At 35.3% G+C, this 144,179-nt stretch overlaps 5 protein-coding genes across 6 annotated transcripts; 3 read left to right on the forward strand and 2 right to left on the reverse strand.

The window, feature by feature from the left end:
• Positions 1-254: 254 nt before the first annotated feature.
• On the reverse strand, positions 255-56,828 carry LOC129235712 (NADP-dependent malic enzyme). 2 transcript variants are annotated; one of them, XR_008581599.1, is made up of 10 exons: positions 56,515-56,828; positions 14,125-14,305; positions 11,008-11,348; positions 10,392-10,947; positions 10,153-10,305; positions 9,915-10,067; positions 6,203-6,497; positions 5,961-6,125; positions 1,265-1,424; positions 255-788 (listed from the first exon to the last, which is right to left on the reverse strand). XR_008581599.1 is itself a non-coding variant. In XM_054869707.1 (9 exons), exons 1-9 carry the CDS (start codon positions 56,529-56,531, stop codon positions 784-786), a joined length of 1,866 nt encoding a protein of 621 aa, XP_054725682.1. In that variant the 5' UTR covers positions 56,532-56,825; the 3' UTR covers positions 255-783. The 2 variants fall into 2 exon arrangements, 1 of the variants encoding a protein (XP_054725682.1); XM_054869707.1 differs by lacking the exon at positions 1,265-1,424 and having other exon boundaries at positions 56,515-56,825.
• Positions 56,829-59,122: 2,294 nt separating this feature from the next.
• On the reverse strand, positions 59,123-60,285 carry LOC129236642 (suppressor of lurcher protein 1). The gene is made up of 4 exons (XM_054870926.1): positions 60,199-60,285; positions 59,891-60,143; positions 59,518-59,704; positions 59,123-59,453 (listed from the first exon to the last, which is right to left on the reverse strand). Exons 1-4 carry the CDS (start codon positions 60,283-60,285, stop codon positions 59,123-59,125), a joined length of 858 nt encoding a protein of 285 aa, XP_054726901.1.
• A 34-nt stretch (positions 60,286-60,319) lies between these two features.
• Positions 60,320-65,340, forward strand: LOC129235713 (DNA ligase 3). Its single transcript, XM_054869708.1, has 9 exons — positions 60,320-60,780; positions 60,843-61,036; positions 61,111-61,293; positions 61,350-61,519; positions 61,573-61,642; positions 63,560-63,741; positions 63,792-63,912; positions 63,978-65,101; positions 65,170-65,340. Exons 1-9 carry the CDS (start codon positions 60,420-60,422, stop codon positions 65,276-65,278), a joined length of 2,514 nt encoding a protein of 837 aa, XP_054725683.1. The 5' UTR covers positions 60,320-60,419; the 3' UTR covers positions 65,279-65,340.
• A 21,683-nt stretch (positions 65,341-87,023) lies between these two features.
• Positions 87,024-107,782, forward strand: LOC129236658 (uncharacterized). Its single transcript, XM_054870928.1, has 3 exons — positions 87,024-87,322; positions 87,406-87,756; positions 107,723-107,782. The coding sequence occupies exons 1-3, from the start codon at positions 87,314-87,316 to the stop codon at positions 107,780-107,782; spliced, it is 420 nt and encodes a 139-aa protein (XP_054726903.1). The 5' UTR covers positions 87,024-87,313.
• Positions 107,783-108,357: 575 nt separating this feature from the next.
• On the forward strand, positions 108,358-137,842 carry LOC129236674 (uncharacterized). Its single transcript, XM_054870929.1, has 15 exons — positions 108,358-108,598; positions 113,366-113,478; positions 113,566-114,076; positions 114,147-114,348; positions 116,328-116,570; positions 117,644-117,901; positions 117,981-118,074; positions 125,963-126,059; positions 133,654-133,766; positions 133,827-134,075; positions 134,152-134,413; positions 134,480-134,684; positions 134,787-135,029; positions 137,338-137,595; positions 137,652-137,842. The coding sequence occupies exons 1-15, from the start codon at positions 108,454-108,456 to the stop codon at positions 137,740-137,742; spliced, it is 3,084 nt and encodes a 1,027-aa protein (XP_054726904.1). The 5' UTR covers positions 108,358-108,453; the 3' UTR covers positions 137,743-137,842.
• The last annotated feature ends 6,337 nt before the right edge of the window (positions 137,843-144,179 follow it).

Below are 144,179 nucleotides of genomic sequence, written 5' to 3' on the forward strand. Positions count from 1 at the left end.
TTGAATCTTCTAGCAACATTCCACTTCAGCCGATAAGGCAAAAACCAACCATCAGTGGCTAAAAAACAATATTCCTGGGTTCATAGCCGCAGAAGATTAGCCGTCTGGAAGTCCAGATCTGAATCCATTGGGCTATGGCTGCTGAATAAAACAATAGTTTTTTAAGTCATAAATTAAATTTCAGTTTATTCCGTCAACTCTTGCTTATGTGCTTAATTTTGATATTGACATGATAAATTTTTTCTTTTTCTCCTTTTTTCTTTTAATTTTTAATTTTATTTCGCGTTGTCTATTAATTAAATTAAGTTAAACTAAATCTGCATTACAAGGTAGTAAAGCTGTGTAATTATAAATTAATCTAAACAATGATCTATGTAACAATACAATGCAATACAATTGTAAACATATAAACATATGCATGTAAGTATATATGTATATGTAATAATACAAATTTTTCGAACGGTGTTAGCTGTCATCATTTACTTCTTATTTGTGGATAAGGTTTATCAGTTTTATGCCTCTAGGATGTCAACGGGGCAGATGAGGGCATGTAGGTATATGTATGTATGTATGCATGTAAATATGTTTGTATGTTCGTTTACATAACCCACAAATATACACATACACACGTTTGCGAGCAGCATCCAAATGTGAAGTTTTTATGGGTGAATTACGGCAGCCATATAACGGTTTAACGGTTTCTTCTTTCATTTTTGCTTTTATTTTATGCTTCTTGTCAATCGAATTGGGGGAAAAGCATTCAATTTTTCGGGAGAATCCAGCTTACTCTAAATGAATGAGAGAGAGAAAAAAAGCAAAAACCAAAACAAAAAATATGGATTAGCAAATATAATAACTAAGAATGAAAAACATTTTTACAAAAGAGTAATACGAAGTAAAAGTGAAAGATTAATAGACAGAGTGTTAAATAGCTCATTTGTTTTTGAAAAACTATTTTTTAAGTAATTTAGTAATCAAACAGGTGCTTGTTATATTAATATATGGTATTTGTATGAATGTACATATGTGCTCATGCAAATGTCTATGTGGTAATGCCTGTGATATCTAAGCAGTGAAGAGCGCTCAGTGTGCAGTAAGATAGTATAGCACAATTAGCTTTCATGCTTTCAGCTCAACATAAAATAATCAGCAAAATGCATGGCAAACCTTTTTCGTTTGTCTTGCTTTGAATAGGTTTTGTCTGCATAGTAGCGTATTGTGGTCTAAAACAATTATCTCCCTGCTCTTTAGTAACTCAACTTACACTAGACCATCGCAGCAGCCATGCAATTCATACTTTCCAGAGAATATTATTTTCAGAAGCGCCACACATTCACACAAAATTCAAATGGGTCTTTTATTTTCTCCCGGGATTGTTTCCGCTTTCTTTTCATTTTTTTTCTTATCGCTTTCCTTTTTATATTCTATTTCCGAAAGTATGTAAATTTTTATTTATTTTTTTTTAATTAAAAATCTTTTTGTACATATTTTAAAACTATAAACAGTACATACAAACATATCCGTGGCACTTTGAGAAAAAAAAACTTCAGTTGACTTAGTACCTGTAAAGGAATAAATTCCTTATTTTAGAACATTTTTTTTGCCATAGTGCCTTCTACCTGTTAAGGAATAAATTCCTGATTTCTAGTACAATATTAAGCCTTTAAAGATTCACAGCCTTAACTTAGGAATCCATTTTAATCAATTTAGCATAAAAATATTAAAGTTTCATACGATTTTCTATGATTTTTTAATCTGAAAGCAAAATCTATTAAGGTTTTATGAGTTTTTTTTTTATCAAAAGCCCACAGATATGTACATTTAAGGTGCTTTAAGGGGTTAGGTGGGTTTGAAAATTTCAAAAAATCGATTTTTTTTGCTTATTAAATAGTATAATATGTTTAAAATATTCTCCTAAAATTTCAAATTGATCCGAGTAAAATTCTACGAGATAGACCCTTCAGAAGTTCCGCCCATCAGGCCATGTCAGTGCAGCGTTTCGCAGGTATACGCGTTTATCTCAAAACTCGATTTTTTAAGTCGGTGGACACGATTTCTCGAAAAGTTATGAAGCGATTTTGTTCCAATTTTGCACACATCTTTGGAATAACATTACCAAGTTATTGAACGAAGGATTTTTTTTTTTATTACAACTAATTTTTTTGACAAAAAAATGTGTTTTTTTGTTAAAAGTCTGTCAAAAATTCAAATTAAATTTTTTTTTCCTTCGTCCAGTAACGAGATTTATACATGTACTAACGAAATATTTTTGGTTTTTTGATTTTAGATGAACCAATAATGAGTTATGCTATCCACGGCAAGAGCATTTTTTTGTGAGACGTTAAGGGAGATGAGGTATCAACGGCTGAGTTTTCGGAATTTTTAAATAAAAATTTCACAAAATACTGTTTAAATATGTATCTTTGATATGCTGAATTGTTTAAATAAAATATATGATTGTATATATTAAAAAAATAGTAAAAATACCCTTTTTTTGAACCTCTGTAACCCACCTAACCCCTTAACAATATATAAGCACATCTTCGTGTAAAGCAACTAAATTTCATTCTACAAAATTAACATCAAAAAAGCTTTAAAACAATATCTCTAAACTGCTAGTGAATAAAAAGAGTCAAAATATGTAGTTTTGCTTTAATTTTTATACCTCTCCGCACTACTACCCTAGAGTTTTATTATTTTATTAACATAACGATTGTTTTTCAAAGGGATCAATCAATCTGGCTGCTCGTTAATGCGCACGATAACTGGAGTAAAAGTTGAAATGGTTAGTAACTACAGCAATTTAAAAAAAGGAATGAGTGTAAATCGCCCGAAAAAAATTATAAGACCAAGATGATTACGATGATATCTACTAAGACAATAATATTGTATATAGAAAAATGTTCCAATATTTTGGGTATTGTCTGGCATTTTAGCAACGCGCAAATTCGTGTTCTGTGCAAGGCGATCGAAGTATAAGACCAAAAGCGTTTGCTTTTAGTTTAAAAGTGCACAATGCAAGAGATTACATTGTTTACATGATTATTCAAATTATTACCGCTTTATCTCGTTCTCATATTTATTTGGTTGTTTTGGTTTAGAAACAAAAATACGCCGCGCGGAAATGTTTTGTCTGAATTTGAACAGGGACAAACTTTAGCATGAAGAGAGAACCCTTACAATGCGACAGATTACTTCAAAATTAAAAAGAAGCAAAACTGGTGTTTTACATTACTTCCATTTGCAAGAAAAATTCAGACGTACCATGAGAAGAGGTCGAAAACCAAAACTTAACCCTCGATATGTTCGGGAAATCAAACGTTTAGCTATAAATAAAACAAATAGCCTGGCTGAAATTAAACACACCCTTGATTTGGAAGCTACTATTTAATTGGCGTGATAAACGGAAAAAAAGGAGCAGAGAATAGCTCGTAATTTCGGGGAGGGTTCTGTCATGGTTCGGGCAGCTATAAGTGTCAAAGGCAAAACACTTGTATGTTTCATATCCACAAAAATTAATAGTGTCGAATATATACTTATAGAACTTCTATACGAAGTATTTATTACTTTTTTTATGATAATTTCTATGACGAGTTAATTTTCCAGCGTGACAACGCAGTCGTTCATGCTTCCAATGCAACAAAAGATGTTTGTCCAATTTTAAAATGGCCTGCCTGCAGCCCTGGACTTAACCCAATCGAAAAGGTTTCAGCAATTCATTCAAAATTGGTTTTCAAAAATGTAAGACAGTTTGATAGCTCTAAAACCATTAGAAGTGCGATTAATGCCGAATAGTCAATTTATCAAAATATTATAAAAAAGTTAATCGAATCGATGCCTCGAGGACTTCAAAAAGTGATAATCAAAATGAGATGCAACACAAATTACTAAGCTCCAAATTATAAACTAACCATCAAAATTTTATTTGCCTATTTTAAATATCTATAATAAAATTGGTCTCATACTTTTTTCGTTCTGTAGCGTTTACTTGTCTTAATAATTAATTTAAGCTTCGGTAAATGTGTGCTTATTTCTGGATATTTTGAAAACATTTATCACAAAAAGTTTGAATATTAAAAACATAAATTGTTAGCCCTAAACTGATAATAAAAATATAAGAAATTTAATTGGTCTTATATTTTTTCGTGTGGTGTATACTTCAGCAATGGATTTAGAAAGTTTAATGAAGCGCGGTATTGTGAAGGTTAATATTGAAGCTGTTACAACGTTTGAGAGTGGAAATATCAGCGCCCACTTCTAAAAAAATTTATATTTCTTTTAGTATAGTTTTTGGCCTCTGAATCCCGATTCGCAAAACAAATGAAAAACAGACATATCGGTACAATGCATGGCGTACACACCCTGCAGGAAAACCCTATGCGCTATAGCCCAAATATGAATAATCATTTACTACGTAGTTTACCAAAGTCGTTAATTTGGAATTTAATATTTTCTGAAAAGTGGCTAGAGACCGATTATACATATTTTTAACAACCACTTTTGCCGGGAACAAAAGTATCTGCGTATTGAGTTAGCAATAGTAGCTTCCGCTGCTGCCATACATTTTTTTACATTAACAATAGCAAAGCATTTTAGTAGAAATTGAGACCATTTTGTGGCAATTTTGGGTTACACTAACAATCGAACGTACACACATTCGGAAATCTTATACTCCCGTTACCCTAATATTACAGTTATTACACCCGCGCATTTGTGGTCAAAGATAATATAATTTTTCCACATAACGGTTTTATGTTATGTAACAGAATAAAGAACGGAGTTAATTTACCCAAATTTTTTCGTCCGTCCGCGTGAATATTATTGAGATCGGATAAACACCACGCCTGCTTTTTATGTGCATGAGAAGACTAAATTGCCGTCCATCCCTCTCATTGTCTATGAGTTTGTTTGATTCTAAAAATTTACAGCCAGCCCAAATTTAAATTTACTAAAATGTGCGCGGTAATATAAAGTTCTTCTTCTTCCTGATTGACGCGATAACCGTTTAAGCGATTTTGGCCGAAGTTCGTCTGAACAGAATTTAGCTCTCCTTATTTGTTTTTGCACAATGCCTTTTTTGCTTGCTAAAAAAAGGTGAAAAAAAAACTTTCTACGCTTTGGCTTGAAGAGCAAGATGAAAATATTTTTTTTTTTTTGGTCTACAAAAATTCAAACTTCTTTAAACTACTCGCCTCTATGATAATAAGACCTTTCGCTTTATATACATTATTATATATATTGTAATATAAATATTTTTTTAAATTTATTAAAAACAACGAGCAAATACTAAAATTTGCACCTAAAAACACCATTTTTAGCTAATTTTTGGGGTTTTTGAATCCCATCAATATTTTAAAAAGCGCAAATAACTAAATAACGATTTTATTATAATTTAAATAATTAAATAGGAACTAAAAATCAAAATTATTTATGACTAGAAATGGATAAATTGAAATGATTTTAATATTTGGTAGCAAATGGCTTATTTATACTCAATTAAGTATATATGTATCTTTTTGACAACAAAAATGTCAGCATTTAATAAACCATTTGGTTTAGTTGTAAAAAATCTACTTTGTGTAGGTTAATAGTTTCGAGTTACATAATAAATCAATTACTAAATAAATAAATAATACTTTTACAACAATTACGTTGAGAGACCAAAGGTGCATGCAAAAAAGTAAGCATTAAGAAATCATGATATGATTTGAATTGAATTTTGGGAAATGTTAAGAACCGAAACAATCAAAAAGATTACTACAAGCTTTTTTTCAATTACTAGACATTGCTACATCAAGTATAAAGCCGAAAATATTAGCTACATCAGTTCCTACAAATATGTATACAAGTGGCACTAGAAAGTATGCAGCGCCACTAAGCATATAGAAATAGGTTAATCTTTTAAATAAAAATATGGCAAGCTACTGTGGAAAAAATGGAAAAAATAATAATTTAATCACTTGAGTCACTGAAGAGAATGGTAGGTTCCAATGGGCGAGTTCTCACATATGGCATTCTGGGCCATGGCCACGTCACTGGCATCGAGGACTGATAGTTAAATTTGTATAGTTGATCCTCCAACCACTTGCGTTTATCAACTGGTTCGGGGTAAGTGGAAGCCAAGCCTAAATTATTAGTATTAAATTAAATTATAAAGTTTATATTAAAACCACAAAGTATATATTCCAAAGCCCATACATACCCTTATCATAAGCACACTTGGTTACGTTTTCGGCGATGCGCATCGACACCTCACGCACGGCATCCAATGGTGGGTATAGCGAACCGCGATCCAAATCGCTTTGGTCAACGAAGTTTGCCAATTCCCGTGCAGCAATGAGGAACATATCGTCGGATATATGGTGAGTTCCAGTGGTAATAACACCCAAAGCTACACCAGGAAAGATATACGCATTGTTGCCTTGGCCAGGGTAGAAAGTTTTTCCATTCATTTCCACAGGTGGGAATGGTGAACCGGATGAGAATACAACGCGACCCTGTAAAAATGAATAGACAGTGGGAAGTGTGAACGCTCTGCATTATTATAAACCATTATAAAAACACTGTAAGGTAAATCCGTTACAAGCCAACCATAATATTCATGAAGAAACAATCGTTCTTTTACGTCTCAAACTATAGACATCAAAGTTTAAAAAAACAAACATAATGAGTTTGACATCCAAGAGAGTGTCTGATTGAGAAGTGGAAGACTTTCCTGCGGCGTAACTAAATAAAAAGCATTATTAAAGTTATTATCTATCTGTCACTAAGTCAGAGTAAGAAATGGTTGAACTAATAATAATAAAATATCTGATAGTGCAGCCTAAGTTAGTAAGATCTAGATACAGGGTGGCTGATGAAAGCCGCTACCAAAAAAAATTGAATAACTTTTTTTCTTTTTAAGTTATCTGTTCCATTTTTGTTTTAATTTGCAAATTGATCTTTAAAATTTATTAAAATGGATAACTGGGACACGCAAACCAGAATTTGGATAGTCCGCCGCTATCACGCACTGGAGTCCGTAGTTTTGGTACAGAGAGAGTACAGGTGGATGTTTGGCGGCGATCCCCCGAGCAGATGGACCATAATGAGACTGGTGAATAATTTTGCTGAGCAAGGAACAGTCGCAAGAAGGCCTTATCATCGAAACCCACCAGTTCGGACGGAGGAAACGATCGCTGCTGTAGCTGCAGCTATACAAAGCAATCCAAGGGTTTCAACAAGAAGCTTATCTGCTCAACTTGGTGTCAGCCGATAGTCTTTGCAAACAATAATGCACAAAGATTTAGACTTATTTCCCTACAAAATTCAAATGGTTAACAAACTGAATGCAGAAGACTTGCCGATTCGCTTGGAATTTTGCCAGAAGATCCTGCAAATGGTGGAAGAAGACCAAAACATGTTAAACTGCCTTTTCATGTCTGATGAGGCCCATTTCGATTTAAACGGCAATGTGAACAAACAAAATTGTCGAATATGGAGTACTTCTAACCCACAGATACTCCACGAGACGGAATTGCATCCTCTTCGCGTGACAGTGTGGTGTGCGGTTTCTTCACGCTGTATTGTCGGGCCTTATTTTTTTGAAGAAAATGGTCACACCGTTACGGTTACTGGAGACCGTTATTTGAAAATGCTGAAAGAATTTTTCTATCCAAAACTACGCCGAAAGAGAATTCCTTTCAACTCTGTGTGGTTTCAACAAGATGAGGCAACGTCTCACATAGCCCAGACTGTTATGACAGAGTTGCGACGAAAATTTCCCAATAAACTGATTTCAAGAAACTCCGAATTTCGTTGGCCCCCCAGGTCGCCTGACCTTACTGCACCTGATTTTTTCTTGTGGGGTTTATGTAAACAAGAAGTTTATAAAACAAAGCCAACAAATTTGGATGAACTAAAACAATCCATTCGGGCAACAATTGCGGCTATTCCTGTCGCAACTCTCAAAGCAGCAATGAACAACTTTTTACTAAGATGGCGCACTTGTGTCAACGAGCATGGGGGACAATTAAATTCAATTATTTTTAAAACTAGTTAAGCTACATTTAATAAAATTTAATGACCTTCAACTTGAAAAAAAATAAATGAATTCCATACACTAAAAAAAAAGTTATTTGAGTTTCTTAATGTAGCAAAATTCATCAGCCACCCTGTAGAACATTCAATTTTTGATATTTGGCCGATATATAATCGATATTCAATCGATCTTAATGAAAATGATCCCAGTAAAAACTTAAAACCTAGAAAATTGGTTTAAAAATTCTGGATCTTAATAAAATTTTGCAAAATCGGTTCTACAACAGAAGGAATCGTCTTGTTGTTTTTATTGTAGCAGCATACACATTCCCCATATATGTGCGGGAAATGCTGCTGAAGTGACAGTCCTTGGCCGGATGGAAATACAGGACGTTCCGGCAACGTAGCACCGACTCACTGTCGCGACAGTCGTGCGAATGAGGAGTCCCCTGTCAGTTTGCGCGATTTTGGGATATTTTTTTTTATTTTAGCTCTTCATGTCCATTCATGTTGTTTACATTTTGTACCCTCTGCATGCAGCATTCCCATTATATAATATAAATATATATAGTTGGCGCGTACACCCTTTTTGGGTGTTTGGCCGAGCTCCTTCTCCTATTTGTGGTGTGCGTCTTGATGTTGTTCCACAAATGGAGGGACCTACAGTTTTAAACCAACTCCGAACGGCAGATATTTTTATGAGGAGCTTTTTCATGGCAGAAATACACTCGGAGGTTTGCCATTGCCTGCCGAGGGGCGACCGCTATTAGAAAAACTTTTTTTCTTCTCTTAATTTTGGTGTTACACCGATATTCGAACCGACGTTCTCTCTGTGAATTGCGAATGGTACTCACGCATTAACCCATTCGGCTACGGCGGCCGCATTCGGCAGCACTCGCCTTAGCATACAATTTAAAATCTTTATCTATAGGCGGCAGCAAAGCACGACGGCTAACACCAGTTGTTGTTGCAACGACATACAAATTCCACATAAGTTTACGGAGATTACTGATGAAGCCATGTCAGCCATGTGGGATATAAACCTGGATCCTTCTGGATCTGAATGCGAAGAAGTGTAGGTTTGGTTAGATTAACCAGGTTGCTTAAACCAAGACACTCGGTATAAACCAAGACACTCGGTGACCCCAAGCTCCTTTGTGAAACCCACATTTGATTTCTAATAAGTTGCTTAAACAACTTAGACCTTTTTAAGAAGGTAACTAGTTCCTCCAGTGTGACATTTTGCAAATTTCCCAAGTTTTCAAAGAAATGGTCGCCAAGATATTTGGCATGCTTTTTTTTTGAAGTGCAGGACACTCTGAGAGTGTTGTACCGACCTAATTCCTTCTTCATCGCCACAACTCCTGCGGAAGTCATTCTACTGACTAGGGTGCCAATAGTGCAGTGACCCGTAATGATACCTGTGAGGACGCTGGTAGTTGATCTGATGAATCCACGCAGATATTTTGTCCATTTAAGATTTAGTTTTGGCCAGAGGGCTTTAGATATGCTCCAGTTAGTAGTCAGAGACCAACTTCTATTGAATGGTAAGTGCTAAGGTAAAAAGTTATTAACACAACTAAGCGATTATTGAGAAATATTGTAAGTATCAGTCGGCGGTAGTAGGTTCGATAGTAATTTCTCGAATCTTTTAGCAAAATATAATACGTAAGTCAGTTTGTAAAGTAACGAGGCAATAAAACATGTTTGCGCATAACCTGCTCTGAAGTTGTTTGAAATATACAAAAATATACAATAAATGTCTGCTTTGAGCAGCTTTCAAATGTAAATTCAAATTGTTCTTTAAAATTATCAGTACACTCAGGACAACAAAGGCGCGTAGACAATAGCCTAAATATGTATGCATATCAGAATGTCTACTTTTGCTCACTTACATCAGTGTTTTTGTATGCCTGATCCGCTGTACATTCAGCTTTATGGGTTGGATTGGAGAGAGCGAACACAACAGGACGCTCATTATTTGTAGCCATGATGCGCAGAATTTCTGGCGTAAAAATGCCAGCAGCTGCTGAAGCACCAATGAGCACCTAAACGGCAAATAAAAATATTAATCAAATATGCACACGCACGCATATACGCATATATATGCATGCAAATTTTCATTTAACCAACATTCGGTTTCACTTTCTCCACAATATCTTGCAAGTTCTTCATTGGCTCAACATTCTTGGCATAGTTTTGCTGGTGCGGTGACAAGGAACCCTCTTTGCGAGTTGTTGTTAGAAGACCGTCAATGTCAACCATCCAAATCTTATTTCTGGCTTCCTGTTATCAAAAACATTGTGACTAGATTATTCAATTTAACCAGTTTATATATAATAAAATGGCAAATACTGGTTATAATTGCTTACATCTTTGGGTATACCCTCTGCAATCATGGCTTTCACGACGAGATCTGCGATACCGACGGCTGCCTCACCTGCACCAGCGAATAGGAACGTATAATCCGTTATAGCCTTACCGGTTACGCGGGTAGATGCATAAATGCCTGCCATAGCAACAGATGCGGTACCCTGAATATCATCATTGAAAGTACAATAGGTGTCACGGTATCTGTCGAGAAATCTAAATGCATTGTGATTGCCGAAATCTTCAAATTGAATTAGGGTATTCTGGCCATAGCGCTTGACAACAGCTTCCATAAATTCATCTACAAAGTCGTCATACTCTTTGCCAACAACACGCTTCTGCCTCAAGCCCACATACAGTGGATCCTCCAGCAGATCGATATTATTTGTGCCTACGTCCAGCATAATTGGCAAGCAGCGATGCGGTTTAATGCCAGCCAAAGCGGTGTAAAGAGCCAGCTTGCCGACACAAATACCCATACCGTTGGCACCCAAATCGCCTAAACCTAAAATACGTTCACCATCTGTTACACAAATGGCACGCACATCTGACTCTGGCCTGGAAGTAACAAAAAAGTGATGAGATATTTCTCATATACAAATAATTCTTTCAACTTACCAATTTTTGATCACATCATAAACGTAGCCACGATCATTTAAGGTGATAAAAAGACCACGTGGTCTGCGATAAATCAAACCGAAACGTTGGCACGCCAAACCCACAGTCGGTGTGTACACAATGGGCATGAGATGTTCAATGTTCTCCGCCAGGAAACGATAGAACAAGCGCTCATTACGATCTTGCAAGTCGACCAGGTACAGATATTTGTTTAGTGGCTCTGTATAACGACTCACGGCGATTTTACACAGCTCCAGCTGCTCTTCTTGGGTCTTGAAACGGGCAGGTTGCAGGCCATGAATACCCAAGGTTTGACGTTCTTCCAATGTGAATGCGAGACCCTGTTTAATTAAAATTTGTTAGTTTGATGTAATTCAAAGCACGATATGGATTATATTGGGCAATCTAAAAAGATTAAATCAGTAAGGAATTGTTGATATATCTGATAAAAGTTATTTTACATTTCAACGAGAGTGAAAACCTTGAACATTTTCCTCATATATATAGTTACGTGAACGTACGTGCTCATTAAGAGTATTGTAATTTTCTTTTGCGTTATTAATTTATTTCTTTGATATGCAAAAATGCACTAAATGTAATACCCTGTGCATGCAAGACGATAACGTGTTATGTGCTATATGAATGCAATTCAGAAACTTATCTAATTAAAATGTTTGAATATTAAACAATAAAATTTAAAAACCACAAAATTCGAATGTATAAATGTGACAAGTATAATGTTATGTTCTCAAGACCAAAAGTAGACAAATTTTTTTAAAAATATTAATGCGCTGAATAAATTCCTTAAATTGTTCAATTCAAGTGAAGGTTAGTTTTATGACAACATTGTACATAACGCAATGCTTACGCGCTCAAAAGCTAACTTCGTTGAACCTAAATCAATAAAAAAAATCCTCTTCTCGTAAATTTTCTTTCCTAATTCCTAAATATTCTGCTAACGTGCATGAAATGCTTATTTTGTCTAAATTATTTTAAGCCGCCTGTTATAGAAGAGACTACTGTTAAATGCACCTCTCATCACACTAACATTGATAGCTCAAACATATACGGTTTTCCAATAAGAGGTGTTATTTTGATAAAAAATCAATGGTTTCGTTGCTTGCACCGTCTTGTTGAAAATAAACGTTGTCCAGATCAATACCATCCAATTCCAGTCATAAAAAATCGTTAATCATCTCTCGATAGCGCAATCCATTCACCGTAACTGTTTCTTCAGCTTCATTTTCGAAAAAGTAATGTCCAATGGCTGCGCCGAACCATAAACCGCACCAAATAGGCACACGTTGAGGATAGAGAGGCTTTTCAACAATGACTCTTGGATTTTCTGAGCCCCAGATCTGACAACTTTGCTTGTTGACGAAGCCACCGAGGTGGAAATGGGCCTCATCACTCAAGATGATTTTTCGATGGAATTCCGGATCATTTTCTTGCATTTCAACGACCCAATCAGCAAAGACACTACGTTGTTGATGATCGGCCGGCTTAAGTTCTTGTGTTAGCTGGACTTTATAAGCCTTAAAATCCAAATCTTTAAGCAAAGTATGGTGTAATGACGTTTGTGGAATGCCTAATTCCAAAGAACTACGAGGAATGGACAAACCTGGGTTTTCTTCAACACTTTCGGCCACAACAGCAATATTTTCGGCTGTTCTTGAGCGACGTTTACGAGTTTTATTCTTCACATCACTAACTTATTCCAACAGCTCGAATTTTTTCACCAATTTCTGTATTGCAGTCCGACAAGGTGCTTCACGATGACCCAAAAATGTTCGAGTTTTACGAACCGTCTGAGCCACATTTTCACAATTTGCGTGTATCGTTGCATTTTTATTAATGACGTAGTTTCTACTTGTCAAATATCGAAAAATGACAGCTTCAAAAGTGACATCTACCGATATAGCGGGCTATTCAAAATAACACCTGTTATTGGAAAACCTTTTATGTATGTATTATGTTTTAAGTTGATAAAAAGAGATGTTAATATTAGTTAAGTCAATTTTTAATGCTGCGCTGTGGCCACAAAGGGAAAACTGCATCGGCGTTGTAGACAGGGTCACTGTCCTACAAGATAATCCTAATAAGTGAGTTATGTAGTGATACGCAGCTGAATAAAAAGTTTAAAATTTACTACCACAATATATCTGGATTGAGGACGAAGTTTACTAGGTTTATGCTGGAACATCTCAATACGATTATGGCGTCATCGTGTTAGTTGAAACCTGACTGAATGCTGATTTTTTCCTAGGAGGAATTTTTCGTCAAGACACAGACGGTACTGGCTAATACTACTGATGGACTAATAATACTCATGGCGAGCATGTATAATTGCGGTAAAAACCGATATAAGTACAGCTGCAATCACCCTAAAAAATGTCGTCTCTTGCATTGAGCAATGACGCGTATCAACTTCGGGTATATATTTACATATTATAATAATTTAGATTTAAAAGTGCCAAGTAAAAAAGTTTCAATTTTCTATCACACAAACGTGCTTTTTTTTCTTGTTCACTCCACACGGGATCATAGGGCCTCGACATAACTTTAGTCTTGCGTTGGTTTCGTTAATCTATTTGTTTTCTGACAGGGTAGGTGATTAGCCTGCCGCTGCAAATGTGCATAGACCCGGAGAAAAAGGACAGAAAGAAAATTTTGATTATATAGATACATTGTCATATCCTTATACAAAAAACAACAACATTTACGATAAATGTGATAATTTCATTGCAGTCATTGCAGCCATTCGACAAAGCTAAAGAGTATGCCTGAATTTGACGTAAATGGCTACCACACTTTTCAATAAGGAATTAAGGAAAGGGGTAGAAAAGTAATTTCGTTTTCTATATAGAATATTTGTATTTTTTTAGCGCATCAACGTGAAGAAAATTTTTATATGCAATGTTTTAAATGGCCTCAAAAAGTGTTGATAGCACTCAGGGTTATACGCTAGAAAAATTTGGCGGACGATCCGCTTATAAAAACGAAAGCTAAATTTAATTGCTCTTGAAACCACACGAAAAAGTTTAGGATACACATATATACATATGTTTATATGTAAATGTACATAGAGCTCGCAATTGATATTGCAATTTTACTCACCTTATTCAAACGCGGGTCTCTCAAATGATCAATACCTCGTACACCAGAGGGACAGACAACATCGCCGACAACATCGTGAAATGGTCTAGAGTCGGTCGGCGCTATTTGTTGTCCTATGGGCGTTGCTGCGGCAGCTGCGGGACGCGATGCGGCGCATATTTTCGATAGATTTCCACACAATCTGCAAAAAAACAAAAAAAAACAACAAAACAATTAAATATTATTGCTATATAGATAAAATAAGGTAGTCGTTGTGGAATGGAGTGGTAAATCGGTAAACTTGAAAGGAAATATTTGTCAAAAAAGATTTTGATTTACACCAAAATTTTGTTTATCGTTAACACCTTTTACGCATTTGCACGAAATTTCCCAGCAAACGTTCAGGCACTGCCATGCTTGATGAATGAAAATGTTATGATAAAATATTTAACAAACATCTCTCTTTTATTTACAATGCGACACCTTTTCTAACTAAGCCGTGAAATTCTAAATGCAACGTATAATCCTGATGGATTTCAGTGTTTTAAAACTCCAAAGCTAATTATGCCAGCTTTTTTTGCGCTACTTTATTATGTGCACCTATATGTATGTACGTATCTCCATATTTGGTCACATATGTAAAGGGACTGCCAATAGGAGTGCTGAGTTTTCATATGTATATACGTATGTATGTATGTGTGAATGTGCATATGTATGTATGTGGTAGAGGATTTGTTGTTGAAATTTATCATTACTCATTAAAAGTTGTAGTTGGAAATCAATTAAATACAAAAAAAAAATAACTAAATTGATTTTTTTTTTATAGAAACTGGTTTCCGGTGTATTTTTGAGCACTTTGTACGATTTTGGGATCAAAAAGTGCCAATCACGTCAGGATTTCGAAAGTATTTGGGGCAAAAACTTATAAAAATGTATTTTGGGTATTTTACCCCTACTTTTCTCAAAAGCCAGAAGTATTAGAATGCAACCTACGCCTACTCAAATTAAAGCTTCGATTCGCTCTCCGATCTCTAAATTTTGTGATGCAATCAACTTAAAATCATTCAACTACGCAGGAACTATTATCTCCCTCTGTTGTTGTTGTTATGCAGTTTACTAGCTGTAGTCATCGCCTAACTCATTTAACGGTACATCCAGGAAACATCATGGTGAAGAGATTTTAATGAATATGACAGAATCAACTGATGGGCTGGCGTCACTTGAGATGTGTTTACAAAAAAATTTAGATTGAGTTAATGATATACCAAAAAAATCAACCAATGAAATTTCGTTGCTGCCGGAACAACGACTGATTGGACGAGTATGTGAATATATGTATGTGAAAAGATCGTGCAGAATTCGGCTGTCGAATCCTCTAGTGACGTGACCGCCAAAGTTCCTCTTACAATTTTATTTTTCACCATAGAACACCAGGTTGCGTCTTCCGACGCCTTTGCTGTGACGTCAGGCTCTATGAATAAACAAACATAAAGGGAAGTTACTTGTTTGTGACTAGGAAGAATGGGCGAAAGCAATGGAAACAACCAAATACAAGAAATTATACACGCACACACACACTTCCTTGCCACGGCGTCTTCTGCATAAAAACGCAAACACACTGCATTTGGAGGCTTTATATTAATTTGTACTTTCACAATTTAACACACGGCACTTCGTTTTCATTAGTTGATTCAGTTTAAATCTCACAAATCACAACATTACCAAGCCTTTCACTGAATTTTCTTCTCCTTTTGTTTGTTTTGTTCGATTGTTTTGTGTTGGAAAGGCAGTTGAGGACAGACTTGTCAATATCGCGAAAAATAAAGTAACTTTCTTCGTATGGCGTAACCTATCATCCTTGAGGAAACATGTTGTTTCGACAAGTTGGGTTCAGCGGGAGAGGGGAGTTAGGTGAGTGGATTTCAGTGAGCATGTGAAGAGGTGATTATTATCGTGCGTTGTACCTTCACATATATTGAGTATGTCGGGGTAGATTCTGGATAAGTAGACCAAATTGAACCAAAGCCCTGATATAACAGGCACTTTTGGATCTCCGAAATTACGTTCAGCGCACATAAAAATACATCGAAACCCAGTTTCATATAAAAAAATGTAGATCTATGTAATCTTTTGCTAGCAACGAAAAATTACAACCCAAGCGACATGGATTTTCCTTACAAGAAAATTTGTACCCACAAAAAAAAACATAGTTGTATCCTCAAGTGCATATATTGGAAAACCTTTTACATATTTACGTAAGTAAGTACTCCCATACTCACATATCGTGACACCCACAGCCTTAAAGCTGTCATGGTTAGTCAATCAAAATCACAAGGCAAAACTTCTTATCAACCATCAAATAGCTAAATGGGTTTATCTTCTGTTTTGAATAGTAAATGACGATATCAGCTGATAAAAATTAACAGGCTTTAAAAGGAAATTTTCGTGTGATAAATACCAGCATTGCGTATACGTAACTGAATGTATATGGAAGCAATTCACGTTATCAACGGGAAGCTCACAGCTGACTTCATACATATATTAAAAGTTCATTTTCTATGTAAATTGCAGCGTTGTTTTTTATGAAAGTCAATAGTATGTGCGTACATATATAGGTGTGAATGTGTACACAAATAACAATTAGAAAAGGTGCCCCGTTACGGACAGCCACATATTATGTTCAAACATTACTTAGACGAACAGAAATTCGCATATCTTCGTAAGTAGAGATACTCCAAGTTATTTAATCCATATGCATATATTTGAAATGACTCGCAGCCAAGAGTACCTTAAGGTGTACGGCGTAACAGGCTGTGGATGATGGAACAAACAGACCACTGATGGGACTACAACTATCAGTTGACAGAAGTCGAATTTCGCCAGATATTCGCCGTTTAGTTCTTTAATAGAAGTGGTTGGAAATGTGATATCGTTCCAAACCCTTGCGATATTCTAGTATTCAGAATCGATTAGCAACTGAATAGTAGAATAGGATCAGACATCTTCTGTTAGCAACCTTCATTGTAAGTAGCTTACAGACATCCAGATCCCTGTAACGTTTTTCAAGAGGAAATCTATCTAATAAATGTAGCAGCAAAGCTGGTAAACTTTGCGGATATCGCTACTTTAGAACTCACCTTTCTGGTAGACACTCAAGCTGGGATCAAGGCCCTTCGATTGGCAACAACCGACTCGAAATGTGTTTAAGAAAGTCCACAACCCTTACAAGTTCTTCGACAGCCCACAGTCAATCGTCGGGACATAATGGCGGTTAGGAAAATGAGGACAAGAGAGTAGGGTCTGCGGATATAAAGTGCAAGTATACAAGCCCCGTTAAATTTCCTATTTTCACAAGCTGAGAAGGGAGATAGAGCAGCTACTAAAAGTTGGTGAACTAATATGGATACCTCCCATATATTGGTCAAAACTCGATGAACAGAGAATGAGGAAATTACTCAGGCGCTCAAGAAAAATATACGAGTTTTTACAGAAGTATAGAAGAGCGGAATAATTTCAGTAAATATTGTACAGATAAGAAAGATGTAGGGTTCGCATAGCTTTTCATGTGTGAAGGCCATGCTCTTGTGAGAATGCGCATCATATTCCGGAAGGCACTCCTTCTCAGATCAAAACAATTTTGGTACTGTTACGATGTTAGGAGCACCCATGTAGCCTAAAGTAAACTTTGTGAAGACGTTTCGAAAGCATAGCGCAGAATTTAAATTGTCCAACAAGATTTTGTAAAGCAATGTGAATGTCAATAACCCAGCACTCAGAAAATAATAGTCAGCAAAAATGCTGTTGAAAATTTCGTATTCTGTATGTGCATACCACCAAATTTATTTACAGCCTTTACTATAATAAAAACATAATTTTTAATTTGTTTTTTCTTTTCATTTCAAAATAGGCCGTCTTAATGAGACACCTTATATATATTTATATACTTCATATCGTACTTTTAGATAGCAAAAATATATACATATACAATACATTTCTGGATACACAAATCGCTCTTATCACATTGTGTGCATATAGACAGTGCACTCGGAATATAGTGAACACTTACTACCGTTAATACTATTTATTTAGTCCTGCCTGATCTATAGCGTTGATCAACTTAAAAATCTTTATGATTTTTACCCTCAATATATGAGTAACTTAAATTTATTTTATTTAAATAAAAACTTGAGTTAAAATTTTTACGTGTTTGGAAATCTCACGATATTGCAAACGATAGCATTTTTCAAAGCTTAACCTGTACTCGTTGTAATAAGTTCACGTTATCATGAGTGCACTGTATAAACACCAGATCCTCATTCATGACTATCACCATGACCATGATCATATATGATCTCTGACTTTGATCATAATCATATTTGTAGAACAACATCTAGATACACACCACAAATAGCAGGAGGAGCTCGAACAAACACTTAACAGAAGTTTAATTATTTATTTTTAAGGGGGAACGCCACTGTGATGGGCCAAAAAATAGTCGATTTTTTTGTTAATTTTTTTTTGTAAGTAGAAATGATTATTCGAGGATCGGGCAAAAGGTAATATATGTATTGTATTAAACTGAAGTAAATTTTTATTAAAAATATGGAAAATTAACAAATTTATGTAAATAAACGTAACGATTCAGCAATGAATAATCATCTGAAATCAAAAAACCAAAAATTTTATTTATCTACACAATAGTGGCTATCGTTGTACGTAGCCGTTTTTTTTTTTTTTGACAAAATGGTGGCGATTTGAATTTCGATGTGTATTTTTCCCCATTTTTTTGATTTTCAATAGGCCCAAAAAAATAGTTATTTTCAAAATTTTGAAAATCGACTTCGTACAACGATAGCCAATGCGATAAAAAAAAATTTTAAAAAAGAAAATTAAAATCGGTTCATTAGTCTTCGAGAAATCGTTGCCACCGTATCAAAGAAGTCGTTTCGAGAAAAACGCGTTTGAAATAAAGCATCGTATTGTAAGCGCTACGGGGCCGAACCGACGGGCGCTCACTTAAGTGCACATAGAATCGGGAATAAAGCGAAAGCTTTAAAATTTTTACCACATTTTCTTGAGTAGTTATACTAACAATTTATGCAAAAAAAATCGATTTTTTTGAATTTTCACAGTGGCGTTCCCCCTTAATTACAAACACCAATACAAAGATGTACATTGGGGTGAATAAATGTTTTATATGTGTAAGGTTATACGCCACTGCCTTCTTACACATGAATACGTTATGAAGAATACTCAACCGCCATCATGTACACATCGGATCCAAGTGCTTGCCACATCTTGTTAAGTTGTACCGCTCGATCCCATATATGCACGAAATATTTTTCAAATAAAAGCCCAATTGAACTTCTCTCCAATGCAAGAGAAACTATGCCATGGACCAGGCAACATTCTAACAGCTACCATTGGCACTTTTGTAGGTAGGTAGGCATTCGTAACATGACAGAGTTGCAATTGAAACCGATTTGAATCGAACTGTTAATGGCAGCGTGTGCAATAAACTTTTGTGGAATTTTGCATTTTAAATACCAATTAAAAGTACTTTGAGCTTTGCTATAAAAATTATTTTATGAGAGAAACAACTTTTTTCTCTCTTGGAATTGAATTATGTGTGTCTTTTCGTGAATGTATGTATATAAACATATCCAGCCATATTACTGAATCCATTGTAGGAAACCTGCGCATCCAAATGCTTGCTGCGAATACGAACAAATGGCTTCCATGAAATTATTTATTTATTTCGAAAGCATCAGTCACAATATAAACAATCAAATTGCCTTCTGCTATTGTAAAGGGTCTTTCAAAAGTGACTACTAGTGGCTTCAGTAGTGAATAATTCCTAGACGGAACCATCTTTTTATGCCATCCTTGGCATTTGTCATGGAAATTATTAAAACTTATTATGCAAATGATCGACTTTTAAGAACAGCATATCACAAAATTCGTGATTTTTTTTTTGTGGGAGTGAGTTTTTTTTTGAGTGAGTCGACAATTCAAAAGTTGGAGATTTTGTTGCGAATGTTGCCGCTGTAGCGCAAAGCCTTGCTGAACAACCTTCAACATCGAAAACTTATATCTCGACGTCCACAACAATTAGGCATTCATAAATCGACTGTGCTCATGGTGGGCTTTTAAATGGTGTAATTTTTCATATATAAATATTAACGAAAATAGTAAAACCTGAAGGAATCTAAATTTTTAAACGTTTTATTTTATAACAACATTTAGGTGCGTCTCGTGAAAGACCCTTTATTAGTGTAGGAGGAAATTTCGATGAACACTTGTGAGATTAAAATTTAGCAAACATTTTGAGGAATGCAAGCAGTCCCCTCGGCACGAACAAGACACTGTAGATAAATGAATTACTCAGTTGTTAAAAAATATGTGAAGCACGGCATTGGTAAAACTTTTGATATACCCAATGTACGTTTAACGGCATTTTAAACCACATGTAAACACATTTTTCAAGCTCAAGTCCGCGCTAAATGGATAAAATTCAATATGACAACCAGTAAAATATCAGAAGCTAAAAGGGATTTTTTGGATAATATAGACTTCTCGGAATAATCTAAAAAATGATTCCACAACTACAGTTTTTATGAATATTTTATTAAGATTTCATGCAAGGCACGTTAAACAGGTAAGTAGGAAAGCTAAAACAGCAATATTAGTGTATTTTATTTTTGCTGTTGGTTCCTAGAATGTCTAAATCTATAAGCAATGATTGATAGTTTAGAGTAATTTAAACAAATCTCCACCCTATATTCCCACTAGGAACGACACTAAATTGTAAATGACACTAAAATTAATTTTTTGTTTATGTATTCAATTTATTGTCAAGGATATAAAAAATATTAAAAAAAGCAAAAACTTGACGATTTAGATACCAAAGAAAAATAAAAATTGCAACCTGCTGCTTACTGCCGTTACCTGTTTAATGTGGCTCGAGTTCGTACCCCTTTTCGATTTGGCATCACGTAAGTATTCGATGCTGCCACTCTACAAGTTACGAATTCACGTTCCCAGCTGTTCGAAATCAGTTATACTATTTTTGTAGTTACGTAGTTTATAAATTTAAAAACTTAAAATCGAAATGGTATGTTGCTTGTTTTTAGACAAAAAATAAATCGCGTTGCTACATAACCTTGAGGCGGAAAATTTACTGAAAGAATTTGGCGTTCAATAGGACTAGTTTTAAAAACTTCTATAGGTACTAAATTATTATTATTATTATTACATAAACTCGAATAAAAATCAAAGCCAAGTTTATTGCACTTTTATGAGTTATGAGTTAGTTATTAGTAGACTTTGGATGCAGCATACCGAAAACCTTTGGAAAAATATCCTAAAGATTCTGGTAAAATATTTTCGCCTAATTTTGACGGCCCTTTTATTGAAAGTAATCAATATTACACTTATAAATAAAAATTAATACTTAAAATTTTATTTGGCATTGTTATAAAGGGTGGTTAAGTTTCAAGGGCAAGTGTTGATTTCGAGTAAAATATGCCGTTAATGTGCCGAATTATCTCATCCTTTAGCTCTTCAATTGTTGCTGGCTTATCGACGTACACCTTTTCTTTCAAATAACCCCAAAGAAAGAAGTCCAACGGTGTCGTTGACGTTTAGGTGCGGTTCACATTCAACATCGGCCCTTGAAATTTAACCACCCAACACCAGCAGGCGCTTCATGACTGTATAATCACTTTTTTCGGAAGCATTATAATAAACGCCTATATACTAGTAAGGAGGTATAGATTAAAAACAAAATATCTAATTAAAACTGCATGGTGGTAGGCGTCATGGTCAAACATATTACCCCAACAGTTCTACCAACACTTTACTATCAATGTATTATTTATTATTATTTGGTTAAGCAATTTTAATGGCTGTTGTCTTTGATATTTATAAAATGATAACGGCGTCATACATACAGCCGTGAACAAAATAATATGTACCAGTTTTGTTACTTTTCTGCTGTTATTTCCATTAATTTTTTATTAAAATATAATTCATTCTAGAACGAATATCATTTAAATTACAGCTTCAAACTTTGTACAAGATTTATAAATCTTGAAGAATTTTCATCAACATTTTTAAATTTTTTAATGAGAATTAAAAAACAAAAAATTAGAACGTAAGTTTCTATCGAATAAATTTTAGTAAAATAGAGTGCAAGCAAGTTTGAAGAAGTTGAAAATATTTACTGATTTTTGATAATTTTTCCCCTAACGGTGTTCGGGTTTTGTCCCCCATACAACGAATGCCCCGAAATTTTTTATAGTGGAAATTCAACAGACTACAGAACTGCACACTCGAAATTTTTTCAGAAATGTATGAATATACAATTCTATTAATAAATTATTAAAATATTCGGACATTTTTTTTAAATTCTGATTAAATGAAAATTTGTCGAAATTTTTAAAATCCTATGTGAAACATTGATTTCTATGAATTTTATTGTAGCATGAACTATATTTTTATAAAAACTTAATTAAAAATAAAGAAAAAAGTTAAGTATTCGAAATTGGTTAAAATATTGCATTCTAATATTTTGATCATGGGTGTATGCAAGGGCTAATTTTTATCTTTTTTATCTTATCGTGGCTACGTAAATTTCGAACAGTATATATTTAATTTTACACTATTTTTAGCTGCTTCCCAAGCAACCGCTTCTACCTTACTGGAATGAACCGGACAAGGACTAGTTATTACTCATATAGCAATTTTCTAAAAATTTAGGTAAATAAATTTTTTTTTTTTGTTGAATAATCCAAAAGCATTTTTTAAAAACCATGTTGAATGAAAAATATACAACGATGAATATAAACATTATAGTATCTCATTATATGTTATTGAGTATTGGCACAAAAAATGCTCCTAAAATTTTATTTTCAGTTTCCCTTCTTTGAAGAACTCTTATTTTATATTTACTTGTCGTCTGAGATCGGTCAGTGAAATTTTGGTCTTGGGAGTTCTTTTTCACGTACATTTTTTTAGTCATATTATATTAATTATATATTTTCGAAATCTTATGCTATATTAGATGCTTATACTCTTAAGGGGGGTAAGGGATAAAAATCGATTTTTTTTTTGCATGTTATTGTAGTAAAACATTTCAAAAATACCGTGTTAAAATTTTAAGTCAATCCGAGCAAAACTTTTTAAGTTATAGAGCATAAAGCCGAGCCGCCTCAAACATCTGCCGAGACGCAGCAGTTGCGCGCGTAGTCCGTTACAAACTTTAAACGCGGTTTTCTCGAACCTTTTTTTTTAAAGTGCGTAGTCATTGGCATTTGAAAACTACTCAACCGATCCTTTTGAAATTTTGCACACATATTTTACATATAAAAAACCTCCTCCCAACGTTTTTTTTTTCGCCATTTTTTTTTATATTAAGGTGGTTTTACACCTACAAAATGGCGGCATTTTTTCGTCAAAAATCACTTTTTACTTCAAACGACTACCAAATGGCTGAAAATGAAAATAAATCGTCAAAATAAACGTTGGGGGGAAGTTTAACTCATACTTTAACTAAAATATTCCATTTTTTTGATTTCAGATGATTCTACGCTGAGATATGCTGACTACTGCAAAATGTATTTTTGAAAAGACGTCTACGTAAATGTGCTCTCATTCGCTCATTTTGCAATATTTTGAAAATTTTATCAAATATTCTTGAAATGTTACTTTATAATATGCAACAACTTTTAATAAACTGACTTGAACCGTTTCGCTACAATAAATTCATGAAAAAAGTGTTTTTTTTTAGCGTTTAACGAACGATACTTTATCGATCACTACGGCCATCTACCGAAACAATAGTGGATTTCTTTTTCCCCAGCCAATGTACTCTTAAATTGCTCTGCGCATCATTCATCTGGAGACCTTGCCATGACTGTCATATAACTCGAGTTGAACGTATGCAAAAAGTTTTCATTGGCTTTGCTCTACAACTTCTCCTTCACACTATTCGAGATGCCTGGTCATCAATTTTAAATCTCTACAGTCTCGGCGATCTGTTTTGTCTTGACATTATTCAAACCATTGAGGATTGCCCCTGCCTTCTTAAGCGAGACTATCTTAATACCCCATTTAGAGTGTTTCTTAATTGAGATTGGCTTTATAAGAACTCTGAATGCATGGAATGCACCCATCATTAGAGCCCTGTTAGAATTCAATACTATCTATAAATCATTTAAGAATGACTTTTCTTCTTCTAAACACTCTTTTATTCAACTCCTTAATTATGCTTATAAATAATTGATTTGTTATGCTTTGTTATATATTCTTTTTACGGATTTAGTTTATTTTTATATTTTTTTGTTAAAATATCCGTATTAATCTGTAAGACATTTTGTTTTTGTTGACTAATTTTTACTTCAATGAATAAATAAACAAACATTGTTGGGAAATGCTACCGTCATTAGCCAGTTTTAATTCCGGCTCATTCCGGTAACATCGAACCATCTGCCAAGGGAACGAGTTGTAAATTGGTATTCACTTTTACTTAGGGAGGCATAATGAATTGAAAACTTTGAAGCAGTTTTTCTAGAATCTTTTATTTTTTGAGTTATGCTGTTCTTGCAGCAAACGAGCGATTTCTTTTGAATATCAAGTAGCATTTTAGTGAGATAACTTTAGCCAACACTCAAAATGGTTTGTCATGCCACAATTGCCACTGCAGTGATAAGTAAATTGTTATGTAATAATTAAGTCTTTATATTAAGGCGTAATAAATTTTGTTAAGTGGACTCAAAACAGAAGCGAGCGATATCGGTAAGTGATATTACTTATACAAGCACATGACATAGTTCCCATAACAACTGTTGCTCAACATTTTAATTATTTTTTTCTATGTTTTGTAATTAACATTTGATCGGTAACATATGTTTGATATATACTTTATGAGCTGCAATATTAATTTATAACTCATATTTTTTATTTTTATTTTTTTCAAAATGTTTGGCAATTTTCGTTATAAATCTGCCAGTAATAATTTCCTGGCACACTTCTTGGCATGTCCACATCAATTTCATACACATTTAATCTTATAAGTAGGTTCCTTATCCAAATCAATTAATCAATAATTGAATACGGAATAATAAGGTAAGTGTGTCATCAGCCAATACTGACCAAAATCTACGCAATATTTAGTCCGTCACGCGGCATCAAATTTATAAACTTAAGTATCATACATTAATGGACTATAGTACTTGTACGTTTGTATGTTTGTATGTGTTAGAGTTGACAACAGAAACGTATGTCAAATGTATCTATATATTTAAAAACGTAATGAAGAAAAATGTGTGCAAATATTTTCATTTAAGTGTACGGCGGGAATTCCCTAACCGGCATGGTGATACTTTATGCAGAAAAAAAATATACTTATACATATATTACATAAATTCATACATATTTTCCTTACGCGTTTGTTGAAGGCAAAATTCTGCAAATGTTTTGAGTTCAACGGTCCATAAGCTGACTTAAAAAGTTGGAAGTGGGAAAAAGGCACAACTTCGGAGTAATTTGATACCTGAAGAGTTGATAATGACCAGAAAGAACTAATTACTTAGGAACCGAACAAGAAAGTAAGTGAAAAGAGCAAGTGTGAGAACTTAAGATAAACAGCTCATTGCTTTGCTGCTCAATTCCGCCACTGTTGCTAATAGCCGTTCTACTAAGACAGCTACAGCAGTCATGCGACAAACCAATACGAATTGGTGTATGACGTGCGAAAGTGAAGTCATTAGCTGGTATAATGATCACGCATACCTACGACCATGAAAACCTCCACAATTCTACACTCATACATATATAGATGCATAGATACGTATCATTAAACATGAGTCTACAAAACTTAGCCGTGACGCGTTTATTACGCGTCGAGCCAACACATTTGCCATATTCTGATATTCGAGAGCATCGCGCCGTTATATCATTTCAATTCTCAAATTAAGCTACTGAAAAGTGAATTAGTAAATAAAAATAACTAAAATTTCGATAGAGCGAATTTAACGCTACGAAGCTATTGTGATCGGGTGATTCTCAAACTGGAGTCTTGATAATAGAAAATTGAGCAAACAAAAAATTTAAGTTACCTAATAAATGCATAGTTGGAATTTATTTAGAAAGGCTTATTGTGTATTATACATATAAAAATCATATTTATAAGTACATATTTCAGTTATTTCATTAATAGCCTTTGGTAATAAGCCTTTTGTAGAACTACATAAGTTGTGCGCCACAAATAGGAGGAGGAGCTCGGCAAAGCACCCAAAACGGGTGTACGCGTCAAATATATATTAGTATATAACAAACCTTTCCCTCAAGATATCCTTTGCTATCACTATTGTAAATACTAACTACTGCTCTAATTCGATTTTAAATATAACTTGTTAATCAGCGAATAGGGTCGATACACCATAGAAAATAAAATATTTAATTTTTTTTTTTAACTTTCTTTTGAAAAACGTAAGAAAAATCATTTTTATTGATGTTTCATTCGAATTCGAGTGTAAAAAGGGTATTTTTGGTTCTCATTTGTCCGAAAATGATAGTTTCAAAGAGAGTGGCGCATCATTCTCCCCCATATGACATAAAACGATTGATATTTTACGCGCTAAAGTAATTGGTAATCGGGTTAACAGCCACGATTTAAGTTGGCCGCCTGGGCTACGATTTGACCTCACACTTTTTCTGTGGGGTATTGTTAAAATTAAAAATTATAATTTGTATGTAATTTGAATGGTTATTTAAAGTGAAAAAAGGTTTCAAATGCTTAATGGTGAATATGAAACTAATTTGCGTAAATCGATACGAAAACATGCTGTAAGCTTATTAAATTAATTTCAAATTTTCAAAAATTAAATTTATTTTAAAATTAATTGAACACCGTCAGCACATTTCTTAGCAGAAACTCACGCAGAATTTTCGCTCATGAATGGTGAATTCTTCCGATCATCGACAAAAATAATCGGAACGTTTTTCTAGTTCACCTTTTCTCCAATCACAAAAGGATTTCAAGAAAGTAGAAATGTGTTTCAGCAAAAAGTAGTTATTATAAATACAAAGAAACGATAATAGTTAGAAGTTGGCATAAAGCTACTTAATATTGCGTAACAGGAAAATTCGTTATGCAGCTGTGGTAACGAATCAAAAATGAAATCATTAACTATTGCATAATTCCAATGAAATGATTGATATGTGAAATCATGCGCGTTAGCTGTTCGCTGTCCGGTTCTTTTTACTCTTCAACCGGCTATAAACATTTTATCAGTTTTTTTGAAATGAGTCACAGCCAATAGCAACGAAATGTGCGGATACTTGACGATTCAAGGAACTCAAACTAAATTATGCTTTTAGCATTAAGCCATCGACTTCCGATGCAGTTTGTGCGAAATAAGCTACGAAACTTAACAAGTAATCTTTTTAAAGTCTAATTCATATAGGCACTTAACTGAGCGGCAGCAACTCTTCACCAAATTGAAGTGCATAATATTTTGCTTTCAAGAAATAAAGTTCAATATACTAACTTAAATGATGACTTAGCATTAATTTATAGCTTGAGGCTTAAGTATATAATATACTTTTCTGACGAGGCACATGCCAGACAAAACAAGTAAAAATAGTCCAATGTGGGGTAAATTCAGGCGAGCACACTACACTTTACTTAATTCAGCTGTATTAGTTGTTTACCCAATGTACTTAACGCTATTTAATGACATTTGCTGGCTTACAGGTGGTCTACTTTTTCCACTGTACACAATTAACCGAGCACTTTTTTCAGGGAGTGCCAAATCAAACATTAATCATAGGAGTATTTTGTGTTTAATGGCAAAATTATGAGTAGGTACTTACTATAGATAACTAAAGTTGAATGGCAGACAAAAACAAAATATATCTGAAATGTCCACTTATTCACTTATTAACGGTAGGTTTTTAAGTGCATTTGAGTTAAAGTGGCTAGAAAATGCACATGCCACCCACCATATGGCAGTAAAAATATTAAAATATTGGTAATAAGTATTTAAGTTTATGACTTTGCGCTTATATTTTCTGAATGATGCACTTCCACAAGTTTTTTTTTTATTTTTTTATCGAAGAAAATTTATTTCATAGGTGCGCACAGAGACACAAACAGCTTTTTTTCGAAAGGAGGCGAAATCGGGTAAGCTATATTCAAAAAACATAAGTACAAGTAGCCTGTCACCTCAGCAACAGAGATTAAATTAACTGCTTCCCCTGCTGGGGTATCCCTAGCAATGAAAGGGATCCTCAGTAGTAACCTTACGTTACGACAATTGATCTGTTCATTGCAAAGCCGAAAATGTGCTGTAATATGTAAATTTAAGTACAACTCAAGCATAAACGACTTGTTTATGTGTTTTGACACGGTATCCACTAGTGATGTCAATCTTTTGCCACTTTTCATTACCGAAAATCCCGGGTTTTGTCAATTCAAATACCAACAACAAACAGTAATTTCATCGTAAAAATTAACTCGCTAATATAATTTAAATGCAAGAAGCAGTATACTTCACTTCATTTCGGACAGCAAACGGTAACCTAAGTGTCCGACTCTCGATAAACTGGGTGGTTATATTTAAATACTTCGGTTGAAAATTCGGTTTTTATAGGACGCACTTAATTCTTTTTATTAGAAAATTTATGAGCATATACATATCGTCACATGAAATCAAAAAAGCCCTAAGTTACATTTTAAACATTTTACGGGAGAAGCAAAAAACCTTTTAAAATGAAAATGTTTTATCCACCGTCACCGTCACCGGCTTTTCGAATTTTGTTTATACCAACGTCATTATTGGTTGTTGGATTATAAAATTTTAAAGGAACATGTATAATGATACGGTGCATGAAAATCAACTAAAAAGTCGATTTTGAATTTTTTGTAACTTAGGGCTTTTTTGAATTCATATGACGATATGTACAAAAAGTGATTAAAAATAATTTTATATAGACACTTGCTCTACCAAGTATCATATATTAGCAGAAGTGACACAAAACATAGTTAAAAAATGCCGAAAAATTATTCTTCTTGCTTATAAATAAACTTAATTTATTGCCTTAATAAATGTTATGTATGAAGCGCTAAAAACCAAATATTTGTGGGTTACACTTTTTAACAATTAAATCTAACAAAATCAAAAACTTTTTAATTTCGGAACAGTCCCGAGAACTCAGGACTACAAAATGATATCCCAAAAGTTTCGGGATTAGTAAAACTCTGACAACTTCAGGATCAGTAAAAACCCGAAAATGAACACATACAGTATCCACTGCTAGCGGAAAATCTAACTGAAGAGCTTGACCTGATTGGTATTAGTAATTGACGTCAGTTAGCACGAGGAAAAGAACACAACTGAGGCGCTTTGTTAAACTCGACCAAAATAGCTTGAGCGGCTACAGCACCAATCAAGAAGAAGAATTTACTTATTTACTATTCTAATTTTAACTAATTTCCATGTTTTTACACTGAACACTTCTGAAAAGAACAGTCATAGCATTTCTATGTACATATGTATGTAAATAATAGTGTATTCAAATATACCCTGCTGGAAAATCCACTAGTAATGAACTTGTGCGCTCCAAGTGAACTTAAAATGAAACGACTAGAGTTCACTAATTAATACACTGGTCAGCCATCTTTATTATGTAAATCAAATGTCGTTCGTCATCAGATTATGATGATGTCGCTCAACCAGCTTTTGAAAAGTGATCGTGAAGCGTTTAGAAAGGTAATCGAACACAATAATAGGAATTTCTCTTATTGAATGAAGCCCTTTACATTGGTACAAAGATCTTGAAAAATCAACTGCTTCTAAAATAGTCTCTAGAAGAAACCTTTTATATAACGGCCCTTTTATGTAACGACATAACGGCTTCAGAATTTTCAATTTACTCTGCCACCCTGAGTAAAAGTAAAAAAAAATTTCATTTAATGAGATATTACGCACCCTCAATTCGCCACTTTTTTGCTTGTTATGTTTGGGCTCTGCTCACTTGACGAAAAATCTGCATATGAAAGCAATAACAAAGTTATTGAGCAGGATTCGCCACTAGTGAATATGGTTATAGGCCCCTTCTATTCGCCACTTCCCTTTTCGCTATCTCTTTGCTCGACTAACTTGACGAAACATTTGCGTGTGAAAGCAAAAACAAAGTTGTCGAGTAAGATTCTCCGCTAATGAATATGGTCATACTTCATTAAATTGGTATAACTCACTGTAATTCACGGTAGCTCCACTCCCGCGTCGCCAAGATATATTCATTTATACCAGTTGCTTCATCTATTCGCCACTTGCTAGCGCTTGGTGAAAAGAAGAGGTCTTATACATCATAAAACTGGTATAACTCTATATTGTCAATGCTGCCAATTATTTTTCAGGAGAATTTCTTTAGATTTGGTAACATTTAATTAATAATGCTTTTATTTCATTTTTTTAATTACTATTTTAAATATTAATGTATTTATTTTATCTTTCGATCAATACTTCGATAATATCAGACTAATACCAGAGAATGTTAATGCAATACTGTTAGAAAATCTTAAGCTGTTAAATGAATAATATAATATTTCGCTCTATATTTAATATTTTATACTATACTTCATGAAAAGATTTTTATTATTCATTCGATATTTTATTTTATTTTTTAATTGCCCGTTTTAATCTCAATTTAGTGGGTTTGGACTAGTATTTTTTTGTCTATTTTGAACTAGTATGGGACTGTATATTTCTTATTGACATCTCCATGTTAAAAATACCAGTTGGTTGTATGGAAAAATATATGTAGTTGCTTGACTAGTTGGGTCTGCGACTCGTTGTGAGGTAGTTTACAACTAGTACATTTGGCTACAATGTGTATACACATATATAAGTGCATACATATACAAGTATGTACGTATGGAAATGCAAGTATGTGTGTATCGTAAATTATTCATTTAAAATGATGAGAATACAGAGATACAAAAAATCTTACTAATTTGAAATAAAAATACATATAGCAAAAAGGCGATAATCTACGCGTATTATTTGTCACGAATTTATTTTCATTTAATTTTTGTTCTTTTTTTTTTGCTGAAAACGCATGCATACATACTTAGGTAAGGAAACATTTTTCAGTAATTTATCCTACATTTTATTTGTATTTTCATCTGTCGAATTTATAAGTGAAGTGTATGTCGGTGCACAGTACTTTGTTGCTGCGAAAAGCGTTGTATATCACTTTGGCACAAAAAATTCACTTATTAGGTAGAACTTGAAACTTTTTAAGTGGCCTCTATAAAAATAAAAAATAAATGTTTTTTTATTGGTTGCTTAAAATAGAACCTTAGAACCTTAAAAATGGCACACTCAAATGTGTAAGGTGGAAAAATGTTCCAATACTTCTATGCATTTTCGCGCAGCCCTTCTAAGTTCGAAGCGTAGTGTATTGATGTTTTCAAAGGTAGTTCACTCGGTACGTCAATTTTCAAGCCGGACGGACTCATAGCTTGAAGTAATCTCAACCAATTGCTTCGAAATTTTAACCGTATATTCACAGTGGAGTTCTGAATTGAAGTACAATTAAATTTTTTATATTTATATTTTTTTTTTAGAACAATTCTCGGACAATTTTTTTTAATTTTTAACTCTTCAATTTTTTTTTGTAATTATTAACTACTTGTTTTGGCAAAAAATATAAATATATATAAATAAAAATATCAGAAACTTTTTTGGTACTTCCATAACGATTCACAAATGTACATAAAAAAAAGTTTCTTGTTCACCTTAAATAAAAATTAGTTGCACTTGCTCGCTGCGTTTTTCCCTTTCAAAAAAAAAAAGCTTTGTCGAAGAAAATTGTGCAAATGCCATCTTTTAATTTGAAGTAAAAAAATAATTTATATATTTTGACATTTTTTTATTTATTTCATTGCCCTGCTGAAAAAAATCCCAATACATGCCGGCGTACAGAAATTGTTTTTATACCATCTGAAATAAAAAAATCGTATCTTCGAACTATGCAATATATTTTAATAAAAATTTACAGCAAAATTTTCATGACCTTTGTCAGTTTGTTCTGAGATCGGTGAGCGACGGTGATTTTTTCCCATACATCGAAAGAACAGACTCTCAGCTTTAATTTATTTATTTTCCAAGCAAAATTGCAAACATGAATTATAATTCATTTTGATTCGCCGCCGTCGTAGCCGAATCGTTGTTGACTCTACTACCATTGGGAAGTGCACAGGATCGCAACCCCGGGCACGAAACTCGAATTTATAGAAAGAGTTTTTTGTAGTTAGCCCAGTGAAATTAGGTAAAAAAAGGGGTCAACCTCGGAATGAAAGATAATATGCTGGAAATTGGTAAAAACCTTTGTTTTGTCGCCCTAAATATTGTCTCAAAGGTCACAAATGCTATCGTGTCCGCGTCTTAAGATATTGAAGGTCACAAGGTCACAAAAAACGATTTTTCGCGAATATCTCGGTTCTATTGCTTAAATGATATTTTCACCTATTATGAAAGTTGTGGAGTATAAAATTCTCTACAACTTTTGTCTAAACTTTTTTTTTTTAATACGATAAACCGTTTTTGAGCTAGAGCGCGAAGAGTGCGCAGCGTACAGTCATATATGAGCTAATGCAGGGTCAAGCGTGAGTTACGGTTATCAGTACGTTGTATAAAGTCAATTATTGACAAAAAAATTATAATTATTAAGCAATGCCCATTATTTCTGTACTTATTGTTAATTATTTATATTTAATTATTCAACTATAGTATATTTTTAATTCTGGATTATCTATTTTAGTTATATTTTAAGTTAAAGCGCCGTTATGTATGTTTCCTTTAAAACGTGTAAATTTTTAAATACTTATATAACTGGAAATACTTGTCCCTACCCTATGATCATTTCTATTTATAGCCGGCACGGTCACTTTCTCTTTTAAGGGACCACTTTCTATTATAAGAGCCCTACGTATTGTAAGACCCCTAAGTGCGAGTGAGCGCGATATATACTCGCACGTTTTATGGTTTCGTGTGCAGTGAGATATTGTGTTTAGTATAGTCTAGATTATTCGTTAGTTTGAAATTATATTTTCACAACTACGGACGTACGGTTTTAAGAGCTATGGCTGATTTCTGTTTTATATGTGATAAGTCAGTCAGAAGGAGTTTCGGTGAATGTCGTACGTGGTTTACAAACTTTAAGAACTGCAAGTATTGAAAGGAATGATGGACATATAAACTATTTAAATACTTTAAGTTCTGTAAATGTGCTTTCCGAGTGTCGAAAAGTGTACACTAGCAAAAATGTTAAAAATGTTATTGCTGCATCGAAACGACGCACAGAAGAGGGTGAACCTTCAACGTCAAGTGCACCTTGTGCTTATTTTGTAGCCATGAGGCTAATGAAGCAGCAGCATAAGTATAGACGGACAATAAGTAATGTAAGTACTCTTGCATTCAAAGACAACGTAATTAAGAAAGCAGAAGAACGAAACGATTCCTTTGGAGAACTAATAAAGGAACGTATACTTTACGAGTATGATTTGATCGCTGCTGAAGCAAAGGATCATACTATTTGCTATACCAACTTTTTAACCCGTGTACCATCTGCAGATAAGAACCCTTGAGATGATCAAGCCACTCAAGCAATGAAGGAGATTTTTAGTTATATAGAAAATAATGCAGATTCTCAATTTACTTTGAAAGAGCTTAAAAATGTCCCTACAGAGTACATGCCCGACGATAAGACAATTATTAAAAAACTACAACAAAAGTATTTCAGTGACATAATAATCACCAAAAAAATAAGATCATTTACAATTATATCCTTCCGTGATACACAGGTTAATGTATTATCAAAAGCTTGATACGAAAATAATAAAAGCACTCCTGCAGAAGAGCGTTTACGGATTGTAGAAGCTGCTGCGGCTATTATTAGGGAAGATATTAGATCAACTATCGTTGAAACTAAGACGTGTCCACCTCCGAATAAAATGCTAGATGGTATTAATGAAGAAATACCAAAAATATTATCACATTTTTTGGAAGAAATTATATTAAAAAATAGAAAAGGAGAAGTAGATCATTTAAAAACGAAATGCACATCTATCAGTCACGCAATAATGTCTTCGATACGAGAATGGTCATTTTCGTCACAGCTACTATTAGGCCTTTCTGTATTTCTTCACAGAAGATATGGATCCAAAAAATTATTGGATGTTTCATCAAATTTAGGATTTGCTGCATCATATAGTAATACCTTACAGTATGAAGTTTCAGCAGTTTACCATCTACAGCCTCGTATTTTATCATCAGAGTCAGGTGCGTTGGTACAATATGTTGGAGACAATGCAGATATTAATGTCAGTACTCTTGACGGTAATAATACTCTTCACGTTATGGGAATGATAAAAATAGTTACCCCGAAAGATGCTGTGATTTATTTATCACATAAAAAAATGTACAACTAAACCAAGTGTAAAGGAGTTGACAACAATATCACATGTATCTCTTTTAGCATATGAAAAGCCAGTTGTACCTGGGTATAGCAAGATTCAAGTTCAAAATGTACATGATGATCAAGTACAACGTACTGATAACCGTAACTCACGCTTGACCCTGCATTAGCTCATATATGACTGTACGCTGCGCACTCTTCGCGCTCTACCTCAATAGCATTTGACACAATAGCATTTGTGACTTTTGAGACAATATAAAGGTTTTTACCAATTTCCAGCTTATTATCTTTCATTCCGAGGTGAAACCCCTAATATGACTGGGCTAAATAGCGGTTCCTCCTCGGCAGACAATGGGAAACCTTCGAGTGTATTTTTGCCATGAAAATGATCCAATATTAAAAATAATGCCACACATAAAGAAATACTATAAGCCATTGAAAAGTGTGAAAAAGTTTCATCTCTCTAGTAACTTCACGCAAATTTTTCTAATATAAGATCTTACTTTTCAGAGGAAAATATGTGTATTTTTACTTAGTCTAATATTTCCCTTTCCAACTAAATCATTAGACTTTTGAAATTCAATCGTGAAAATTTATTTGTGTCCACCAAAATAACACTGTAAGCACAATACCGGTAATACAATTTAATCTACAGCACATTTAAGTCAAATTCAATGATCGCCCCTTCCGTGTTCCCAATTCCGCTTCTACGTACATACAAAAGTGTTAAAAAAGTGGCATGTATTGTAGTATAAAATGATTTTTAATAAAAAGCCGTATTTCAGGTCTGTCACATAAAATATACAAAACAAAAATTCTATTAGCGAGTGCTCTTGAACAGAAAATGACAAATGCTAAAGCAGTTTATTACGAAAATGATTTAAGGTAAATACTAATTATCTAAAAAGTAACATTTCTTCAACGACATTTCCTCTGATTTTGGATGCGAAATCTTTAGCGCCCTTTCGCGCGTTTAGCTTCAAAAATTGTATGGCTTCACATCATAAGTTCATAAACTGATGTCCTTTTTGAATGGTGCGGCTCGTAAGTTCATTATGTGTACTTAAGTGGATTAGATACTAAATAGAAACCTTTGTAGAAAAACATTTCATATTATTTGCTAAAAATAGCCAGCTCTGAAAGCCTGAAAGTCCACGTATTGTGGACATGGTCTCACATTTTTCTGATAATTTTTTTATTTGTAGGCTTGAGTATAATAATTAATAGTGAAAGAATTTTGAAAAAAAAAAATTATAATATAATTTAGAGATTTATTCAATATTGAAAATTTCAATAAAGAATTTTTAAAGACAATTATCTTCGGTTCTGTTAAAAAAAAATTTAATATATATTATATATATAATATATTTTTTTTATTTTTAATTTTTTAAGGTAAAATATACTTAAAAAAAGTTTTATGAAAGTTTTTTAAGAATAATTTTTTTTTATCATTTGTGAAAAACCTCCACACCCTCGTTTTTTATTATATTTTTTTAGATTCTTTTGTTATGTTTTGATGAATAAAGGGGTTTTCAATTGGCACGGGTCGATTTTGGCGCCCTGTGGCAGCAATTTTGTTTTGGTGACATCTGTCAAATCTTTTGTTTATTATTCAGTTGTTTATGCCAAATCATCATGGCAAGTTACACGATTGAACAGCACGTTCAAATGATAAAACTTTATTATCAAAATGAGTGTTCATTAACGCAAACGTTGCGCGCATTGCGCCCATTTTTCGGTAGACGTGGTGGCTCTTCAAAGTCGACTCTTCAACGTTTGGTGGCCAAATTTGAGACGACCGGGTCAGTAAACAATCAGCCAACACCCGTACGTTCAAGGAACGCAAGATCAGTCGAGAACATTGCCGCGGTCCGTGAAAGTGTACAGCAGAACCCGAGGCAGGCTATTCCTCGCCGTGCACAAGAACTTGGCCTAACAAACATAATTGCCGTACATGGGACGACACCAATCCACACGAGGCTCACCAGGTGATAATGCAACCTCAAAAAGTTACCGTTTGGTGTGAATTTTGGGCCGGCGGCGTCATTGGTCCGTACTTTTTTGAAAACGACGTTGGTGAGGCGGTCACCGTCAACAGCGAGCGCTACACAACGATGATAACCAATTTCTTATGGCCCATATTGAACCATATGGACCTAGACGACATGTGGTTCCAGCAGGACGGTGCTACGTGCCACACAGCAAACGCCACGATTGACATTCTGCACATCTACCCGCCCTTATTGAAAAACCCTTTATATGACTTTCCCAACGAGTCATATTCAAATGCGTCCAGTACGCACTAGTTCAAGATTAAGTGACACCGAGTCTCTGCTACTTACTAATGCAGGTAGCGACGCTCCGATCGCTTTGCAAACGGACGTATTTGCACTGATGTTTCACTGGTTCTTTAGGTCAAAATACGCCAAGCACGCTACCTTCTGCGGCAAGTGATACATCTAAGTACCAGGTTCTCATAAACCTTTTACTGTTACTAAATTCCGTTTTGAACCTTTTTACCAAGCTAAACATTGGTTGGGTGGTGTGCCTCGGTATTAGTTCGTAAGATTATTCATGATTATACAACCAAGACACACTTTATCCCCCATATTGATACCATTTATCTTCAGGATAGCCTTCTTCGTTTGGGTCTGATTGTGAATGTGAAGAGGTGTTAGTTCCAAAAGGACTTCTACGGACGCAGGAGGACAAGTGTTCAGCGCTCCTATTACGCAAGCGCCTTAATGGTTCCCTGCCAATTAACCGATGCTTTAGAACTTTAAATGACACACTCAAAGGTGTAAGGTGGGAAAAATGTTTCAATACTTATATTTCGAATTTTGACGCAGTCTAGAATAGCGATAAGTGTCATAACCTGTTTAAAAGTCAGGTGATTAATACGGCGATCGTAAAATAACGATGAAAATAACTTCTGAAGTAAAATGTAAAATAATCAATAGATATTTGCATGTAAGCACAATATACAGAATAGTCTCACATTGTTGAGCAAAATGACGTCAGGAATCATACAATCGTAGCAAAACACTCGAAAGTGTATTTTTTGAAGTGGATTTATTATTTGGTATATCCCTAGTTGGTGTCATGCCATAAATTCATATATCATTTCAATCAATATTAATTATATTTCAATAGAACATCTATCTTATCATAAATTTGTTTGATTATTCTGCATTTGAGATTTTCTCCTCAGATAAATAAAATTGCACGCACGCCGCGAGTGGAAAACAAATAACTGATATGATAACGAGAATATTCAATAGATACAAAACAAAAACCAAAAAAACACATTTTACTAAAGTGAATTGTTTCTCAATTTTACCCCGTTTATCATTCCAAATAGATAACAGTTTGTTATAGATAAATAGTGAGTTTTTAGAAATGAATAGATCTCTCATTTTAACCCATTAATTCTCGAGCCAAATCGAGTCCAAGAAACGTGTTTTTTAGTTTAATTCCTTGTACAATCGAGTCTGGATATAGCTCCATATGGCAAACATTTGGATATAATTAACAATATTTTATTTTCCATTATAGACTCTATATATGTAGTGAGCCCTGAAAACTTTGATATAACGCAACATTTTGAAAGCAACAATATCTAAAGAAAGTGTTTGAATTGATTCTACTTTTTAAGTAAAATTATTTCTGCAACAAAAGGGTTTGCCAATAAAAGCTCTGTCGAGAAACGACAACCCTGACAACCATCTGAACATGCCTTAAACACTCTCTATGGATTTGCATTGTATGTATATTTCCCCAATTGTTGCACCATTGATCCAACCAATGGATCAGAATGCTATCCGTATAACCAAGCTCTATTACAGAAAGAGTCTTTTGGGAGCACCTATTGGAAAAAAGTTCGAGTTCTTAAATCGCTGGCCATCAAAGATGCAAGTTCTTGGGATCAACTGAAGCCTAACCTTATTACGAAATGTTGGAAATCGATGAAACTCATGATGAAGAATTTGAAATTCCTTTAAGCTCACTCCGCTTTAAAATATTGAAATAACAACTACAAATCATTGCAACAGAAGTAATAATTTTAACATATTTTTATAATGTTCACCTTTTAGACAATGTATGTACAGCCAAGACGATATATAAACCTGGCACAGAGCAGAAGAAGGATTGCCAACTTTTGGTTTAAGTGACTGTGGAGATGTTATTGCTTCTGATAGTAAGGATGATGGCCAATAATCTATGGAAGAGCAAGTTCTAAAATAAAAAGCCTGTAACAGCATCTGCGGCAATTCAAGCTTTCGAATGGGCTGCAGAAAATATAAGCAATGTTTCGCATATAAGTATTTACACTACAAAGCCTTCGTGATCAGGAGGGTACAGAAATCGCTCACTCAAAACAAAAACAACAAAGTAATATCACCGATTACTTTTCAACTGTTTAATGTTTAAGTGCACAATAAATGCATAACACTGTTTTGGCGTTCCGTTGAGAACCTGTGGCCTGGTCCTGGAAAGATAGGCCTCACGTCAACTCAGTGAGCGCTGGGTTAGTATGTAAACGTGAAAAGTCGTGAGATCCTTGTGGCCGTGGTTAGATCGATGGCGCTCGAGGTAAGCTGTGAGGCTAAAAAAACCCGAGCTTTCGAATTTCGTAGGTGTCTTTATCGGCCAATGTCCGTTAGGTATCCATACGGTGCGACTTGTGATTGCCTCAAGTCCTTTCTGCAGAGGGTGTCTGGAAGACGTAGTGGAATCATATCAGCAGCTTCTCCTCACTTTTCTGCTACACCTGCGGATATAGCAGCTTTAAATATTACACATCTGGTGAATTTCATCGGTGGCAAAGTTAATTAGCCGGCGTAACCAAATGATTTTGAACGTGACTACTATTTGGGAGTACGTAGGCACCAATCTTCGTTGTTGAAACACCAAAATTATAGAAAAAGTGTTTTTCCAATAGTGGTCATCTCTCGGCAGGCAATGACAAACCTCCGATTGTATTTCTTGCATAAAAAAGCTTGTTATAAAAAATGATCTGCCGTTCGGAGTTGGCTTAAAACTGTAGGTCCTCCATTTTTAGAACAACTTCAAGATGCACACCACAAATAGGAGGAGGAAAAAATTGTATTTTCTTTGTTAGACCCGAGACTTTTCAGCCCATGTGTTAAGTACATGAAGTAAAAAAAATTTTTGGACATCTTTAAGTAAATTTTATTATAAGATAGCTTTTATCGCGTAAAAATTTTACTTAAGTCTCGTAACGTAAACAAACAAAAACTTACCCCGTTCACAATTTTTTCTTCAATAATTACACTCGAAATACTCTTTAGAAGAAATTCGTGCACCACTTTGATGATTGAAATTTAATAAATGAAACCAATTTTCTATTAAAAAATACATGTTAGACAAAATATCATGTAAGATATAGCCAACATCTAAGCACAATTCGCATTAAAACATATATACAGAGTGAACGATATGAAGTGTTACCAACTTCACACTGCTTGTATATGTAAAATAGCTCATGACATCAACGTCATTGTTTATAAGCCGTCAAAAGCATTTGCGTCTCAGTTTTGTTGATTTTTTTTTTCTGTGATGGAATTCAAACGTAATAGTGTGATTGCGTTATATTTGGCTGGAAAATCACAATTAGCCATTGTTCGTGAGCTCAGTCACCTCAAAGTGAATAAAATGTTTGTGTATCGAACAATGATACTGGTAACATTGCAAAACTATGGAAGTGGACCAAAAAAAACCGCAACAACGCCAGAAATGGTTCGGAAAGTGAAGGCTCGACTTGCACGAAATCCACGTCGAAGTGGAAGAAAAATGGCCAAAGAACTGAAAATATCGCAAGACAGCATTCGACGCATATTGAACAATGAGCTCAAGGTCAAGGCTTAAAAGTTCCAAAAAGCACACGATCTTTCACCCCAGCAAAAAAAAGTTAGGTGCGAAAGGGCAAAGGAGTTGTTGCGCTTGCACGAACGTGGTGAATTTCCTAACATTGTGTTTTCTGATGAAAAAAATTTCCCAATTGAGCAATTCATAAACACTCAAAACGATCGTGTTTAATTGACCGAACGCTCATACGAGAATTTGAGCCTACGTATGGCCACTCGAAGAAATTTCCCATCGCAAGTAATGGTTTGGGCCGCAGTAACCGCTGATGGACGCTCTCCAATCGTTTTTATCGAGCCTGGTGTCAAAGTGAATGCGACTTATTATCGGGAAAATGTTTTAGAAGCTGCTTTAGAACCGTGGGCAGGCAAACATTTCGGTCGTAGACCATGGACGTGCCAACAGGACTCGGCACCGTCTCATAAAGCTCGTGTGAACCAAGAATGGTTAAAAAATCATGTTCCACACTTCATTTGGTCCACACAATGTCTTTCGAATTCGCCAGACGCAAGTCCGATGGACTATTCCATCTGGTCCATTTTGGTGAGCAAGGTGAGGACTAACAAAAATGCCAGTATGGATGCGCTGAAAAAGGCGATTATACGAGAATGGGCCAATATACCTCAAGATGACATTCGTGCAACATGCAACTCATTTCTTGACCGTTTGAAGGCTATAGTCAAGGCAAAAGGTGATCATATCGAGCTAAAGTGAATATATGTTAAAAATGTAATAATTTTTGAACAATTTTGTCTTTGAAATCAATAAAAACTAATTTCACACAAAAAAGTTATGGTGTTTTTAATAGGTAACACCTTATATTGTTCACCCTGTATATATGTATATATAATTGGCGCGTTTGGATGTTAGCCCGATCTCCTCCTCCAATTTGTGGAGTGCGTCTTGGTGTTGTTCGACAAATGGAGGGACCCCTACCGTTTCAAGCCGACTCGGAAAGGCAAATATTTTTTTTATGAGGAGCTTTTTCATGACAGAAATACACTCCGAAGTTTGCCATTGCCTGTAAAGGGGCGACCGCTATTAGAAAAAACTTTTTCTTTATTTTTGGTCTGTCACCGAGATTCGAACCCACGTTCTCTCTGAATTCCGAATGGTAGGCACGTACCAACTCATTCGGCTACGGCGACCGGCGTATATACTTTTATATACCTTTTTTTAATACCGTCACCTCTGAGGGACGCTAGGAACTGAAGGGTTAATGTGTTGTCACACCAATAATTTAATAAATTAGAAAAAACAATACCTGTATGTGTGTGTATGTGTATGCATGTATGAAATTGCAAGAATAAACAAAATAGAGCAGATCTATTCCGGTTGATTAATGAGAACACAAATGTAAATATTTACACACACACATATACTACATATATGTACATACTTACATACACATACAAATGTAACACTTAGTTTTAGCGAACTTTCATTACTTACGAATAATTACTTTTATATATTGTTTACACTAATCGATATACATATTTTATCGGATTTCAACGCACGCAAAAAAGTATAAAAATGAAAACAATCAATAAAACAAAAGAAATAAAAACAAAACAAAGAGTACATCACAATGTTTATTCAAAGTTTGAAAGCTTAATAAGAATTTATGACACTTTGTGCATGAACAAATGAAAATTTTCCTTTTGAAATTGTTCACATATCTATACTTCTTGTATGTATGTATTTGTATAGTATATGTATGTATAGGTAGTATTATATACATTTTCGGTAGCAATTAAACGTGTTATGTGACATGATTTCGGAAATTGCCCACATTTTTAATGGGTTGTCATTAAGCCGACCAACCGGTGGCATCATCTAGGCTGTCAGTTCATGAGAATTGCTTTCTTTTTTCTATTGCATTTCTAGTTTCGCTGCAAAGATTAAAACCCTTTTGAAGTATTTTCGAGTTACCTACATGCGAATCTATACGCTAGGCGCGGTGAAGTTACCGCTCGTCACCGTCAATGCCATCTAACGATTAGCTCAGGAAGCGTGCGGTTTCGACGGGGTGGGTGTGAAATAAGTGTTAGTGGGTGTTTAAGGGCGCACGTGAGTAGGTGGTTAGTGTCGTGCGAGGTACCTTCACAGGCTGGAGTATATCCAGATCGATTCTGGATAGCTTGCTACAGTATGCAGAAAATAATTGTGACAATGTATTCTATATGGCAGCATGGCTGATATGGCTATGGCTGCTAATCAAACAAGCTGTTAATATTCTATAAAATATTTTAGGTAAAGAAAGAAAATGCTACCAACATTCGAATGGAATTTCATCTGTGAAGAATTTTGATACTTTGCACAAAAATTAATATTAATAGCGTATAATTTAACGACCCGGATTTATGGAATATTTTATGCCGTTACAACAGCAACAAGAAAAATATCTACGCATCGGTAAATATGGACATCATGCGATAAATGCATACGCCAATCGGTTTTACGTTACTGGAACGATCCAGTTATGAACCAAGCCAAGGCCCATCACTTCCGCAGAACTTTCCAAAATTTATTGGAAATATTTAATATTTTTACAACAACAAAAACGATATATCAATTTGCAAATATCAACTGTGCAGACTGAAATCACAAACATTTAATTACAAGTTTATAATTAAGATATAAGCTCAAGCTTTGTTTTAGGTTTTTCTGGAAATGTAGTTACACTTTTGAAAGTTGGAACAACGTAATCGATTGTGCTTGCATAATGGCCAGGATATGGATTAATATTTCTACATATGTACATATGGAATGTATATTAACTATAACAGATTTGAGCGATCCCACGCCAGTGATCCAAGTATTTTAGATATAGTCGAACATTTTTCTAAAAAATTTTTATTTACAGGCTTGAGCATAATGAGAGAAAACTGAACAGTTTTTGTAAAACTATTGTTTAATAATTTAACAATTAATTAATAATTTTGAGATTTATGTATTCAATGTTGAATATTTTGGTAAAATTTTTTAAAATGAAATATCCACGGTTCTTTTTAGCATTTTTGAAATTTTTATTTTTATTTGTTTGAATATATGGGATACATATATTAAACAATTTTTTTTTGTTAAATATCTTCGGTTTATTTAAATTTTTTATAATTTTGTTTAGAAAAAACACACTTTTAAAAAAATTTTACCTTTTAAATTTTAAAATAATTTCAACAAGCCAAATAACTTCAATCTTTCTTTCTATTTTCTATGCCTTCACAAATATAAATAAATAAATCACTTCTTTGTTTTTTACTTCGACGTGACATTTTAATGTACAAAATGTTTTTGCTGCCCTAGTGTCACCACCTTTAATGAATTCGCCTTGTTTCATTACTACAAAAAAATTATTTCCCAAAAATTTGTTTAGCAAAAACAAATCCAAAATGCAATTGTTTAAAGCATATTCTATTTTAAAAAACTAAAAATTGTTAAATGTTAAAAAGAAATGAATATATTTAACTTAAAAAAACTCTACGCAAACATTTTCTACATAACTTTTTCGTTTACTCGATATTTACTTAAGCCTACTACCAATTTTCAGAGAAATTTACCACAATTTTCAAAATATTTGATTCACTTAACATGAAATCACTCAGTTCCTAAAATTGTTCTGTGAGTGCCGCGTTGATGTGGTCGCCAAAGATACCGGAGCAACGTTAGAACACAAGGCATTCAAGTTTACTATAGAGTTACATTTTATCAAATATTTTTCGGCACTTACATTTCACATCACGGAAATTTTGCAAAAAACATAAATAAGTTTTTTCGAAATTTGAAACAATTATTTCTCAAACAAAATCTCGAAGAAACAAACATCGTAACTCGGAAACGTAACGATTTGACGCAAGACGAAATGTTTTAGTAATTTTTCTAAAGGACTCGAACAAATAGAAATTAACGTGAAGTGTATTGCAATGTATTTTGTATTGTTGTAAAATAATAGAGAATTAAAAACTACATTTGCAATGAGCATTTTGAATGTCCTAATTAAAGTAATTTAAAAAAAGTATTATACTATTTCTAAATAGTTAGGCAATACAACTCTTAAAAATAGCTACTAATACTAAGTACAGTATAAACTCGACAAAGGCAATCCGTGATGCATCGCATAGGCCGCATCATATTAACCAGCTCTTCAACCAACTTCCCTGGAAAAACCTTCGCTGAGTGTGACATTTTGAGAATGTAATACAAAATTTTATCGCCGGATTAGAATCGAACTCGAAAAAAGTAGAAATAGACAAACTTTTTTAGGGAGAAACAAAATCGTCATTAGATAATTTCGATTATTTTTGTTGACATAAACTATATTGCAATCGGCAATATTTTGGTTAAGGTGTCTATTTCGCTGGTTGTTGTATTTCTATTATTTCTTTAAGAACAGATATATGATGTTATATTGGAGCGTAAGAAAAACATGCCCGCGTTGATATACACATACATATGTATGCATTTCGATTATAAAATTTAATGGGCCACTTGCCTTGATAGGGTTAAATATGTATGCTAAAACAAGAACAGCAACAACAAAAACATATGTATGTATATGCAATTCTGTAACTTTAGTAACACAATTGACGATAGCTTTGCAATTTTTGCATTTTAATTCTGAAGAAGCTGCATGAGACCGGTGGAATAAGCACCCTTTGTGAGCAAAACATCCAGCAAAATAGAAAAACGTTTTTTAAATATCTACATACATACATATGTATGTTTAAAAACGAGATCTCTTTGTTAAAACAATTAAGCTTTCTGTTTCGTTAACGTTAACGCTGAATAAATGCAATTGCCTCAGTTTCTATTAGTTGGGTTTACCGAGTTCTTACTGTATATTTATGAATACAGATTTTCCAACCAGAAACAATATTTTTGTTATTTTCAGTGCATTGTAAATATTATAATTTCGAGTACATTTCGAAACAGAATTCTTTCACTTTTATTCTGTACAGAATTTGTCTACTTTTTATTGCACCTTACTTTTCTGCTATTTTCTTCAAACATATGGCTGTATATAAAACAGAGGGTGTGCATACAAATATACATACATATGTATATAAAATACTACAGTACATAAGTACATGCATATATATATATGCACACATACAGATATTAATCGTTTTTGGCGGCTAAAAACGTACCTACATACATACATACATATATATTTCGTTTTTTTTTCGAAAATTTACTTTCTTAGAAACGCCCACTTTTTGCTTTTTTACAATCATCGGAAATTTCTCTTTCATTTCGTAAAATAGCGAATTACGGAATCTTCCCGAGCATCTCAGTCTCATCACCCACAAGCGAAGAGATGTTGCCCTCAATACGACGCAGTCAAATGTACGTATGTGTGATTGTACACACATACATACTACACATATATATATGTATATATAGTTTATGGCCAACTTTTTTTTGTTTTGCATTTGAAGAATTGGCAATGCGGCATATGAATGTATGTATATACATGTATACAACCCATTCTACCAACAAATGACATATGTACGTATGTATGTATATGTATACATATTTTGAGAATACGCCAAAATTATACATACGCGTGTGTGTACTTATACATGCGAATTTATTTCAGAAATCCAAATTTCTCCCTATGCAAACATGCATGCTAATCATTCGAGAGTTTTGTTGTTGGGTTAATCGCAGGATAGTCGCACAGAGTGATACATGGCACGAGAGTTGCAATGCAAGTGGGATGAATGATTTTGATTTGACGGCTGCGTACGCATTAGTCGAGTTCTCGCCTAATGAATGGCTCTTACCACTGCCATTGACTGGCCTTGGGTGCACATACCTACATTCACACACATGTACATACATACATATGTCCATGCATAAACAGATGAAAGTCATTTGGGTATTGTAAATTTGTTTGAATTTAGAGAAATGCTCGAAATATAGAATGTAGATGCATAATATGTTCGTATGTATTTTATACAAGTATGTATGTATATATGTTGGTATGACTATAAGAAAACAATTTTTCACATTTCCAAAAATGTATAACTATAATTTTCAAGCTAACATTTTAAGTTTAGCAACAATTTTGTAGGTGAATTGAAATTAATAAATGATTTTATTGCACGGAACGATCCGAATTTAGAAGGTTTTTTATATCATAAAGGAGAATATTTAATTTGTATTGATAATTAAAAAAAAGAAAGTGTGTGGTAGTTCACGGAACCCGCACGATTGAAGTGAAACTTCTTTTATCAACAAATCAATAATTTAACTATTATTTCAATATAATGCATGCAGAAGTCATGGAAAGCATGGAATGGAATTTTATTAAACAGAATTATTTATTTATTTTAATATAAAAAGAAATGAATTTATTGTACTCAATTACATTTGGTTCTCGGCATTGTCATTATCATTATTGGATTCGTTTTCCAAAAATGAAACAAGGGCTTTATGGTAACTGAAATACGTAAAAAATGATCTACATTCTAATCTATCAAGGTATCGATGAAATACTGCATCAATGGTAGTTCCGCATCTTGTTGTTGGTACTACAAATTATCACTTATCGTACAACCGGAGGATTCACTGTCACGGTGTTCAACAGTAGCTCTTAATTTTTTACGCTCCAAATACTCACGTTGCCGTTCAGCACCTGTTTTCGGTTTCCGTTTTTGTTGATTTGATGCCATATTTAACAGAAATCAATCAACAAAACAAAATATGTTTGTAAGATTTGCTCAAAACTACACACACACTCTATGACGCGTCTCGCGTTACTAATATAATATTGTGTTTGGGATAACTGTCAACTGTTTCCACCGAAATGCGTTCGCAAAGTGTATGGTCTTTGGTATGGTAAACAGATTTATGATACATTATTTTGCGGCGACAGCACAGCGCGATAGCCCAGCGGCTAGCAATGTGGGCTTCCGATCCGAAATCCTTGGTTCGAATCACAAGAAAATTTTTTTTTTTTTTTTTTTATGCATTTATTTCATTTTGTTTTATGATATGTTTATGAGCAGATTTTTTTCATGGCAGAAATACACTCGGAGGTTTGCCATTGCCTGCCGAGGGGCGACCGCTATTAGAAAAATGTTTTCATTAATTTTGCTTTCACCGAGATTCGAACCAACGACCTCTCTGTGAATTCCGAATGGTGATCACGCACCAACCCACTCGGCTACGGCGGCCGTCAATCAAATGTCATATTTACAAATTACATTCGATAAGAATGCAATAATAAACGACCGCATTACATTCACGACGACACGCCACGCCAGTCTTTTAACAGATGGCGCTGGCATAGCGTGAGTTTTACGTAGTTTAGCGTAGTTTTACTCCTCACAGCGTTTCATCCACGCCACGCTTTTAACAGATGGCGCTGGCGTAGCGTCACATATCGATGAAACGCTATGGTTTTACTCCTCACAGCGTTTCATCCTTCGAGACAAAAGAAGTTTCACTTCAAAAACTAATTTTGTAATACTTAAAACTGTAAGCTATGTTTGAGATCAATGGAAGAAAAACTTTTAAAAAAGGTTGAAATTATGATACTGAAAAAATACATGAAAATGCTTAAATTTTCATTGCACACGCAGTTGAGGGTCGGAAAAAGATATACAGTTTGTCTCATTATTATTTTCACAATTACCATAAAAGTAAATCAGCAAAAAAATGGCTGAAATGTTCTCTATTAATGCAAGGACAGTGCGCAACATCATAAATCACTCAGAAAGCCTTAGAATCCTAGCCGCAGATTTGGAAGACCACCAGGGAATGATAGTGGGCCGCGAAACAGGCTGAAGAGTCCTCTTAAAACTCAAATTTTCATCGAGAAATTCAAGAAAAAAGCCTTTTTACTTTTGCTCTACTCTTTTGCTCAAACTCTCATTTCGCACTCAGTGGAATATTAGGATAATATGTAGCTTCTGCTCAAATATGAACGAGACGTTATCAATAAAACGGTCCGCGGATGACATATGGTAAAAACAAATTTTTTTTTGGTAGGACTGTTATAAGCTAACATGGCAAATTTCAGCGTGATATGTCACATAGTTTGTTTTCTGTGCTACGGTAAACAAGTCAAGCTCGAGTGTGTTCTTCGAATTCTCTTTTATGACTTCAATTGTCTCAAAATGTTTTCCACGGAGCGGCAACTTGAGCTAGGAAAACAGGAAAAAGTCACATGGAGCCATATCAGGCGAATACGGTGCTTGCGGAACGATATTAACATTATTTTTGTTCAAATAATCGCGAACAAGACGTGATGTGTGAGCTGGTGCATTATCGTGAGGCAAGAACCATGACTTGTTGTCCCACAATTCCTTCCTTTTAAGACGAATGTTCTCGCGCAAACGCTTTAAAACGTCTAAATAATATTCAGCGTTAACCGATTTTACGATTTGTGCGATTTTCAAGCACAATTTCCTTTACTTTTCCGATGTTTTTGTCGTTTGCTGATGTTGCTGGACGACGTTCATGAGGCAAGTTTTCAACCGATGTACGGCCCTCTTTGAACGATTTGTACCACTGGAAAACACGTGCACGCGATAGAGCAGAGTCCCCATAGGTTGTCTGCAATATTTTTAAGGCGTCTGAAGCCGAAATTTTGTTGGAATAACAAAATTTCAAACAAATTCTTTGAATTTCCATCGTTAAATTCGAAGAACACACTCGAGCTTGACTTGTTTACAGTAGCACAGAAAACAAACTATGTGACATATCACGCTGAAATTTGCCATGTAAGCTTATAACAGTCCTACCAAAAAACAAAAAATTTATTTTTGCCATATGTCATCCGCGGACCGTTTTATTGATAACGTCTCGTTCATATTCGAGCAGAAGTTATATATTTTTTTTTGTGCTGAGATAAGACTAATGCTATACATATAACCTCGATGGCTTCATCAGAGTTTAAAGAAAACCGCTCACAGCCAAAAAAACAAGAACACTAATCCCACAGTGAAATTCGGAGAGCTAAGTGTATGTGTAAGTGGGAATGGGGTTGTATTTGTAGCAAAAGTGTTGGTGAAATTAAAATTTTTAAAGACAACAAGACAAAAGAAATCTATTTAAATATTTTACGTAACAATTTCAAACGAAGTGTGCAAAAATTTCGACCCACTCTTACTTACATATACATATGTAGCACAAGTCTTCGTTGCTACATAATTCTTCAAAAGTGCTAGATACTCCTGCCCAAAGTCCAGATATCAACCCAATTGAAAATTTATGGTCGCATTTGAAAAAGAAAGTGGCAAAAAGGAGTCCTACAAACAAAACAACATGATACAGTGCATCAAAGAGGAATGGGAAAAAATTCCACAGGAATTGGCCTAATAAAATTAATTTCATCAATGCCCAGGAGGTTACAATCGGTAATAGTTACTGCAGACGGTCACAACAAATAATAACATAAAAATTGGCATGTAAAATGTGAAAAGTATTTTGAGACAGTGCCGAATATAGCATCTATTTTTTAATGGCTTTTTTTCTAAATCACTTTAAATAAATAGTTAATTTTTGGCGAAAAAATAGAATTAGTTTGTTTTGTTATAAAAATAAATAAATAAATACGTATGTTACTTTCGAAATGCACTTCAAAAATTTTTCCTTCTCAAATATTTTCATATGAAAAGATTTATGAGACAAACTGTACGTTCTCAATTCAAACTCAATCGCAATCTAATATAAGAAAATAAAATAATCCATTTTGAAAATAATCCAACCGATCGTTCTTCGGTGCCAAAGGAATTCTAATGTGTATTCTCGCTCCCGAATTTGAGTAAGGAATTCAATATGGAAATAGAACAAGAAAAATGCAACACATCCACAAATTGTATATTTAATAAAATAAAATAAAACGATTTACTTCCAATTAAAGTTTCCGCACAACTACTTTGACGAACTTGTGTACCCCTTTTTAGAGGGTAGAAAATGACACACATTCTGCACATTCCTGGTGCGGGTACAACAGTTTGAGAAAGGAAAATGCTACCCCACGAATATGCTGAGAAAAGAAAACGAAAAATTGTCAGCTATGGCGCAGAGTGGAATAAATGCGGCATTATTGCGAGAAAAGGAAGCCCCTTAAAATAACGCTACTATATTAGTAAGAAATTGCTCTCAGGCAACGTTGGGAGAAATTGCTCTAGGCATGCAAATGTTTGGTTGTAATGAAATAATTAAACGATTCATCATTCATAGACACAGAAGAACATTGGACAACATTCACTGTACTCTGTGTATGAGACAGCTCAAGACGAATTCATAGAAGGTGACTTCGCTAGCGAAAAAACAACATTTACATGTATTTTGTTATTGCAATTTGGAATGCAAACAAAACAATTGCAATGAGAATGTAAACAAAACAAATAAGGCAAAAAAGCAGAGCGCTTTGACATTCAATCCAGTAAATCGCAAGGAAAAAAACAAATCAGCTGCTATAGAAAACTCACCCTCGCCTTGAAAAAGCTAATATGAAGCCTTGTGCATGTTTGTGCGCTTCGGTCGATACACAATGTGGGAGAAGTGCGAGGCGTGACATATCGCACAATTAAAATTATAATTAATTAAGCACTAGCTGTCAGGGCTATCGGCTTTTTAAGGAATAATAACATATTATATTGTATAAAGACAAGCAGTTACAGTGTGCGGCCCGTTCTGCTAACGAACCTCAGCAACAAAATTCACCATTTCCAATTCAGTTTAGATTCCAATTGGTTTTTGAATGGTAAATGTCCTATCTAAGTGTTGGGTTTGTATTGTAGATTTTAAAAATTATTACGAGTACTATAGAAGTAGGGACTCCACGTAAATATATATAATTTTATTAGTATATATGTACATATGACTTAATTCTTAATTAGTAGAGGGTGATTCAAGGTATTTGTAATTTGTTAATTTCATTAAAAATTTTTTTTTTAGTTTTGGTTGTACAGGTTTTGGCCAACGGCAAACGGCACCGAGTTGATCAATGCGCATAAATGATCCAAATATTTCATGAAAATGGTGATTTTGCACCATGAGCGATGAGACACATTTTCATCTAAACGGATATGTTAATATACGCAAAACTGTCTCATTTGGGGTACTGAAAATCCACATTTCATTGAAGAAAAACTACGTACCCACAAGAGGTCACGGTTTGGCGCGGTTTTTGGATTGTGTCTTCGAAAATAATGTCGTGACATAATAACAAACTTTGTATGGCCTAAATTAGATGCCATGGACTTGGAAAATATGTGGTTTCAACAAGACGGTGCCACTTGCCGTCACACAACGCATTAAGCAGCGGCCCTATTGCGAACAAAGATCCCAGAACGCTTTAGCTCACGAAGCAACGCAGTCAAATGACCGCCAAAATCTTGCTGTTTGAGACAATTGGAGTTCTTTCTTAGGTCCTACGTGGAAAAAATTATCTGTGCCGATAAGCCCGAGACTGAAGAACGAAATCATACGCATTATTAATTAAATACAGCCCGAACTATGTCTAAAAGTTATGAAAAATTGTTATATGAAATGCTGACGGTGCTAGGGTTTTTCTTCCATATAAAACAATTCAATAAGGAAGCAAAGGCATGACACCTCAGTGAAGACAAACATTTTTAAAATCGGTCATTTGTCACTTGAAATTTCAATGAGTTATGGAACTGCATACCCAGAAAATTCTAAAAAATTTTAAAAGTTTAAAGTTTTGATGAAATTTTGAAAAATTTTGTACAAAGTTTGAATTCCAACGGGGTGGGTATGGGAAGAAATCGTAGGTGTACAGATTAATAGGGGCTAGGACAAGTATGTATGCATGTACGTATGTGGAGTGCGTTTTGATATTATTTTTCATGTCTCGAAATGCCCCTTGTGAACGTTAGGTCTGTTCATGAAGTAAATAATTTCTAAAAATTGTTACCGATTAGTAAGTTTTGGTGTTTATATAACTAAAAAACTTGCAAAGTACGGGAAAGGGAGAGAGCAAAATGGCATTTCACACTGAGGGGAAGTTGCAAGTTTTTACTGGATACAGTTTTACTTGCAAGAATTTGTAAGTGAGAAAAACAGCTGATCGCAACGTAAAGCACAAATCAAACGTGAATCAAAATTTGCGAATTAAGTTAAAGTTCTATGTTTAAGCAAAAATGATTTAAATAGAGAATGTAAGTAAATAAGTTTTAGATAAAATTTATAAAGTTTATTTGAAATCATATTATATATTAACTAGGAATCGGCCAATGATTTGGAAGTATAGTATGTACTTCTGAACAAAATTAACATAAAAGCTGCCCAATTAATTTTGAAATAAAAATACGAAAATAGAATTTGATTGGACATACTCCCCGTAGAGAAGACGATAATGTTGCAAAAAATGGCTTTTCAATGGAAAAAGTAAGGAAGTCAACGGAAAGTTCGTCCACGTCAAACATGGATGCGCACAATCGCACACGAGAGTCCTTCCACCGTCACCTGAAACCAAATAAGACACATAGCGGCTGACAGAAATCGTTGAAGAACACTTATTTCGGCCCTTTGTTCACCTGATAGCGGAACAATGGTTTTCCTAAATAGTGTTTTATTGACGTGATAACGTCTTATAATTCGATTTAACAGGCTGCACGCACGAAAAAATGTGTCGTTACCTTGCTCATTAGTGTTACCTTGCTCATTGCCGTTACCTTGAATGAACTGCAAGCGAAAGCGCGGAACGAACGACAAAGCAAACAAAGCAAACGAACGGCAACGTTCGACATCTTGCTCTCTCCTACTTAAGTGAGCGTATATGTGTATGTATATGCGCATATGTACATATATAAATTCACGTATTTGTATTTGCATATGCCTTCTTATTGATTTTTATTAATTTGATTTACTTGAAGAATTTAAAATAAAACCAAGTTTGTTAATAATACCTGTTGTTTTAATGTTATTATTATTTTTTGCGTGATAACGTCTTATAATTCTATGTAGCCGGCTGCACGCACCAAAAAATGCGTCGTTATCTTGCTCATGCGTCGTTACCTTGAACAGCATGTTATGTTATATGTTATGTTATGTTATGTTATGTTATGTTATGTTATGTTATGTTATGCTATATTATGTTATGTTATGTTATGTTATGTTATGTTATGTTATGTTATGTTATGTTATGTTATGCTATGTTATGTTATGTTATGTTATGTTATGTTATGCCATGTCATGTCATGTCATGTTATGTTATGTTATGTTATGTTATGTTATGTTATGTTATGCTATGTTATGTTATGTTATGTTATGTTATGTTATGTTATGTTATGTTATGTTATGTTATGTTATGTTATGTTATGTTATGTTATGTTATGTTATGTTATGTTATGTTATGTTATGTTATGTTATGTTATGTTATGTTATGTTATGTTATGTTATGTTATGTTATGTTATGTTATGTTATGTTATGTTATGTTATGTTATGTTATGTTATGTTATGTTATGTTATATTATGTTATGTTATGTTATGTTATGTTATGTTATGTTATGTTATATTATGTTATGTTATGTTATGTTAAAGTATGTTATGTTATGTTAATGTTAACTCATTCTCTATATCCATACAAAATATCTATCAAACAAATAAAATTAAAATTTTCTTTTAAAAAATGCAACCATTCAATCAGTATTTTCTTATGACGTTATCACGTTAAACTATCGTCCGTAAACCGACTTTACAGACAACCTCTTTTTTTTTAATTGAGAATGTCATCTACAAGTATAATTTATCAAGGAATAAAAAAAACATTTCTGAACCACAGCCTCCAGTAACCGTTGAAGGTATCATTTATATTTTATGCTTACACTCACTACAGTCACTCATAGGTTATTTGATACAGATACGATTTTTTTGTAAACTGTTTTATATATCAAAATATTTTGCGAAGATGGAAGAACATAGCATGAAGATATTTTATTTATTTTGTTTTTTTTATTTTTATATTATTTAAATAAAAAAAATATTTTGTTTTACTTCATTTCTTAACATAAAATACAAGAAAGTGTCCACTCATTTCCTTGTAATGAATAAAAAAACAAAAAATGCAGAGAATTCTCTATATGTGTACTCGTACATGCATGCATAAATGGAAGCAAGGAAAATAAGAAGAAAGCTGCGATTGCCACAACATTACAATTGCTAATGGAACGTTTTTCATCTGACAGCGATGATGAAATGAACAAATTATTGTGGACAAAATAAATTATGAGATGCTAAGCTCGTTATTTTGCTCTTTATTTACTATTTTTATTGTTTTTTATTTAATACGAGGCAGCTCAACTGAAAGTATTTTTACTTTTTGTGATTTTTCGCGCCAACAACTCAAACAGCTGTTCGTAAAACTTGCAAATTGTTACTGGTCTGCGTCATATACTTTTTTGAAATTTTTCTCTTTCAGAGAGAGTTCTCGGTTATTGGCAAGTTACTGGATAATTTTTAGATGAACAAATCTGTTATTAGAAAACTTGTCTCATCATTTACTGCTTCATGCCAACAGTAAGCGTGGAACCTATGTATGACGAACTCAATAGAAGGCACGCGCAAATATTATTGGCTACGGCAGCCAGGTCAAAAGAGACTTATGTACATATAAAAGTTCGGATGTTTTAGAAACTCATTTAAATAAGAAATAAATAAATTCATAAAAGAATTTAAATTTGTTTAGACAAATAAAATTTTAATACACTTTTGCATTCTTTTATACGCGATTTTATAAACACACAAAAAAACATATACGCAATTTTATATCTACCTTATTATTACCCGTTATTACGAGTGTGCTACTCCATATGTATGTACATACCTACATACATATGTACGTATGTATATCTTTTTATTCACTTCTTTTACTCACTGTCAAATATTTCGGTTCATATTCATATCAAGAGCACTCCCAAGCGCAAATACATATGTGCGAATGTGTATTTATTGATTTTTCATACTGCCGCTTCCACTTCTATGTACATACATACATATAGACACAAATACTATGCATGTTCTTAAGTATGCATGGGTGTAAATAGGCGCGTTCGCTTAACGCAGACATTTTTGCTCGTTCTTTTAACTCTTCAGTGCCAAGAAAATAATTCGTTGATTATATTATGTTACCTGCTTATGAAAAGCAGCGAAATATTATTGCAGATTATGTAATATTTGGGATTTTTTCGTTTCAGTTTAGATATTTCCCCTAACAAAATATTTCGTGACCATTGGATATTATAAAGATAAAACTGATGGGTATAACAGGTGTCAAAGGGGTGATGTGGTGGAGATTTGGCATATGAAAGTGTAGCAAATAGTTCAAGTTAATATTGAGTGCAGTGACGAGACACAGAGGCGCCAACAAACCAGCCGCAGGAGTTAGATGCAGTAACTAAGGTGCATACATACATTTGTACATATGTACATATGTATGTACGAGTATGCACAAATCTAGAAGTACAAGGAAGCGGTTTTAACTAGAGCAGGGGCGTTAAGCAGTGGTTGATTTCATGAACACATTAATGCAAACCATAGGAGATGATAATATCCAATATGTGCGCTCACAGCTGGGTGTCTAAATTGCGCAAATTGAAGATTTTCATTTATTAATGTTTAAAAATAATAAACAAAGGGTTCTGATGTTTGTATTAAAACGTCACGCGTACTTTTCACAATATGCAGAATGAAAGAAATGTTTTTATATGCACAGTAGGTCAGTGTTAAAAAATTGATCTACACACGCACACCTCTGCTATAAAAGTACATATCGACTATGTAGATAAAATATGTATAATCTACAGCAGAACATCATCACCATCGACCCCATAACTTTAGTTTCACATTCGCGCCCGTAATTGCAACCATTGCACCATCTGCCAGACTTTCGTTGCATAAGCCAACAAGAATTTTTTTTTAGTTTTTTATTTTATGCAAATGTTGAATTGAAAAATTGGATATCCCTTAAAAACAATACTAAAATCACACGTGTGCATGCAATATGCCTGTCTATCAAGAGGCCAATGAACGAAATTACAGAAACAACTTACATTGGACGTGAAAACATTGTGTCAGCGTTCTTCTAAATTGGTTGTCTCCTCTTGATATTTAAATACAATATGTGGCAAGTCAACTCAGTGCTAAGCTACGCAATATCCGGTGGCAGAATGCGTTTTTCTTATATTTTTCTTCAAATGCAATTTCGTTTCACTTCGTCCCGTATGGAATAATCCGCAAATGTTAGTTTTTGATAGACCTAGGATAAAAAATTTCCCAAGTACTACTCGAAATTTTCCGGTAGCCGCGAACGGAACTACCAACAAACTACCAAACCGAACGACAGTCAAAAAAAGACTAGGAAATATTCTCTTATTGGAAACTATCTACAACGCGAAACTCACCGTGCGCGAAATTTAAATATTCACCGTGACCTTCAGGTGTGGTGAGCACAAATCAGCTGATTGCATTTGTTTTCTTGGAAAGCCTTACATGGGAAATATTTCAAAACTGAGAAATGGAAATTGTCTTCGTTCCAATCATAATGCCATATGTACAGTGTTGATTTTTACAATGATGCTTGTCTTGTAAAATAACAGAAGTCCTTATGCATTTCAATACAGTTAATTTAATATTATCTAAAATCAATTTAGCGCAACTCTAAAAACCAAGTATAAAAAACAGTGTGGCATTTTGTATAGAACTCCCAGTACGTCACTAGTTCGAGTTTATTGCCACAAATTTGACAATTGGCCTGTATCCTATAGCATGTTTTCAACGTTAATTCTATTCCAATTTTTAATTTATAAAAGCGATGAAATATATATCTTAGCTTTAATTAAAAATTACCTAAGCATGCAAATAAATCCGTTGTGGACATTATTTATGTGCAGGAACTATTAATAAGGATTAGAAATAGTTCGTCGTGAAAACTACGAAGCATAACTTTAGTATACGAAATATATGGATGGCATCCAAAGGTTAAATAAGAAAATATATTAAATATACTTTTCTAAAATTTCATAAATATTTACCTTTTTTCCACTATTTTCATCAAACTTCCTATTTGTGCAAAACAGCTGGTTTGCAGGTTAGCTGTTTGAGACTTTATCCATTTTTATCCAGAGAAATAGTTGCGGCTATTTCGAGCACGAGAAAGAAGAATCACACGACCAAAATACGTTTAAAATTACGCTTCCGCATAAGGTTTTGGGAAGGATCTAATGGCTACACACTTTCGAATGTAGGTACAATCATGATATTTGAATAATAAGCAAGATCATGGTTTTTCTAGTGGAGAACATCAATTCGTGACTTTGTGAAGATTGTTGGCAAATAAGCCAAAAAAATGGAAAGTTTGTGTTATATATCTACTTGTGATCAGCGAATATATCTTGCCTCTTTTTCAAGAAAGTAACAATTCGAAGAATCAAAATGTCAAACTTTCAATAATTATTTTGAATTGATGATGTATCAATCCTTGCCAAGAAGGAATTTAAATATATTTAACACATTTTAGGATATATTTTCAATTTAAAGTGTTATGTTGCTTATATAAAAATAATAATGTTGTTTATAAATAATGGTGGTGATTTATTAATTTTTTGCAAGCGTATAATTAGCGCAGAATGGCAGAAATGCACCGCTTTAAAAAGTGTTTTTCCAGAACCAATTCGGTTGCTGCGACTTCTCATAAACATAATTGTATATTTTTTTGCATTTATTTGATACTAAGCATATTTTCTTGTTGCAAAAGGAGTTTCGCACAGCGAAAGGCTTAGTGTAATAATAGTGTAATTAATTAAAAACAAATCTTTTCTTTCAATGGGATAAAGTTTTTGAGTGGACTGTGCTTTCCAGCTTAACTACAATAAGTTCAATCGTTTAGGGTAAAACTACATTTACAATGTAACCTTAAACTAGCACTGAGAAACTGGACCTTTTAATTTTTAAATGCCATAAAGTTAGAACTAACTATTATTTCTGCCTACCTAAAATGAACTTATAGAATATTTTGGAAAACAAATTTTGAAACTTGTAATGATAAATGTGATAATGATACGGTTATCAAATTTTTCTCCGTCGTCTTCCGATAGTTACTAGATTTTTTTAAAGAAGCAATATCATACGTTTTATTACGTTCGGCATCTGTTTGAATAGATGTGATGAATGTAACCCTAAAACTTTGTAAAGACATAAGCGTTTGAACGTTTTGAAAGAAAATTTTACTTTTTGAGTAAGTGAAACAATAAACTTGACTTAATTGCTAGTATACCGCACAAATGTAATCCTCTTTTCCAGTTTAAATAGGTATGGACCATTTTTAAAACAGGCAAGAATATATTGCCAATTTTATAAAATATTCAAATGGATAAGTTAATTTGATAATTATTTAAGTCCAGTTAGTCACGCGAGTTAAGGAATTTAAAGTAATGAATTATGATTATACACCACTTCTAGATTCTCATTTGTGTCTAATTATTGAAAGCCTGTAAAGGTTTTTCTTTTCTACTAAGATTAAATATAATAAGGGCTAGTTTCGAGTTCGGTTTCGAGTTTTGTTTTCTAATCTTCTAACATGCTGTACTTACCGCGTTATTATTGCCAAAAACATAAATAATCAAAACCAAAAACATGTTTTCACGTAAAATCTAATAATTGTTACATATTGCGATCGTACATAATTTGAAACATTAATATTATAGTAAGTGTTATTTGAAGGCTGTGCAGAGATTTGAAAACAATGTTGGCAGTGGATACATAACTTTGCATGGAAGTGTTTTCTACACGCAAATTTTTTCCTTCAAAGTCGTATAGAGCGCGAAAGCCAGTTTTATCGAACCGATCATTTGAATAGAATGAGATGCGGAAAAAGCGTCCATCAGAGCGTACCTCAAATTTATCTCGCTTACCACAGTGTTTACCATACTTGCGGTCTGTGCTCATAAAGTTTGAGAACTCCACATAGTCACTGGCTGTCAAATGCTCACAGCTAAAGTAAAAATATATCACTTAATATTTGACTCATAGATTATGCAAAATTAAGAAAAACTCACGTGCCAATACCCTCAACATCAAAGAAAGTAAACCGTATAATGACCCTCTCATCAGGCTCGCCATAGAAGTAGTAATGGCAAATGAGATTTTGTGGATAGAAACCGGGGAAATTCGGCGAACCGAACCAGCCTGATTTCCGAACTGTGCTGTTATATGTAAAGGTACAATTGTCATCAATTTGTTGACCTGTTGATATTCCAAAATCTGAAAATAAAAATTACGTTTTATATTCGCCAATGAGAGATTTTCGGGCAAAGGCTATTTGCTGATCTTAATGGGCTTTTATAATAATTTTGAAATCAAAGATTTTATACGAAATTATATCGAACATACCAAGTGAGTTCATAACCCTTGGATATCATACTAACGTACTTCTCAAAAATTTGTATTCCGCTTTAAAACCATAGTAATTGATTTTTGAACCAGTCGGAGGATAGCGCCCAACAAATTGTAATAACATCTTCGGCCCATTCGACATAATTGGCTTTGGTAGAAATGCTCCGCAATATGTTTCAACAGGCTCATATTTCCCTCGTACTTCATTTAACAGCTGCAACGCATCATTCGGCTTACATTCCGTTGAGTTTTTGTGTTCTGCTGGTATATGGAAATCTAAAAATTTTACCTAGAATAACAAAAATACATTTAAAACCTTATTTTAAGAAATTTAACAGTTTCACATACTTGCACTCTTTCGTCGGCGCCGCCGTAAAACTCAAATCGGCACTGTACTTTAGACGCCGACAGCACTGGAATGATGTTGACATTGGGAACAGTTGGAAACAGCTGAGCAGTATCGAAGCGGCCTGATTTGTTTACACGCGAATCAAACGTCAACTTGCAATTTTCTGTGGTGAAAAATTAGAAATGCCTGTAATTTATTTTGTTTTAATGTAGTTTAATGTTAAATATTGTATGTTTGATTCGTTTGTATAAAAGAATTTTCACATCAACACAAGTAAGTCGTCTCTTCGCCACGAAAATGAATAAAAATCAGGACAACAGGCTGGAGACGTTTCGACGTGTTTGTGATGAAATTGCCGAAGAGCGAAGCTACAACAACAAAGCGCAATTGTTGAAAGATTTCTTTCATAAAGGTTCTGACCGGAAAGGGTTTAAGGGCGATGTGTTGCTCTGGGTACAAATGTTAATACCTGGTGCAAATCATCGGGTCTACAATCTACAAAATAAACAAATGCTCAAGTTGTTCTCACGAATATTCGCTTCCGATCTGCTCGATATGCAGCGGGAACTGGAACAAGGTTTGTAAACATAATTTGTTGAGGTGCATTTGAATTAATTATAATGCGAGCGGTGATTTAAGATGGCGACGTTTCGGAAACATTGCGCAAATATTTCGAGTCTTCACAAAAGCTGAAACCTGCAAAAGAAAGCACGCTTTATCTTCAAGAAGTTGATGAGTTCCTGATAAAATTGGAAGAGCGTACGAAGGAGGACGAACAAACTGACCTGCTTCGGCAGTTGTGTCAGCAAGCGACCGCCTTAGACCTGCGAATGGTGCGTTGAAGTTTTAATCTTGTTTCTCGTTTGCAGACATTTTTTTTTTAATTTTTATATTGATTACTTAATAGGTGATACGTCTTATAAAGCAAGATTTACGTATAAATGCGGGAGCACGTCATATACTCGATGCACTCGGACCACTTGCTTACCCGGCCTATCAATCGTCGCGTGACTTGGTAGCAGTTGTAAAACAATTTACGGGCACAGCAAAGCAAAAGGAAGCGGCAGTATCACCTCTAAAATTAGGAAAAGTAAATGTAGTTAAATAGCATGCAATATATTTTAAGTAAATATATTTCGCACTTAGATTACTGGTAAAATTAGCCTAGTTCAAGTAATGACACCGATTTCACCGATGCTAGCTAATGCATGCAAATCGGTTGAGGATGCGTTCAAGAAATGTCCAAGCGGTTTGTACACTGAAATAAAATATGATGGAGAGCGTGTACAGATACACAAGCGTGCCAATGAGTTCAAGTAAGTATGATAATAGACGAAGTTGTGCTAATAAATCTAGTTTTTCGTTTTAGGTTTTTCAGCCGTAATCTGAAACCGGTTATGAATCATAAAATAAAACGCTTCCACGAACTCATTCCAAAGGTAAATTTCACAACATTATTCTTGATTTTAAAAGAATTAAAAAGTTCATTGCTGTTGTAGCAGCATAAACACTCCCCATACATATACGGGAAATACTGCTCAAGTGACAGTCTTGGCCGGATATATAGTAAATCCGGGTCGTTCCGGTAACGTAGAACCGACTGCCGGGGGACGAATTATGGCAATTAAGACGGTCGTTGTTGTTGTTGTAGCATAAACATTCCCCGTGCATATACGACGAATGCTGCTAAAGTGACAGTCCTTGGCTGGATATAAATTCGGGCCGTTCCGGTTACGTAGAATCGACTGTCGTCGGAACGAATTAAGACGGTTGTTGTTGTTGTGGATGTAGCAGCTTACTAAGATTTATATAGATTTTTCGACTCTAGACTCTGGAACAAGAGTTGACAAAAAAATTACCAGCTTTTCAATATGTAGACCTGTGGCTATAGCCAGAGCTAGAATCAATTTAAAATATTAAATATTTTATTTATAAGGAACATTTGAAAATCGGTTAATGTATTCTTGAAATATCGTGCCAATCATTTTGGAAAATCATGTTTTGAAATGGAACGGCTTCGGTAGATAGTTTCAGTATAAATGGTGCACTCGAGTGCGTCTGCCAGCAAATTTATACCTGCTACATCTTAAGGAATCGCGATTTCAAAATACTTTCTAAACGCATATTTTGTAGATGTTAAAAAAGAGAAGAAAAGAAACACTAAAAGGTTTGGCCGAGCTCCTTCTTTTTTGGCGTGCGTCTTGATGTTGTTTCACAAATGGAGGAACAACTTACAGTTTCAAGCTGATTAAGAAGAAGAAGTACACTCTAGGGTTTGCCATTGCCTCCCGAAAGACGAGCGCTATTAGAAACAACTTTTGCTTCATTTTTGGTGTTTCACCGAGATTCGAACCTACGTTCTTCTCTGAATACCGAATGGGAGCCCCACACCAATCCATTCGGCTACGGCGGCGGCCCAGAAATATATTATATTATTATTACTATATATATATATTACTAGCATTTCCCAGTGGGCTTCGCACCACCATACATAAAATGTTTTTTTTATATCGCAAGAAATTTTTCATATTAAGTTTTCTTTATAGAACTCGTAAAATGTTTAAACAGTTGAATTAGTTGATTTTTTTCATTCAACATACTTTCTAAAGATGTCACAATAGCCTTTTCTGTACTTTTTTAAAATTTGATTGTGGTGGTCACCTATATACAGGTAAGGGGAAAGAGCCGATAAAAACTTGTAATTAAACTTTGATTCTTTAATTTCCATTTCAATTTTTTACGCTAAATAAATTATGCTAAAATAAATAAAGTTAAAAATGTTTTTCCAGTTCCTTGAATGCTCCAGTTTTTATTATATTTTCGTCCAAAATTAATATTAACATAAAACACTTACAACCACAACAGTACAACAGAAACGCTCATAAGCGGCTGTGTATTTGTTGTTGTTTTTCCCATACAGGCATTTCGTATGATAGGAAACCATTACTCACATAAAATGTCATAACTCAGGAACGGCTGCACCGATTTCAATCAAACTTCACACAAACCACCTCCTCAAAGATAGAAAAGAACTCTAAAATTTTTGTGTCAATCGGTTCGGCGGTTCTTGAGTTATAAGATTACCAAGGAAATATAACTTCTTTTTATATATATAGATTACTGTAGTATACCTATATCACACTAGGTGGCCGATTCTTCAAGTTTTAGGTTATGTTCATTTCAAAATTAAAAAAAAAATTGCTTTAATTCTCAGTTTAGCAACATCTTAATATATAATAATAGTTGGTATATGTATGGTATCCTAAAAATTATACCTAAATATATTTTGTGCAGTTAAACAGAAAACCAAATTCTGAGCTTCTCATTAAACTAAGAATAATATGTCTCAATTTAAGGCATTTCCAGGAGCCGGGGATATGATTTTGGACTCGGAAATCATATTGGTCGATACAGTAACTGGAAACCTGCTACCATTCGGCACCCTGGGGGCGAATAAAAAGAAAGAATTTGCACATGCCGAAGTGTGTATTTTCACTTTTGACTGCCTGTTGTTTAAGGGAGAGGATCTTACAAATATGTACGTAATTGGCTAAAGGAAATGAAATGTTTAAAATGATCTCTTTTCAGGCCTTTTCATAAACGTCGAAAAATATTGGAGGAAAATATAAACCCCATCAAATCTTGTGTGGAACTTTCAGAAAGTCAATTTCTGAAAACAAAAAATGAATTATCTCTTATGACCGCCAAGGTAATACCTCAGTGCCTGCGCAGCAATCAATTATTTTAAGTGAACTATGTATGCTTGTTTCCAAGGTTTTGAAGGCGAATCTCGAGGGTGTGGTGCTGAAGAATCCCAACGGCACTTACCAACCTGGCAAGCGTGGTTGGCTGAAAGTAAAAAAAGACTATCTTTTTGGCGGCAAAATGGCAGACACTGCGGATTTGGTTGTGTTGGGCGCTTGGTTTGGTTCTGGCAAGAAAGGAGGTGTGCTGAGCATATTCCTGATGGGCTGCTATGACAATAGTGATAGGCTCTGGAAGACTGTAACGAAAGTTCATTCAGGTTTAGATGATGCCGAAAACGAAAAAGTACATGAAGAGCTTATGCAGCTAATGGACCGAGCAGATCCGAATAGGTTGCCTTCATGGCTGCTATGCAAGAGATCTTTGGTGCCTGATTACATTGCAAAAGTGCCCAGTAAAATGCCTGTATGGGAAATAACAGGCGCTGAGTTTACCAAATCGGAAGCTCACACAGCAGCGGGAATTTCCATTCGATTTCCACGTATAACGAGGCTTCGTACAGATAAATCGGCGGATCATGCTAATGATCTAAAATATCTGCAAAAACTTTACGAAGCTTCCAAAAATGATGTGAATGTTGATTTATTATTATCCAATTGCGGCGATGAAGAGGGAGTGGCAAATATTAAGATTGAGGAAATTGAATCCAAAATAAATCTCTCGCCAACGAAAAAAATCAAAACCGAAAATACTGACGATGTTATGCCAGGAAGTAGCACTGGAAAAAGGAAAAACGGTGAGATGGATACGGACTTAGGCAAAAGTAGTAAGAAGAGAAAAACTCAAAGTCCGAAAACGAAAGAGGAAAAAGCGCAGATCAAAGTGAAGGTGGAGAGAACTCAAACCAAATTAGATTTTAGTTCCCATGTCAAGAAGGAGAACAAATTGTATGATTTTATAAAAACTGAGGATGTTAGGAAAAAAAATTCGGAAGCTGATGAATCCAGTGAAATTGAACTCAAAAAAAGTGGCATATTTAAAAACCTAGTAGCGCATTTTGATGACGAAATAAAAGACGAGAAACTTAAACGATTATTTGTCGATAATGGTGGTATAGTGGCGAGCAACACCAAGGAAGCGAGCATAGCATTCTATGCAAAGACAAAAGTGAACAGAGATCTGAGCGAAATAAGGCAAGCAACTTTTTGTCTCTTTTATTAACCATCAATGAAATTATTTGAACTATTTTAATTACTTGCAGGAAGTGCTACAAAAGTAGCGCACGGCATTTGAGCATTGACTGGATTTACGATTCAATACGGGAAGGAAAATGTAGTGAATATCCAATCTACGCAGTTGTGCTGCGATAAGATCATAAAGTAGTCTAAGCCCAAAATTAAGTCACATTGTTAAATTTCACTATTATCTTTTACATAGTTGCTATTTTTTCTAATTAAAATTTTAATTTCACAAACATTTGTATATGTTGCCAAACTCGGCGTTGTTATCACACCAACAATGATAAACAATCAATGGTCTCTGTTCATATTTCCGATAAATATATGTAAATTTATACATCTTATTAAATAAAATCTTGATTTTTAAAAAATACGACCCGATTGAAATTGTAAAAAGTTCCTCCACTGCTGGGGATAAACACAATACTAATTACACTGTCCAACAGTAGTGACTCAACATGAATATGAAAAACGATGTCTCCCAGACCAACTTTGTCGAATACAGCATTAGTCCGAGGGTCCGATTTTTTTCAAAAGCGGTTAAAGTTTTAACATTTTGGTCGGAAATGTAATTAATTTATCGAAAATATTATGTATCGGGTGTTTTTTTATAAAACAAATATGGTTGGAGCGAATTTTTTTTATAATCGGGTAGTTAGTTGCATTGCATTTATTTTTCGAATGTGATATCCGGCATAAGCCTGGCGTGGATACGAGCTACATGGTCCATTCGATCAGTCCAACTTTGACCACTTTTTCCAATAAATCTGGTCGTATGACGTCAATGGTGGCTTGAATATTGCAATAAATTTTAAGAGCGTTATATGACAACAACAACAACAAGTTGCGCCGTCTTCTTGTAACGTTCATCACAATAGCGGCTCCTTCCGATGATGCCGCCAGGTCTATATGAACTTTTTTGTTTTTCGAAGCAAATTTCCATAACTTGCCAAACTTTTCTGAGCAGAAATCTCAGCACAATTTGCTATTGTCAAACCATAGTTATCGATACCAATAGTTCTCATGCAGCAAAAAAAAAAACTATATACATATAAAGCGACTTCAAAAAAAATTTCTGTCCTTACACTTGTAAAATCGAATTCAACGAAGAAGTTTTTATGGTAAACTTTAACCCTCTAACTCTTGCTTAAGGGGACAGATATCTGTAAACAGCCATATTTTCCCAGATTTTCATTAAAATTATTTAAAATGAAGAAGTCATTATATTTTTTTAAAAATTGGCATACAGTTTATTATTTATAAATAATATAAATTTTTTTTTTTTAATCATTTAAAATGGGGGATGTACACTCAATTCTTCTAGGAAGGTCGCAGCGGGGCATGGTAGCATCGGCGTCGGTGACCTGAATACAAAAAACCAAACATTTTTTTGTTTATTAATGTTATAATTTCTATATGAATTAAACAAAAATGAGAAAAAAGTCGCGGAATAAAATGCTTAAAAAAAAAACATTTGGGGCGAATTTTCCTACTATTTTTGTTTCGAAAAATTTTTTTTCACATAGAAGTAAAATCATACAAAAACGTGTGCAAAATTTTAGGGAGATCGGTCAATAATCGAAAAATATAGTTTTGAGAATAATGCGTCTAAAGTTTGAATACATGAAAATTCCTCTCCCAGCGCTCGAACGCAAACGATCTTATATTATAGAAAATACTTAAATTTACGTTATAAATTTTTTTTGACATATTCTTAAAGGATTATTTTAATATTTTATGAAAAAGAAAATTTCCGAAATTTTACATGTATCTGCCCCCTTAACCCTTTCGCTCCGACTCTTGCAGGGGATTTGCTCAAAATTTATTTTTGAGTTTTTGGATACCCATTGGTACTTTATGTGCATAGAAACTAGATGAAGCTTGTAACTTATGTAGATAACGGTATTTTGAAGTGGGACATATGTGTCCCTACAGTATTGAAAAATGGGATATATTTGTCCCAACAGGGTACAAACTACACCTAGAAAGTAGAAACATTTTTTTGGTAATAACATATGATTTGTACTTTCATTTATTTTATGAATGTGATGAAGCGAAACATTGTATACAGAATGGCAAATTACAAGCCCGGCAAATAATTTTTATTCTTTTCTCGACTTTTCGATTGGCGCATGCTACGCACCGACGTCTTTTATACTGCTCTATGAGTAAATGATCCCCCACATTTGTCATTGATTTGTACCTATTCGATGATCTTCCAGACCGACGGGATCGTTTATATACGGTAGATTCCTTTCCTTTTTCAATTAGCGAATCAGCCATCTCGACCAGCACTGGTAAGAAGGCAGGTTTCTTCCTATTCAGCTCCGAATATATAATCCAAGTGTTTACAGCAGCCATCATCATGCCACGATAAAATACTTTTTTCCACCATTTATTTGATTTTCTGTTTATATCATACAATCCCGACATTTGATCTGCCAAGTCCACACCGCCCATTATTGCGCGGTACGTCTTTACGATGTCAGGGCATGGAAACTCTGCCTCAGTTCCATCTTTCATTTTGCGTCTAATAGTGCTCATTTCAGAGTGTGGCAGTTGCTGAGCAGCATTACCTCTTTGAAGTCCTGCCACTTTACCGCTATGGTACCTGCAATCAAGAAAGTTACTTAAAAAATTAATTAAAGGGTTTTAGTTTGACTTCGTACCCGCCGAATTAACTTTGAAAATAGCTTCGCCTCGCTGCAATTTTTCTGGTATTTTCGGAACATTCTTCCGGTTGGATATGAATGTTCCCAAAGCTGGATATTGTATGTTGTTAATAAGATTAACAGTGGTGAAAAAACGATCAAAGCAAAGTGTCACGTCAGGGTTAGAAATCGTTGCTGTAAGATCATTCACAACTCGTTCGCCGAGTGTCCTTTCAAGGACAGATTCTTCTTTCCACAATAGATACTCATGTCATAGGTGTCTCCAGTCAAAGAATCGCAGCGAAGCCACATTTTGATGCCCCGTTTCACTGGCTTGAGTGGCATATATTGCTTGGGCAATGTATATACAAAGATATGCTTCTTGGAAACAATTTGCGAAAAATTTCGTAGGGGGTTGAGTGGCGCCCAATATTTACTGCAATTTTGCATTCGCGGTGGTTACTAACCGATTTTCTTGAAACAAACGACTCATTCGGTGTGCTCCAAATAACCGTGCCTGAGGCTTCCTCACCTCGTGCAGGTTGATCGTATATGCCACCATTCTCGTCACTCAATCCGGTCTCCTCTGAATCGCTGGAAGAATCGTCATTGCCAGTGGTTTTATCTAACTCAGGACTATAAATATCATCACTTTCGTCACTAAAATCAGTTCCTAATTCCATGGATTCATCATCATCTTCTTAAAGTAATGCACTAATTTGATCGCGATTTAATTTCGACATTTTTGCTGTCTACGAAGTTGCAAAAATAAAAAAATTAGCTGTGTGATACATTATGTACAACGTACTGCTGGGATATATATGTCCCTATATAAAGCCCTGCTGGGACACATGCATCCCAAAATTAATTTTCGCTGAATATTTTTCACAAAACTCTTATTAAAATATATATTTGCACTTACCAGTAAATGGGCAATATTTTTCTTTAGAAAAATTAACACTTCTTATAAAAATACGTATTATTTCACCAAAATTACGCGTAAATTTGATGCAATATTAGCGACTGCTCTCAAACAACTGATCAAAACTAAACACGATTGAAACAGTGTGGAATGCGGATAACGGTAAATTGAAGGTATTGTTCGCAGCTATTGATTAGGACATTTTGGTTGAGTTTCCTATGAAAATTGCAAGTTTCAGGGTGAAGTGAAAATGCTGTGGGATATCAGTGTCCCAGCAGTAGCGAAAGGGTTAAATGGGTATTTTTGACCCGTTCTTAAAACAACTATATTATAATGAAAGTGCATTAGAAAGTTATTGGGTTAGAACGTTCCACGGAAATTGTATGCAGACAATTGTACGGGGGGGTCAACGAAGATAAGAACCTCGCACGGATTAAGATAAGTGCGCAAGAGAGATTATTTCAAGCTATTGTTTACACATTTAGCATAGACACATTACGAACAGCTGCAATTACGAGTATTAGGGCGGATCGATTTGTATGGAACGCAATTTTTAAAACCTCCGTAATTCTGCGCTTTTGGCGAATTTTATATTTTGTACATCAAAAATTCACTACATCACCTCTGTACCCCACTTTTAGGTCTTTCTTTTAGTAGATTTTTAACCAGACAACATTAGCAACTTACACAAACACTTTTGAAAAAATGCCACTCATACGCCAAATCGAATACATTAAAACTTAAAAAACAAGAAATAGTGTAAACAACTGTTCTCCTACCTCACACCCACCTAAAAAAATTCTTGTTACTTTTGTTAAAATTATTTGCGTTAAAACTATTGTATAAGTATAACAATCACACTGATTCGGAAGTAGGCCTTTCCATAGTCCAACCATGCCTATTTTCGGAATATAACTCCAATACCAGCAAGAAGACTCATTATTAAAAATATACAAAGAGTATCAATTTATTCGAATTAAGAGACTGGAACGTTGCATCTGCAAAGAAGGTAGACGGCACAGTTGACTGACCACGCCCATTTTCTTAAATTTTTTCAATCTCAATGCAAAAGAATCTATGTTAAATCTCAACCATATCAGATAATTCCTTCTATTTTTTCAGCACTTTATAACAGGTGTTTTTGTAAGAGCTCGAGAACTCAAAGTAATAATACAAAACAGAAATATTGTTGGAATACATTTTTATTACTATAATCTGGTAGATAATTTCATGGCATTTATTTTTTAAATAGAATATCTGGCATATGTCCACCGCGGCTACGACTTCCATGGTCCATTCGATCAGGCTAGTTTTTGACTACTTTTTCCAATAATTCTGAATGATAAATCTAAATTAGCCCAATCAGCAAAAATTCCTCGCAAAACGAGGGTGAATTGTTGCACGAGCTGTATTTCATATTACGTAAAACTTTCCACGTAGTCGAAAGACAAAGGCCAACAAGTTGGGAATGACGACGCAACGTTTTCTTTAACACTTCGCGCTACATCAGCAATATTCCCTTCTGTACGCACATTTCTTTGTCTTGCTGATGGTTTTGAATAGAGCAGCACGAGCTGATTGCACACTAAGCGGATTATGTTGGCCGTAAAATGGACCCAGTGCTCTATGAACTTCGCGAACAAATTTATTTATTTTTAAATTAATTTCCCACAAACTTAGAAGCCTTGTTCTGGCGTTAAACAATTCATAACTTGCCAAACGTTACTGAATAGAAGTGTCAACACAGTTCTCAGCTCTCAAATCAAAGTTATTAATATCGATAGCTCTCATGCAGCTAAAATAACATCCGATACTAAGCCCGTCCACTGTGCGGCGAGGGAAAGTCTGTAAGAAACAAAGTGTTGCAAGTTCTAACTACGAGGATAATGGGGATAACATATGCCTACAATAGGCATTATTTACCCTTTTTTGGGTGTTTGTCCAAGCTCTTCCTCCTATTTGTGGCGTGCGTCTTGTTGTTGTTCCACAAATGTAGGGACTTACAATTTTAAGCCCACTCCGAACGGTAGATATTTTTTATGTGGATCTTTTTCATGACAGAAATACACTCGGAGGTTTGCCATTGCCTGGGGAGGGGTGTTTCACCGAGACTCGAACCTATGTTCTCTCTGAATTGTGAATGCTAGTCATGCACCAACTGATTCGACTACGGCGACCGTCGTATGCAATATCGAGCCAATATCTGTAAAACTTTCATCAGACTAAGTATAGGTGTTTTTTCGGTTAAACATGTTGCAGAGCAACGAGGAAACTACCACAACTTTCAATACTTCCTTTATGCCTCGGACCTAGCTCGAATCCAATGCAATAAGTGTTGTCCCACGTAACTCTTGAAAAATCTCCCCCTTGTTTTACAAGTCGTGTAATACACCAATCATATTATTCTAGGCGTTAACCAAATCCCGATATTCGCGAGGGGTTCAAAAATGGCCATTGAGGTAGAGTAAATTCAACACTTTGTGTGAATGCTTCATACTTTGAGGATATATGGGAAACCGCTTCTTCGAGCATTTGGATAGCTTAGGCACATTCTCGTTGGAAGTGGGGTTTGGATAACCAAAAAATTCACTTAGGACCGTGAATGCTGTTGGGTTGTTCGGAAAGTAATTTCGTTTTTTTGTGGATATATCGATCTTTGAGGTCTTTCAGATGGTTATAAACAGTTGAATTCGATAAATTTAACCTCTAACTGCTCTCATTAGATTGCATTAACTAATGGCTTTACCGCGTCTTTATCAGCTTCAACCGGTCTTCCAGAACATGGTGCATCTTCGACATCAAAATTACCGGATCGAAATTTTGCAAACCAGTTTTGGCACTTCTCCATACACATCGGTTAATTTGTTTCTGGCTTGAACAGCATTTTTACCTTTTCTACAGTAAAAAAGTAAAATATGACGAAAATGCTGCTCTCCATATTTAAAAGGGCACCGACCAAAAACTACTGCGTAAAATCAATTGAACTTATTCACGCACAAGCCTTGCTATATCAGCTGTGAAAACACATAATGACAATGTGACTTAAGTGTGAAGTTAGCTGTGAAAAATACAATTAAATCCTCTGTTGGGAAAAAACGAAATTACTGTCCGAACAACCCAATATTATGAGGTTATGTGACCGCCGAGTGAACTCTGATTCTTTTTAGTGTAGCCTAACTAACATAACATAATATATGTATTTATCAACCCGCTCCAATAGAGAAACTACAATGCGTAAAAACAGTTGAGCGATGTATAAGTATATAGAACGCAGTGTTCACCCATTTATCAAAATATCTCAGCCTATTACATACCTCAAACATTCAACAAACAGCTCAGTTAAATGGTGAGTCGTTTTTTAAACATAATACTACTAGTTCGCGCGCAAAAATGAGAGAATACACGATTGCACCTTGCGAATTCGCCGTGTCGTAAGAGCGGATGAATAAACAAGCAAAAGGAGGGGGAATTACTTGTTGGTGAAGGCGAAGCAGAGAACGTTCTCTGCAAACTGCATTTGAAGGCTTTATATTAATTTGTGCCTGCAGAATTTAATACACGGTACTTCGTTTTCATTACTTTGATTAGTTTAAGGCTCACAAATCACAAAACTACCAAGCCATTCATTGAATTTTCACAAACGCGTAATTTTTCCTACCTTTGTTGGTTTTTTATTGCGAACTAAGCTGACATCAGACTTCGTCAAAATCGCGAAAAATAAAGTAACCGTTTTTTAATGGCGCCACCATAGATACTCAATTCGCCTTGGTTCGCGCCCTATAAGATTAAAGTCCTTCACGATCATTTTGCCGAACCATATAGAACCGAGATGATCAAATTTGAAACATTTATAAACGAATTGTGTTGCACTCATACAACTAATGGTTCAGACGACAAACCGCAAAGCACGCGTTAACTGAAATAAAGGTTCTTAAATCACCTTTGCCTAAGCTTAATTCTGGGGCGTGAAAGATCATTTAACCCTTTAACTGCTTAATTTTATTTCGCAAAACTTTTTCTGCCTGCTTAATTATTTTCCAGCGAAGACGAGTGTACTCGATAATCAACTGAGAAATGCACACGAAATGGTAACGGTACTTCTCCAGAATTTGTTATTTCAGCTGAATACAAGCTATTTTGTGTATTAAAATAAATAAAGTTGACAGATTAACGAATATTCTAAAATGTATAATACATTTTTAAAAGATCTTTGTTAACCCTTTTTCAGGGGGCACAAGTACAGTTGATTCGTTGAATAATAATACGAATGCAATTTTTTTATCTTCTCGTCGAGTACACATTTTCGTTCCGCTCTGACGAGTATACTCGACATGCTATATGTAAACAGTTAAAGGGTTAAAACTGTCAATAGGTATGTTCATGTAAAAATTATCCAGTAGCTTGCCAGTAATATAATTTCCAAGAATTCGCTCTCAAAGAGAAAAATATCCAAAAAAGTACATGAACGCAAAACCAGTAACAACTTACAAGTTTTACGAATATCTGCTCAAGTTGTTCAGAGGAAAAACCACAAAAATCAAAAATTTATTTACTCGTACTAAATTAAAAAAATACCAGTTTAACGGTTAGACGCGATAGAAGTGAAACCTTCCGTAAAACAAACTGAGAGAGAATAAGACGAAAGCAGCATTAGGAGCGGGATAATTATAGGTTCATTATAATATTGCTATAAAGTTCATATTTTATTTTCTTCATTTTATTATTATTCATCCTCAATGTTTTCAATTTCAACAAATGATACGAGTGGCTTATGATAGCTAAAATATGATACAAATGCTTTGGTTTCGATGTTGTCAACATATCTTTGAAATTGTTGTTTTTTATCGTGTTGTCGATTCAGTGCGATTGTTACACATTTTTAAATTGAATATTGTATTGAGAAAGTCAATAAAAGGAACCGCTGTGTCCAATGCAAAATTTACGTTAAAATCGCCACTTAAAATCATTGGAACTTTATTGTAATCTTTTCTAAGTATCCGCGATACTTCTGGGGTATACTTTATTAAATTTTCGTGAATGAATTCCGTGATGCTATTTATTGATTTTTTTTTTCTGTCGATATTCACGACACTTTTCTGCATTATTTTTCGGCATAATTGCGGTAAATATTTAAAAATGAAAATATTTACGAATATAAAAATACACACGCGGTTGCTATTATGAGCGTCCCCAGCAAAACCTGCGTGACCGAAACTCTAACACAATAACATTTTTTTGAATGTTACAAACACATATGCACGCAGGTTTTGCTGGGGCGTGACCGAAACTCTAACACAATTACACATATGCACTCGTATTTGTTTGAAAATCGCCTTTTTTTTGGTTCTCCGTCACCTTTGGAAAATGTGTAAACAGTAAGCAAACTTTATTCATATATTTTTCCTCATTTTTGCATCAGTAAAATTAAACAAACGCCGTAGCCGAATGGGTTGGTGCGTGACTACTATTCAGAATTCACAGAGAGAACGTCAGTTCGAATCTCGGTGAAAACACCAAAATTAAGGAAAACTATTTTTCTAATAGCGCTCACCCCTCAGCAGGCAATGGCAAAACACCGAGTGTATTTCTGCCATGAAAAAAAGCTCCTCATAAACATATCATAAAATAAAATAAAATAACTGTATAAAAAAAATTTTTTTCTTGTGATTCGAACCAAGGATTTTGGATCGGAAGCTCACATTGCTAGCCGCTCGGCTATCACGCCATGCTGTCGGCGCTGGCCTAAAAGTTATTTAGTTCGTCGCTACGTTTATATGTAATATTCGTAGCCAAGAGTGTCGCTTTTTCGTTTCATCGAGTCTCAAATCACTCCCAACGATTCTAAAGAAGTTTTCACTTCAAAAATAATAATAAATAAATAAAGCATTTAAAATGCAATAAATAAGCTTCAGAATTACATGATTTAATTTTCTCCATTTTCTCTGAAGAACATTCCATTAGCAATTGCAATTCGCAAATTTCAATTTGTGTTTATTTTTAGTTTGCGAGCAGCTGTTTTTCTCACTTGCAAACTCTTACAAGTAAAAATTTATCCAGTAAAAACTTGCAACTTCGCTTCAAAATGAAATGTCATTATGCTCTCTCACTTTCCCATACTTTGCAAGTTTTTTGGGTACATGGACCAAAACGTGATAATTTGTAAAAATTGTTACAAATTATTTGCAGATCTGAACAGACGTAATATAATTCAAAGTAGTATGACAGTATTGCTTCTATGGCATCAAACGCCACGCCTTCGCATAACTGGAAATCTGCACCTCATAAAACGGGCAATGAATTTTTCGAGCGAACCTTGGAATTTTCTAGTTTACCTGTACACCTAAACATATTTTCTCTCTTTAGCAGATTCGCAGCTGCCACAGCAAACTTGAATGGTTTCATAAGTTTTATTGTAGCCAAACGTAGATTTCCATATTTCTTTAAATTCGAATTGGAAGTAACATTAAATATCGTTAATAAAAGTTTCAAAGTTCACATTGTAATAACTGTTGTTAAATATAACCGGTTTACTTACAGAATTATTAAATAAATATGGGCTACATTTTTACTACGAATTAATGCACACCGGGGTAATTAGTGTTATGCATCGATAAGATTACGAATCCCAAGTGAAGGAGACATTTTATATGCTAATTGGAGGGTATTGACAAATTATGGACAATTTAAAGTCGGTAAGAAATATGTAATAATCTGGAAATAAAAATATTATATGCTTAAAAGTGTATGTGTGTTGATTAAGCAAGTACGATACAAAGTATCTAACTAGAGATTTAATTGATTAATGCACACACATTTTCTCATCATTCTTGGAGACCCTGTAAGTGACCTTTGAGGATAGAAATGCCATAAGCAATTAGTGTTTTAGAAAAATCTAATTAAAAGGGAAACATTTTCAACTCTATAAATAAACTACTTAGTAAGTAGATCTACATACAAATGCGAATAAATTTTTTATTGTATAAAATCAAAAACTTGATGTAAAGATATAATTTTAATTAATACTTCAATTCCGAAGAATTCCTCAACTTTCGCAGTAATCCATGAATCAACCCACTTTTTGATATCCTCATAAGAGTTGAAATGCTGATCAGGCAGAGCATGAGCTATCGATCGAAATGAATAATATGTAGTCGAAAGGAGTAATGACTGAAGAGTTTGAAAAGGCATTCCTACGGTTTCTTCTCATTTTAAACCCATTCTAAAATTTTAAGTCCACCACTATTTTTTAAATAAAAATATGTCTATATAACGTAAAGAAGAAGCTACTGCCAAACTAAGTCAGTTCATGTAAGCATCACCAACAAAAAGTGAATTATTCTCCGATAATACTGCTAGGTGCCGCAATGCCATATTCAAACACTGCAAAATACCTTGGCATAACGCTCAATGCTAAGCTTCGATGAAAGAGTCATGAACGGCATGAAATCCATCTGAAGGTAATAAAAATCAAATGGCTAATTGGACGAAGATCAAAGCTATCCATATATAACAAATATCTATATAAACAAATTTTGTGCTCGTATGGCGCGCAAGTATGGGGTTGCGCCCGTGGTTAAATTTCAAGGGCCGACGTTGAATGTGAACCACACCTAAACGTCAACGACACCGTTCGACTGCTTTCTTTGGGGTTATTTGAAAGAAAAGGTGTACGTCGATTAGCCAGCAACAATTCAGGAGCTAGAGGATGAGATAATTCGGCACATTAACGGCATAGAACTTAAATTATGCCTCAGCGTCATCGAAAATTTGGACCATCGGATGGAGGTGTGCCGCCAAGGTTACGACGGCCATTTGACCGATAATTTATCCTATACGTAATTGAGCCATACAAATATTATCATAATATGTATAGAGAAATGACAAAAATTTCCTAAAAAAAATGTATTTTATTCAAAATCAACACCGGCCCTTGAAACTTAACCACCCTTTATATTGTACTTCAACGACTCCAGAATAAAATCCTTCGAGATGAACCGTAATCACCTTGGTTCGTTCGTGATAAGGATATTCATCGTGCTCTAAGATTTCTACACTCACTGATAAAGAAGCTAGCAAACTCCTCAATACCCCAGGCCTAACCCGACGACTCCGCTGAATCAAACCACATATCAGCCTGCTAACTTAAGGAAGGGGCCATGAATATCTCTTCACAAATTCTCTTTGTAGTACCAAAATTGTACTGCTGGTTAGTGTACTTGCATGTGTAACTAGTTGCAATGTCAACAAACATTGTTTGGTATTTTATATTGTATCTATGTTTGTAATAAAAAAAAGTACAACGTAAAGTTTCAAACTTTTTAAAAATTTAACCAAACTTTCAATTTTTTACCAAAATTTCTTCTTGCTGGAAAATACTCACGGAGTATGGAAAGAAGTTGTCTATATGCTGCAATGCCTGAATTTGCTATCCTTGCACTAATAGTTCCGTTGGAATTGGCAAGGGCCTATCCGATCCATTTGATGTCGAACGAGCTTCCAACAGGACGACTCTTTGTCATAGTCATCGGCTTTAACAGCAGCGCTTGTAGTTATGCATTTTCTAAGTTGGAAAAAGAAGCAAAGAGAATGGGTCTGGTGGTGAACGAGGATCGCATCAACACTCAAGTCACTGTTGACAGCCATAATTACGTGGTTTTTAAAGACTTCGCTTATTAGGAACCAGCATTAACACCTATTACAATGTCAGCCTGGAAATCCAACGCAGAGTCTCTCTTGCCATCAAGTGCTACTTTGGACTAAGTAGGCAATTGAGTAGTAAAATCCTCTTCGAACGAACAAATTTAGTATTTTATTAGTCTTTCATCAGGACGTAGGAGCTTTTACGATGACAACATCTTATGAACCGTCCCTTGGCATATTTTTATAATATTTTTGGAACTAGACATAGCGCAGCAAATAAAGGTTCAGCGGCTCCGTTGGCACGGCCATGTCAACCGAAAGGATACAAACGCTCCAGCTCAGAAAGTATTCGATGGGGTACCAACTGGTGTGAGCAGTCGAAGAGGAAGGTCTCCTTTGCGTTGAAAACATCTGTTGAACTTGACTGCGCTTGGTTTACCCAACTGGCGCCGGTTAGCACAAAAAATAAAAGAGCTTTGTTAAAGTCGGCCAAAACTGCTTAGCGATTATCGCGCCAAGCAAAACGAAGAAGTGTACATCTTACTGAAATGTAATTCTGAATATTCGAATATTTTGTATTTTGAATCTCCGTGCATGAACATCGTGTCGCCTCTCGGCTGGCAATGGCAAACCTCCGAGTGTATTTCTGCCAGGAAAAAGCTCCTCATAAAAATATCTGTCATTCGGAGTCGACCTAAAATTGTTGGTCCCTCCATTTGTGGAAAAATATCAAGGCGACCACCATAGATTGGAAGAGCAGCTCGGCCAAACACCCAGTAAAAGGTGTAAGTGCCAATTATATTGTATATAACTCAACAAGGACTTAACAAGACTGACAGCTCGGTGCGATCATGACTCCTTATCGCTTAATGCTGGTAAATGCTAGCAAATGTCCTTTAGTATATGCAAAGTTGCGATTGATTTCGATTACAAGTTGGGCACTACCAGCCTCATAAAAATTTATGAAAAGAAAGTCTTGGGGGTTATATTTACATCGAAAATGTCATTTTTTTAATATATAAACTTTATGATTGCCAAGTCTAGACCTATGCTCGGCTTTGTAGTAAGGAATTCAAAGGAGTTCCAGGACCTTACTACGCTGAAGAATAGGTATTTTTCCCTTGTTAGATCACATCTCGAATATTGCAACATTACTTGGAATCCATTCTACTTATATATGGGTTCCCCTTTAAGAATTGAGAAACATTTCACTAGATTTGCCATTAATTCCCTTCGTTGGCCTTGTAGTTTGCCTACATATAAAAGTAGATGCCATTTGTTAGCTCACGAGAGACTTTTAGGTTAAGACTTAATCTGGAGATACACTTTTTAAATTGTGACTAATGTATCTAACCGTATTATTTACCATATATTATTGTACTTATATATTTAAGCTGTAGTATTAGGAATCTATTTGAGTTGCACTTTAATTGATGAATGAATGAATAAATAAATAAATGAATATATAAGTGGAATATATTGAATCTAATGTACGTAGCGAATTAGATAATTTATTTAATAACTGATAATTAATATGAATTTCTTTCAAATATGGGTCGTGCGCGGCATGGCACAGTTGAGGAGTAGAAGCTTGTTGTCAATCTTCGAAAACAAAAGCAATACATACAAATGTATCGCTGAGTAGCTTCTCGTTCTCTATGTATCACCACCGAAGAAGAAATCGGATTCCGGCGAGCCCGAAAAAACCATTGGTACGACGAGCAATGTCATGCTGCCGCAGAAAGGAAAGATGCGATCGAGCACAACGCGAGCCATGTCGATTGCTACCGGGAGCTAAGAAAGGAAGAGAGACGTTTCATCCGACAGAAAAAACGAGAGGCCGAAATACGTGAGTGCGAGAAGCTTGAGATGCTGGCCAATAGGAACAACGTCCGAAAATTCTACCAGAAAGTTCGTCGGCTTACAAAAGGTTTCTAGACCGAGGCGTTTTCCTGTAAGAACAAAGATGAAGATCTGGTAACCGACATCCAGAGCATTCTTAAATTATGGAGGGAACACTTCTTGAACCTATTGAATAGTGATAGCTGCGCATGTCACAGAGAAATTGAAGATACCGATACCCCAATGGTTGACCACGGAATTGTCGTTCCGCTACCCGACCATGACGAGGTGAGAATAGCGATAACGCGGCTATAGAACAATAAAGCCGCGGGCGCCGACGGTCTGCCGGCTGAGCTATTCAAACATGGTGGCGAGGAGCTGATAAGGTGCATGCATAAGCGGCTATGCAAAATATGGTCGGACGAAAGCATGCCTGCCGATTGGAATTTAAGTGTGCTCTGTCCAATCCATAAGAAGGGAGGCCCTGCAATCTGTGCAATTATCGTGGGACTAGTCTTCTATATATCGCCTATAAGGTACTAGCGGGCATATTGTGTGAAAGGCTGAAGGCCACCGTCAACTGTGGTCTTTATTGGACCTTATCAGTGTGGCTTTAGGCCTGAAAAGTCTATCATCGACCAAATATTCACAATACGTGAAATCTTGGAAAAAACCCATGATAGGAGAATCGACACACACCATCTTTTCGTCGACTTCAAAGCTGCATTCGGCAGTACGAAAGGGAGTTTCCTGTATGCCGCGATATCTGAATTTGGTATCCCCGCAAAACTAATACGGCTATGCAAGATGACGTTGCTGAATACCAGCAGCGCCGTCAGAATTGGAAAGGACCTCTTCGAGCCGTTTGATACGAAACGAGGTTTCAGACAGGGTGACTCGCTGTCGTGTGACTTCTTTAACCTGATGTTGGTGAGGTTCGTACGACCCGCAGAACTTAATCGCTCAGGCACAATATTTTATAAGAGCGTAAAAGTTTTGGCGTATGCCGATGATATTGACATCATCGGCCTCAACAACCGCGCTGTTAGTTCTACCTTTTCCAAACTGGATAAAGAGGCAAAGCGAATTGGTTTAGTGGTGAACGAGGACAAAACGAAGTACCTCTTGTCATCAAACAGTCGGCGCACTCGCATATCGGCACCCACGTCACTGCTGACAGCTATGATTTCGAGGTTGTAAAAGACTTCGTTTATTTAGGCATTAACACCGATAACAATGTCAGCCTTGAAATCCAACGTAGAATCTCTCTTGCCAACAAGTACTACTTTGGACTAAGTAGGTAATTGAGTAGTAAAGTCCTCTCTCGACGAACAAAACTAACACTCTAACACCTAATGACGCGGAAGCGTGGACGATGACAACATCCGATTAGGCGACGCTTGAAGTGTGTGAAAGATTCTGCTTAAGATTTTTGGACTTTTGCACGTTGGCAACGGCGAATATCGCAGGCGATGGACCGATGATCTGTATGAGCTTTACGACGACATAGATATAGCGTAGCGAATAAAGATCCAGCGGCTACGTTGGCTGGGCCATGTCATCCGATACAAACGCTCCGGCTCTGAAAGTATTCGATGCGGTAACAGCTGGTGGTAGCAGAGGAAGAGGAAGGCCGTCTCTGCGTTGGAAAGATCAGGGGAGAAGGTCTAGGCTTCACTTGGTGTGCCCAATTGGCGCCGGTTAGCACGAGAAAGAAACGACTGGCGCGCTTTGTCAAACTCGGCCAAAATCGCGTAAGCGGTTATCGCGCCAATTAAGAAGAAGAAGAGCTTCGACGATGCAAAAATTTTGTTGTAAATGTCCTTAGCCCAAAAAATACACAGAACGACGAGGCGGCAAAAAGAACACGACTTGCACTACTGATAATTTAATTGTGAATCTTGCCAGGAGAGATCCTTTTAAATTATCAATGGCCAGTGCAGCTTAAATCAACAACATAGTATCAGCGAGAACTGTACGGCGTCGATTGTACAACATAAACCTATCAGGCAGAATAGCTCGTAAAGTTCCTCTGCTGAAACAAGCAAATTTATTGAAAGTTTTGCTCTGGTGTGGACCAGAGGGTATGAAAAAATGGTATAACAGACTTTGGATGCCGGATGTCTTAAAGGATAAGAATTCTTAACGCGGTTCACAAAAAAAAAAAAACAAAACACAGTCAAGCACGGTGGCGGCAGCATAATGATTTAGAGTTGCTTCTCTTGGTATGCAGTAGGATCTATTCACATCATATAAATGGACAAATTTATTAACGAGGACATACTATACTTCAAAGAGTGATGCTACCATTTGCTAAGGGAAATACATATGCCACTTCAGTGGTTTTCTATGCAAGATATTGATCCAAAATATTGAAGAGGGATGTTAGTATGTGAATACTTTTTATAAGTCACCCGACCTAAACCGCATTGAAAACCTTGGGGAGATTTAAGTAAGCAAGTCGGAAAGAAAACTTTCAAAAATAAGAAGAATTTATGTCAAAAAATGAAAGAACTATGGTAGTCCACTCCCACAGAAGTCTGCCATAGGATTATCAATCCTATGCCAAATCGAATACAAAAAGTCATTGACAATCATGGTGGACACAGTGGTTGTTGATCAAACTTCGATAATTTAAACAGCATTTTTAATAAGATTAAATAAAATCTTCTTTTGGTATTACAGTTACATATATTTCGCACGTATTTTAATGAGTTTTCGTTCCTATTGCCACTAGTTTATGTTTTAAAAGATCTTTGAATTATTATTGAAGAATTATTTTTGAGTAAATACGATGAATCCCAAGCATGAACTTAATCTCTCTATAAATTCGATTTGCCGGATAGATACCCACAATCCTTCGTCGACTTCAAACTATTGACAAACAAACACATAAATTCTCACTTTCGTATGCATATAGTTCATACATATAAGAAAAAGAAGGCGAGCATTGTTATAATTTTAGTAGTATCATACTTTGTAGATTAAAGCTACTGATAACTTTAAAAGCTCGTAGCAAACTTGAATACTTAATAGTTAAAGTTATTTATACACAAAATAATTAATTTGAGACGTTTAGTTGGATGTTCACTATTTTATTGCTGAAATAAAATTTTATAGAACAAAGCTAATTAATTAATTTCATCACTTACTCGTTACTGTTTGTATACAATATTTGACCACACCCAACCCGTCTTTATTTTTTTAAACGAATTTTCGTCTCGTAGGGAGCTCTGCGGCCCAATATACTCGTATTTTGCACAAATGCTACCAAAGGTATTCATATACAGGGTGGGCCATATAGCGTTTGCTTTTTGAATCACCTATTTTTTTGAGAATGGTAACACAAATGACATGTCAAATGTGTTCATAATTTACTTAATGGTTTGACATTTACGAAATGGGACGCTATACGCTTAAACAAAATTGGGAAATATTGGAAACCTATTTCAAAGTGGTGAGTCTTCTTCTTCTTTTCTGATTTTCACATCGGTGACTACGTCAATAAGCAAAATTGTCGGATTTGGGGCTCAGAAAATCCATACGTTACTGTAGAGAAGCAAATGCATCCACAAAGAGTCACTGTTTGGTGCGGTTTTTGGTCTGGCGGCATTATAGGGCCATTTTTTTTCGAAAATGAGCGAGGAGCCGCGGTTACAGTAAATGGCGAGCGTTATCGTGACATGCTCAACGAGTTGTTTCCAAAAATTGAAGAGGATGACATGGACGACATTTGGTTTCAACAGGTCGGTGCAACTTGTCACACTGCCAAAGTTACACTCGAACTTTTGGCTACCGTTTTTGAAAACCGAATAATCAACCGAAATTCCGATATCAATTGGCCGCCTCGGAGCTGTGATTTAAGCCCGTTGGACGTTTTGTTGTGGGGAGCCGTTAAGAACAAATGCTATTCGAACCATCCAGAGACGATTGATGCTTTAAAACACGAAATCGAAGTTGCCATTCATGAAATTGGAGCCCAAACAATCGAAAATGTGCTTAAAAATTGGGTTGATCGAATCGCCTACTGGAAAGCCAGTCGTGACAATCATTTGAACGATATTATTTTTTATTCATAAATGACAATGTTCAATCTTCAAAATAAAAAAAAAGTTTGAAAAAATATTAATTAGTTTTTTTTTTGTAGCCGATTCAGAAAACAAATTTTACATGGTGCACCCTATACATATAATAATGTATATTACTTTTATCAAATTAAGTTGATATTTGTGAAGAGCAATAAATTTTTTATATATTTGATTATGCCAGGGTATAAAATCGAGTGTTGTTAATATATTATGACTATTTATTTCCAAGATTAGTCTTAAGAAAAAATGTTCACAGAGCGCTTGACTGTGAAATGAACAGTGAAGAGACTCACCTCTGTTCTGTATTTCAAAACTGAAACTTTGTTCTTCGAAATTCAATCGCACGCGTACGCATACCATAAAAATAATTTTTTTTTTGAGGTGAGAAGCATGAATGATACACAGTTACTATTGGATGCAGTGTAATAAATGCATAGCGGTATCCCGTTAGAGCAAAAATGTCTTTATCCATTAGAAGAAACCCATTAGAAGAAAATATAATATGTCTTTATTTTTACTTAGCAAGCAATGAAAAATACAAGTACATATAATATATCTAGGAATGTGTAGTTCCCAGTACCATGAAATTCTTGGGTAGGTGAATATGTATGCATGATCCCCTTATGCAGCACGCGATAAAAGATAGCCCAGCAACATTTTGATCAGTTTTAACTATTTTCTCCTTTTTTTATTTATATTTTTTCACAAAAACCTCATAAACCTGAATTTCAAACTTAAAAATATTATTTTTAAAACCTTTTTTGTAAAAATTTATTTTTATTAAATTTTAGTGTCATAAAATCCAAGTTTGAAGCTGCTGAAGCACGATATAGGTATACATTTTTTTTGTGCTGAAAAAACAGCCAACCCCTCCAGCAAATTCTTCAGAAATCAAGGCATTTTTTTAGTCATTTGAAACTTGCACTTCATTATGTTAGAATTAAATGAGTTATAAAATTGCGTACCCGACATTTTTCTAAGGGGTCTGATTAAGAAGTGCGAAATTTTAATGAAAATTATTTAATTTCTTTAATTTACCCAAAGTTTGAGTGCTGGACTCGTATGGGTTTCGTAAGAGAATTAACTATATTTCCATATAAAAAAATATTAAAATTAAATGAAAAACAAATAAGTTGTCAAAACTTATCAATAAGTCTCAGTACAATAATTATTTAAAACTGTGAAAGTAAAACCATATGGGAGAAAAAAGTAAGCTGCACACAATTTAAATTTGTCTATATCTATGTACTTATATATACTTTTATATACAATAGGAGATGCTTTCCATTTCAATTCAACCGGGCTATTCGGGGCATGTTCTTCGATTTCGATGTAACTGAAATATGTTGCTCTCTGGTCAAAATAATAAGACACGTATTTTTTTTCGCCTGAAAAAACACTTTTTCAAGAGTTATCGGCAATTTTGTTTTTCGGCTCAAACTCGATTTTTTTTAATTATATAAGAAAAAAATTTTTTTAAATGCCCATAACTTAGTCAAAAATGAACTGATTTTAATAATTTTGGGTTCACAATGATTGTAATTACTTACACGAGCGACTTCATGTAGAAACAATTGCAAAAAAGTAGTTGAACATTTTTTATATTTGTATATTATATTGTATATTTTATATACAGGGTTGGCCATATTAAACTGACCCATGTGATTATTAAAAAAATATGGAAAAAGAAACATTTTTTTTGTGTTTCATTGTGAAAAACATTTAATTTAGTTCAAGGAGATTCGTTTACATCACTTTTTGAATATGATATCGCGCAAGTGGTCGCCCTTAGCTCGTATAGCGTAATGTGCCCGTTTTTCGGCGTTTTCCATAGTTTTGGCCAGCGTCTCGGCCGATATGGCGGCTATTTCCCGTCGGATATTGGCCTTAAGTGCGCCTAGTGTCTTTGGCTTGTTGACGTAAACCTTAGATTTCAAATTACAGTAAAAAGTTATAGGGTTACTCAATGGGTCAGTTTAATATGGCCAACCCTGTATATATTGTATAATTAAAAAAAAATCGATTTTGAGCCGAAAAACAAAATTGCCGATAACTCTTGGGGGTTAAGTGTGTTTTGGTTCTATTATAGAGGTAGGGCACACAGAGGCGACTGGCAGGAACTGCCTAAAGCCTAAAGACCGACCATTGTGGCAATATTCCACTCCTGCACGAGGTGCCCCTGCTTTCGACCGAAAATGGCGGATCTAGAGAGGCAAACTCGAAAAAACCCGTAATCACAGGTGTTATTCGTACCGTGCCTAAGTGATGAATGGCACTACGTCAGTGTGTCTTTTAACGGTGACCTCCAGATACCGGGCGCCCTCTGGTTGTAATTAGCCTTACCGCAACACTGGGGCACTGTTGCGGCTTGACCTCCATTCCCCTTTACTCGTGGGACTCACTTATGTATAAAACAAACGATGAAAACAAAAACAAAGAAAAGGCAACAATGCCTTCTACAAACCAGGTCAGCAGTGACCTTTCGGCAGCCACTGTCGAACAACAACAATTGCCGCAGGCAACAAAAGGCAGCGAATGCTCGACCTCTGCCATAGCGCAATTAGAGATGGAAGTAGACGAAATGGACCTAGGGCCCATCGGGAAAACTTCCGCTCTATCACCAGAGGAAGAGGAGAAACTCTTAACTTCTCCCTCAAAAACCACAGGTTCGGCTAAGAATGGAGCGGAAATGGGAGTGAATCTGCGGCTCAGCGGTGCCGCCAGAAAGCGACTCAGGTACCACCTGGGTAAAGGTCACTCCATTGAAGAAGCGCGACAACTAGCACAGCAGCCAATGAACCTAAAGCGTCAGCGCTCCAGCAGCACCACCCCTAAGCAAAGATCTCCCAAAAGAGCTAACTTAGTGGAAAGGACAACTGACCCATCAGAAGCCGAAAGGGCAAAGGCAACAGTGCCTAACCTGGAGGTGAAAGAAGGGACGGCTAAAATGTCCTACAAGGATGCTGCATGTAGCACCAAGCTGGGTATCATACCACCTGATTATCCGGCAACGATATGGCCTACGGATAAACTAAAGGCCATTCAACACGTTATCCTGGACAGCATAAGGAAAAAGCAGACTGGTGGTGCCAAGCCAATCTTTAACAGCTGCACCTTCCGCGCAGGATACATAGTTGCCTCATGTGGCAACGATGAAACAACCGACTGGTTAAAGGCAGCAATGCCTAAACTTGAACCATGGAAGGATGCGCAAATCAGGATCGTTCTAGAAAAGGACATACCAAGGCCTTTGATCTTCACATGCCTCTTTCCAGAACTGGACAGCACATCCACAGAGGACATCCTCAGCCTCCTGGATGGGCAAAACTCTGGCCTGAACGTTCAGGAATGGCGGGTACTACGTAGAGTACAAAAGGGTAAGGTGACGGAGCTAACCATCGCAATCGACCCCATCTCCGCCATTGTGATAAAAAAAAATAACTCCTGGTTGAACTATGGGTTTAGCACAGTTCAACTTAGAACTAAGGCCAAAACCCCGGAGAAGGATGCTGAATCAGAAGCGCCCAAGCCTCCCGCACTGCAGCGGACCGAGGAACAACCCTGCACTTCGACATCGGCGATCGCAGCAACCGCAGTGAGCGTAACGCAAACTGATGAGCAGCCATGTTGCTCTAAAGATGCGCCACACGCCACCAAGCCTGCACCAATGTCAAGTGCTCAAAGGGTAGAGGAAGGCATAAGAATGCGACCCCCGCTTCGTGCCGACAAGAAAAATAATGGTCCAAAGAGGACCAAAAAAGGCGAACGTCACTCTGCTGAGGAAGCGGCCTTGCTGGGTAGCAACAGAGGCAAGAAAAAGGCAGCCAGTGCCAAAAAACAGAGGCGATAATGCCACACGCTACCCTAAGCAACAATAGAAGGCAACTCGGATGCCTTCAATTAAACCTCCACCATGCAAAGGCTGCCTCGGCTGAACTAGCAAGGAGGTTTAACAAACAAAACTTGGATATAGCTCTAATCCAAGAACCGTGGGTACGTGACAGAGTCATTGAGGGACTCCAAGATGTTAATGGTAAGTTAATCTATGCCAACAATGATCGCCCTAGAGCGGCAATCTTAATTAGCAATAACTTAACCTTCATTCCCATTTCGCAGTTCACTACCACCGATCTCGTTGCGATCTGGACCAAGGTGCCAACAGACAAAGGCGAGCACGAGGTAATCATTGCCTCTGCCTACCTTCCAGGAGATGAGGAAACTGCTCCAACAAGGGAACTTGTAGCCCTAGTCAACTACTGCAAGGAGAACCACCTACGCTGGATAATAGGATGTGATGCGAATGCCCATCATACGATATGGGGCAGCACAAACATCAATGCGAGAGGTGAGTGCCTTCTTGAATTCTTACTTAGATATAATGTATCAATAGTAAACCGAGGCAATGAACCAACATTTAGGAATGCAATAAGGGAGGAAGTACTTGATCTTACCCTATGCAGTCCAAATGTACTATCAGAAGTCTCAAATTGGCATGTGTCCGGGGAAGCATCAATGTCGGACCACAGTCTTATCAGGTTTGACTTAGGTGCTACCTTACCGCACATAACAATTTACAGAAATCCAAAGAATATAAATTGGAATGTCTTTCACTTTAACTTAGAACAAAGTGCTAACTACTCTAAGCATCACCTGGTGCTTAAATCAGAGCTTGAGATGGAGGCAAATGAACTCCACTCAAACATTACGTCTGCATTTCATGAGAGCTGTCAGGAAAAAGTGAAAAAACCACGAAGGGATGTCCCCTGGTGGAATAGTACGCTTTCAAGACTACGCCATGAAACCAGAGTATTATGGAATAGAGCTAAACAAACAGGGGACTGGGTCTCCTACTCAAGAGCTCTAACCAACTTTAACAAAGAATTGAGGAAATCTAAGAGAGCTTCCTGGAGGGATCACTGTGATAAGATTTCAAATCTTCCTAATGCTATCCGCCTCCAGAAAGCCTTATCAAAGGATCACTCAAACGGCATATGTACCCTGAAAAAGCCAGATGGTAGCTACACTAAAAACCCAGAAGAAACTAGCCAACTTCTACTGGACACCCATTTCCCGGGATGCCATGCTTTACATGAGTCCACAATGTTGGTAGAACCTACCATTGATGCTGACAGAGAGGACCTAAAGCTGGCAAATAAGCTATTCCATGAAAATCGGGTACAATGGGCTATATCTACATTTAGCCCATACAAATCTCCTGGACCTGATGGGATATTCCCTTGCCTTCTGCAAAAGGGAAGCCAATACATTGTCCCTACTTTGTCCAGACTATATAAAGCAAGCCTATTGCTAGGTTATATCCCTACGAAATGGGCTGAGGTAAAGGTCGTATTCATTCCAAAGGTAGGGAAAAAACCCGAACAATTGCCTAAGTCATACAGACCGATTAGCCTCAGCTCATTTTTCCTAAAAACAATGGAAAAAATATTGGATCAGCACATACGGGAGAATAACTTGGTTAATTTCCCACTGCACCAACTTCAATTTGCCTACCAACAAGGTAAATCTACTGAGACTGCAATACACAGTCTGGTAACCATTATTGAAAAAGCTATTGAGTCAAAACAAATCGCACTTTGCGCTTTTATTGACATAACAGGAGCTTTCGATAATACGTCCTATGAGGCAATCAACAATGCCCTATCTCAAAAGGACGTACCTAAACCCATCAGACGATGGACTATATCGATGCTGAAATCCAGAACGATCAGTACAGAATTAGGAGGAAGAATAAAGTCTATCAAGGCCACAAGAGGTTGCCCGCAAGGGGGAGTACTCTCTCCTCTTCTGTGGACACTAGTAATAGATGAACTTCTCCACAAACTGAACAACCTAGGATTCCACACCCAGGGCTATGCTGATGACCTGGTAGTATATATAGTGGGCTGGCATGAAGAGACCATCTCTAACCGCATGCAACAAGCCCTCAACATAATCAACAAATGGTGCACTGACAAAGGGCTCTCTATCAACCCATCTAAAACTGCGCTAGTGCCGTTCACCAGGAAAAGGAATATCAACATCAAATGTCCTGTCCTGAATGAATCGACTCTACAACTCTCCACAGAGGCGAACTACCTTGGTATCAACCTTGACAAAGCACTTACCTGGAACTCGCATCTTGAGAAAGTTACTGTAAAAGCCACAAGGGCATTCTATGCCTGCACAAGGCTTTTTGGTAAAACATGGGGGCTCAGCCCCAGAATGACCTACTGGACATTCACTACAGTTGTTAAGCCTATAGTCACTTATGCTTCCATAGCATGGTGGCCCAAAGTTAAGCAACGAAAGGCGGCAAGCGATCTTAACAAATTGTACCGCCTCATCTGCATCGGTATAACAGGAGCAATGAAAACATGCCCAACTGACGCTTTGGGCGTGCTCCTAGGTATACCACCGCTTCCCATCTTAATTGAAAAAGAAGCAAGATTGAGTGCCTTAAGACTAAAAGGCAACGCCGATCTTAAAAGTGGAGATATGAGAGGACATCTAAAGATCTTAGAAGACTTTCGACACACTCCTATACTACACAGGGTGGATACAATATCTCCCAAACCCATTCTCTACAGAAACTTCCGAATTATTATTAATGAACGAACAACTTGGAGAACTAATTCTATCAATTTCAAGCCTGGATCTCAATTATGGTTCACTGATGGGTCCAAGCTGGAAGATGGTAGAGCAGGGGCAGGAATCAATGGGCCTAAATTTAAAAAATCGATTCCGATGGGACTCTACCCAACAATATTCCAGGCAGAAATACATGCCATTGAAATATGTGTGAGAGAATGCCTTCGCAGGAAAATGAGAGGTACTCACATCTATATACTCTCTGATAGTCAAGCGGCTCTAAAAGCCCTTCTATCAACAACTATCACCTCTGAATTGGTAAATGATTGCCTAAACCTTCTCAACATGTTAGGAAACCTCAACACAGTAAATCTAGTCTGGATTCCGGGACATGAAGGGCATGAGGGGAATGAAATGGCTGATGACCTCGCAAAACAAGGAGCAAATATGCAACTTACTGGTCCTGAGCCTTTCTGTGGACTCACGAAAAGCCACATTAATGAATTCCTCAGGAAATGGGAAGAAAGGAAATTTGCTGCACACTGGCTAAATTGTGCCGGTCAGCGTCAAGCCAGACAATTTCTTAGTCCCAACAAAGGAATATCAGACAAGCTACTCTCACTAAACAGAGTAGATCTGCGTCTTCTAACAGGATACCTCACAGGTCACTGCAGCCTGAGGTATCATTTAAATAACATTGGTCTATCAGAGACCAATGTCTGCCGCTTTTGCGAAATGGATATAGAAAGCTCAGAACATGTGCTTTGTGAATGTCCTGCGCTGGGCAGACAAAGACTTCACCACCTTGGTGGTATCGTAGTATCTCCATGTAATCTTTGGAACAACAAACCCACAATAGTGCTAAAATTTATAAAAAGCCTTAAACTCTAGGGTTACAAAATAGGTCTTGCACAATAGATCAACTCTGGTCGCAGTGCGTAATGGCCTTCTAATAATAATAATAATAAACTCTTGAAAAAAATTTTTTTCGGGCGAACAAAAAAATACGTGTCTCATTATTTTGACTAGAAAGCAACATATTTCAGTTACAACGAAATCGAAGAACATGACCCGAATAGCCCGGTTGAATTGAAATGGAAAGCATCAGGATATGTGTTTGTTTACTTGTGTGCTATCTATGAGCTGAGAGTCCACTGACCCGATTTTGATGAAATTTTAGTGAATTTTTTGTTTATTTGCAGCCACCAGTTGGAGTCCAGATATTTTTAAAATCATTTTTATGCGCAAATTTGGGTCATACCACCTCGATCAAAAGGTTCCCGGAATATACAGGGTGAAAGATATGAAGTGTTACCAACTTCACACTGCTTGTATCTGTAAAACAGCTCATGACATCAACGTCAAAATTGTTCTAATGACAGTTCAAAATATTGTTTATAAGCCATCAAAAGCATTTGGGTCTCAGTTTTGTTGAATTTTTTTTTCTGTGATGGAATTCAAACGTAATAGTGTGATTGCGTTATATTTGGCTGGAAAATCACAACCAGCCATTGTTCGTGAGCTCAGTCGCCTCAAAGTGAATAAAATGTTTGTGTATCGAACAATGATACTGGTAACATTGCAAAACTATGGAGGTGGACCAAAAAAAACCGCAACAACGCCAGAAATGGTTCGGAAAGTGAAGACTCGGCTTGAACGAAATCCACGTCGAAGTGGAAGAAAAATGGCCAAAGAACTGAAAATATCGCAAGACAGCATTCGACGCATATTGAACAATGAGCTCAAGGTCAAGGCTCACAAGTTCCAAAAAGCACACGATCTTTCACCCCAGCAAAAAAAAGTTCGGTGCGAAAGGGCAAATGAGTTGTTGCGCTTGCACGAACGTGGCGAATTTCCTAACACTCAAAATCGTGTTTACTTGACCGAACGCTCATACGAGAATTTGAGCCTACGTATGACCACTCGAAGCAATTTCCCATCGCAAGTAATGGTTTGGGCCGCAGTGACCGCTGATGGACGCTTTTCAATCGTTTTTATCGAGCCTGATGTCAAAGTGAATGCGACTTATTATTGGGAAAATGTTTTAGAAGCTGCTTTAGAGCCGTGGACACGTAAACATTTCGGTCGCAGACCATGGACATTCCAACGGGACTCCGCACCGTCTCATAAAGCTCGTGTGAACCAAGAATGGTTAAAAAATCATGTTCCACACTTCATTTCGTCCACACAATGTCTTTCGAATTCGCCAGACGCAAATCCGATGGACTATTCGATCTGGTTCATTTTGGAGAGCAAGGTGAGGACTAAAAAATATATCAGTATGGATGCACTGAGAAAAGCGATTATACGAGAATGGGCCAAAATACCTCAAAATTACATTCGTGCAACTCACTTTTGACCATTTGAAGGCTATAGTCATGGCGAAAGGTGGTCATATCGAACCAGAGTGAATATATCTTCAAATTGTAATCATTTTTGAACAATCTTGTCTTTGAAATTAATAAAAACTAATTTCACACAAAAAGTTATGGTGTTTTGAATAGGTAACACTTCATATCGTTCGCCCTGTAGTTAGAAAATATAAAATACAAGTTTATTCCTCAAAAGTGATATTATCGCCTTCAAGGTACTCCCCCCAACGCACTTATGCCAGCGTTTGATTCAGCTCTCTAAACATCTCTGGAACTCTATTTTCGGTATAGCCCTCAGCACCGTTTTCGATTTTCCATTACCTGATTTCGGCTGTAAAAACGTGTTTCCCGTAGTAGTTTTTTGATTCGATCAGACAGTAATCAACCGCAGAGAGCCCCATCAGGTGAATTCGAAGGCTATTGCATGGTGTTCGTTTCGTTTTTGGTCAAAAATTCACGGATAATGATGGCATTGTGCTACGGTGCGTTATCATGTTGCAAAATCCACGAGTTATTTTTCTACACATTATTTTTTTTTGGCGAATTGCTTCACGTAAACGTCTCATAACTCCCGAATAATAATCATTATTAACTGTCGGACACTGTGGTAAAAATTCGTGATGCACAATACCATTGTAATCCATAAAAATCGTCAGCCTATTACTGAAAAAACGTGTTTTTTGTTTTTTGCTCCTGTTTCTTTGAAACTCTCCACTCACTTGCCTGATGTCTGGATGGCGTTTTGTACTCATAAACCTACGCCTCGTTTCCAGTAATGATGCGTTTAACGAATGTTGAGTCGGAATCCGAAACAGTTTTCCAACATTTCTAAAGTTTTCGCACCATTGAATGCATTTTTAACACACAATTTTATACAAACCGGTTGTTGCAAATTCAAATCCATCTAAAACGAAAATCAAAACGGCGTAATTTTTTACAAATGTCAAGCAATCGCCATAAAATTTTGGTAGGAAGTTAATCACAGATGTCAACGTCAAAAAAAACAGAACTCAAATCAGTTGAATTAGGGATGTCACCTGGCGCTAGTTCCGCGAACTTGTTGATCAAGGTGATATTTAGACTGCGTAAAATATAAAAACAAAGTTTTGCAAAAAATCGACCCACTGGGCTTTCTAAATCGAGCCACTACCGCTGCGATCGACCTTTAGTCCATAAAAATAAAGTTAGAAATTTCTCGGACAATATTTCTTTAAATCATTTTTTCTTTTATGAAACCTCTGCAAAATAGAAAACTTTGTTTGGTGGAGAAGAAAGCGTACGTTCTGATATGTAAAAAGTATTGTAAATATATACAAACGTACATATGTATGTACGTATGAATCGTTTCATACTATTATGAATGCGGATAGAATCTTAATTATCCTATCGGGGTTTTCTACTGCTTGGATTTACCAGATATGTCACCATTTGTGCTTTCACTCAAAGTTGGTGCGCTTATAATCCTTCTCCGCAACTTAAATCCACCAGTGTCACGTAATGGATTAGACTTGCTATAAAAAAATTTCTTGCTTGACACTATCGAAGCGACAATTTTCAATGGTAAATCGAAAGTAACGGATATTTTGATTCTAAAAACTCCTACGTTCCCCTTCAACATTCCATTTGAGCTCGAGTGCTTATAGTTTCTTGTCCGCTTCGCTTTTTCCATAAAAATAAACAAGAGCAATCAAGAGTTTATGGATTAAATCTCGAAAATCCAGGTTTTTGGCACGATCAGTTATAAGTCGCTCGTTTTAGAGTAGAAAACATTTTTTTTACAAAATAAATGTAAAAAATAGTGTGCATCTTAACACATGGACGCTTAAGAACGATATATTTCGTTTTCATTAGGCATTCGTTGGTGACTGGAACCGATATTTGGCTTTTTGGTGACACCTCCCAAAGTAATTTTTAAGTTTAAAGTCAACGCAATACATTAGCGGGCGGCAATGTGTTAAGGCGTTTGAATAAAATATAGTTATTTATCTTAGTGGCAAAAAAGCGATTGCCGTGTATTTGCTAGTTGTAATGCAACTATTAGCGCCATAATGGGAATAAAGATTTTAATTAAGTGTACAAAATATGGGCCAATCGAACATGGTATGTGTGTCACATCAAAACTGAGAAACTTTCTTAAACGCAGTGTAAATCGGCTCTTCTGCGCCACTAACAATTATGCTGACTCTCAGGAGTGAGTACTGGTCTCAAGCCTCGACAATATCCATTAAACATCGTTGGCGATTTCATTAATTTTGCTAGCGAACTGCCTAACAACGGTAATGCATCAAATCTTTCTCATATACTCAACTCTCTTTTTATACGGTTTTTATTTACACGATTTCGATATAGCACGGTTCACTAAACATTTGTTTAACAAGAAATTTTCGTTTTTGGCATGAATTTCAAATCAAAAAATTTTTTTCTGAACAAAATATAATTCTGAAAATATTTCGTGTAAAATTAAGTGAAGATACTTAATATACATATTTACATTGAATATAATTGGCGCTTTAACCCTTTTTTGGTGTTTGGTCGAGCTCCTCCTATTTGTGGCGTTCGTCTTGATGTTGTTTCACAAATTGAGGGACCTACAGTTTCAAGCCGATTTCGAACGGCAGATATTTTCTTTTTGTTTTTACGAGGAGCTTTTTGATGGCGGAAATACACTCGGAGGTTTGCCATTGCCTGCCGAGGAGCGACCGGAAAAAGAAAAAGCTTTTTCTTCATTTTGGTGTTTCATGGAGATTCGAACCTACGTTCTATGAATTCCGAATGGTAGTCACGCACCAACCTATTTGGCTACGGCGGCCGAATAGATAATAACAGGTGGCGCTAAAGTAATCCTCCTATCAGAAAATACTATAAATTTTGCGATTGGCCCCTAATGTCAGTTCTGTTTTGACATTTGTGTAGTAAACACATGCGAAATACACGTTAATAAACAATGTTACGCTACACTGCTCCAGAACGCGGAATATTGCTGACTATTTATTTGACCAATAATCGGTCGGTGACTTTGGCACAACGTGAATTTCGTCGCAGATTTCCTCACCGTCCAACGCCTACTAGTGAAACACTGCGACGTTTAGCCGCTCGCCTCAAAGAGACTGGCACAACACGAGGTGCTGCTAGGCGTGGCAGACCCCGGAGTAGCCGTTCTGCAGAGAATATTGCTGCTGTAGCCGAGGATGTCATGGAAGTGCCGTCGACATCGACCAGACGACGTGCCACGTAAATGGGTATCAGTCGACGGTCTTTACAGCGAATTTTGGTACAAGATTTGAAGATGTTTCCGTACAAAGTCCAATCGCGTCTAACATACGCTCAAGCCATCCTTAATCACCACCAAGAGGAAGATGATTTTTCATCAAAAATAATCATGAGTGATGAGGCCCAATAAAGCAAGAAAAGAAATTCGTGTTTTAATTTTACACTGCTTCTTGAAAAAAATACAGTTCAATCAAGGCAATGGCTTGAAAAGTGTTATGCGGGCTCCGCTCCATCAGAAACAACAATAAAATGATGGTTTGCAGACTTCAAACGTGGTCGTGGACACACCGATGATGCACAACACAGTGGATATTCAAATGAGGCGATAACACTAGAATGATTTTGCGTGAGTTAGCTGACATCGTAGAGATATTAAAAGAACGCGTTGTTTTTATATTGTTTATTATTATTATAATATTAAAGCTCTGTTCAAAGTGGGTGCCGCGTTTGCTCATTGTTAACCAAAAACAAGCGTGTCACAGGTCAATGAAAACAATGGCAAAACTATATGAATTGAACTTTGAGTTGCTCCCACATCCACTGTATTCGGCGGATTTGACTCCCAGCAACTACTGACTATTCGCAGACTTAAAAAATGCTGGATGATAAGAAATTTCGCTCGAATGAAGAGGTTATCGCTGAATCGGAGGCGTATTTTGAGACAAAAATAAATCGTTCTACAAAAGAGTTATTGAATTGTTAGAGCGGCGCTGGAATGGTTGCGTTGTTCTTGATGGAATTTACGTTGATGAATACCTGTAATTTTGTTTGACTGTGCATTGCAATTTTAACGTTATCTTTAGGTTATGTGCAGATGGATAACAAGTATTGTAGAAAGTGACGCAAAATTAATCATATAATTCTGGTTTTGAATCATTTTTTTACTGAATAAAAAAATTATTTTGAGTGATGGAAATCTTTATTCGACTTTGCCGGCTGCATTGCTTGAATATTTCTTTATAGCAGCTGTCTAGGTCACAAAAGTCAAATATGACTGACGTACGACGCCATTTGTTAAAAGTATAAATTATTCGATAGGGTGATTAATTTTGTATAAACAACTTAAGAAACCAAACCACAACGGCTAATAACAGACTTTGATATTGTACATATAGTATCTACTGCTGATAGCACTTTTAATTCAGTCTGTAAAAACGTGACCGCTTGTTATCAAGTAGCGATCAATTATTCATTGCTGATTTTGTTTCCTAATCTCAATTTGAATTTTTATATATTTTAGTACTTCGAAATTTTACTCTAGACTAATTTGGTAATAAAAATGAATTGTTTTTGTTTTATAAATTCTTATGTAATATGGATTTTATTATTATATCTTTTGGTCGGTTTCATCGGAAAATAGTTTGAAAGTATTTTTTTCGTTTTACACGATTTTTTAAAGTAGTGGAACATATCCCCAAATTTACCATTGTTGCATATATTTTTTTAAACGATAGTTTTTTTTTGTACGCATTTCTAAGGAACGTATCTACTGTGTAAAAAAAGAGTTGGGTGCATATCCAAATATCATGTTACGGTTCTGTTACAAATATACCCTATCTTGAGTGCATGCCACTATGTCATACGATATGTACAAGGTGAAGTCCAAAATAAACAAGACTGAGCTAAAATAGGAACCACAGGAGCATTGTTCTGATAACTTCGATTTTATTTATTCAAAATAGTCCTCTCTGGCCTAGATACACTGTTTTGCGCGATTTAAAAGCTTTTCGAAAGAGTGTTTTAGGTCATTGACCGGAATATACTTCAGGATATCGGTACAAGCCTTTTGGATGGCCCCTACGGACGCAAAACGTTTTTCTTTCATGGCCAAATGCAATTTTTCGAAGAAGGTAGAGGGAGCCATATCAAGTGAATACGGTGAGTGATTGATAGTTAAAATGTGATTTGTAGTCAAAAAATCCGTCACAAGAGTGGATCGATGAGATGGTGCCTTATCATGCAATAATGCGCCAGATTCCTCTTTCGCGGTATTCAGGGTGAATTCGACGAATGCGAGGCAACAAACGCTTCAAAACGCCAAGATAGAAAATTGCATTGACGGTTTCATGGTTGCACGATTGGCACGAACTCCTTCTGAACAATTCCCTTGGAATCGTAAAAACAGATGAGTATCAACTTGATTTTTGACTTCTCCAAACGCGATTTTTTGGCTGGTGGCTCATCTGGTGCCTTCCATTCGACACTTTGACGCTTACCATAGTTTCAGATTGATGTTGGAAACACCACGTTTCATTAGCAGTTACAAGGTAGTAAAATAAGTTCAAATGATCAGTTAAAATGCGATAAGTCGATGTTTTGGAGATATTCATCTCCTATTTCCTATTACAACGAGGATTTCGGTTAATTTTTGATAAATTTACGAACAATTTCGATGGAGGTTTCGGTGATTACTGATTTTGGGCGGCCTGTATGTTCATTGTCATTTATGTCCTCACAACCATCTCTGAAATGTGTAAACCACTCATAAACTCTGGCACGAGATAAACAATCGACGCCATAAACTTTTTTCATCAATTCAAATGTTTCGGTAAACGTTTTACCGATTTTAAAACAAAATTTGATATTAGCTCTTTGTTCGAAACTCGTTTTTCTACCGATGACACAAACATACTGACACTTTAGACGCAATAACTTCGCTTCCACTGAACCGAATGCCACCAAGCTTTCACTGGAAGTCGGCTAGGAATGTAACTTCCACCGCACTAACTCATTAAAAAGATGGCGCCATCAGAAAAAATTTTATGACGCCAGTCTTATTTATTTTGGGCTTCACCTTGTATGTGTGATGTGTACATCTCTGACAGGTATTTGTGTCGAATTTCTCCTCCGGATTGTGGGGACACATGCCTTGATGTTGTTCCACTTATGTAGTGGGCCACATATATTTCGCCTCCATACGGTATGTATGTAGGTGTATACAAGTACACAGTATTTAAATACAGGCGCCTTATTTTCTGACAATTACAAAAATAATATTGTACAATATTTCAATTCTCTCAAAACGATAAAACGCTAAACGATACGCATAAATAGGTTTGAGTCATAAAATTGGCTTCTAAAATATTTCACACACACATACACATATTTATATGGGAATATGCCCATGCACACATACTGTTTATGAGTATTAGTTAATCGCAAACAAATTTAGTATTGCCCCTGTGAATATCGCAAATACAGCTACATATGTAAGCTAAATGAGATTTTGGCAAGTACCAAGCAAATCAAATTATAATTGATGCCCGCAACTCACTGCTGTTAAGGGGGAGGTAGGGTTTAGCGCTAAAAAAAAACACTTTTTTTGTGGATTTTTTACAGAAATATGGCTTAAGATACTTTAATAAAATCAGTTACATGTTATTGTACATATTTTCAATAAGTTTTTAAAAAATATTAATAATAAAATATTGACAAATAAGCCCATGACAGAGTTTTTTTGGAGATATGTTTTTCGAGAGGTGCTCTGCGGTGCCAATCGGCATTCGTCGTAGAATCATCTGAAACTAAAAAAGTCGAATTTTTCAGTTAAAGTATGACGTAATGCTCCCCCCTACATTAATAAAATTTTTTTTTTTTCATTTTTGTAGTTTTGGTGGCAAAAAAACGTAAAACGAGCATTTTTGGCGAAAAATTTCGCCATATTTGTAAGTGAAAAACCACCTTAAAAAAAAAAAAATAAAAAAAAGCAGTGTAGGGGGGAGGTATTTTTGATTTAGAAAACGTGTGCCAAATTTGAAAAGAATCGGTTGAATAGTTTCGGAGTTGTGATTGGCACCGACTTTTAAGAAGTCGTTTCGGGAAAAACGCGTTTGAAAAAATGACTCTGAGAAATTATCGATGCTCCGCATTCGAGGTAGAGTGCCTACAAAGGCTATAACTTTGAGAGTTCTGCTTCGATCCACTTAAAATTTTGAGACAACATTCTTGAAATGATTTACTATAAGATGAGTGAAGAAAAAAAATTTCGATTTTGTGACCCTACCCCCCCCTTAACTGCTAAAGTACTGCTCTACATGTACAGGGCGTTCCAAATAAACACATATTTGAAAAAATGAGAACTGAATTTCTTTTTAAATGCAAAGTATTTCAAATATCGACAAACATTCAATTTATTTATGTCACAATTGCATTCGTGTGGCTACCTCGGTTGGTTTTGCATAAGCGCTGCTTGTCAACCAACATTTACTTTCGCAATATAAGGGGTGTTTTTCTCATGAGGAGCTTTTTGATGGCAGAAATACACGCAGAAGTTTTTCTTTGCCTGCCGAAGAGCAACCGCTATAAGGAAACTTTTCCTCTCATTTGGTGTTTCATGCCTTCGCCAGGTTTCGAGCTCGGGCACTACTACTCATTCGGCTAGGGCGGCCACTGTTCATAAATCAGGGCATATTTTCCGAACCTCAGGAGTAACAATTCGGTTCGTTAAGATAGTCGCTGTCATTGAATCAATGCGTCTCGTCCGAAACCTATTTTCAATAAACGGAAATCACTTTGGAACAAGGTTTATAATATTTCCGCACGTTACATAAGCGACTCTTTTCGTTCCACTGAGGTATAATGTTGGCTGACCGAAAAGTTGGTAGTGCCAGAAAAGGTTAGGTTGGGTTATTTACAAAGGGGAAAGGAAGAAAAAAGAAAAACTGGAAAGAGAGGAAAGCATTGGGGCGAAAAGACTGAACGATAGCTATTTATATAATAATAATTCAATAATACTTGCACTTGGACCACCCAGTATGTTTACGTCCAACCACGACGCGCTGAGTCGAATTTTTTTTGTTTTGCTTCTGAGTTGATATTTCATATTTCGTGTTTAACCTAAACCAATTACATTCTATGACGTTGCTTATTCATTATTTTTTGCTGTTTGTACCTCGTACCAACTTCTAGTTGGAATGTTATGACAAAAGCTGTAGATTGATACTTGTAAATTGATAGCAGTTATGGTAATTGTGCCCAGACAGTTTGTTCTGAGACTGTTATTTGATGCTAATAGATAAAAGTATTTAAAATAAATAAATCGGAAGTGGATAATTATCAATAACGATTTTTTCATTGAAATATAAACTACTGAAAATATTCCGCTTTAAAGTCTATTGGGAGTGAATGTTTCTACATAGGCATATAATAATATTATAAAATAAATCAATTATTTATAAGGCACTTGCGCTGTGACGGAGCAGAGGTAACGTTCTAGACAGGTTTGGGAAATTTTTTAATTCAGTGGTAACTGCTCAAATATTAAAATATTAATATTTGAAAATGTTATACCTAAGAGCTGCGTAACTGTTAGCAGGAGAGTAGTTGGGTTCGGTTTCGTCGGGATAGACTAGCAAGTACAGCATACAAGGTGGTAACTTATTAACACATTAGTACCAAAGACCTGATTAGAGCGAAGGCGGGGCATACGCACAGAAAGTGGTCCGCCGTCTCATGCTCCTCTTCACCTACTGGGCAGAGTACACTGTCTGAGATGCCCACCTTTTCTGGCTGCCTACAGTCCCTTCTGCTTAGTGATAGAAGGAACTGCGACAGTTGGTCGGACATGAATGACAAAATCAGTTTTTTTCATCTAATCCGTTTGGTAAATGTGGCTTTGATGGCTGCAGAAAGGAGTGGCAGAACGGGCTGCAGGCCAAGGAAGTTCTACCTAAAGAGTCAGATATTTCGTTACCCAGGATATCATAGTTTAATCTTGATTTACAGTTCTCAACTACCCTTGAAGTAGTTGAAGTGCTGTCTAAGGCCATGAGCGCAGCTTTGCTGTGGCTGCAGACACACACAGATCTGCCTCTCCATCTGTTTTCCACAATAAAGTTCATCGCCTCTTGAACAGCAGATTGTATTCTCTTTTCAAAACAATTCAAAATTGTTAACGTATAGAGTTATACAAATATTAACCCTCAATATGAAATGCTCGATTTGCTTGACCCGAAATAAAATGTTTTAGTTCTCAAATCTTTACACTCGAAAATAGACAGAAGGTATTTCTCTGGTCGTGAAAATTCTCAAATCCTTTCCCTTCCTATAGTTTCCATTTGATTTTAATTAACAAGAAACACTTCTCGAGTGTAGAAGGCCCATGCCCTCATTGTCTTTTGATTTTAGTGTAAATAAAGGAGTAACTAATTGTTCATCTCTATTACCGAGTATTCACTTTCATACCCCTATTAGATCTCTATGCAACACTTACCCATTTTATCTTTAATTGGATTATGCGCGTAATGCTCCTCTTTAATTCTTTTAGTGATAGAGATATCAATTCGCTTGACTTTTCAACATCATGACCGAAATAATGAGCATTACTTGTTCTTGGACGGATACGCTGTTTTAGCTGCGCTCCTAGGCTACCCTCAGGATCCAGCTACGGATCCCTGCAGTTACAATTATTTTATAAAGAGCAAATTCTTCTTCGAAAACTACTATTTGTCACTTTAAATTAGTGGTTTTTGTACATAACCACTATTCGATTGATCCCGCGCTCGATACCGTCTTGGAACTTGAAACCTAAAATAATATCATAGAAAGCAATTTTGTCTAGCACTGATCGACCCTCTCTAGGCACACCCGCAGTGAGTTTTTGCAATATAAAAGCTTCTAATGAGAACCATCTGCCCTTCAGAGGTGAAATAAAACTGTAGGTCTCTCCATTTGTGGAACAGCATCAAGACGCATGCCATAAATAGGAGGAGCAACTCGGTCAAATACCTAACAGCTAATTATTCTTTTTTTTTAAGGTAGCATTACACTGTAGTTAGTTCCTTGACAAAATTGTGTTTGGTGAAGGCACTTGTGAGTTGCAGCGTTCCAAAATAAAGATAAAAAAGAGGAGAATCGATACATTCCTAACAAAGATCCAAGTTGAAATTGCCAGTAAAATTGATGCTGTTTATGGCTCCATTGTACTATCGAATAGAAAAGGAAAGCAGTAGTTCTAACGATTCCATTCTGGTAGGTGATTGGCCAATTGTCGAAAATGTCAATGCAATCATGAAATCGCACCGGGATGTGAACAATTGCCCAGAAATTAAAGGCTAGCCAGAAATTATTTGGAACCATTTGCCTAAGGCTGGTCTCAAAACGAAGCGCAATGTGACCGAATTGACGTAAAAGAACCTTTTATACTTTTTAAAGCAGATGGCAATTGGCGATGACGATGGCAATTAGAGGATGGTTCTATAAGTAGAAGTCCACGTAAGTGACGTAAGTGCGGAAAATCACTGATTACCATTTACTTGGGAGTGGCCAGGACAATTCTTCTGCATATGGTCCAAGCAGCTCACAACTCACAGGCTTTGACCAAGTATCCTCTGAGTAGCTTTCGAATCTCCGTTTCGAACGTTACCATCTACTTGGTGCTCGAGATTCTGAGAGCCTAGATGAAAGATTCTACCACTTCTGGCATTTAGTTCAGACCTGGTATCAAGCAAGAAAGGCTTATGAAAATGGGCTGGTCAACTGTTTTTTTTCAAAAGAGTCGTACTTCTCCAAGCGCGTTATTACGAAAATGTCTTTAATATGAACAAAAGTTATCTAACAAATGGAGTTAGTTTTACCATCTAAATAAAACGAAAAAATATTCAAAACTTTTTTTAGTAATAGGGGGACGCACTTAAACTTAACAGTTTTTGGTAGGAACTTCTCCACAATTTAAATTTTGCACAATGTTTCGACGCACCTTAGCCAAACAATTTTTTTGAATTGAAGGTAAAACACCATAAATCACTTTTTTTTTGATAAAACCGACATTTTCGACAAAAAAAAAAAAACAGTGTATTATAATTAGAAACGTAATTATGAGTTTTTATAAATGCCTACTTATCAATGCATTGACCTTTTTGACAAGTTTAGCTATTGGCGCCACTATTGGGCAACCGCAGTTTTTTAGTTGTCCACTCAATAATTGGTTGCCCATAACTGTATATTTAATAGTAAAATGCGAAAAGAATATAAAAATTAATACTAAATGAAAACTCCCAAACGAACGCAACAATTTTGTTTTTAAGGAAAAAAGTTGTAATTAAATTGTAAATAGTATTTAATGAAACTGGTTGGTTACTTATGAGACTCATCTGTGACGCTAGTGACCCCATCGTCATAATAGCACACGCCAGCCAGGTATAGAATGAAGTTGCTCACATTGTCAACACGCCGATCTGAGAATTAGTCGCTCTGTCGGCATTCATAATACAGTAACGTATGAATGTATGTACGTACAGTAGTGTGCATAACCTTAGCTACTTTATACTCAAGTTTAAGGTTAGTGATTTAGTGAGTTTTAATTCGTTGATTTGTTTAAAATATTTAATTACATATCTATTTATGAGCAATTTAGTAATTAAATTAGAACGAAATATTTAAATCAGAAAAGCCACCTTGTAATTACGAACTATTTTAGAGATTCCATGTCGAGTGATTCGAGGACATTGAACTTTAGACATTGTCGTCAATTCTTCTAAAAATTGGTTTATTTGTGAGCTTGAATATAATAAGAGATAAACAGAAAAAAATTTTGAAGACAAATTTAATAATGTTGAAAATTTTGGTATAAAGTTTTTTAAAATAAAATATTTTCTATTCTTTTTAACAATTGAGAGCTTCTGAGAAAAAAAAACTTTTTGGAAATAATTTTAGAAAAAACATTTTTTTGCGAAAAATTTGAGAATAAAAGCTTTTTAGAAATTCTTTATTTTTTTATTTTTGAAAAACCCCATCTCCTCTGTTATTTTTCTTAATTTTTGTATAAATAGCTGAGACTGCACTCAATAATTCCCGCAAGTTTCATAATCGGATCTCTATAACTTTTTGAATATGTACTTAGCTCCCTTGACATAGAAGCGCGCATTGGTAATTTGACATATCTATGTATGTGCGGGGCTCTATCCAAATTTATGAATTTTATGAAAGTCGTTAGATAAGTCAGACAGATGGCACAATTTGCGCGTATCGAGGTTATCTTGGAAAATATATCTCTTGGAGCTCGTATTCGTTTGTATCGAGGAAGTCGAGTGATTTTTCTTTTCCATCACGACAACGCACCAGCTGACACCTCGGCAGCTGTGTCCGCCAAATTAATGGAAATAGAGTTTCAACTCGTTTCACATCTCCCTATTCTCCAAACTTGGCTCCCTCGGATTTGTTCCCCAATTGGGGGAATTGGCTGGTGACAAAAACACTTCATTCAAACGAGCAAGTGATGGCAGAATTGATTAACTATTTTTCTGACTTGGAGTAATCTTATTATTCGGAAGGGGTCAACAAACGAGAACACGACGATGTGTATATACCTAAAAGAAGACTATGTCGAAAAATAAAAAAGGTTCACCCCAAACAACTTAGTAGTTTTCACTTCATTCAGTATACTCACTAGCAGCTTTATTTGAGCGCAAAAGCAACTTAAGTTAAAATTAATAAATGCCTTATGATCTCTCCGGTCTCTTATTTAACAAACTCATACCTCTCGGGTACTCCTAGTTAATGGTTCACAATTATTTTTATTGAGTAGATTTCAGATAAGTTTTGCTCGCCGTTATTCCATCATTTTAATATCTGGTAAGGATTTCTATTGGTCCACTTCAGTATATCACTTATTTATGGGTTACCATAAACGAGTTCAGTGTTGCTGTACGCCAATATTGTGTAGAAATACAATTTTTATATATTGATCTAAGTAAAATTCATATTCATATATCTCGGTACGTGATGGCAAACTTCTGACTCTGTTAGCTTAATACTGAAGTTACTCGAGAAAGGTTTGTTCTCACGGTGAACAGCTGGCACACGAAAGTTGAGGTGCATACGGAATGTATCGCTTCTATTCGGAAAAATACATTTTAATCATATCGAATTATTGAACAAAAATATTTTTAAAAATTTGAAACTTTTGTAGTATAATATTTGAAGGCAATAACTCTTAAAAAATTTATATGAACAGAAAACTCACGAAATTTCCTCAATAAATAGCCGTACATAATTCAAAATGACTAGTCTTTAAAAGAAGTGCTTAGCGAGGTTTCCAGCCTTTATTTATTTAAGTTAATTGTAATAAAGGGTTTTCCAATAAGAGATGTTATTTTGATATTCAAAGAAAAATGCTATTTTTTAATATAAATGATCGGATTTTTTTTTCATTATAAAGAGGAAGGTATGCCGTTAATAGTGGAAAATAACATCAGGCAAATTAGCACCACGATCACGCTTACAGGACAATATCCCTTTCATGAAATTTTCCATAACCGAATTGTAAAGTGGCTGCCCTATGTCCTCGATAGCCTCACGAACTCCATCTTTGAGGTCTTGAATCGACCCTAGACTGTTGGCGTAGACCTTCTCTTTCACGTGGCCTCAAAGAAAAAAAGTCACAAGGTGTTAAATTACAAGATCTCGGTGACCAATTGTGATCACCTCTTCGAGAGATAACACGGACCAGAAACTTTTTCCGTAAAAGATCAATGGTTTCGTTGCTTGTGTGACACGTAGCGCCGTCTTGTTGAAAGTAAACGTTGTCCATCCAATTCCGGCCATAAAAAATCGATAGCATTTTATATATTTATTTTTTTTACTGTTATTGGAAAACCCTTTACATAACTAGATTTATTGACATTTACAATTAGTTATAACAATAATAACAATAATACATTCTATAAGTATGCAAATTTGATTTTCCAAATACGCAGAAGGTTTCGTTCGTTCCATTCATTTTGCCATTTTCAGAGCCTGGCAATAATTATCAGGTCAGTCCATAAGATCGTGCGTTTTTTAAAGGGGGTTTTAAAATTAATAAAAGAGATGTTTAAAGTATTTATTAATCAATAATATATTTTCCTTCATTATTTACACTGTCTTCCCAACGTTTAGGCAAATTTTTAATTCCCTGCTCTAAAAATTGTTTGTCCTTGGAGCCAAAATACGCTTCGATATCCCTTTTTATAGCCTCTTTTGAGGAGTAGTTCTTGTTGCTCATATGGGATTGAAGTCCACGGAAGAAGTGATAATCACAAGGTGCAATATCCGGAGAGTATGTTGGATGTGGCATTAGCTCCCATCCGAGCTCGTTCAACTTGCCTTATGCTTGCCTTGCGGTATGAGGTCTTGCGTTGTTGTGGTGAAACAAAACTTTGCGTCTATTCACTAAATACGGTCGATTTTTGTTAAGTGCCTCATTCAGGTTTGATAGCTGATGGGAATAATAATCAGCAGTTATCGTCTGGTTTGGTTCCAGAAGTGCATAATAAACAATACTGGTCATATCCCACCAAATAGACAGGAGAATCTCCTTGGGGTGAAGGTCATCTCTAGGGGTCGGTTCTGGTGTTTCATCTTTATCTAACCATTGGCGTTTACGAACAGAGTTATTGTAAAGGACCCATGCTTCATCACCAGTAACGATACGGTTCAAAAAACTTTCATTTTCAAGCCGTTGCAGCAGCTGACAACACACATTCACTCTCTGCTGAAGGTTGGCGACGGAAAGTCTATGCGGAACCCATTTTCCCAGATTTGAAACCTTTCCAAACTCAACCAGGTGGCTGTGAACTGTTCCATGCGATGAATTTAACCTCTGAGCTATCATATCGACTGCCAAATTTGGCTCAGCCTCCACGAGTTTGAGCAAGGCGTCGATTTAAAGACTTCAGGACGACCACGTCGCAGTTCCCACTTCGGAATTTTGAAAACCACTTTTGCGCAGTCCTCACACTCACGGTATTCTCTCCGTGAACATTTCTGCAGCAGCAGTTGTTGCATTTTTACCACTTTTATAAAAAAAATACAAAATATGCCTTTTAATTATATGCGTTCGAAGATTCCATTTTATTTTTTAACAACACGTGCTTCTATCCGCGATTAAAATCACTTGTTGAATGCACAATATGTCAAAGAAAATATAAATAGTTCCGTTATATTCCGCGAATAATTTTTTGTATGCAAAAATCGTACAAAAGTGTAATTATGGGAAAAATACGCACGAGCTTATGGACTGACCTGATATAAAAAATAAGTTGAAGCAAAGGGCCGCCACAAGTTCTGCATTAGAATCATGGTTTTATTTGGTTTGGTGAATCTAGTGTTAATATTGGCATCAGTATATAAAAAATAAAAATATAAAAAATTTTTTCGTTATCAGAAGACAGTCAAAGTCCCATCTCATTTGTATTCTTAAATCCTTCTTTTATTTCCCATTTAAGCATAAGACTAAGCAAATTTGGAAGCGAAAAACGTCAGATATAGCTGAAGAAATCTCATGAACAGAAAAAATTGCTAATGTTTTGCGCAATACTGTATGTGCCCATCTGAATGGCTTTTTAGGTACAAAGGTGTTTCCCTGGCAGCCACTGTATACATCTGGGTACTTATTAATGAAAGCAGTCTAGTCGTAATAAGCAATGGGAAATATTTTCATACAAACTCATACACACATACATACACACATTTAGCAGATTTTTAATAATAGTCATAATATCTGATAGTATTAATATGATAAACAGGTGTAGTGATATGTTGTTAATACTATAAATATATGTATATCTGTGTATTCAATGTATGTTCATTCTTTTCCGGAATTCGTTGCATCACTGTGTGGGTTGTTTATTGTTTTTGTTTTCATATAAATTGTTGATGTATTTGAAACTTTTATTTTCTTTGCAAAACCACTTAGCGTTGCTGCATAGCGTTTTGCTAATAGTAACATTCATACATACAAACATACATACATGCCGATATATTTCTCTAATATCGATTCTAACTACATACAGAAATGCAGTCGAGTTGTATAAAAAGCAATATTCTCAACAATGGGTATTTTATTGATATCACAACGCAGCATCGAACGGTCGGAATATTTTGAAAACTTTTTTTCTTGAAGGATTATTGAGTGCGGTAGAAATTCATGAGATTTCGTTAGTCACTGCTGAAGTGAATGAATTTAAAAAAAATGACAGCGGAAATACAAGAAATCAAGGCGAACGGGAAAAATCAGGAATTCAATATGAATTCGGAGATACAAAACTTTTATCGAGATAAAAGTGTTTTTCTAACGGGCGGTTCGGGATTTTTGGGAAAAGGTATTACATGTGTGCGTGTGTGTGAAATTAAAAAAAATAACAATTGGCGCGTAGGTGTTTGGCCGAGCACCTACTCCTATTTGTGGCGTGCGTCTTGATGCTTGCAAAGGGGTTTTATGCTTGCCGAGGGGCGACCGCTATTAGAAAAAACTTTTTTTCTATGATTTTGCTTTTTCATGTACGGAGATTCGAACCTACGCACTGCCGAATGATGGTCACGCACAAGCCCATTCGGCTACGGCGGCCGCGTGTGAACTTTATGAAACATTTTTATGGAACAGTGCAAAAAATGATAAATCTAAGAGAGAATTGTGTTTAAACAATAAATTCAAAATTGAGTTGTGTACATTTATAAATTAAAAAAAAAAGTGCGAAATTAAAAAAATTTGAAACAAATGTGAAAATTTAAAAGGCAAACATCAGACTGCACAAATCGATAAATATAGGAAACTATTGCCATAAAACTTAATGCACATTGAGTAAGCTGGACTAAAGCTTCGCTAGTGGTGCAATTGAGACGGTCGTCCATTTTTTGCAAGAGAACCAAACGTTTTCCCTTGAATTTACTGATGAAAAATTTAAAACTCATGACACCAAGCTAAAAACTGTAATTGCTGGATCTCGCAGACCTTTTCAGTCATGGTTAGATATTTGTAAAATGGGTCGCTTTTCATTTGAAGAAAGTTGCGAAACATAAGAAACATTTGAAAATCTAAAAATAGCCAAACGGTGCATCAATTGGCCGCTTTAACGCTGCAATTTCCCTCCATTACACTTTTTCTCGTGGTGTGTCATTAAGAATAAATGTTACACCGATCCGGAGACGATACAAGAGTTGGAACATGAACTCAAACTTGAGATTGGTGAAATAAGTGCCGAAATTTGCATAAATGTACTTGGATCATCTAAATAGAATCTACCTTTCCAATATGTGGTTTGCATCTAGATGCTCTCATACAAGTGCAGTGGGCTGTGGTCACAGAACAGAAGTTGGCTTTATGATAAACAGTTTTTATGGCAGATATCCGCTCGAAGGATTGCCACTGCCTGGTGAGGCGTGATTACTATTACAATAGAAAAAAAATGTTTTCCATTATTTGAGGTTTCCCGCGGAAGCTGTACTGGGTTCATTAAATTAATTAGCAATCGATGAAGAAATCCATTATTTTGCGTAAAATTTTTCCGCAAATGGCTTAAAACTGTTTTATAGTCCATCTTTAGCTCCTGGGAGATGCTGCGACTGTTAACATGCCGGTCAACCTCGAGTATTTCTGTGATTCTATCGATATTATCGACATTTTGTTTAACATAAAAAATGCCTGAACGGAATCGACGAAATTAAAATTGTACGTAATTACCCGTTACAGAATCGGTACTATAAACACCATTTACAATTTCGTCTTTACCAAAGTAAAATGTACAGAATATCCAACTGAATGGAAGAAACAAAAAAACAGCAAAATAATAGTTTAATGTGAAATGTCTTCTTGACCACGGACATAACTTTAAATTGTTTGATCGATGCTTTACGAGATATCGATCAGTACAGCCATCTACCGTGAAAATAATGGATTTATTTATTCCCAAACTAATATAATATAAAAAGCTACCCTCGTACATATACAGTGCGTTAAATATTTATAATACAGGAACTTGCTAACAAGTTTAGACAATTTATTCATTTTTTATTTAGTTCTAATAATTTTTTTATGAAAATATAGTTTATTTTCTCACAAAATCCTTTTTGATCAGAATTTTTACAAAAATTTAGAGTATGTAGTTTTATAGCACACTGAAATCAGTTTTATTAATTCTATTGCTTTTTGTTTTAGATATTAAAAAAAAATACTTAAAATAAGAATTGCACAAAAAAATTAAGTAGCTAAGCTTGCATTTTCTAACATTTCGTTGCAAGAATTTTTTGATATTTTGAAGGTTTTATTTTCTAAAAAATTAAAAAATTGCAAGAGGGAGAAAAGAGTTACAAGACTTCACTGGTGCGTTATGACTTCCAAGGCATTTGCCTATATGGCATTTATAGAAATCAGGAATCATGTTTCAAAGTATGGCAAAATTCATATTCCCAGCTTGGTCGAAATACAGTTTTTCTTTCGAAAGGCTTCAACAAATAAGCAATAATTTCTTATGTTTTCATTATAAAATATTGAAAATTTAGCGAGTGACAGAAAACTGTCGGAGCCGCCCCGAAAAAAAGTTGGTTTGCGGTTTTCGCAACTGAATCATCAAAAAAAAAATCAAAATGCATAAGAAAAACCAATCAAATAAGGGCGATGTTCCTCGAGGAATACCTAGAAGGATTTTTTTCGATTTTCGTAGATGTCAAAAACATCTAAAAAAATCAGCTTATTTGCTATTGTAGAAGGTAGCGCATACAGGGCCAATCATACATATTAGACTCTTGTGAACTAGACAGCTACAGTATACAAACAGACAAGCAGTGGAGCGCGTAAAGGTCAAAATAAAGATCACTCAAAATCCCATAGCAACCTGCGAAAATTAAAGAAAAAGTGGATGAGAATGGAAAACAATTAGAAGATAAAATGTAATTAATGGTTAAGACGGCTTAGTCTACGATTTCTTTAAATCCAAATCAAATTTTTGAAGTAATTGGATATAAAATAAATAACAGTTTACAACAAAAGCGCCTTTTATCTTAACATTTTCCTCTACAGCCTTAATCAAGTAAATCAAAGATTAACACTTTTCGGTGTAAAATAGGTTTTATTTAAAAACAAATATTGAGAGAAAATGATTTCTTTCTTAGATTTCTTAGCGAGTTTCTCTTACTTTTCTTAGAACATAATTAAATTATTGGTAGAAACATTCCACAAAAACAAAGGGGAAATATTTGGAATTCATCAAGTGAGAGGGAATATGGAATGAGGCAGCAAACCTTAATATTTACAGCCTCTCAAATTCCTAGGGTAGAAACAATATGCTGAAAATAAGCGAGGAGACGAAAACAAATTATATTTTTTTTTAGAAGCAGTAGTTATCTGTTGTGATTATGATTTAATTTTTAATGGACAAGTATATATATTCGGAGCCGAATTTGGCTGCTTCATTCTTTGCCTTTGAACACCTACCCAGTTGGCACATTTTAGTTGGCACAATTAGATGAAGAGCGGTAGGATACAAAATAATTTGTGTGAGTTTTTTCATATGTTTAGATCACTGAGAGGATTTTAAAAATAATGTGTTTATCACATATTAATAAGGTTTGACTATTTTATTTATTTATTTTGTAATTTCAGTTATTCTTTTATAAAAATATAGTTTAGACTACAACAAAAATCAGATAAAGCAAAATTTCGAAATTTGTATAAAATTTGTCAAAATTCGGCAAATTTTTATCCAAATTTCCAACTTTTTACTCAGAATTTTTAGAAAATTTTTTCGTGTGCCTAGATCATAGAATTATGTCACAATAAAGAGCAAGTTTTAAGTAGATTAAAAATCATATTTATTTTTGAGAATTTTTTTCGTATACGGTCTTGCGCATGGAAGAAAACACCCAGCAGAAAAAAATTGTCAAAATGCGCATTGATTAAAAACTTGTACCATTTGAAATTTGCACTTTATTATATCGAAATTTCATGGTCTATAAAACTGCATACTCAAAAATTTTTCTAAAATTTCTGAGTAAAAAGTTTGAGTTTTTACAAATTTTATACAAAGTTCGAAATTTTGCTTTATCTGGTTTTTGTTATAGTATAAACTATATTTTTGTAAAAAAATAACTGCAAATACTAAATAAATAAATAAATAGACAAAACTCATCAATATGAAGTGTGTACTTTATTTTGATGCTGATTGTATATGTTAATGGCTAAATTTTTTTAAAAGGATATTATTTGAAAAGTCCAACTTTTTTTACTACGCTAAGTTTAGTGGAAAATTTGCTCCGCTGCTCTACCTTTGGAATTAATGAAAATTGTTTATATTACCACTATATATGTAGCGACATATAGCGACGAAAACTGCATGTCTCTTCATTTCTTGAGTTTCTCAACTACCGCATAAACCATGTCCTCATTAGAAATAGATTTCTTAGAAGTTTGCACTTCCTCCTCATGGTCTATTGTGCCCTCATTGCTTTTAGTAGAAAATCTGAGCCCCACTGCATTTTAGTGAGATTAGAAAACAAAACTTTACTATTTTCAATATTAGCGGTACTTGAAATTTAGTCCACTACGCCCATGTGTGCCTTTTAATTAATCAAACGTACAATTTAAATAAATTTAAAAAATTTTTTTTGAGAAATGGAAATAACCGGCGGTCGCCGTAGCCGAATGGCCTAGGGCGTGACTACCATTCGGTAGTGCCCGAGTTAAAATCTTCGTTTTTTTTTCTAATAGCGGGTGCCCCTCAGCAAACAATGGCAATCTTCCGAGACGCAAAAAAGCTCCTCACGAAAACCATTCGCTGCTCGGAGGCACATCAAATCGTACACCACAATTAGGAGGAGGAGCTCGGTAATTACGCTTTATATAACTTTCTTTTTGCTTTTTTAAAAACTCGCCGCCCAACTTTACAGCAATGTTTTAACGTCTTTAGGCAACCGACTACTACCGATTCCCTACAATCTAAAACACTCTCCAACGTTCGTCTGTGTGTTGTATGTTTCGTCCGTCAGTGTTGACAACGCATCTAATCCCTTTAACTTTCCCTATATATATATATATATATATATATATATATAAATAGGATAATTAAAACAAACTTATTTTTATTTATTTCTTATAGTATATATCGAAAAGATATTGCGCGCTACAGAAGTAAAATGTGTTTATATATTAATTCGTCCCAAAAAGGAGCAAACAGTAGAGGACCGCATAGATGCTATGTTCAGCAATCCCGTAAGTGCTATGAATGAACTAGAATAAAAAAAGAATTAAACCTAAAGTACAAAATCACACCTTCAATTAAAACTATTTAAATTGCAGCTTTTTGCAGAGTTGAATCGCAGAAAACCATCGGCAAGAACACGCATAATACCGATTATTGGTGATTGTATTCTTCCAAACCTGGGTATCTCACCGACAGATCGACAAACCCTAATTGACAAAGTTGAAATTGTTATACACAGCGCTGCCACTGTACGTTTCAATGAGCCACTCTTCACTGCATTAGCCATAAATGTGCGTGCCACTATGGACCTATTACAATTAGCAAAAAAAATCTCCAAATTACAAGCTTTTGTTCACGTTTCTTCCGCCTTTGCGAATTGCACACTATTCCGGCTGGAGGAAGTTTACTATACAAGTGAGCTCAGCATAACCGCCGAAAATATATGCAAACTGGCGGAGTTATTAGGTCCGGAGAAAACTAATCGTATGACCGCTGAGTGGTGCGGCAAATCTCCCAATACATATACTTTTACCAAAGCTCTAGCCGAAGAGGCCGTACTCTCGCTCGGGAAGGAGTTGCCGATATGCGTCTTTCGACCTGGCATAGGTAAGATTTATTACTAACATACTCGTATATTAGAACAAAAAATATTAATCTGATCATTTGAATATTGCAGTTATACCAACCAATACCGAACCGCTAGCTGGTTGGGTGGATAATCTGTATGGTCCGATGAGCGTTTTGTTCGGCGTCGCTCGTGGTATACTTCGCGTTATCTATGTCCATCTGGATGCAAACGCGAATTTCGTGCCCGTAGATATGTGCGCTAATTTAATGTTGGCCACAGCGTGGAACACTTCGAAGACTGCGAATCAAGTGTAAGTAGTACTTTTAGATTCGTTTAACTACTTATGAGAATTCGAGTATAGTTTGTAGTCATACGCCCGGCATGATTTAGTGAATACTGCAGTGTGATGTAGCTAACCAGATAAGATACCTTCATATCTAAAACATTTCAGTTGAGAAAAGTTCGTAGAATTTATCAATACAACTGAAAATGTTTAATTCATTAATTTTTTTAATTAGTTTATTAGCTCCAAAGCAAACCCCATAGACAGGAAAAAATAGACGGAGCATGCCATGTAAGGGGAATACGAGGCTTGCCGAACGGTACTAACGATGTTTTTGGTCAAATGAACGCTTACGCGACACGATGTACGAGCCGGCCAAATGTTGTGGTGAAGAAAAAAAACACTAAACGTTTTTTCTCCAAAACTATGGCCTCTTCTGCTATACACTTCGGCTCAAATCTTCAATATGCAGACGTAATACCAAATTTTTACTGTTTGGCCTGTTGCAAGGAACTCGAAGTGGAGCACACTCAATACACCACATACTCGTAAAACTGTCAACAAAATTTTAATGCTAGAAAAACTTTGTGTGTTTCTAGTTCAATGAACCATTCATTTCACATTTCGGTCTTTAAAAGGAAGTACATTTACGTTTCCCGTATTTTCTCATGCCGCCCTAAATCAACTCTTCTAACACTTCTCTAGGTATCAGCTCTGTCATGATAACAGAACAAGAGATCCTTTAGAAGATCTCAATGAAAGACTTGATATTTTTACAGACCATCGAGAGGATGAGTAATTCCGCCACCATGAAAACAATGACAATATATAATTTAGTGAGTGCAGTGAATATTTATTCCGGACACAAAAACTACATAGTAAGACGGGCTTAAATAAAGTTTTTCCACTAGGCACAAAGATAAACAAGTGTTGATCAGCAAAGCATACCCGGCTAGAGCGGAATGAAATTCAATTATTTAAAATTTAAATGGAAATTATGATTATAAGCTCTCAAGATTATATGGAAACAGCAAAAACCCGACGTATGCCAAATAAATATAATAACAAAATTAGTAGACTATAAAACTGCCTACTCGAAATTTATGCAGAAACTCTGATTAAAAAGTTTGAAATTTCGATGAAAGTTCGCAGAATTTTTATAAATCTTGTACAAAGTTTCAAACCTTGCGTTAATTGGAATTAAATAATATATAAATAACTAGTCCAAATTTGTCAATATGTGGTGTACATTTGACGCAGACTGTATGTATAAGTACATACAACTGTGAGCATTAGGGGAATGGATTTGCATAGAAATCCAATGTTTGACTTAATGGATCGCACAGCTTATTTGAAGTAATTTTTCTGACCATGACTTTAGTCGCCTTTGTTCGAATTTGTATTTTTTTAGTCTAGTGAAAAAATATGGCATAGTATCTTTCAAAAAGAAATGTACAAATCTGCAGGGAATTGATTTTTTTGGTCGGGATAACAAACTCTTCTACATAACTGGCTTCAGTTATACTATAAGAGTAGGTCTTGGGCTTGTAGTGGAGGCGAAGAAGAAATATCAGAATACAGGTATTTTTGTCCTTAGTTTATAATTTTAATTATAATTTAATAAATAAGTAATAATAATAATAGTAATAATAAAACCAATTCCTCTTAACCACGATGGTCTTCATACTTACAAGCCGATCTATAGTTTTTAGGATCAAACTTGTTCCATGAAGTTCCAGTTATGGCAAGGAGTTAGTCGAAACTTTTGTTAGCCTTTTAACCTCGCCAACGAGCTTGTTTTTAGACCATTTTAAGATCAAAGAAGTTAACAAAAATTAGCCAATATTCCATGCACTTTGTTGAGCAAGAATGTACTCAAATTACTTCAAGGTACTGTCCAAAACGACACAGTACACTATTAGGCTTTGCCGTTACTGTTACTGTTGCTTCATCCAAAATTGCACTTCAAATATTGTCATTTTAAATGAAAATTAATTTTCTTTCAGACCCGTTAAACCGCCACCAATTTATAATTTTGTGCCTGATGAACGCAACATGTTGAAATGGGATACATATCGACGTACTCTGGAAGAACATGCACCCAACATGCCACTCACACAAATGATCTGGTATCCATTTGCAATCGTCGTTAAATCGAAATTATTATATAATATTTTGATTTTATTCTACCACATAATACCCGGCTATATCTTTGATTTCTTACTCTTACTGATGGGAAGGAAAAGAAGGTACTTGCGCCACATACATGCATATACAGTCTGTGTCAGAAGAAAAGAACCGTTTTTTTTTTTTACAACTTGAATATATATTTCGTTCTGCTTTTTACTGCGTAATAGTCACACTCAAAGGCTACGACGCTTGTGCTAGCTCAGATTAGTGTCCTTTGAAGCTTTGCCGTAAACGCAACCAAACAAAAATGAGTGAGAAGTACACGAAGCGTTTCGAGGGGGTATTTTTATGCACGCATTCGAAAGGACCTATTGAAAATGTGTGAGAAATTATGAAAACGCATCTTGCCGTAAAGCCAGTCCACGATTTAAAGCAGCTCGTGCGTCGAGTTCGCAAAATCTGGTCCTGTTTGTCGACGAGCTACGCAGAAAAGCTGATTCAAAGCCTGCCGAGAAGATGCCAGGATATACTCCAACGATGGAGACTACACGGCTTATTGAGTAATTGTGACTCGTAGTACATACTTTCATGTAAAAAAAATTTTAATATATATCTTTCATATTTTATGAATAACCGCGGTTCCTTCTTTCTGACACAGACTGTATATATATATAAGTATATATACATACATTTATTCTACAAATAATTTGCATGAATTTTAATGAAATGTACAACAATATTAGGTTAAAAAGCGATCTTAAAGCGATTGAGAAGTTAATAGAATTTTTAATTTAATTCTTAATAATTTTGCAGGAAAAATATTTTTATGGCAATCTTAAAACTATAAACGACAGGAAAACATCATCATGTTTAGGTATTTAAAGGAAGAACGAAATCGATATTGCCGATCCCGAGAATATAATTTAAAATCCAAACTATTTAAAAAAAAAATTTAATAGCTATAATTTCCAAATAATTCTCAAATTTTGTATATTTGTTTTTTTAATTATTATAAACCAGAAAAAATTAATTCCACAAACATTGCTACACTTTCCAAAAATCGGTGACCCACCTAAGAAATATTTACTCACAAAGAAAACATTTTTTTACCATCCTTATATACACTTTGCGATTGTATGTAATAATGAAACCTTCAATCAAACAAAATATGTATGTATTTTTTGGTTTTCAGAATGGTAAAACTTTATCGTAAAATTCACAAACAAACCGGCGTGCTGGATTACTTTGTTGAACATAAATTCACTTTTACCATGGAAAATACAACAAAATTATGGCATTCACTCTCTAGTCTCGATCAAAATTTATTTAATTTCGATATGTCCTCAATAAATTGGTCTGAGTACTTCTACAATTCTTTACTGGGTTTACGCCGCTACATAGGTCAGGAACAACCGGAGACTATACCAAAAGCTAAAAAGCTGTTTCTCAGGTATATGAAAATTGTGTTTTTATTTATTAAGCAAAATTATATTATATTTTATAATGCCAAACAACAACTTCTTTTTCAGACTCCTTATTTTGCATCGCATAGTTCAGCTGCTGGTCTATGGCGGCGTTTGCGGTTTGTTATCATGGACAATCCTGCGAGTTTTTCAAGCGCCCTAAGTTAGCTTAGTGGAGGTCTTAGTACCTATCATTTGTACAAAAAAGAAGCTTTTTATTCCTAATAGTTGTAGTTGTATATGTTTGCTTATGTGATAGCCATGGAAAGTTAGGGTCCAATTTGGTTTTATTTGTAATTTATAGGCTCGTGTACATAGTAAGTATGTACGAGTACATAAATATGTAAGAGGTAAAAGTGAAAATCTAATTTTAAATATTGTCCTGATTTATATGTACGGCGGTACATATTTTTAACGTAAGCTTTAATGTAAATTGTATATGAATTATTTTTAATTTTAATTTTAATTTTTATATTATAATATATTGTGTGCCGTTGCTTGTAGGGTTACCATATGACTAACTTTAAAAATCGAAAAATCAGGATAGTCGGGAGTCATGCAGACTTTTTACGCTTAAATTCTTCCATCAACTATTTTCAAAAAATAATTTTATTAGTAAATTTCAAAAAAAAGTTTAATATTTCGGCGGAAGTCTTAGTATAGGACAAGGCATAATTATGGTGAAACCACTACAACTTTGTTTTGGTGAGGCGTCCTAGTGTATATATCATATCATTTATGCAATTTATGCATATTTGTCATATACCGCTCCATTGCTAAGGAGCTGTCATTGCTAAGACAATCTAAAGCCAATTGTAAATTAAAAAAAAAATAAAACATTTATAATAAATTACGTTTTATACTTTGAATAATTCCAATTAATCGTTTTACTTTTACTTTAAAAGGGTTTTAAAAATCACATAACATTATTCTTGGAATTAAATTTAAGCTTTAAATAAATAAAAATAAAAATGAATACGACTTTTTTAAAAAAAACTCAACATTTTTAGTACTCTGAGACCAGCAAATGCATTTGGTCTAACTCTTACACTCTGTAGAACTCTTGACGATACTCCAAAAGAACTCTTCCACAACGTTTGTATGTTAAGATTGAAATCTCGTTGGATGAATATTAGGCAAGGAAGAAGATGATGAACATTCTATTGCAAATATCAGGCGTTTCGAGGGAGTTTAAAACCTTTTTCGGCAAAAAGCTGACGCCAGAGTTGTATTTTATTTATTTTATTTTTATTTACTCATTAGAAATATAATTATGGAAGGGCACTAGTAGCTAAAACTTTTTATTCATATGTACATAGAATCATTATGCAAAATTTTCGAGCATAGTTTGAGCAACTGAACACTTGACCGTTCATCAAAACCCTTAGTTTTTTCCCAGAATAGACAATCGAAATTTGATAAAATATTCCGATGATTCACAGAGCCATTTTTTAAATGAGTGATAAACAAATCGAGATATGGTGCGCAGATAAAAATTCGTTAGTAATCTTCAGAGTTTACTTAGAGCTTCAGAGTTTACTTAGAGTCGCAAAAGACGCAGACATATTACAAGATATCTAATGCAAAGAAACATAAAGGTCTAGCTCCATCTGATAACACTAAGGACCAATAGGTCTATGTGATGGCTTTGGCTGGCTGAAGAACCTAACTTAAGCTATAGCACAACGCATATCCCGATATCCTAAATTATCAGTGACAAGGTCAAGGAATGCGCTGAACTCAGAATAAATAAGCAAATCTTATGTGATGACGAGATTTAACCTACCCATTTCATCTTTTTATATATCTACGCAAACTAGCTGGTGCCAACTGCTTCGTTTGCGTATAAATATAAATAAAAAATATATTTAATAACTTTATAACTAAGCTAACATAACATTTTTGTAACGGAAAGGTAAATTATTTTTCTTTTTACAAGAATTTTTTTTATTTTTTATTCTTATTTTTTAATGTGCATACAGTTATCTGATACTGAAAAATTTGCTATCAATTTTTGGATTATGCTCTTATCGACATCAGCTGGCATGAAGTACGAGGGGTGCCTTTTATATGTCGGGATTAGAGAACAAAAACAAATTTTAATCATCGAAAATCACTTTATTGTTTTTCAAAATATTCTCCATAAAGATCTATACACTTTTGCATGCGTTTGAACCAATTGTCGAAGCACTTTTGCCACTCTGAATGAGGTACATCCAAAACATGCATTCTGAATGCCGCAACCGCTTCTTCAGTTGTCGAAAATCGTTGACCTCTCAGTTTGTTTTTTACGTACGGGAATAAACAGAAGTCATTCGGTGCCAAGTCAGGACTATACGGCGGATGACCCATTAATTCGATGTTTTGGGTGCTCAAAAATGCAGTTGTTTGAGCCGATATGTGAGAGCTCGCATTGTCCTGGTGAAGAGTGATCCGTGTTTGGCGATTGGTTTTCCTAATTTCTTGGAAGACAACTGGCAAACAAATGGTTGTGTACCACTCAGAATTTACTGTTCTGCGTTGTTCTAGTGGTACGGTTGCGACATGTCCAGTTTTTCCGAAAAAACAGGCGACCATTTGCTTGGAAGTGCTTCGTGAGCGAACAACTTTTGTTGGATTTGGCTCATCTTGACATAGACGTGTTTCGAAGCCCGGCGATCGTATTTTTTGAGCATTTCCTTCGACCAATCGACACGAGCGTTTTTTTTGAGCGATTGACAAATTGTGTGGGATCCAACGCGAACAAATTTTTTTGACAGTCAAATGTTTATGCAATATTGAATGTGTGCTGGTCCCACTAATGCCTAAGATTGTCTCAATCTCACGATAGGTCACATGACGATCTTGCAATATCAGTTCGAGCACAGCATCAATGGTTTTCGTAACAACAACTGATTTTGGACGACCTTCACGAAATTCGTCTTGGAGTGAACTACGACCACGATTGAATTCACCATACCATCGATAAACACTGGTCCTTGATGGAGCTTCATCGCCAAAAAATGAATTAAGTTCATTCATGCAATGTTGCTGAGTTAATCCACGTCGAAAGTTGTAAAAAATAATCGCACGAAAATGTTCACGATTTAATTCCATTTTTGGACCGAGATGAATCTTTTAAGTTACTGTAAACAACACAAATAGCGCTGGTATTTCAAAACGTTCTGAGTACGTAAAAGCCAAAAAAGGTCAAACTTTGCGATACAGCTGTCAGTTGCCAGATTGCAACACTAGGGTTGCCAAATCCTGAAATATAAAAGGCACCCCTCGTAAAAGCAAGGTTAGCTTAAAAAGTTATTTCTTTGGCGTTATTTTGGAATTATTTTTCTTTTCTTACGAATAAAATGACTTCTATAAAAAGTGTGGAAAAAATATTTTTGGAAGATGAAAACAAACAGCAAATTTTATGAGTACTTCAAATGCAGCGGGAAACAATGGGAAATACCTTTAATCCGTTGAAAATAGATGACACTTTGTAAAGTAACATCTTGGTTGCTAAAGATATAATCATACAAGCTTTAAATCCGCAATTTGTTTGAGCTCCTAGAAGAGGATAGTTCACGTGTTACGAGGTCGTCGGCATTGAATGAGATTCACAAACTGGCTTCGACGGTAAGACTTTTTGGTGCCACATACTATCAAATTCCTTTAAAAAAAATGTAAATATATATATATAATTGGCGCTTAAACGCTTTGTGGGTGTTTGGCTGAACTCCTCCTGCAATTTGTGGGGTGCGTCTTGATGCGATGCAGAAATGAAGGGCCCACAGTTTTACGCCGCATACGAGCGGCAGATGGTTTTTTGTGAGGAGTATTTTCATGGCAGAAATGCACTAGGTTGTTTGCTATTGTCTGCCGAGGAGCGACCGGTACTCATATATATGTATATATAATTAAAATGGCATTGAGGAGGTCGCTATAGGGTTAAATGTTCTGGCAAAGTATTCAACGGAGTATTAGATAAAATCTTTGTACAAAGAACGTAAAAATCCTCAAAGAAATAAGAAAAAAACCAACATATCCCCTTAAAATACGCAACAATACTCGGCTAACCAAAAATATTCTAGAAGATGCTCTCATAAGTTACAACCGTGCTTATACCGAAGCCTTTTCCTCATAAATGAAGTGTTTTTTGAGCTTTTGGGTGAACAATTTTTTGTTCTACGAGAACACGCTGAAAGGGGTCTAAAAATTTGATAAATTTCGTGAATTTTATGACATCTCCAGTGATAATTCGGAACCCTTTTGGATCTTTCTTTGAAACTTGCTGGCATTCTTTTTGGAGTCTTATTTGGGCACATTTTAGTTTTCTTTTTATTGGTTTTTTTGGGTCCTTTAGAGTCATCTCTGCAAATTTTTGGAATATTTTAATGTAGTGTACAGCGACATTTTCCTAAATTTTGACAATTTTTTTGTATATACATTATTTTTGCATAAAAGCATAGCTCATTGTCTAACAAAACCCATATAAATTTTTTTTCTTAAACTTTATACAAAAACTGGAAAAATTCAACAAATTTTTCATCTCAATAAAAGAATTTTATTACAATTTCTGTAAAGATTTTGGTATACAGTTTTAAGTTTATTGATACAGTAAAGTTTATTAGTACCATAAAGTACAAATTTGAAGTTGCTGAAAAATTATATAATTTTTTTTAGAGTGTGTTACAAACTTTCTCCATATAATAATAATTATATTATAGTTGTTATTATTATTATATATATATATATATATATATATATATATACTATTTCACATACGCGTGCATAGTATTGTATATATATACTATATACTATATGCATATAATTGGCGCGTGCACCTTTTTTGAGAGTTTGACCGAGCTCCTCCTCCTATTTGTGGCGTGCGTCTTGATGTTGTTCCACAAATGGAGGGAGCTTCAGTCTCAAGCCCATTCCAAATGACAGATATTTTTATGAGGAGAGTTTTTATGGCAGAAATACAATCGGAGGCTTACTATTGCCTGCCAAGAGGCGACCGCTATTAGAAAAAACTTTTTTTCATTTTGGTCTTTCTCCGAGATTTAAACCTACGTTCTCTCTGAATTCCGAATGGTAGTCAAGCACCAACCCATTCGGCTACGACGGAATGACATATATATTTTTCAAATAAAAATTTCAATCACATTCTCGTGATTTAGTAAATGAGTGAGTAGTCTAAAAGCCCGATCCCAAATGAATTCACAATTACATAGCAAATTTAAATGCTCTTTGGCCCATTTCACATACGCGTGCATAGTATTGTTCAAACATTTCTCTGTCTTGATAAATTTTTCCGTCTTGCCAAATATTTATACAAGGTGGCACAAAAATATTCACCCTATCGGAAGATTTAATTTTGAAAATAGCATCCACACGTCAGTCATATTTGACACTTGTGAATTAGACAGTTGCAGTATACAAACAGACAAGCAATGGAGCGCGTAAAGGTCAATATAAAGATTTCCATCACTCAAAATCAATTTTTTATTTAGTATGATAAAAAAGTTATTCATAAAAGAAATTGGATGATTAATTTTGCACCATCTTCTGTATATGGACTACGTGGCTTATAGTTTTATTCCCAATCCGGTAAATGGTTACCGAGTTGAAAACAGTTGACATTTTTTTATCTACCAGGATCTCCATAACGCCTAGTCTTCAAACCATTTCAATTGAGAAAAACTGTAAGCTTTTATATAAGAAGGCAACAAGTAGAAACAACGATTAAAAAAATATGTATCTCTGCATTAAACTTATTTGTTCAATTAAACGTGAGATAAAAGTGGAGGTAATAAGATACTTTTTAATAGTAAGGATACTTTTAAATCCTTATTGCAAAATTTTTAGCTTTAGCAATTGGAGCAGCTTGAGAAATAAAGGACTTGCACTCATATTTCATTTACTGCTTCTTTTACTACATCCTTATAGCATTGGCAGATGGCGTCGTTGATCCAGATTTCCGGGGCAGTTAATCTGATTAAAATTGGTGATAGACGGTTGTTAGGCGGACTAGCGAACAGCTGTTGTCAGTAAAAGATGGACCGCCTGCAACAAATACGGGTATTAGCTGTCCTGATACTAAAAAATAATTATTTATTTTAAAAAATCTTAAATTGCATTTCTCAAACTGCTCCGAAATATGAATACCAGTATATTTATATAAAGGATTTTCCAGTAACAGATGTTATTTAAATGTATAAAAGGCTATCGATTTTTTATGGCCGGAATTGGATGGTATTGATATGGACAACGTTTATTTTCAACAAGACGGCACTACGTGCCGCACAAGCAACGAAACCATTGATCTTTTACGGAAAAAGTTTCCGGACCGTGTTATCTCTCGAAGAGGTGATCACAATTGGCCACCGATATCTTGTGATTTAACACCTTTTGACTTTTTTCTTTGGGGTCACGTAAAAGAGAAGGTTTAGGGAGTTCGTGAGGCTATAGAGGGCAACCACTTTGCAATTCGGTTATGGAAAACTTCATGAAAAGGTTATTGTTCTGAAAGCATGGTCGTGGTGGTCATTTGCCTGATGTTGTTTTCCAATATTAACGGCATATCTTCCTCTTGATAATGAAATAAACATCCGACCATTTATATTAAAAAATAACATTTTTCTTTGAATATCAAAATAACACCCCTGTTCGTTTCTCCATATAATAATAATTATAATTGTAAATAATTTATATATATAGGGCCCGCCATCTATCGTTACGGATTTGAACTAGGTATTATTTGAAGAATGGTAACACTTAGCTGTCATCTAATTTGACAGAAAATTAGTTTTATTCTTCCGCTGAACGAAAATTGTTGTGTATACGCTCAAAGAACGCTGGGAAATATTGCGACATTACTTTGAAAATGATGGTAATGTTGCAGAATGTGTACGAAAATTACGTACGGCAATGGGAAGAAAAAAAGCACCGCATGAAGCGTATGTGCGTTACTTTGCGAAAAAGTAAAAGAAACTGGGTTGCTTATTGACAAACCAACGCGTGACCCACCAAAAACCGTGCGTACACCCGAAAATATTGCTGCTGTGGCCGAGAGTGTTCGTGAATCACCAGGAACATGAGTTCACCGTCGTTCTCAACAATTGGACATTTCGGAGACATCATTGAGAAGAATTTTGCGTAAAAACCTTGGTATGACGCCGTACAAAGTCCATATGAATGAAGTTGTGTTCCATCATTAACCGGAAGGATTGTACTTCAAAATAAAAAAAACAGTTTGGAAAAATATTGAGTAGTTTCTTTTTTATAGCATTTTCAATTCCGTAAAGTTATATGGCGGACCCTGTATATGCATATAATTGGCGCGTGCACCTTTTTTGGGTATTTGGCCGAGCTCCTCCTCCTATTTGTGGCGTGCGTCTTGATGTTGTTCCACAAATGGAGGGGCCTACAGTTTCAAGCCGACTCCGAACGGTAGATATTTTTATGAGGAGCTTTTTCATGGCAGAAATACACTCGGAGGTTAGCCATTGCCTGCCTAGCTGTGAGGGCAATCTTTCTTGTTCTTCCTTTTAAAAGTTTGATTATTTTTCGTTCACAATAAATATTAATAGTCGTTTTCGGCAGCGTTGCCATCGAAAATGCTTCTAATCCGGTTAAATTATGAAAACTAGGTCTAGCGGTTGATCCGGATTAGTTGAAATTAATTAATAAATCCTAATTAAGTCGTTAATCCCGATTAATGCCACTGCCTGTCTATGCTATTATACTTTTTCACAGCCGGATCATGTCAAAAGCACTTTCCCCTTTGATTTTTGGACCCCTCAGGATATCAAATTTGCTAGACTGTTTGCTCATCCATGTAAAAGTTCATAGTTGGTATTTTTTTTTGTTCTATTCAATCGTTTCATTTCAAATATGCTAAAGTATATGCCATTTAATTATGTAAATGCACCACGCGAAAGAAAAAATGCATAAATCAATAAGTTCCAATAGTTTAGTTCATTAACTGCGGGTATAAACTATAAAACTTTTCAGTAGGCTCATTCAGTCTCTTTAGTGATCGCTAATCGTTAAGCAAGTCGTGAAATCTTTTGCATCGGTCGAACAAAATGTTGTCGGACATACAAAACTTTTACCGGAATAAAACCGTTTTTGTGACAGGAGGCACTGGCTTTATGGGAATAGGTACAGTGTTTGAAAATAATTAATCACAATGACAAAAATATTATATTCTCTCAGGAAATATGTGGAAAAGTGGTAATGAATATAAGAAATCAAGAGTTTATGCAGCCTGTGTAAAAGGAATTATTTTGGCATGCAAATTTCTAATATACAAATACAGTAAAATGGACGTTCTGAGTTGTGGGTTTCTGTTCTAAGTGCACTTAATAAATTATTTTAAATCATGCACATATTTTGAAGGAGTAGGAAAGAGTTTACAATACAAATTTTACCCGCTACTAGAAAAAGTCTGCTAAGACTTCAAAAGTGAAACTGAAATAGTGACACGTGGGAGCTAACGTTTAATTTTCCCACATATTATGGAAAACCCCTTCGCTTTATGAATACAGCTAAACTTAAGGTATGTTCTGGCATGACAAAGAAAGTATAGAAAGTCTACATATATTCGAGTGCCTAACAAACTGAAGATTTGAGAAAGTAATCCAAAAGCGGGTAATTATGTGTCTGTGGACTTTTTGAAAGTAATTTCTTGTTTCCGAAAAATGATTTGTAGGTTAATTTTTTGAAATTTCATTTTGACTGCGCCACTGCGATAGTCACGACAAGCGACGAATTGTTATGATATTAAGGATGTTAAAAAAATACCCCTAATGTTGCACGATGAACTCTCCAGCTAACGCATGGGCCTAATGGGTCATTCATATACAAAACGAAGTTGTGCATATCCGAAAAGCGCAAACCATTTCACGAAGTTAGTTCAAATTTTTTTTAGTATTCCCTCAGAAATTTTTCAATTTACAGAATAAAAATCAACTTTTTAAAATTAGTCACATCTTCAAAATCGTTGAATATATTGATCGCCGACATCTACATATTTTATAAAACATTGAATATTCCATTAAAAAAAAAATGTGAAAGAAAATATTCGAAAAAACGCATTGTTTTCAGCTTTGTGAAACAAATATTTTCTAAAAACAAATATTCTCATAAAAAACAAATATTTTCTTAAAAAGTAGCACCTCGTGACAAATTATTTTTTATACTTAATATATTTTGAGGTGCTGACCACGAAAAGTACTTTAATTTATTTTTCCGGAGATGTGTTTTCGAGAAAAAGGCAAAAATATATTTTTTGTTTAAATTTAAAAAATAAGGACATTTGGAATATTTTTAGAAAGTTTTTCATTTTTATTCATTATTTTTAGTTGACAAACTTTGTGAAACAAAAAATTATAAGCGTTTATTCTAACAATAATGGAAATAAAAATAAATAAATAAAATCATTTCGAAAGTGTAAAGCAAGAGACGGTCAAAATCGGAAAAAAATACAAAAGCTACGGCAAATTAAATACAAGTGCCTATCTAAATGTTTGCCACATTCACTCTTTGCCACCAGACAAATATTGAATAAGGATTAAATATTTGACAGATTTTCTGCTATATCTGGAAAACACTTTATTGTAGTAATAAATACAACTCTTTTTCGTGTCCAGAGACGCCAAACTAGACTAATTTAACGAAGCACTTTTTTCATATAATACCCTAGTTTGCCTTATTAATAAAAACATATATTATAAGAAAAAGAGGAGGAAAGAATAGTGCAATTATTGAAGATCGTCCAAACATACCAAATACTCGAATAGCGTATAAGGCGCACGAGGAATGCTTTATTACTATGATACTTTAGTTTTGCACAGAAAAATATTCTTGAAAAAAATAATACTGGGGAAATTTAGGTAAAGAAGTATAAAAATGTATATTTAGACTCTGTAGGAAGTATAAAACTCAGAGGGAGTTTTCAGAGATATATAAAACGGTTATTTGGTCGAGCTCCTGCTCGAACTCACGGTATGCGTCTTGATGTTGTTCCTCAAATAGAGTGACCTACAGATAGATTTTTATGAAAGCTTTTTTTACGGCACACTTGAAGGCTTGCCATTGCCTGCCGTGGAGCGTCCTCTATTAGAAAAAAATATTTTCTATCATTTTGGTGTTTCGTATCCACACTCGATCTCGAACCCGAGCGCAACTGAATGGCGGTGAGGCACCGCCGTAAGTAATAAAGTGTGCAGATATACAGTGACCTTAACCCGAGCTTATTAGCGTACTTGTTTTAGAAAATCATTACTCGCGGCGTGTCATAAACAATCCGAGCAAAAAGTAAATTTTCTCCGACACTCCAATCAAATTTGCAAGTGTTCTTCCACCTCAATAAGGAAAACTAACAGCATGCATCAGCTGATAAAGCGGTTCAAAATAGCCAGCTACGATATTAGAACAAGTGTGGTCTGGATACAATTAATCAAAAATATTAAGCAATATTTTTAAGTAGTGAGATGCAATTTGCATTTCTTTTTTGACATCAGGCCTTTCGTACTGGATGAACGGTACGGCTGCGAAAGGATACTAACAAATAAACAAACAAGCATTCATAGATATAGCCCATGCTGCCCTTTTATGAGCTTAAGGGAACCCGGTGGTCTAGAGCACGAAAATTTTACGGTCTTACCGTTTTTTTGCCATTAAAAATTAAAAAATGATATTTCAACTTTTCTTGTTTATTACTAAATCAATTGAGCATAAAATTTTTGTTTTTTTTTTGTTTTATTTTATACACAATATTTATATAAAAATCGGACCCTGACGGCGTAGGTGATTTCGAGACTTCTTCTCATTTGAAACACAAAATTGAAGAATATTCTTAATCAGAAAGAGTGCGGTTATGGCTGGAACTAGAACAAATCAAAAAACAGCGCACTTTTAAAAAAAATTTCGTAAAATCGGGTATTATTTCACTCGTTTAGTGTAAAATAGCCATACATGTTGTGAACACCATATTCAAATTTCAAGTGATTCGGTTGATTTTTTTTTTCCATCCCCGCCGTGCCGAAAAAATCGTTTCGAAATAAATTAGTTTAAAGTTTGAGGTACAGAGGCGCGCGGACTGCCCCCTACCTAGTTAATGAGCTGTAGAAGCTATAATATTGGGTATTTCCACATGAAAATTTCACGGCATATTCCTAAGATACTAAACTTTCGAAATATTGAAAATAATCGATTTTTTTTAATTTCTAGACCACCGGTCTCCTTAAGGCTTTCTAAAAATCAAATAAATAATTTGAAACTGAAACTTATCAATTTTGTTGGTAAAGGGTTAAAGCGCTTTGTAAAATCTTTATTTGTAAGCAACAATTTAATTTATTGTGTGGATTTCGCTCGACGCACGGAAGATGGTTGCGCATTTCGCTAATTGATTAAAGTATCGCTTCATTAACAACGCAATTTATAATATATGTACAATTAGTATGACATTGCTGCACAAGGCTAAATTGCCTACTTGAGTTTATTAACAATTCAAAAATAAGAAGCCTAAGGTGGCCTTTTGAACATAACTTAACATAAAGTAAACAGTATGTATGTTCTTAGGTTGGTTAAAAAGTAAGAAAGCACAACATAAGGAGCGTGAAATTGTATATGCATTTTTTTTACATTGTAATATCGCTCAATCAATATGCTTTTTCTAATGATTCTTCAATAATTTCATACTATCTCTGTATTGATTTTGCGAAAGCCCTTCGAAAAGGCAAACAATCTGCTCTTTTGTTAAAACTTCCACAATTTTTTTAAGAAATTATGTTTTTAATAAACCTTTCGAAACAGAGAATTTAATCACTGCACACTGCAATATTCGACTCTTTCCATTGCAATAAAATACACGACCAAGTCAACTTCAAATAGCTTGTAAGGAAAGAATTAATTGACAGATCGAAATAAAATTATTTTTGTTTTCAAACAAAAAATGTAATAATAAAATGGGGCATGATTCAATTATTAAAGGTTTGCTCACTAGTGACATTTGATTTTTGACACTCCCTTACAAAAGGTTGTATTTAAACGCTCCCTTGCAAAAGGTTGTATGTAAAAAATTAAATCCTTTTTGGGAAAAATGGTAGCAAAATAGTATTTTGTTACTTAAATGGAAACAAACTGTGAACGGTTTAAAAAATAAATTTTAATTAATATTTGAATGTAAATAATGGTATAGATAGAAGTGATTAGCGGAAATTGCCAAGTCTAATATTAAAACAAAAAATTATTTCACATGATCCAAGATTTTATTTTGTGAAATAATTTTTAAATTTAAAACCAATCGCGAAGTTTCGCCAATATGAAACAATTTTGTTAAAAATAAATAAATAATTGGCACCTACAATTCTGTTAGGTGTTTCGCCGAGATCCTCCTCCTATTTGTAGCGCGCGTTCCATAATTGGAAGGCCCTACAGTTTTAAGCCGGTTCCGGTAGATGGTTTTTTATGAGAAGCTCTTTCATACTGGAACTGTGCTTTTCTAAGCCTCCTTTGGACACTTCATCCATCCATAGAAAGGTGGGTTCATTTATAATGAGGTATGCAATGTAATCGATTGCGTCGGGACTATTCAATAATTCTCCCTGCTTTAACTCTTTAGCAAACGCCAGCACTTTGCAAAACATGAGTTCCGTTTAAATCACCACATCATAAGAAATAAATTCTCGAAATTCTTCTAAATTCTCCATCTCGATCTCGGATTGCGTCAAATACTCTATCATGTCCTGACTTAAGCGGTATGTATTCCATGTCGTACTACCATAGTCCTGAACATACCGATGACAACTCTTGAGCGAGTTGTTGCTCGTAAGCAGTCCATTTTGAAAATGAAATGTTTTTTCTACAAATTTTACTTTTCCTCCACTTTTAGTCAAAATTTCTAGAGCTAGCAACCCAGTGTCTTGCTAAGGGAGCCGATTTGTCAAGAGGGAATGAGAAAGCTGCTTACTGAGCAAACCTTTTAGTATTGAATCATGAAAATGGGGTACAAATCTTTATTGCGCTACTCATTACTTTTGTTTTTATTTCCATACGAATTATAAACTTAACAGTGGCATTCTCTCGTGACATACCGTGAGTAAAAATCGTCATCGTCTAACTCGCATGGGTTGAAGTTCTATACCGCCTTTAGGGCCATAGCAAACCCCTAGCCGAACGGGTTGGTGCGTGATTATCATTTGGAAGTGTGCAGGTTCGAAAGGCCGCACACGAATAACCAGTTTTTCTAATGGCGGTCGCAGCCTCTAATGGCTCGTGCCGCATCAAACTTCTGAATGTATTTCTGTCATGAAAAAGCTCCTCATAAAAAACGGTTCAGAGCCGGTGGAAAATTACACTGTGGTACAAAAAAAAAAGTTGCAAAAAAACTTTGGATCGGACATGGTGAGGGTTGTAGCTTATGAAAAACTGAAAATAATGGTATAGTTGAAATTTCCAATACACCCCCAAAATCTCATTTTATGGCCATAAAACCGTTTTTCAGTAGGTTGATATGAACAATCACTCCTAACTTCGCCAATTTCCATCCGATTTCGAATTTGCTTTTTTAGTTCGAAAGAACAAAAACAAGCCTTTTTGACAGTGTGTTAACATTTTTTCTGAAATGACAACTGACGAGACTGTAGACGGAAGTATTTGGAATTTTTTTATTTTTTCTCTATTTTTTCGACTTTGACATAATTTTTACGATATTATCCGATATTGAGGATTTTTTTTAGTACACTACTGTTATAGTAAATTTAATTTTACGTCAAATGAGCTATATTTGACTGTAATTGAATTAAAATTAATAGAGTTGTGCGAGTTTTAAGATTTTTTGTTTTTTTTTTTACTAATTTGGAATGTTGGTATAGCTTACGCTAAATGGGAATAAGGACGTGTTTTGATGCGTTATTATAGATACGTAATATTTATTGGAGTATATATGAATACATAAGAGTACACTGTACTGCATACAACAGAACTGGTTAGAACTTACGAAAATATCTGACATATTATAGCACATTTTTTTCAATAGAAATATGGAAAAGCTCCCAAGTGTGCCAAAGTTCACACTGTACATTGATTAACAAAAGAAGTTTGTTATTATAATTTAACCTTATTAAAACGTCAAAGTTTTATTGTTTGTTTCATTGAAATTCAAAAGATATAAATCAAAACGTTGCCAGAAAAGTCAAATTTCTCAATATTCTCCGATGATATGGCATCATCAGCTTTATCATAAACCAGATGATTGTTATTTTTGTAAAACGGACGTAAACGGTCATCATTATAAAACTCGAAAGCACATAAAGTATGCTGATGTTGCAACTGTTAAGAACCCCGTAGTCTTGGACGATATGATTGACTCAACTGCAGGTCATGAACTGAAGGAAGTTCAACTCATTGCTGATGATGATCAAACTGATAACAATAAACCTGATGATGAAGAGTACTTTCCGTCTGGTTCTAAGTTTTCAGAACGAGACATTGTATCAAATTCAGATTTTCAGGATCTTTCTCGTGATTTACTTCTATCGGGAAGACAATCTGAAATGCTCGCTTCTCGATTTAAACAATGGAATTTAGTTGATGACGACTTCAGATGAATGATGATGATCGAATTCTTACAGAGAAGTATTCAAAACTGATGAAGAGAATGACACATGTACCGTACCATACTAAACTCCAAAGGGCCGTTTCCAATGCATTTTTAAGTTTGGAACCAGTGCCGTTGTGTACTGCACCGTACCATACCGTACAGTGCTGCACTACACAATACTCCAATAAATATTATGCGTTTATAATGACACTTGTTATTATTTTCATGCTTCGAAACGCATACCAAATCTCGTAGTAAAAAAAGAAAAAATCTTAAAACCCACACAACTCTATTAATTTTAATTCAATTACAGTCAAATATAGCTCATTCGACGCAAAATTAAATTTGCTATAACAGTAGTGTACTAAAAAAAATCCTCAATATCGGATAATATCGTAAAAATTATGTCAAAGTCGAAAAAATAGAGAAAAAATAAAAAAATTCCAAATACTTCCGTCTACAGTCTCGTCAGTTGTCATTTCAGAAAAAATGTTAACACACTGTCAAAAAGGCTTGTTTTTGTTCTTTCGAACTAAAAAAGCAAATTCGAAATCGGATGGAAATTGGCGAAGTTAGGAGTGATTGTTCATATCAACCTACTGAAAAACGGTTTTATGGCCATAAAATGAGATTTTGGGGGTGTATTGGAAATTTCAACTATACCATTATTTTCAGTTTTTCATAAGCTACAACCCTCACCATGTCCGATCCAAAGTTTTTTTGCAACTTTTTTTTTTGTACCACAGTGTTATAGGTCACTCCATTTTATGGAAAGCATGAAGATGCACACCGAAAATACGAGAATGAGCTTGGTCAAACACTCAAAAAAGAGTGTAAACACCAATTACACTTATGTATAATTCTATAACCCGAGCTAGAGCGTTAGTTGCCTCCTACGGGTTTTTCTCATATATGAAATAAAAGGGCACTTGAAAACAAAAGAAATATTCGTATAGTTTACATTGCGTCCAAAGTTTTATTTTTTATACAAAATCTTTAATAATTCTGTTTTTTAAATATTTGCAATTTGCGATTTTTAGTGCATTGAATCTTAAAAAATGGATTTATCAATTTAAAAGCAAAACCTGCTTAAATCATATACATTTTTTTGTAAAAATTCTCCAGCTATATTCATTTTCTTGCTTTCAGTTCTCGTCGAAAAATTGCTGCGTATTACCGAAGTTAAAAGAATTTACTTGATGTTGCGGCCCAAAGCTAATAAAAGTGTGGAAGAACGTTTGACCCATTTATTTGAGAGTACAGTAAGTAGGACGCATAATTAAATCCGTCAGTCATTATCAAATTTCTCTTTACAAACTCAGCTCTTCGATAAAATACGAAAGAGTGGTGCCACGCCAACCGACCGCATTAGACCAATTTTGGGCGACTGCGGTTTCGCCAATCTCGATATTTCACCGGAAGATCGTAAAGTATTGATTGATGAAGTAAATATTGTGGTGCACCTGGCGGCCACTGTGCGCTTCGATGAACCACTCACCAGAGCGGTAAATTTAAATGTGCGCGCCACGCTAGACTTAATACAGCTGGCCAAGGAAATGAAACAACTAGAGGCTAGTAGAAATTTTAAAACTTATTAATTTACTCTTTAATTCTAAACTATATTTTAAAAATATAAATTATTTGCAGGCCTTCTTGTATGTCTCGTCCGCATTTGCCAATTGTGTGGTGAATTGCATCGAAGAGAAATATTATAATGCCAAAATAGGTATCAGCGCCGTGAAGATGTGTGAAGTGGCCAACTCTTTAGGCGTGGATACTACAAATAAACTAGCCAACGTACTCTGCAAGGAGTTTCCAAACACATACACATTCACTAAATCACTAGCTGAGGAAGCAGTTTTGAGTGAGGGCCGTTCACTTCCCATTAGTATCTTTCGACCGGCCATCGGTTAGTCATTGACTTAGATAAGTGGTAAATTTTCAGCATCATGCATATTTACCTTTTAAATTTTAGTTATTCAAACAAGTAAAGAGCCAATATCCGGATGGATCGGCAATTACTATGGACCTTCAGCGGCGTTGTATGCTGCCGGGCGTGGTGTACTACGAGTGATGTACATGAAATCGCACCATCGGGCACATCTGGTGCCGGCGGATTTCTGTGCCAACTTAATGCTAGCCATCGGTTGGGAGACGGCTAAGTCGACACCGGAGCAACGGTATGCTTTCGTTATGCGAACACACAGCAAATACTTTCATTTGTTTAGTTTATTAAAATACTTTTTTTCTCATAATTTTATATATAATGTGTACAACTGCAGTTTACAAATGGCGCCACCAATTTACAACTACACCAGTGAAGATGACAACGCACTGATTTGGAAAAAATATATAGAAACCATTTCCGAGTATGGATATGAGGTCGCTATTAGTAAAATGATTTGGTATCCATTTATGATAGCCGCCGGTCAGAAATGGTTGTATTATCTGCTCACCTTCTTCTATCATACAATACCCGGCTACATAATTGATACCCTTTTGGTGCTAAAGGGAAAGAAGAAAAGGTGAGAGAGAGAGAGTGCTTCTAGTGAGCTTTGGACAATTTTTTAGCAACCCGAATATATGAATAGTTGTAGTTAATTTTTCAATTGAATATGCCGTTATCCAAATTAAAATTTCATGACAGGTAGAGAACGAATTATGTGAGCAAGAAGGTGCGTCAGACAGATTGCTCATGTATAAAGTCAAAAAAATTGTGCGCGAGTTGTTATTTATGGCCTGGCAGTGGAGAAATGAAGCTTGGTGGGTGAAAATGGTTTTATTGAATTTCAAAATATTCTTCATGGTCGTCAAATACTGGTATACATATGCATTCGTTTCAATTTTCGAAGAACTTTATCCAATCGTGTCTCCAGAGCGTTTTTTTTAATTATACGAGATCCAACGCGAAAATATCATTTTTACTAGAAGATGATTTTGCTAAATCTCATTGATGCTCGTAGTAATAATTCTCGAAAATGTCTCAATCTCGCAGTATATGACATGACGATATTGCTCAATCGTTCTGCGCGCAGCGTCGATATTTTCCGGCACAAAACAAATTTTAGACGACCTTCCCGAAATTGGTCGGTGAATTTACAGTGCTAGATGATGGTACTTGGTGGTAGAGGATGGCAATGGCTTTGATTTACTGTTACATTTCTGTCTTGTTAATCCAAATTGTGAGCTCTAATCAGGCGTTTCTGGGTGAATAATACAATCAGTGAGGGGGATAATCAAAAGACTGCATGGAGTGTTGGCTCAGGTCACTGAGTATTCGGGACTCTAGGCAACTTGTGCAACTGCTGACTGGCCATTTTGGTTGGCTCACATTCACGAGAGAGAGAAACGACTGGTGCGCTTTGTTGAATTTGGCCAAAATCACGTAAGCTGTTATCGCGCCAATCAAGAAGAAGAGGGATTCCTTAGGATTATTTATAAGACTTTCGAAAAAGTGTGTTGAGTTACAAATAACTGAGATTCCTACCACTCAACAGTCTACTGAGATTTACATACTATATGTACTAAACAGATTGAAAATAGATATATACTGATATATGCCCGTCAACAGGGTTATAGGTCCATTGTGATACCATTGTGCGATACGGGAACCTCATTTATTTTACTTCATTAAATCATTTTGCGGCTGTTAGGAAGCGCAGGATTGGTCCAATCCTCACACCGAACAGTTCCGTAAGTGAATTGAAAAAAAAAAAATAACTACGTAGAAAACCTGCTCCGATTTTACCTAAGACTGGATAATTTTCAGTAGGGCAGTACAACTTTACAATATTCATGGGAGAAAACTCCTAGTCTCAAGGAATGCCTGCCAAATAACCAATGACCGGTTATATTAACCGCGATCTTCGAGATATCCTTTCTTGAAAGGCTAAGCAGTTCCTTTGCCTGTTTCTTATTTATTTGCTGTCACAGTAGTCTAGCTGTCTAGCTATGCATGTATCTTCATCTCTTCATAGCCTTTTGGCCTCTTGGATAATGTTGCTTTTTATTAATATATTAATTGGCTCTCGGCCATAGGTATCCCCATGGTACTTCTATTGTTAAGCAGTTGAAGAGTAGTACCTTTCCTAGCTGGCTTATCGGCTCCACAATTTTCCTCACTATCTCTATGCCCCGGAACCCAAATAAAGCTCACCTTGAATACGACACTAATATCATTTAGGGCTGCCCGGCAACCCTGTGCAACCTTTGATTTTAGTACAGCCGCATTTATTGACTTAAAGGCCGCCTGGCTATCCCGGAATATATTTGAGGTTTGTCACTCTCTTCTTGATGGTATGCTCGTCTTGAAGGGTCTGTCGAAGTTGAGTATAGGAGTATAGTACTCTATTTATTGTTTATAAATAAAAAAATTTATAAATAAAGGCGTGGCCAAATTGTCGGTCTTTTTATAGCGGCACACTTTTAAGTCCAAGCGCGGAGGCGGCTCACATTACATGTTAAACAGAAGTGTTTGAGCGTATCTCAGATGAGCCACTGAACTACTATATTTCCATTTCTTTACATCGAATTAAGACATTTGACTAATAGTATCAGTGAAGAAGAGTAGCGGCCACATGGATATGGTTGGATAGCGTAAGAGGAAAGTAGCTACGCTAGTGCCAGAAACCCATGTACGAGTAAAAGTAGTGGTAGCTCGAAAGCTACTAAAAAAAACTTAAGAGTATATAATTATTAATGGTGTATTTCAAATAGAATTTGGGTATAAAAGAATTTTTAACAATTCTTTATGTTCAATAAGTTGATACCGGTGTAATTCAGCCAATATTCTATCATAATTTATATATATTTCCTTCTACACATTTGTTCTAGAATGACAAAACTTTACAACATTATGAAGAGGCAAACAAAAGTATTTGATTTCTTCCTGAGCAATGAATTTACATTTACAATGGATAATACAAAGGCATTGTGGAGCTCCTTATCAGAAGAAGATAAACAGATTTTCAATTTTGATCTTAACTCGATTTATTGGAAGGAATACCTACAGAATTCATTAAAGGGTTTGCGTCTCTATTTGGGTAGAGAAGGACCGGAAACTTTGCCGAAGGCTCAGAAACTGCATAGAAGGTTAGTAGCATGAAGGCGATTTTGTTTTTTATACAACACTTTTGATTCTTTTTCAGGTTCTTCATCTTGAATTGGATAACGCATGCGCTGCTCTTTGGCTTTTTACTTTATTTGTTATGGGTTTTAGCTACGATAATTTTACCGTAAGTTTTATCGACAAAAAAATGTATTTAGAAAACCTCATAATATGTAACTCTAACTATACTTCTAATACAATTAATATAATAAAAGTTTCTCACAACGGTAAGCAGTTTTAATTCTTATAATTTAGCAAATAAGTATTGTGCTTGCATGGCCCTATAACACTTTAAGGTTGTTAAAGCAAAGGTGGACGTTAGACTTAACGCATTTTGATTCGCAGTTCCGGTATTGCTCAATCTGCAACGCCCTTTTCCAGCAAATACTAATCAATGTTCCACTGTATCATATCGCTTTGTGCCTGAAGGGTTCGGCTGGAATCTATACTTTTTCGAGCCTTGTGAAAATACACTAGTCGATGGAGTGGTACCAAGTGAAGGCTATCCTTTTCTGCTTTCGATGAATGACCTCTTTTTCCTATGTTAGAATCCGCAGAAGAGAAGGTATATTTCAAAATTGCATTTGCAATTTCCAGTTGAAATTGTATTAGTAATATAGGTGCCTTGTTCGTTAGTTACAAATGAAGTTGGTTTCTACAAAACAGCCATGCATTTGTAACTGACGTTTCTAGGCATTAATAGCAAATTTGTATGTATCACTTTCAGCGGTGCTTGGCCTTGTATACGAGGGGTGCCTTGTATATGTCGAGATTTGGCAACCCTGGCGTTGCAATCTGGCAACTGACAGCTGTATCGCAAAGTTTGACATTTTTTGGCTTTTACGTACTCAGAACGTTTTGAAATACCAGCGCTATTTGTGTTGTTTACAGTAACTTAAAAGATTCATCTCGGTCCAAAAATGGAATTAAATCGTGAACATTTTCGTGCGATTATTTTTTACAATTTTCGACGTGGATTAACTCAGCTACATTGCATGGATGAACTTAATTAATTTTTTGGGCGATAAAGCTCCATCAAGGACCAGTGTTTATCGATGGTATGGTGAATTCAATCGTGGTCGTAGTTCACTCCAAGACGAATTTCGTGAAGGTCGTCCAAAATCAGTTGTTGTTCCGAAAACCATTGATGCTGTGCGCGAACTGATATTGCAAGATCGTCATGTGACCTATCGTGAGATTGAGACAATCTTAGGCATTAGTGGGGCCAGCATACATTCAATATTGCATAAACATTTGACTGTCAAAAAAATTTGTTCGCGTTGGATCCCACACAATTTGTCAATCGCTCAAAAAAAAGGCTCGTGTCGATTGGTCGAAGGAAATGCTCAAAAAATACGATCGCGGGGCTTCAAAACACGTCTACGACATCGTGACAGATGATGAATCATGGATTTACGCGTATGAGCCCGAAAGTAAACAGCAGTCGACTGTATGGGTGTTTCAAGATGAGCCAAATCCAACAAAAGTTGTTCGCGCACGAAGCACTTCCAAGCAAATGGTCGCCTGTTTTTTCGGAAAAACTGGACATGTCGCATCCGGACTACTAGAACAACGCAGAACAGTAAATTCTGAGTGGTACACAACCATTTGTTTGCCAGTTGTCTTCCAAGAAATTAGGAAAACCAATCGCCAAAGACGGATCACTCTTCACCAGGACAATGCGAGCTCTCACACATCGGCTCAAACAACTGCATTTTTGAGCACCCAAAACATCGAATTAATGGGTCTTCCGCCGTATAGTCCTGACTTGGCACCGAATGACTTCTTTTTATTCCCGTACGTAAAAAACAAACTGAGAGGTCAACGTTTTTCGACACCTGAAGAAGCGGTTGCGACATTCAGAATGCATGTTTTGGAGGTACCTCATTCAGAGTGGCAAAAGTGCTTCGACAATTGGTTCAAACGCATGCAAAAGTGTATAGATCTTCATGGAGAATATTTTGAAAAACAATAAAGTGATTTTCGATGATTAAAATTTGTTTCTGTTCTCTAATCCCGACATATAAAAGGCACCCCTCGTAGTTCCATTATCATGTCTGTCAAATCGACTCTCCCATACCTTTATTGCAGGAAGTGACAATCACAGGCCTTGGAAAATCAAAATAAGATTTTTTTTTTAGATTCCAACGTTTGCAAGCCCCAGCAGGTTGATGGTCTATACACGATGGTATACTATAAGTTGAACTGGTTTATTGTCAAAGCATTTCAAATTCTCAAGATTTATATTTTGGGTACCTGCCATTTTAAGCTGAGAAAATTAAAAACACCTATGTATAACAGAGACTCTATATAATATCTTGTTTTGTCCTTAGTACACTTAAACTAAAAGCCGAGTTCTTGTAGTCCATCCAAATCAGTTTGTATGTGTTCAAATCAATAGCACGAGTTTCTAAGAAGAGCGGCTAAATATGTAATCAACCTGTGACAGAATGCCATCGACTTGCATGATATTTTCTTCTTTTCAAACAGTATCTGGAGCTTCGAATAGCTTACATCTCTTTTTGATGATCCTCTGATCAATTTTTCGAACCAATTGTCAACAGAACTGCAGGCTTCTTGCTCGAATTCTTTCGCAATTATGTCATCAAGAAGATCAATCTCTATGATTTCATCTCTCTTTCACAATCTCTTCCAAATTTTCTCCATCCCTACAGAAATATCGGCCTTCTCATCTCCCTCACTAGAGGCGTCCTTGCTTGTCAAACCCTTCTCTTATGGCCTCATATCTACACGGAAATAAATTTATTACCACAATTGGCCAAAGTTGCCCACAAGCAACTTGACTACTTTCAAAATTACTCACTGGATATTTGTTTACAAATGTCTGATTTTAATTAAGTAAATACATTTCTTGTACTTTGCTTAAAATTATTCCATACGCACAGGTTTAATTTGGATTGTTTTAAGAAAAAAATAACACGGCTTTCAAAAGCACTTTTCGTGCTCGCAAACGCTTTTTCTCAAACACACGTACCCGTAAATGGAAATACTTGCTAATAAATTCATAAATAAGCTGATAATTGATCACACTAGAAATATATATGTACATAAAGTTACCGTTATCAATGCTGTTCAACACTGACCTCTGACGGTTAAACATACGAAATTGCTCTCAGGCAACTTCAGAGTCGAAAGGATTAAATAACTTTTTAACTACATAAAATATGATTTTGAGTGATTTAAAGCTTTTGTTTGATCTTCACGCACTCCATTGCTTGTCTGTTTGAATTGCTGCAACAATATGGTTCAATGCTGTAACTAATAAAAGCAATTGTTAATTTAAAATAATAGAACAGTGAGAGAGCGGCGGGGAAAAACATTTTAAAGTGTTCTCAATTCTTGAATGGAAAAAGGCAGCTGCTAGAATGGAAATAATACAGAAACCGCGATCTACTGAATGCAGAGATGTGGCTAATATCAGACCGTTAACCGGCTCTCAGCGATATTCAAGGAGATAGCTGATTTGCTGACGTAAAAGAGAATGTGACAGTGGCTTGTTTACAAAAAAATTGAGATTGTGCTAGTGACATACGAAAGTAATCAACGCAGCCTGATTGGTCCGGTGCCGTCCGACTGGAGGAGTGTGTGAATACGTGTAAAATGAGCGGACAGAATTCCGAGAGAAAGTAGCCGTATTTTGAAATCAATAGAGAAACCTGAAATACTCTAATTTTTATACATTTTATTAAAAAAATCTCCCTTTTGAAAGACTCTTTACATGCTGATTTAATTACACATATAAATACATATACAGTTTTTGAAACATAATCATTAAACGAAATGAGATGAGTGCGCTTATTTAAATAAAAGTTTGGTGAAGACAGTAAATGAATTTTACAAACAAATAACAAATAAATAGTGGGATGTTAATTTTACCGAAATAAACTTTGAACGAACATTTCATGTCAGTTTCATTGTTCTCATTCCAAATAGTTCTCATAAAAAGGCGAAAGTGCAACAACACCAGAAAGCATTGAACAAGTTCGAGTATCTAAAGTAATATTCCTTGTGAATATCTAGGTTTGACTGAGCGTGAAATTGCTGATACCATAGGCATTTCAAATGAACGAGTACTGTATGTTTTTCATGAAAAATGATATAAATACATACATACATTAGGGTGGGCTAAATTTCTTCCCTACTTCGTTTTGGCGACTGAAGTAATCCACTTACAATTCTCAACAAAAAAGGGTATGCAAGCACAACTCTAAAATGGTAGTATTATCCAATCAATTTTCCTTCTTATTTTATTAAATTGTTTGCAGAAGAATTCGTGTATGTGCATGATATTTGGGTACGAGAATTTCATGTAGTGGATACGTACCGAATACGTTGGCGGCCGCCGTAGCCGAATTGGTTCGTGCGTAACTACTTTTCGGGAGTGCATAAGTTCGAGTCTCCGTGCATGAAACCCCAAAATTATAGAAACGTTTTTCTAATAATGATCGCCCCTCGGCAGGCAATAGCAAATATCCGATTGTATTTCTGTCATGAAAACGCTCCTCATAAAAAACTATTAGCAGTTCGGAGTCGGCTTTGTCCATTTGTTGAGCAATATCAAGACGCAGGCCACAAATAAGAGGAGAAGCTCGGCCAAACCTCTAACAGAAGTGAATGCGCCAAATATTTATTCATTTATGAGTGCCAGTTGAGATCCGTGGCCCCCTTAATTACGATTTTTCCAATGCATCCTATAGAGGACGAAGTGGCGGCTCATTTAAAAGTAGAAAACACAATAACCAAAGTAAAGGTATTTTCAACTGGGTTCTGCATCATCTCACAACTCTGAAGGTGCTGCCATTGGATCACGGTTGTGACGACACAAAATATAGATGTATACAAAATATGCATTTGAAAGTTTTGTGTCTCAATTTTGTTTTGGTGCGGGTAAAAGTATGTACATTCCAATATTAAATCGGCATAGGAAACTACAGGTATGTGAACTTTGTATTTTAGATATATGATATGTTCAGCAGTTCTATGTAAAAAACAACAGGAAACATATTTGTGAAACATTTTAACCCCTTAACTCCTCAATAGTAGTTTCTTTTAGTCTTTTTTGAAATTCAAATTCCATTTTGACGTATTTCTGGCGCGTAAGTTGAATTTTGATTTTTGATATATTAAGAGACTTATAAAAGAAGTGCTTCGCAAAAAATTTAATTGTAGTGCATTTTATTCCGTTATATCGCACTCATATTAAAGAAAAAGGGTCAAATATCTTCGGTCTTTAGTAATTTACATATCATTAAAAATTGACTTAAAATTAGTTTAGTGGCATATAAGTTTACATATACACTGTTTAAAAAATAATAATTTAAAATGCTATTCAAAGTGAAAAAATTCACAGAGATTTCTAATTCTTTCACCTTCATGCTTCGGTATTCCTCGTCGGAAGCAGCTAAATATCTACTTTTTCATCGCATAAATAAATATTAAGTTTGGGGTAGCTACGTGCTTCAACCTATGAAGAATTGATTTTCCGACCAATGCAAAATTCGAAGTATGTACTGTTTTTCTATATGATTACACTAGAGAAAAACTATTTTCGATTTTTTTTGTCACACAGTGTAATATTATAAAGTAGTGGCGTATGAATTATAGCGAATATAATTCTTCATGGAACATTTTACGACTAGAGTTGTCTTTATTATCAAATAATTTTCTGTTTTTTTTTACATATTTTTTAATAATTTGAAATGAAATAAATGCAATAAATAGTCTTTTTATTTTAAAGTGTGGGAAAACCGTTTTTGTTTTCCTTTATAAATAGACAAATTAAGCAAATTTTGCTATTTTATCCTCTCTAGCGGAGCGAAATAAACGTCAAACATTTAATTTCTTGTACCCCAAATCCACATATACTATATATGTATATTAAAAAAAAAAACATAAAAAACAAGTTGATTAAGGGATTAATAGCTAAAATTTAAAATAAGAAGGTTCAAAATCCATTTTAGAGCTATGTTTTTTCCGCCTTTTTTGTTCAGAATTGCGAGCAGAGTTCCCTAGATGCCGACTCAAATTCAGTTATATTTCTTAAGAACAAATTAACCTGCCTTAATATAAAGGATCTTTCAAAATTGACTCCTAGATGTCATTGGTGAATAATTTCTAGGCGGCACCTTTTTTACATATGTCAGCTTTGACATTTGTGAATTAAACAGATTTACACTATAGAACAACGCATTAAAATTATTGAAGTTTGATATGAAAATGATCAATCTATAAGAACACCATACCGCAAAATTCGTGAAATTTTGCTGGAAATAATGGTCCGATTGAGTCTACAATTCAAAGGATGGTGAAAAAATTTCATCAAACAGTTTCTGTCGATACTAGAAAAAGGACTGGCAAATCAACAACAAGACTTTCTGTTGAGAATATGGCTACTGTGGCGCGAAATGTTGCTGAACAACCTTTAACATCGACATCTCGACGTTAGGTTACGCATTCATGAATCGACTGTTTGGCGGATTTTTACTGTGACTGTGAATGACGGGCTCATGGAAGACATTTAAATGATGTAATTTAGTTTAATTAATTG

The sequence above is a fragment of the Anastrepha obliqua genome, chromosome 1, assembly GCF_027943255.1.
Source record: "Anastrepha obliqua isolate idAnaObli1 chromosome 1, idAnaObli1_1.0, whole genome shotgun sequence".
Taxonomy (NCBI): domain Eukaryota; kingdom Metazoa; phylum Arthropoda; class Insecta; order Diptera; family Tephritidae; genus Anastrepha; species Anastrepha obliqua.

What these genes read in the sequence shown, in the direction of transcription:
- LOC129236674 (XM_054870929.1), top strand. Translation starts at nt 108,454, where the DNA reads ATGAATTTAAAAAAAATGACAGCGGAAATACAAGAAATCAAGGCGAAC. An exon ending in CGTCTTTCGACCTGGCATAG is followed by an intron (nt 114,077 to 114,146) that starts GTAAGATTTATT and finishes TGAATATTGCAG; the next exon opens with TTATACCAACCAATACCGAA. An exon ending in AAGTCGACACCGGAGCAACG is followed by an intron (nt 134,685 to 134,786) that starts GTATGCTTTCGT and finishes GTACAACTGCAG; the next exon opens with TTTACAAATGGCGCCACCAA.
- LOC129236642 (XM_054870926.1), bottom strand. Translation starts at nt 60,285, where the DNA reads ATGTCAACATCATTCCAGTGCTGTCGGCGTCTAAAGTACAGTGCCGAT. An exon ending in CGACGAAAGAGTGCAAGTAT is followed by an intron (nt 60,144 to 60,198) that starts GTGAAACTGTTA and finishes TTGTTATTCTAG; the next exon opens with GTAAAATTTTTAGATTTCCA. An exon ending in GATGTTGAGGGTATTGGCAC is followed by an intron (nt 59,454 to 59,517) that starts GTGAGTTTTTCT and finishes TTTTTACTTTAG; the next exon opens with CTGTGAGCATTTGACAGCCA.
- LOC129236658 (XM_054870928.1), top strand. An exon ending in TTACCCTATGCAGTCCAAAT is followed by an intron (nt 87,757 to 107,722) that starts GTACTATCAGAA and finishes TTCCCATTTAAG; the next exon opens with CATAAGACTAAGCAAATTTG.
- LOC129235712 (XM_054869707.1), bottom strand. An exon ending in AGGCATACAAAAACACTGAT is followed by an intron (nt 6,498 to 9,914) that starts GTAAGTGAGCAA and finishes TCATTTTTACAG; the next exon opens with GGTCGCGTTGTATTCTCATC. An exon ending in CAAGTGTGCTTATGATAAGG is followed by an intron (nt 6,126 to 6,202) that starts GTATGTATGGGC and finishes CTAATAATTTAG; the next exon opens with GCTTGGCTTCCACTTACCCC.
- LOC129235713 (XM_054869708.1), top strand. Translation starts at nt 60,420, where the DNA reads ATGTTAAATATTGTATGTTTGATTCGTTTGTATAAAAGAATTTTCACA. An exon ending in CCGCCTTAGACCTGCGAATG is followed by an intron (nt 61,037 to 61,110) that starts GTGCGTTGAAGT and finishes ATTACTTAATAG; the next exon opens with GTGATACGTCTTATAAAGCA. An exon ending in AGAGATCTGAGCGAAATAAG is followed by an intron (nt 65,102 to 65,169) that starts GCAAGCAACTTT and finishes AATTACTTGCAG; the next exon opens with GAAGTGCTACAAAAGTAGCG.